The following is a 144,179-nucleotide window of genomic DNA, read 5'->3' as shown; positions in this document are numbered from 1 at the left end:
ACTCGCAGTCACGTCTGTGCATATTTCTCTGTCGATAACCTACTTGCCTTCACTTTGTACATCTTACATGCTGGCTACGCGTAAACTACTTCGAACTCTATTATGCTATATCAAACTTGCATGCTCACCTTTACACTATGTGTATTGACTTTTAATTTAACGTATGTGACAGGTGCTTAGGATGCTATGCTTGCTATTTGATGGAACTGAGCTAGGAAAAGTCTAGAAACGAACAATTTAAATCTGAGTCGGCAGAACAGTGTTATTTGTTTTTGAGATAATATGTCCGTAATAATTATTTTGCTGGATATGTTTTGGTATGGGACTTAACGTTAAATATTCGGTAATATTAGTTGCTATGGATTTCTCTTGGACAATCTGTTTCGCTCAGTGCCGCGCCCCGATGATTCCGCCATCGGTTGGGGTGTGACAGATTGGTATCAGAGCCATAACTATAGGGAATTAGGCAAGACTCGACCTAGTCCGGGTTGATGTCTTAGAAACGACCTAGTCTATAGTCTAAGTACCAACAGACCGCCTTGTGCGAACCCGTTAGGGGTTCCGTACGAGCTTATTGCTATTTCTCGATCGACTCGCGCTCACACTACACTATCACTGCACTCCGATTTTCGAAAATGAACGAGTGATTAGGTCGAGATTAGGTGTGAAAACTGCAAACTCTAGACTAAATCGCTTGTTTGACCCGCATTTTTATCTATAAACAGGAGAATTTGCGTTGAATCAAGAGTGAAATCTATAACAACCCTCCAAAATGATCCGACACCCTAAAAATATTTATAATATCCCAATATGTCCTAAAATACACCCCGTATGTGAAAACCGGGCCTAAGATACCTTATATAATTAAAAATTAACTAAAAATCAGAAAATGGAGTCGTTCGCGGGCCGCGTAGCCTTTGGCTACGTCTTACGCGGGGCGCGACAATCAGTCACCAGGGCTGCACCCGGTGCTGCCACGTGTCGTGCAAAATGTTGAGGCTACAAGTGCTGACTAGACATAGCTAGGCCCTACAGACCTACATCGCGGGCCGCGAAGGACTATCCTTCGGCTTACGCGGGCCGCGAAGGAGTCCGAGATCAGCACTATATATAGAGAGGTCGAGCATTCAGTTCCAACTCGCACCACGAACAACTTTCTCTCTCAATTTTCTGTAGTATAAGCTATGCTCGGGCATAATACCCCCCTAAATAACGAAGTTCTGCCTCGTTGTAAGTATCATAACCCCGGTTACGTATTAGATACGCTGCCCGATTGATCCAGGGTTCCGTAACGGCTGTCGAGGTTCTGCCCGACGTAGTCGTTGGAATGCCGTCTCGGGGAGGGTATTACTAATGTAAATATTAGGTTATTATACTAACGCGTGTGCATTTGTGTAATTTATAGATAATCACCAGGAAATCCTTAAAGGAAACTCTAAGACAGCAATGTGAGTAATCTCCTTTTTGCAAATTGTTTTTACAAAACCTCACACAATTAATAATACATTAAACAGTTATTGAGTATTTGTATTCTACAATTATCGTCGGACTAAAATGGACTAAAATGGCATTTAACTCTAAATTAATATATTAAAAACTATAACCATGGTCCTGACAAGTTGGTCTAGTGGTTAGTCATTTGGTTTCTCTTCTTGAGGTCCCAAGTTCAACTCCTACTAGTCTAAAGTCATTTGGAAAACAAGCGTCATTCTCTACAAAACGCCAAACATCAAAAACTGCCAAACACACACAGGGAAAATGGAAATATAGTCTCTTGGAGGTTCAACACTTCAATAAATAGGTTCGTTATCAAATTCGACTCCAGAAGAAGGGTGATGGTGAAAACTGTAAACGTCATAATGAACATGGAAGAAGAAGTTCAAAGGAGGATACTCTCACCCCTTCTCTCGTCTCTCTCTTTCTCTTTATCGGAGCTGCAAAACCACCACAACCGCCCCCGCTACTCTCTAGTCGCCACCAACCTTCTACACCAAACTAGGATTAAATTTGTTCATCTATCGCATAAACCTCTGTAATACCACCACCCCATCGGATATGTAAAACCACACAAAGGGGTTAGATTGTTCGTCAATTCTATCACATATTTCATATTTGTTCTTCGATTTTTTCGCACATATGCTTTATTGGGATTGATCGGAGATGGTAGTGTTTGGTACGGGCAAAAGAACGAAAGAGGGTCGAGAGAGAGTGTAACACCCCGTGCTTCGAAAGTCAAAGTCAAAGTCAAGATTGAAGTCAAAGGAAGAAAAGATTGCTAATTGCGATCTGTCACTCATTGCTTAACTACTGTTTTGACTTCTTTGACTTGTAATCGAACCTTTTATTTTATTTACTTTAGTTGTATTATGTGGAGTATCTATTAATAATCGAGGTTTAATCGCTATTTATTGCATGTTTTACCGCTTTATCGCTTATCGCATCGCAACCCGAATTATGCATTTTGGATATTGTTTTACGTGTGTGTGCTAATTATGTGTTACTTGTGTGTGTTGACTTATGTTTATGTTTTGTGGTGATTAATCGAAACACAATCGCAACTCTATCGCAATCGAATCGCAACAGTAAACGCAAGTTATTTATAGTGATTGTATGTTAGATATAGTATTTGTGTGTTTATTATTAATCTATCGCACCGCTCGCTCGAAACGCATCACAACGCTCAACACACGAATCGAAACAACAAAACTCAACACGTTGGACACCAAGATCGAGTGGCCAATCGATCGAGTGGCTATCCGATCGGATTGCCATCCGATCGGTGACCAATCCAAACCATGCTCCCTTTCCTCTTTTGGAAACCCTATAAATACCCTCCTGTCACATCATTTGTGATGTGACAGCACTCTCACTCGACCGGCCGCACTCAAGCACTCTTTCTCTCGATTTCTCAGGATTCTTGTAAGTTTTCAACCTAAATCTTGTACTTCTATGATCTACACGCACTTCTTCATCATTTTCTCTTTTGAATCTTAACTTCTAACCGTGAAATCAGTGGATTTGAGGTGTTCTAGGGTGATGTCATCATAGAGTTCTTATGAACTTCAAGTGTTGGCCTCATTCCACCAAGAACCACCCAAATCTGAAGGATTTCCACAAGATTAAACAATATTTTCGCATGGATCTGCACATATTCATGGTTAAAAGGATTGAAAGATGGTTTTCCAACTTTCGTTCAACTCTTTTACACTCAAAGCACTTTAAATCGATAGAATCGGAGCTCGTTCTGATCTTCTACTCTTTCTTAGTGATGTGTTGGTTCAAGATCTGGTTTCTATCAAAGAGACTACCGATTTCGGGTTAAACATGAAAAACCGTCTCGAACAGTTAACTGGTCGGACTAGGGTGAGTCATGTTCGATCGGGTCACTTGGGTCAAGATGGGGTTTCCGTTGTTTAGCACGTCATCACACCGTCTCGATCAAAACTGCAAAACTTTCAAAACAATCAAGTGTCAAAGACGATCAGTTCGTTGGGACGGATTGTCGTCCGATCGGATTGCCATCCGATCGAACAGCCATCCGATAGGCTTACACTTGGTTCCACACTTAGACTTTTCTTCAAACTTTCAAAGTTTTGAACGTCGAATGGATTTTCGTCCGATCGGATTGCCATCCGATCGAACAACCATCCGACCATGTGACGTTTGGAACTTCAACACTTAAACAATTGCCAGCATGTTTAATGCATAGTCAGTAACCAACGGATTGCCACCCGATCGGATTGCTATCCGATCGAGTGATAATCCTGCTATGGACTTGTTCTCACTAAGTGTCCTACCAATCGGATCGTTGCCTGATCGAACGACCATTCGATCGACGACCTGAAGGGTAGAGATACTTCTCTGTTTTCAAAATGCTACAACGAAAACTTCAAAGCCATCATACACAAACACATCCTTACCAAATAGATGTCAATCCAATCGAATGGCCATCCGATCAGATTACCATCTGACACTTGGTACTTTGCACCGTTTTACGCGCCGCTTATCGTTTATGCTATCGTTAACTGTTCAGGCTAATCTCTCTCAGCGCTCCCTTCAATCCAAGAGAGTGTTTACTTGTTAAACACAATCTGTGAGTATACTCGATCCCTTTTTGCTTTACGCACTTTTGGGTGTTACATACGTTACTTGTTCTAAATCACAATTTACTCACAACGCAAATACTATTTATACGCTGACCGCAATCGCATATAATGTGTTATTCGATGAATGCTTGTATGTTATGTTAACACAGTGATTGTTGCCTGACACCTTAGCAACGATAGTACTATAGTTTGGACTCAGCACCTGTCGTGGACAGGGGTTGTTAAGGGCTTTACTTCACGTGTCCCAGTGGGGATATGTGTTGCGCATTCTACAACTCGCAGTCACGTCTGTGCATATTTCTCTGTCGATAACCTACTTGCCTTCACTTTGTACATCTTACATGCTGGCTACGCGTAAACTACTTCGAACTCTATTATGCTATATCAAACTTGCATGCTCACCTTTACACTATGTGTATTGACTTTTAATTTAACGTATGTGATAGGTGCTTAGGATGCTATGCTTGCTATTTGATGGAACTGAGCTAGGAAAAGTCTAGAAACGAACAATTTAAATCTGAGTCGGCAGAACAGTGTTATTTGTTTTTGAGATAATATGTCCGTAATAATTATTTTGCTGGATATGTTTTGGTATGGGACTTAACGTTAAATATTCGGTAATATTAGTTGTTATGGATTTCTCTTGGACAATCTGTTTCGCTCAGTGCCGCGCCCCGATGATTCCGCCATCGGTTGGGGTGTGACAGATTGGTATCAGAGCCATAACTATAGGGAATTAGGCAAGACTCGACCTAGTCCGGGTTGATGTCTTAGAAACGACCTAGTCTATAGTCTAAGTACCAACAGACCGCCTTGTGCGAACCCGTTAGGGGTTCCGTACGAGCTTATTGCTATTTCTCGATCGACTCGCGCTCACACTACACTATCACTGCACTCCGATTTTCGAAAATGAACGAGTGATTAGGTCGAGATTAGGTGTGAAAACTGCAAACTCTAGACTAAATCGCTTGTTTGACCCGCATTTTTATCTATAAACAGGAGAATTTGCGTTGAATCAAGAGTGAAATCTATAACAACCCTCCAAAATGATCCGACACCCTAAAAATATTTATAATATCCCAATATGTCCTAAAATACACCCCGTATGTGAAAACCGGGCCTAAGATACCTTATATAATTAAAAATTAACTAAAAATCAGAAAATGGAGTCGTTCGCGGGCCGCGTAGCCTTTGGCTACGTCTTACGTGGGGCGCGACAATCAGTCACCAGGGCTGCACCCGGTGCTGCCACGTGTCGTGCAAAATGTTGAGGCTACAAGTGCTGACTAGACATAGCTAGGCCCTACAGACCTACATCGCGGGCCGCGAAGGACTATCCTTCGGCTTACGCGGGCCGCGAAGGAGTCCGAGATCAGCACTATATATAGAGAGGTCGAGCATTCAGTTCCAACTCGCACCACGAACAACTTTCTCTCTCAATTTTCTGTAGTATAAGCTATGCTCGGGCATAATACCCCCTAAATAACGAAGTTCTGCCTCGTTGTAAGTATCATAACCCCGGTTACGTATTAGATACGCTGCCCGATTGATCCAGGGTTCCGTAACGGCTGTCGAGGTTCTGCCCGACGTAGTCGTTGGAATGCCGTCTCGGGGAGGGTATTACTAATGTAAATATTAGGTTATTATACTAACGCGTGTGCATTTGTGTAATTTATAGATAATCACCAGGAAATCCTTAAAGGAAACTCTAAGACAGCAATGTGAGTAATCTCCTTTTTGCAAATTGTTTTTACAAAACCTCACACAATTAATAATACATTAAACAGTTATTGAGTATTTGTATTCTACAATTATCGTCGGTATGTTGGGGTTTTGTATACAAAATTTGTTACTACCTTGCGAGGAGTAACATGACCACAAGTCGAGTTGACAGTACCGTGGGTGGTAATTAAAGTAGATGGAAACAAATGTAATTGCATGAACGCCCTCAATACTGTACAATGGTTTTATTTAACTTGATAAAACTGAGATTCACTCACCAGGATTTCCCACTGACAAAATGTTTTTAAACGCGTTTCAGGTAACAAAATGTGAAAGCCAATTAGAAGCCAGCTGGACAGCACTGAAGGCTTGGAAAAGTGGCTATTAAGTTACCTAAAATAAAGAGATGTTTTATTAAATAAAATAGGGTTTATCCCTATAAAAATGTGTGTACTGAAAACTTAGGATTTTTCCCACGTGTTTAATATATTGAAAGTGTGGTATTTTACTCTGATAAAATATTTCCTAATTACGGTCCTGATGAAATTTCCGCTGCCAAAATGATAAACACCGATACCACTAAAACTGGCCACGTCCGCCCGTTCCCTGGTATGTTAGGGACATGGGTTGTGACAGAAGGTGGTATCAGAGGTAAGCCACTGATTCAGCCACAGAAGTGTTCTGCTGACACCAAGATAATATTCAACATGTTAGGAAATTTTCTACGGAACTACGTGTATATTTGTACTTTATTGTTGTATGTTATTTGATCATTTGTTAGTTTACAGTATGAGCGACCAAGAACCTTCCGACGCCTACCGTCAGTTGTCCAGCTCACCTAGGAGCGAAGGCACCTCTTCACAGCCTGCCCTCTTAGGGTATTCGGCTGACAATGAAGCTGGGATATTCGTGTTTAAGGCTCAGTCTGAAGAGTCATTCCCTCCTAAAAAGAGAGGATGGTTCAGTAGAGGAGCGCATGAACGTAGGAAAAGAATGAAAAAGTTGCAACAACAGCGTGCTGTAGCAGCCGCAAAGAGAGAAACAGATGCCCACACACAGGATATGCTTAATAGAAGTTTAGCCAATTTTCATATCCTAGCGACCACAGCTGCCGACCCTAACCTGGAGCAACTCATAGCACCCCAACCATTACCACTGTTTCCCAACCAGCCAATGGAAATTGAGAACAACCCAGAAAACCAAGTCCAAATGCATGATTTAACCCAGAAGAGATACCTATAATTCCAGCACCCAATCCCTTAGACCCAAACTATGACCCGTGGTTTGAAGACCATATGGATTACCAGCAACACTACCCAATACCAGAAGACGAACCCATGCCGAATCTAGCAGCCTACCCAGGTTTGGACCCTCTAGATCCCTTCTATGATAGCGACCAATACATTAGAGAAATTCTAGAGAATCCATACCCGTACCAAGAACCCATGCCCCAGTTCCCAAACCTAGTCCCATCACCTGCACCCCCAATGAGTGTAGAAAATGTGCAAGAGCTCCGAACTTTCGGTGAGGAAATTTTAGAAAGTAGCGAGAGAATGAGGCAGGTCGGAGAGCGACTCGTCTGGAAGTATGACGAGCGCAATATGGAGTTCTGGATGAACCCATATCAGTGATGGTGGTGGTAGTAATAATAATAATAATAATAATAATAATAATAATAATAATAATAATAATAATATAATAACATATATATATAATATGTGTGTATGTTTGAAAAAAAAAAAAAACTAGACAATATCTACTGATGCCTACTACTACTAGTAGTGTAATTTCAATTCCAGTTGTATTGTAATATATATGGATGCATACTATATAAGAAAGAGTAAGTCGCAATGTTCGACGTTTTTGATCAATGGATGTGTTATGTGATTGTTTGCATTAAATATTATTTTAATTGGTAAATGTTTAAAATTCAGATGGACAATGAAGTGAACCAGGAAAACCAGAATGACAATAACCCGAATAATGATAACCCGAACAATGATAATAATGGAAACCAAGTGAATAATATTGCCATCCAACACATAGTGGCACAAGGGATTAGAGACACAATGCCATTTATTATTCAAACGGTTAAGGAAGCTGATAATAAAAGTAACAATGGTAGTAAGCGACCAACTGAACCAGATCACAGCGTAAACAATGGACCAGTACTTCAAGTGCCCATTCTCAAAAGAAGAAGAACCATGTCTTATGGTTGTTCTTACAAGGAATTCTGGTCCTGCAAACCAATAGAATTCTCGGGCAATGAAGGACCCATTGCAACTCTACGCTGGATAGAAAAGACTGAGGTAGTCTTAAAAATAAGCAAGTGCGCGGAAGAGGATAAGATAATGTTTGCTTCTAATCTGTTTAAGAACTCAGCCTTAGAATGGTGGAACATTATCCTCCAGTCTAGGGGAAGTGACAGGATTTACAATATGGAATGGGAGGAATTTAAGAATATGGTAGAAAGGAAATTCTGCCCTCCCAATGAAAAAGAACAGATAGCAAATAAGTTCCTAAACCTTAGAATGACTGAAGTAGATAGTAAGGGGTACACTACTACATTCTTTGAATAGGCTAGAATAGTGCCAACCTTTGCATCACCAGAACCAGTATTAATCTCCGTTACATCTGGGATTAATCAGTGAGATTAGGCATGTAGTCAAGGCAGCTAGACCTCAAATCATAGAAGAAGCTGTAGAACTAGCAAATACCTTGACTGATGAATTAGTTCGTATACGAGAAGAAGACCATAGGAGAAACCTAGCTCAAAGGCTTACCCAGGAATTCCGTTACGGTAATTCCAACCATGGAAGAAATGTAGGTTCTACCTCTGCACCCTACTGCAATTTCTGCAAGATACCAGGACACAAGGAGGAAGACTGTAGAAGGAAACCTAGTAATGGAATGTGCTTCAACTGTGGAGAAAAAGGTCACATCCAGCCGAACTATCCGAAACTAGTTCCAGCCATGGGCAATAAGACTACCAAAAATGCTAGAGCATTTGTTCTGACGGCAGATGAAGCCAAGATGATTCCAGACGTGATAGCCGATACGTTTTTAGTTAATGATGTTTTTGCTAAAGTATTATTTGACCCTGGTGCGAACCAAAGTTTTATTAATACTTCATTTTGCAAACTTCTCAATCAACCATTAACTAAACTCCCATAAGAATGTCTAGTAGAGACAACAAATGGAGAAACCATTAAGATTTCTGAAATCTTGCAGGGAGCAAGAATAGAATTTTTAAATCAAAAGTTTATTGCAAACCTTTACCCAATGAATCTGGCAGGATTTGATGTTGTATTAGGAATGGATTGGTTAATAGCCAATAAAGCTAGTATTCTATGTGATCAAAAGTCGATTCAAGTAAAGTCACCAAAGGGTGAAAAGATCACAATTAAAGGAGATAAGCCATCTAGATCCACCAAATTCATCTCTGTGATGAAAACAACAAGTTATATAAGAAAAAGGTCATTAGTGTATTTGATTTCCATAATCACTAACACTAAAGGAAAAGAACTGAAAGATATTCCTGTAGTATCTCATTTTTCAGATGTGTTTCCAGAAGAATTACCAGAATTACTGCCAGACAGAGAAGTCGAATTCAGAATTCACCTGCTACCAGGAACAGCACCTATTGCCAAAGCATCCTACCGTTTGGCACCCGCAGAAATGCAAGAATTAAAGAAACAATTGGACGAATTGTTGGAGAAAGGATTCATACAACCAAGTTCATCGCCATGGGGAGCACCAATAGTGTTTGTCAAAAAGAAAGACGGGTCAATTCGAATGTGCATTGATTATCGTGAATTGAACAAAGTCACGATTAAGAATCGATACCCATTACCGAGAATCGGTGATTTGTTTGATAAATTACAAGGAGCTCGATTTTTCTCAAAAATCGATTTACGGTCAGGATATCATCAATTAAAGGTACAGGAAGAGGACATTCCTAAGACCGCTTTTAGAACAAGGTATGGTCATTATGAATTTACTGTCATGCCATTTGCTTTAACCAATGCCCCAGCTGCATTTATGGACATGATGAACTGAATATGTAAGCCATATTTGGATAAATTCATAATTATTTTATAGATGATATTCTCATCTACTCTAAGAGTAAGGAGGAACATGCAAAGCATTTGCACGCACTTCTAAGTTTATTAAGAAAGGAAAAGCTTTACGCTAAGTTTTCAAAGTGCAAATTTTGGTTAGAACAGGTACAGTTTCTCGGACACTTAGTCAATCATGAAGGAATTCATGTGGATCCCACCAAGATCGAGGCAATTACCAAATGGAAAACCCCTGAATCACTAATTGAGGTTAGAAGTTTCTTAGGAATGGCCGGTTACTATAGAAGATTTATTCGAGATTTTTCTAGAATAGCCATTCTGTAATGCCCAGCGTCCCTAAACTTTAGACTCTTGGCAAGATCAGTCCCTGAACTTCTATTAATTGTCAGTTTTTAGTCCCTGTAGTTATGTGATGTTGATACTTTGATACTTTTGGCATAAAGCTTATTGATATTGATGCTTGATACTATAATGCTTGATTCTTTATTCTAGAAGCTTGATTCTTGACACTTAAACTATGAGACTTGATACTTAATCTAGATACTTGAATCTTGATGCCTAATCTAGACATTTGATTCTTGATGATTAAACTAGATACTTGATTCTTGATACTATGGAAGCTAGATTCTTTATGATTCTTGATACTTGGACTCTTGATTCTTGATGCTTGAGAACAATGATTCTTGACTCTTTAAACTTATTTGGTGCTTGACTCCTTAGACTCGTGAGACTTGATTCTTGGTTGAACGAGAGCTGGAGCCTTGTCACTGGCGGAATCTATGAAACTTGGAAACTTTTGGTTCGTAATGTAATCTAGATGCTTTACTTAAACTACGCAACGCAACGACTAACCTCGCTCGCTAAACGAATAAAAAACAGGAACGCGGAAAGGTGGGATTGACCAGAGTGGCAATCCGATCGGATTGCCACCCGAACGGGGCACCACCCTATCCACCTTGTACCGTCTCCACTTCATTCTCTCACTATAAATAGACCTGTCACATCACCATTTCAGTGATGTGACAGCTCTGCTCGACTCAGACGCACAAATACCTTTCTCCTCCATTTTCTTGCTGATTTCGGTACGTTTTATGCTAGATTCTTGTACTTTCTTGATCTTTACATCATTCTTGGTTTTCACCGTGAAATCTCTCGGATCTGAGTTCTTGAGGGTAATGTCATCATGGAGGTTTGTATAAACTGCCTTGTGATGTCATTCTGAGCAAGATCTAGCTCAAATCTAAGATGTTTCGTGCGTTTTCACACTAAATCTAAGCTAAATCAAGACTTTTTCCTATAAAACTTGAGTATCTTCATCATTTTCTAAAACTTTTATCTTATTCGGTGGAAATCGGGTCTAAAACTAACTGTAGATCTGATGAATAGTCTAGAGTTGGTATTGATCTGGGTTCTTACCGGTAAAGACGGGCATGGCAACGGATTCTGACATAAACCCATTAGAAACAAACGACTAATCGAACAGGGGTGATTCCCACCCGATCGGAGTTTTGGGTGCTAAGGGGTTTTACCGTTGTCTTAATACGTGTCGTGCCGTCACCGTTAATCTAGAAACTTAGATATATTACAAAATGGTAAACAAGAACAAGGGTCGCCCGATCGAGCGGCAACCCGATCGAGCGGCAACCCGATTGGACAGCAGTCCGATCGGCCAGCCACCCTATCAGGTAACACTTGTTTTGAAATCTTGCAAACATTTGGTAACCTTTTAAAACTTGGAAGTCTTGATCAAATGGCAACCCGATCGGACAGCCATCCGATCGAGCAGCCATCCGATCGAGCAGCCATCCGACTGAGATGACTAAGGAGCTAATCACCCGGATCGAGTGACAACCCGATCGGACTGCCGTCCGATAGAGCAGTCACCCTATCCCTTCCATCTATGAACCTCAACCCAAGTAGCAACCCGATTGGATGGCCATCCAATCGGGCAGCCACTGTCTCTTCATGCACATGGGTCACCCGACCGAGTGGCAATCCGATTGGATAGCCATCTGATCGGACAGCCATTCGATCCAGTGACCAACTTGACACTTTGAGCAACCTCGATTATTCTGCCCGACTCTTATCCTATTGTAATCTAATCAGGCCAATTCTAAAAGAGCTCCCTTTGATCTAATAGCTGTTTACACTGTTAAGCAATCACTGTGAGTATACTCGATCCCCTTTTTACTTTAAACTTTTGGGGTGTAACATGTATTCTATGAAACTTAAACTTGAATCTTTGAAACTTATACTCTATCCTATGTGAACATGAAACTTGTGATTCTTGACTCTTTGTGCTATGTGACGTTTAATCCAGAGTGTGTAGTTCCGCCTTAACAATAGTAGTGCTATAGGAGTAATGCACCTCCCCATTAGTATTTGGGGTATTGTTAGGAGGAGACATATAACCTCCCGCTAAACCTTGGGAAAGGCACTTAACGCATTGGAAACTTGGGCTATCACTGTGTGGACTGCGACACTAGCACGGCTGAAACTATTTTTATTGTTTACACTATGAGTTGTTTTCATCTATTATTCTATTATCAAACTTGTATACTCGCCAATACTTTTGTATTGATATTTTAATACATGTTGCAGGCTGATAGGATGCTTCGGAATGCATGGAATCAAGCTAGGAGATGCTTAGAAACGTCACCTAGTTATCTTAGGATCTTTTGAACAATTAGAACAATATTTGTTATGGGTTGTATTTGATACTTGTGATGGTTGTGTACGCTACTAGACAATGTTATGATGAATTTGATCTAATTTCTATTGAAACGAATAGTGTTATGGAAACTCATGGGCAATCCGAATGCTTAGTGCTCACACCCCGATGTTCCGCCATCGGTTGGGGTGTGACAGATTGGTATCAGAGCCACAACTATAGGGAATTAGGGTAGGTAGGAATACTTACCCTAGTCTATATTTCTAGGAATCTTGACTCTTGTTTGTTGTTTAAGACTCATGTATTCTACCGTCTCTGCTTCCTAGCAGCACTTGTTTCTGTTAAACTTACATGCCTTTCCTAAGGCTAACATAATATACACTTGATACTTGAAAACACTGTTCACCGGTGTTTGTATTTGCACGAGAATTGCCCTCAAGACAGGAGTGACATCCAAACCTTGACGGGAATTCTCCATATTATTCTAGTAGGTCTTATCTGCGGATAAGTACCAACGCTATTAGGGTACGATGTTGTCAAGTTAGAGGTGAAACTCGGATCTGGATAACTAGTCCCACTCCTTGATTTTATGTCTCGCCAAAATCTCGTGACTTCCAATCAATTGGGTACGTGAAATGACTAAAAGGACGAATATCGTAGGCCTAACATCGATGACGTATTTGTCTAAGTAAGCCAAGACACGTTACCTCAATTCAAAAGGGGTTCGAATCACTTTGGTTAGTCGCCGTTCCTCTACCCGGAGCAATCCTATGTTTTATAAGCCTATCTTGCTTTTATGTTATCTCGATTGCATATGGTTTAAACTTAACTCTTCGTTCATTTTGGCTTACCTTTACACGAATCACACGTTGTCCGCAACCTAAAACGTAAATTCTAATCTCAAGATCGAACTAAATTTATGAAGCTTTATCCTTTGTGCAATCTATGTGATAATGTGATTATAAGACACTAGATGTAACATGGCATGGAATACGAAGGGAAAGTGACGTGTCCGAAACATGGTGGATACGCCGCTGGTACTTCCTATATATAAGTGTTTCTGGAATGTTACCAACTTTCGTACCAAGTGCCATGCGAAATCTAGTGTCTGCCGAGGGATTCTAAAGCTATGAAAGATCTATTTGTGTATCCTATGAGAAACTTATGTGAAATCTATTGTGTACTCTAGTAAAATCCATGTGTGAGCTACATATGTGTGGATGGAGAAACAAAATACAAAATGTAGCCTAGCGCCGAAGACGAGGGGGAAAGTGGCATGTCCGAAGCGTGATGGATACGCCGTTGGTACTTCCTATATAAGCGTTTCCGGCATGCTACCAAACCTTCGTACCACACGCTAAGCAAAAATTCGTAGCTTTGTAGGCTCGGGTTTGAGTGATTGAATCTACCTTGTTAATCTATGTGGTTGAATCTATCTAGTTAATCTATGTTTTGAGAAGGGGTGGAATCGAAAGCGATGGTTAACGAGGCATGACACCGACGACGAGATGGACGTGGCATGATTGAAGCATGGTGGATACGCCGCTGGTACTTCCTATATATAAGTGCTTCCGTCATGTTGCTGAACTTTCGTAACACGTGCCATGCGGGATTTCGTTGTCTGTGGAATGTTAGCACGAATCTATGTGAACTATGTGAATCTATTGGAGTCTATTGAATCTATGGGAGTCTATCGAATCTAATGAATCTATGAGAGTCTATTGAATCTACTGGAATCTAGTGGAATCTACGTGAATCTATTTGAATCTATTGTAGACTATGTGAATCTATGATGATGATGATGATGATGATGATGATGATGAGTGTGTTCTACGACACGTAACATGACACCGAGTACGAGGTGAAAACGATGTGCCCAAAGCGTGGTGGATACGCTGCTGGTACTTCCTATATATAAGCGCTTCTGACATTGTTGCCAAACTTCGTACAACGTGCCATGCGAAGGTCGTGGGTTTGTGGTGATCGAGTCTATTGAAATCCTATGTGAAACTTGAATCTAGTGAATCTTGTGAACCTTGTTGAGTTTTAGTCTATCGTATGTAAATCTATACTGTGAGGCTTCGTGAATTTAGACTTATACGATCCTCTTATTGGATCTTTAGGATGTCTTCTCGAAAGCTATCTAACACTCTCAGGAAATCCAGAGAGAAGTCTCAGAAAAAGATGATGTCATTCATGGCCAACCAGATTGCCCGAGTCATGCCAAAGATCGTTTCTGAGCTCCAAGGATCAAACACTCCTCCATCCTCTGTGGACTCAAAGGCCGAGAAGCAAAAGCCTACAAAGTTCAACTACAAACATTTCATCTCTTGCAACCCTAAGTCTTTCACGGGCAGTGATGGGGTGACTGCTATGCTCGAGTGGTTCGACAACATCAAGGTTACCTTCATTAACAGTGAGTGCCCAGATCACTTAAAGACTAGGAGTGCAACTGGGATGTTTCAAGGCAGAGCGTTGGAGTGGTGGTCGAATGAGAGAAACATCCGTTCAAACGAAGAGGCCTATGCTCTTCCATGGCCCGAGGTGCGAGAACTCATGATGCTCGAGTTCTGCCCTCCTCATGAACAATTGAAACTTGAAGAAGAGTTTTGGCATTTGAAGCAGGTTGGTGATGATAAACTGGCTTATACTACCCGTTTAAGCAGCTTAGTTTGATCGTTCCTCACTTGGTTTCGACTCCTAAGCGAATGATAACCAAGTACATCAATGGCCTACCTCCTGCTATGCGTGATTCTATTGAAGCAGCTCAACTGGAAACTATTGAAGAAGTCTATCGTTTGGCAGCAAGTTTGAACAACAACCGTGTGCGTGATAAACAGTTCGCTACTCCTGCTCCCTCCAAGTCTGCGAACCAAGTTACCCAGCAGCCAGGCGGCAGCAAGAACAAGAAAAGGAAATCCCAGGGCTCCGGATGCGATGCTATTACTCCTTCTGCAAACCCTGCTGCTAAACCTGCTCCTGCTACTGCTGCTGCTAACCCTGCTGTCCCAGAAGCTAAGAAGCAATACACTGGGTCACATCCCAAGTGTGCAACTTGCAACTATCATCATCCTGCTACTTTTGCATGTCGTCTGTGCACTAACTGCAATCGCTATGGTCACACGACTCCCTACTGTCGTCAAGCTAACCAGGCCCAGCCAGCTCAGCAAGCCCCAGCTCAGGCAGCTCTACCTGCACCTCCAGCTCCTCTGCGGAACCCAAGGCCACTCAACACTGTTCGTGCATGCTACAAGTGCGGAGATACTACCCACCTCCGTAACCAGTGTCCTCAGCTAAACCTGGACCAGCAGCCAGCCGCTCGTGGACGAGCGTTCAACCTTAATGCTAATTAGGCTCGAAATGACAATGACGTTGTCAATGGTATGTCCCTTGTTAATAACCTTTATGCTTCGATTCTATTTGATACTTGTGCCGATAAAAGCTTTGTGTCCGTGGAATTTGAGTCTTTGATAAACTTTACACGCTCCAAGTTACCTGAGTCATTCTTGGTTGAGTTCGCTAATGGTAAGACGATTCTTGTGAATTCTATCATGCGTGATTGTTCCTTTATTCTTAACGATCACGTCTTCTCTATTGATCTTATACGCATTTGGTTGGGTAGTTTTGATGTTATCATCGGTATGGAATGGTTGCATAAGAACCATGCCGAGATTGTTTGTCATGAGAAACTTGTTCGTCTTCCTCTTCCCTCTGGTGATACTTTGATCGTCTATGGAGACCGACCTTCAAAAGGACTAAAGTTGATGCCATGCACTCAAGAGAGCAGAAGCTTACGTAAATAGAACCCTGCCTTCTTGGCCCACGTGGTGGAACAGAAAGGCAAGGGGAAGAACATAAGGGACGTTCCAGTGGTGTGTGATTTCGCTGATGTCTTTCCTGAAGATCCTCCTGGTCTTCCTCCTCCTAGATCTGTTGATTTTCGTATTGATCTCGTACCCGGTGCGACTCCTGTTGCCAAGGCTCCCTATCGTCTTGCACCTTCCGAGGTGCAAGAATTATCCAGTCAGCTACAGGAATTACTCGATAAGGGTTTTATTCGTCCAAGTACCTCCCCGTGGGGTGATCCCGTTTTATTCGTCAAGAAGAAGGATGGTTCCTTTCGTATGTGTATCGATTACCGTGAACTTAATAAGCTTACCGTGAAGAATCGTTATCCGCTCCCTCGTATTGATGACCTATTTGACCAACTACAAGGCGCGTCGTGTTTCTCAAAGATTGACCTACGTTTTGGGTACCATCAACTACGTTTCCTCGAAGATGATATTCCTAAGACTGCTTTTCGTACTTGATATGGGAACTACGAGTTCGTAGTCATGCCTTTTGGCTTGACCAACGCACTTACGGTGTTCATGGACCTTATGAACCGTGTTTGTAAACCTTATGTGGATCGTTTTGTGATAGTTTTTATTGATGATATTCTTATTTATTCTAAGTCTAAGGCTGATCATGCTTGCCATCTATGTCTTATGCTTGAACTTCTATGTGGAGAACGTATGTATGCTAAATTTTCTAAGTGTGAGTTTTGGATTGATGAAGTGCAATTTCTTGGTCATATTGTTAGTAGTCAGGGTATTCATGTTGACCCTTCTAAGATAGAGGCAGTGAAAATTGGTGTACGCCTAAATCCATGTCTGAGATTCGTTCTTTTCTAGGATTGGCGGGTTACTACCGTCAGTTCATTGTGGATTTTTCTAAAATCGCTGTTCCTCTTACTACTCTAACCCAAAAGGAGAAACCTTTTGTTTGGTGTCCCGAACAAGAGGAATCCTTTCTGACTCTTAAGAACCTTTTGTGTAATGCTCCTGTGTTAACTCTACCTGATGGCAATGATGATTTTGTGGTGTATTGTGATGCCTCGAACCGTGGATTGGGCTGTGTGCTCATGCAGCGAGACAAGGTTATTGCTTATGCCTCTCGTCAGCTCAAAGTACATGAGAAAAACTATACTACTCACGACTTGGAGCTTGGTGCAGTTATTTTTGTGTTAAAGATCTGGCGACACTACCTTTATGGTACTAAGTGTGTGGTCTTCACCGACCATAGGAGCCTTCTACATATCTTTGACCAAAAAGAGTTAAACATGTGACAGAGACGTTGGGTGGAATTGCTTAACGACTATGATTGCGAATTTCGCTATCATCCTGGCAAGGCGAATGTAGTAGCCGACGCCCTTAGTCGTAAAACTCATTTCAAGGCTATTCGTATCTCTAGTGATCTGCATGCTTGTATTCGTGAAGCTCAATTTTCATCAGCAAATGAAGGAAGCCTAACTGTTGAAGTTCATGGCGCTAATGTGATTCAGCTCGAAACTAAATCTGATGGCCTTCAGTATTATCTAAATCGCATTTGGGTGCCAGATCGCGATAATCTCCGTGAGCTCATTATGACTGAGGCGCACAAATCCCGTTACTTTATCCATCCAGGAGCCGATAAGATGTACCAGGATCTACGTACGACTTATTGATGGTCTGGCATGAAGAGGGACATTGCTGTATATGTGTCTAAGTGCCTTACTTACTCGAAGTTAAAGGCTGAACACCAGCGTCCTTCTGGACTCTTGGAGCAACCTAAAATCCCTGTCTGGAAACGGGATAGCATTGCTATGGACTTTATTACCAAACTACCCCGTACCTCTAAAGGTCACGATAGTATTTGGGTGATTATAGATCGTTTGACGAAATCAACCCATTTTCTTCCTATTCATGAAGATTACAGAGTGGAGAAACTTGCTCGAGTCTATATTGATGAGATTATATGCCGTCATGGCATACCTCTTGACATAATCTCGGATCGTGATGGTCGTTTTACTTCGCGTCTTTGGCAAACGTTTCAGTCCGCTATGGGTTCGCACTTGAATCTTAGCACGGCCTTTCATCCTCAGACGGATGGTCAGACCGAGCGTACTGTTCAAACCCTAGAGGATATGCTCCGTTCTTGTGTCATCGACTTTGGTGGTAACTGGGATGTATATTTACCATTGATAGAATTCTCGTACAACAATAGCTACCATTCCAGTATTCAGATGGCTCCTTTCGAAGCTTTATATGGGCGAAAATGCCGATCTCCTCTCAGCTGGCATGAGGTTGAGGAAAAGCAGTTCACTGGCTCTCAGATTGTTCAAGAGACAACGGATAAGATTCTTCAAATCCATGATTACTTGATCAAGGCTAGGAGCAGACAAAAGAGCTATGCTGATAATAGGCGGAAGCCTCTGGAATTTGCTGTTGGTGAGCGAGTTCTACTCAAGGTATCTCCTTGGAAGGGAGTAGTTCGTTTTGGAAAGAAGGGAAAGCTTGCTCCTTGCTATGTGGGTCCTTTCGTGATACTTGAAAGGATTGGCAAGGTAGCTTACAAACTCGACTTGCACAAGAACTAAACAACGTGCATCCAGTGTTCCACGTATCCAATCTACGTAAATGCCTAGCCGACGAGGGACTGCAGGTTCCTCTCGAAGACTTGCAAATAAATGAAGTTGTTCAATTTGTGGAGAAACCGGTCGAAATCATGGATCAAACTGTCAAGCGTCTGAGGCGCAGCAAAATTCCTATTGTTAAGGTTCGATGGGAAGGAAAGCGTGGCGCCGAATTCACTTGGGAATTGAAAAGTGATATGAAGGCCAAGTACCCGCATCTCTTCGAGCAATCTTCTTCTTCTAAGATTTCGGTGACGAAATCTCCTAAAGGAGGGGAGACTGTAACGCCCAGCGTCCCTAAACTTTAGACTCTTGGCAAGATCAGTCCCTGAACTTCTATTAATTGTCAGTTTTTAGTCCCTGTAGTTATGTGATGTTAATCCTTTGATACTTTTGGCATGAATCTTATTGATATTGATGCTTGATACTATGATGCTTGATTCTTTATTCTAGAAGCTTGATTCTTGACACTTAAACTATGAGACTTGATACTTAATCTAGATACTTGACTCTTGATGCCTAATCTAGACACTTGATTATTGACGATTAAACTAGATATTGATTCTTGATACTATGGAAGCTAGATTTTTTATGATTCTTGATACTTGATACTTGGACTCTTGATTCTTGAAGCTTGAGAAACTATGATTCTTGTCTCTTGAAACTTATTTGGTGCTTGACTCCTTAGACTCGTGAGACTTGATTCTTGGTTGAACGAGAGACTGGAGCCTTGTAACTGGCAGAATCTATGAAACTTGGAAACTTTTGGTTTGTAATGTAATCTAGATACTTTACTTAAACTACGCAACGCAACGCCTAACCTAGCTCGCTAAACGAATAAAAAACGGGAACGCGGAAAGGCGGGATTGACCAGAGTGGCAATCCGATCGGATGGCCACCCGAACGGGGCACCACCCTATCCACCTTGTACCATCTCCACTTCACTCTCTCACTATAAATAGACCTGTCATCATGGAGGTTTGTACAAACTGCCATGTGATGTCATTCTGAGCAAGATCTAGCTCAGATCTAAGATATTTCATGCGTTTTCACACTAAATCTAAGCTAAATCAAGACTTTTTCCTATAAAACTTGAGTCTCTTCATCTTTTTCTCAAACTTTTATCTTATTCGGTGGAAATCGGGTCTAAAACTAACTGTAGATCTGATTAATAGTCTAGAGTTGGTATTGATCTGGGTTCTTACCGGTAAAGACGAGCATGACAACGAATTCCGACATAAACCCATTAGAAACAAACGACTGATCGAACATGGGTGATTCCCACCCGATCAGAGTTTTGGGTGCTAAGGGGTTTTACCATTGTCTCAATACGTGTCGTGCCGTCACCGTTAATCTAGAAACTTAGAAATATTACAAACTGGTAAACAAGAACAAGGGTCGCCTGATCGAGCGGCAACCCGATGGGACAGCAGTCTGATCGGACAGCCACCCTATCAGGTAACACTTGTTTTGAAATCTTGCAAACATTTGGTAACCTTTCAAAACTTGGAAGTCTTGATCAAATGGCAACCCGATCGGACAGCCGTCTGATCGAGCAGCCATCCAACTGAGATGACTAAGGAGCTAATCACCCGGATCGAGTGACAACCCGATCGGACAGCCATCCAATCGAGAAGTCACCCTATCCCTTCCACCTATGAACTTCAACCCAAGTGGCAACCCGATCGGATGGCCATCCGATCAGGCAGCCTTTGTCTCCTCACGCACATGGGTCACCCGACCGACTAGCAATCCGATCGGATATCCATCTGATCGGACAACCATTCGATCCAGTGACCAACTTGACACTTTGAGCAACCTCGATTATTCTGCCCGACTCTTATCCTATTGTAATCTAATCAGTCCAATTCTAAAATATCTCCCTTTGATCCAATAGCAGTTTACACTGTTAAGCAATCACTTTGAGTATACTCGATCCCCTTTTTACTTTAAACTTTTGGGGTGTAACATGTATTCTATGAAACTTAAACTTGAATCTTTGAAACTTATACTCTATCCTATGTGAACATGAAACTTGTGATTCTTGACTCTTTGTGCTATGTGACGTTTAATCCAGAGTGTGTAGTTCCGCCTTAACAATAGTAGCGCTATAGGAGTAATGCACCTCCCCGTTAGTCTTTGGGGTATTGTTAGGAGGAGACATATAACCTCCCACTAAACCTTGGGAAAGGCACTTAACGCATTGGAAACTTGGGCTATCACTGTGTGGACTGCGACACTAGCACGGCTGAAACTATTTTTATTGTTTACACTATGAGTTGTTTTCATCTATTATTCTATTATCAAACTTGTATACAAGCCAATACTTTTGTATTGATATTTTAATACATGTTGCAGGCTGATAGGATGCTTCGGAATGCATGGAATCAAGCTAGGAGATGCTTAGAAACGTCACCTAGTTAACTTAGGATCTTTTGAACAATTAGAACAATATTTGTTATGGGTTGTATTTGATACTTGTGATGGTTGTGTACGCTACTAGACAATGTTATGATGAATTTGATCTAATTTCTATTGAAACGAATAGTGTTATGGAAACTCGTGGGCAATCTGAACACTTAGTGCACCGCGATGTTTCCGCCATCGGTTGGGGTGTGACACGTTTCCTTAACTAAGCTAACCTGTAAATCTGTTAAGTTTGAATGGGGACCAAAACAAGAAGAAGCCTTTAGAATTCTTAACATTTGGAGACATTACCTTTATGGTAGTAAGTTTACCATTTTCACTGATCATAAGAGTTTAAGGTATATCTTTGGGCAAAAGGAGTTAAATATGAGGCAAAGACGCTGGATGGAGATACTTAGTGATTATGATTGTAATATCCAGTATCATGCAGGAAAGGCAAATGTAGTGGCTGATGCTTTAAGTTGAAAGTATCGTGAAAAGCCAAAAAGAGTGCGTTCTCTTAAATTAAATCTACAAATAGATTTAAATGAACAGATTAGAAAGGGACAAGAATCAGGAATCAAGGACGATACTGAGAACCTGAAAGGAATGATTAAGGAATTAGAGCAAGGAACCGATGGAATTTGGAGATTCCATAAGAAAAGAATGTGGATACCTAAATTAGGAAACCTACGCCACCGTATATTAGAAGAGGCCCATAACTCTAAGTATTTCGATGCATCCTAAAACTGATAAGATGTATCAGGACTTAAGAAAGAATTTCTGGTGGATAGGAATGAAAAAGGATATAGCAGCCTATATTTCTAAGTGTCCAACTTGTTTGCAAGTTAAAGCTGAACATCAGAAACCCTCAGGTTTATTGCAGCAATTAGAAATGCCAGTTTGGAAATGGGAATTGATAACAATAGATTTTGATACTAAATTACCCAAAACAAGAAAAGGTAATGATACAATCTGGGTGATTGTAGACAGGCTAACTAAGTCAGCTCATTTTCTACCAATGAAAGAAACTTTCAGTATGGAACAATTAGCTAAGCTATATGTAAATGAAATAGTTTCATTACATGGAATTCCCTTATCAATTGTTTCTGATAGGGATATCCGTTTTACCTCTCATTTTTGGGCAAGTTTCCAAAAAGCAATGGGATCCAAGTTGAATCTAAGCACAACTTATCATCCTTAAACGGACGGACAAAGTGAAAGGACAATTCAGACCATGGAGGATATGCTTAGAGCTTGTGTGATTGATTTCAGAGGTAATTGGGATGACCACCTACCATTAATAGAATTTTCTTATAATAACAGTTATCACACCAGTATCAATGTTGCACCATTCGAAGCATTTTATGGACGAAAGTGCCGAAACCCAGTCTGTTGGGCAGAAATTGGAGAAAAGCAACTATCTGGACCAGAGAAAGTCCAAGAAACAACAGACAAGATTGTTCAAGTCAAGGAACGACTGAAAGCAGCACGTGATCGACAAAAGAGCTATGCAAGAGTTTCAAGTAGGAGACAAAGAGTTATTAAAAGTTTCTCCTTGGAAAGGAGTAGAAAGATTCATCAAAAGGGGAAAGCTAAGCCCCAGGTATGTTGGACCTTTTGAGATTATTAGAAGAATGGGACATGTAGCCTGTCAGCTACAACTGCCAGAGGAAATGGCAGGAATACATGACGTATTTCATGTATCTAATCTCAAGAAATGCTTAACTGATGAATCGCTGGTAATACCTCTACAGATTGAAGACAGGAAAGTTAAGAACCTCAAGCACAAGAGATTGGTTCTGGTCAAAGTAAAGTGGGACTCCAAAAGAGGACCAAATTATACATGGGAGCTTGAATCAGAAATGCAAAGGAAATATCCACACCTGTTCTAGTAGATCTCGAGGACGAGCTCTAAAACAAGGTGGGGAGAATATAACAACCCTCCAAAATGATCCGACACCCTAAAAATATTTAAAATATCCCAATATGTCCTAAAATACACCCCGTATGTGAAAACCAAGCCCAAGATACCTTATAAAATTAAAAATTAAATAAAAATCAGAAAAAGGAGTCGCTCGCGGGCCGCATAGCCTTTGGCTACGTCTTACGCGGGGCGCGACAGTCAGTCACCAGGGCTGCACCCGGTGCTGCCACATGTCGTGCAAAGTGTCGAGGTTACAAGTGCTGACTAGACATAGCTAGGCCCTACATACCTACATCGCGGGCCGCGAAGGACTATCCTTCGGCTTACGCGGGCCGCGAAGGAGTCCGAGATCAGCACTATATATAGAGAGGTCGAGCATTCAGTTCCAACTCGCACCACGAACAACTTTCTCTCTCAAATTTCTATAGTATAAGCTATACTCGGGCATAATACCCCCTCTAAATAACGAAGTTCTGCCTCGTTGTAAGTATCATAACCCCAGTTACGTATTAGATACGCTGCCCGATTGATCCAGGGTTCCGTAACGGCTGTCGAGGTTCTGCCCGACGTAGTCATTGGAATGCCGTCTCGGGGAGGGTATTACTAATGTAAATATTGGGTTATTATACTAACGCGTGTGCATTTGTGTAATTTATAGATAATCACCAGGAAATCCTTAAAGGAAACCCTAAGACAGCAATGTGAGTAATCTCCTTTTTGCAAATTGTTTTTACAAAACCTCACACAATTAGTAATACATTAAACAGTTATTGAGTATTTGTTTTCTACAATTATCGTCGGTATGTTGGGGTTTTGTATACAAAATTTGTTACTACCTTGCGAGGAGTAACATGACCACAAGTCGGGTTGACAGTACCGTGGGTGGTAATTAAAGTAGATGGAAACAAATGTAATTGCGCGACCGCCCTCAATACTGTACAATGGTTTTATTTAACTTGATAAAACTGAGATTCACTCACCTGTATTTCCCACTGAAAAAATGTTTTTAAACGCGTTTCAGGTAACAAAATGTGAAAGCCAATTAGAAGCCAGCTGGACAACACTGATGTCACACCCCAACCGATGGCGGAAACATCAGGGTGCGAGCACTAAGCGTTCGGATTGCTCACGAAGTTCCATAACACTAGTTATTTCAATAGAATTAAATAGGTTTCATAATATAAATTTTCTAACAACCCAAGTCAAGTATCATCAAGTTTACATCACCAAAAAAAACTAGATTAACTAGGCGACGTTTCTAAGCATCTCCTAGCTTTATTTCCATAGTTCCATAGCATCCTATTAGCCTGCAACATGCATTAAAATATCAATACAAAAATATTGGCGAGTATACAAGTTTGATTAATGGAATAATAAATTTAAAACAACTCATATCCACAGTGTAAGCAATAAAATAGTTTCAGTCGTTCTAGTGTCGCAGTCCACGCAGTGATAGCCCAAGTATCCCGATGCTTTAGTGTTTACCCAAGACTCAAGGTAACCTAGAATCCTCCTAACAATACCCCCGGAGAATAATGGGAGAGGTGCACCCCCTATAGCGCTACTATTGTTAAGGCGGAACTACACACCCTGGATTAAACGTCACATAGCACAAAATAGAATACTAGAATGCACAAGTTTTCACATACACATAGGATAGAGTTTAGACTTCAAAAGATTCAAGTTTATATAGAATACATGTTACACCCCAAAGTTTAAAAGTAAAAAGGGGATCGAGTATACTCACAGTGATTACTTAACGGTCGCAACTGTTATTGGATCAAAGGGAGCTCTTTTTAGAATTTGCCTGATTAGATTACAATAGGATAAGAGTCGGAAGAATAAAGAGATTGAATAAAGTGTTATCCGATCGGATTGCCAGTCGATTTAGGTGACTTAGTATGAACAAGGACTGTCCGATCGGACGGCTGTCCGATCGGGTGGCTTAGTGTGAGGGTGAAACGAATTGCTGTCCGATCGGGTGACCATCCGATTCAAGTGTCAAGTATATAGCTTAAGTGTTCTGGTTACCTTGATCGGGTGGCTGCTCGATCGGGCGGCTGTCCGATCGGGTTGCCACTCGATTGAGATCTCCAAAACTCCAAGTTTCTAAAAGTTACTAAGTGTTGGAAGGTTTCAAGTTTGCAAGGCATGTGTCCCTCAATCGGGTGGCTGTCTGATCGGATTGCCGTCCGATCGGGTTGCCGCTCGATCGGGTGAACCTCGTTCCCTTGAACATTTGCAAAATTTTTCTAAGTTTAATGATGACGGCATGGTACGTGTTATGACAATGGTAACTCATCGTCGGACAGCCGTTCTGATCAGGAGGGAACCACCCCAGTCCGATTAGTTACTGTTCGTGATAATGTTTATGTCAAACTCCGTATTCCGGCCATCATTTTCCGGTGGAAATCCATCCTTAAGCCGACCCTAGACTAATAATCAAGTCTACAGTCCGTTCAGAATCTGATCTCACCATTTAGAGTAAAAGTTGAAGAAAAGATGAAGAAACTTAAGTTCTACCATGAAAAATACTTAGATTTAGGTTAGATTTAGTGATAAATAAATGGAATCCCTTAGATCTTAGCTAGATCTCACCAAGAATGACCTCATATGACGGTTTGTACAAACCACCATGATGACATCATCCTTAAGATCTCAGATCTGAGAGATTTCACGGTGAAAAGTGTGATTTCAAAGGTGAATCACGTAGAGGATGAAGTGTAGATCAAAGAAGTGCAAAGATCTAGTCTAAAACATACCGAAATCGCCAAGAAAATGAAGGAGAAGGGTGCTTGTGCGTCTGAGTCGAGTAGGGCTGTCACATCAGTGAAGGACTGATGTGACAGCTCCTATTTATAGTGTGAGAAGGAATAGAGGCGGTGCAGCATGGATATGGTGGTGGCCCGATCGGGTGGCAATCCGATCAGATGGGAATCCGATCGGGTGGCAATCTGATCGGGTGGCAATCCAATCGGATTGCCACTCTGGCCAATCCAACCTTTCCGCGTTCCCGTCTTTGATTCGTTTTGCGAGTTATATTAAGCGTTGCGTATTATAAAATAACTAGATTACATTATAAACATCAAAAGTTCCAAAAATTAATAGATTCCGCCAGTGACAAGGCTCCAGTCTCTCGTTCAACCAAAAATCAAGTTTTACGAGTCTAAGGAGTCAAGCACCAAATAGATTTAGACATTTCAAACATAGATTTAGGCATTCCATCATAGATTTAGACATTCCAACATAGATTTAGATATTTCAAATATAGAGTTAGGCATTCCAAGCATATAGTTATAGACATTCCAAAGGTATAGACATTCCACACGTAGATTTAGGCATTTCAAGTATATAACATAGACATCCCCATAGATTAGGGGTTAAAAAATGACAAATAGACAAACTTCAGGGACTAATCTTGACAAGATCCTAAAGTTTAGGGACACTGGGCGTTACAACTGAAGGCTTGGAAAAGTGGCTATTAAGTTACCTAAAATAAAGAGATGTTTTATTAAATAAAATATGTTACAAAACAATGGCCTAATAGCAACCAATATATGATGTATGTAAACAAGAATTGTAGAAGATCATAGAGAGAAAGATAGAAAGAAGAATTGAAGAACTTATTCTTATTGATATCTAAAAGGGATTACATATGCCTCCATTTATAGGCTTACAAGATGGGAGTTGAGTATATGGAGAGTCATAACACAAGTGGATAGTCACACAATAAATATACAATAATTCATAACACTCCCCCTTGACTATCCACGTGACAAAATAATATATTATTCTTATAATACGCTTGGTGATGTTGCCTCGTTAAAAACCTCGCTAGGAAAACCCAGTGGGATAAAACCATAGCTAAGGAAAAAAGAGTGCAGCGCATATTTTCTCCCCCTGATACTTTTGGATCAGGTGTGTTGCCTCATTAAAAACCTTACTAAGAAAACCCAATGGGACAAAACTTAGTCAAGGGAAAAAGAGTGCAACTTGAGTAAGTCTCCCCCTCATTTTAACATGTATCCTTTAAGTGATGTGTGTCCATCTTCCTTGAAAGTCGAATAAAGCTTTTGTAGCGAATGATTTGTCGCTTGATCCCTTAATGTGCAATCCTATATATTGAGCAATGTTGTATAATCTTCTAACGAGACTTTAGGTGCCTCCTTCCAAAAAAATATCATATGTCCACGACTGTGTTTTGTTACATTCCTGCAACTACAAGACTAACCAAACTTGTTTTGATGGGTTAGTAAAATATAATCAAATATCGTTTATACCTGAAATATTTCTTTGAACTCATTTCAATGTCTCTTCGCTTGACAAAGGTTATATCATGACAATATGGTCAAGTGAAAGATATTATAACCATACATAGCTAGCAAAACATATTAATGCACTTATGCATTTAACGATGGTACTTCTAGAATGAGAATCTCAACTTTGGTAGGAGATAATGATAGGCATTTCTTATAACAAATGACTTAACAACCTTTAACATACTTTAAGGTTCAACTATGTCCATACTAAAATATCCAAACATCATCTTCTAGATGTACTTGGGGGATTGGTAAAATATAATTACATATATATATATATATATATATATATATATATATATATATATATATATATATATATATATATGCGAACTACAGTTCAAAAATAATTAGACCGTGCCAAGGTCATTCAAAAATTCTCCCTCTAAAAGCTCGACAATTTCTCTCGATGATGCCTAGACATCATCACTGTAAACTGTGATTATAGTGAACTTTTAAAAGTAGAACGTCGATAAAACATGGCTAATTTAATCAAACTTATATCCTTCTTTATGCAAATATCTCGAGTTGTATAACACTCGATCTAACTATTTTAGTCCATACATATTCTATGAACTTGATATAGTACGTTCTTGAGGTTTGACATCATTAATGCTTCTAGCATTATCAATCCATGAGGGAATTCTTTCCATCTTATCCAAATATGCATGTGCTTTCACTCTTAGAAGTTTTGCTATATAAACTTGCCCTTTTAACACATAGATATCTATATCATATGCAAAAATATCAAGAACACTTGCTTTTATCTCCAAAATTCATATTGTACCATGTTTGTACACAGTGTACATTGAGATGCCATAATAACTAGGTACACATTTTCTATGTATGTTTATTGGAGTGTTGGTGCACTATAAATACATCTATAAGGTGTTTCAATTAACCTCTTAAGCACTCAAATGCTTTAGGATACTCATGGGGAGTTCCAATTATATTCAATTCAATAACATATACAACATGTATATGTATTCAGATCTGAATTTATATAATAATCATAATATTCTCGAGAACTTATTTTATATGACTTAGTATCAAGTGATACATAACATTCATAAGACGCGTGTCAATTCTCTTTTATATATTACCAGACTAATAAGATATTGGAAAGTCAATGCATCCACCACTGAAGAATACGTTTTCTCATAATCAGTCATAAGTATTTGTGAAAATTCTTGTGCCACCAATTTTGACTTATATCACTTAATTTGATTTTCACATGATTCGCGTAAAAGACACTTTTGTATCCAGCATATTTTACAACTTCAGTTGTATGGACTGTTGGTCCAGAAACTTTCCATTTCATTAGAGAACTAAACTCTGCCTTATTTGCGTCTTTCTATTTTGGCCAATCATTTCTTAATATTCATTCATAGGCAGATCTTAAATCTTGATCCTCATCATTTAATCATTTTAAGCGCTACAATATATACAAAAGTATAACGACGTCGATTCTTATTTCGATTCCATATATATCTTAGACATGATACAACTTGGCGAGATCTCTTTATTTTCAGGTACCTGAGGTTCTTCTTGAACCATCATGTCTATTATTTCTTTAGGAGATCTTATTACTATAACCTCGACTTGACCATCTTAATTACTTGCTCCAATTTTCAAGGAATTTTATTATTGGAATCAACTAGTCTACCACGCTTTAGGCGTGCAATAGACTCATTACAAAAATATATTGTGTCCTTTCGGGACACAAATATAATTGGAGCATAAGCAGTTGATTATGTGACTTACTTAGTCACTCTATTTAGGTCAGTGAACTTGTCTGGTAATTTGTTCTTTACTATTGGTAAATGAATTATACTTTAAACTTCTAGTTCATAGTTTATAGTCTGAGGATCAAGATGACATGATAATTCATTTCACTTTTCACTTTCCAACTGCTTGTTATCTCCCCCTAATGTTGGGAACATTCAATTATTAAAGTGAAAACCAATGAGCCATAAACGAATTTTTCTCACTAATGGCTTTAAGTATTTAATCATAGACGATTATTTATACCCAACATATTCTCAAACTTTTTATAAGTCCCATCTTTGTGCGGTGTGGTGGATGAGTTTCAATATGTATCGCACAACCAAAATCTTTGATGAGACATCTTTGGTTCCTGACCAAAAACCAACTGTATGGGGAGAACTATAACTTATTGGCTTGATGTGAATTGATGGTACTATATATAAAATTACATGTACCTAAATGAATTTTTGCTCCTCTCATGATCATTGGCTTTGTAACCAATAGTAGACGTTTAGTGATCATCTCAACAATAACACTTATTCATGATCGTTAATAACTTGGGAATCAAATTCACTATTATCAAATAAGTATACTAATCTGGATTAATATGCTTGCTATCACATTAGCTAAGCCACAATCACACAAGCTTCAGGTTGTGGATTTGATAACCATTTAGACGATGCATCGATTTCAGAATACTAAATGGTATCATGTCAGGATACACATATTCCCTTATTATTTCCAAAATATTTAGGGATCTAAACCATACTTTAGTTGGTATATCATTAACTTCCCTTGAGAGCAAATATTGCATGTGTAAGTACCATGAAGAATCTTCTAGTTCTTTGATATTTTTCACATTATCTAGACTCGGTATGGTCTAACCGGTCATGCCAATCATTAAATGATTATGAACCATAAACTTCGGGTTTGTGATCATCATATATGCTTTTAGTTGCACTCGTGTTTGTCCAATACACAAATAAAAATACAAGAGAATAACAATTATTATTTCAATCATTCATATTATAACATGTTTTCCATATTTTATTCTTGTATAATCACCCCCTTATATTGCCACTTCTTGTGGTCGATATAAACATGGTTGAGGTTCATTACAGTTTCCTCATTTACCATGATCATGACCTTTATAACGATCAATTTATAGTCATCGCAATATAAACATGGTTGATCTCATTATATGAGCATCATTCCTCAATTACCATGATCAAGATCTTTGCACTAATTATTATATCATCACATTTTATTCAAGGAATAATCATAGAACATTCATGGTGGCATTATTACAATTTCCTTAGTTATTACATGATTATGACCTTTCACTGATCGTTATATCATTACATTCACTTTAGGGAATGGATAGCTCCACACAACTTTTATTCTGGTAATAACCATGAATATTCTTTAATAATATTGCTACTTTATGAGCATATGATCATATATGTATTACTTGCACTATGTTTTATGTGCACATTGTTTGTATACTAAACATATAAAATATAAGACAACATCGTATTAGCAACTCAAACTTTCAACACTTTATTCTCATATGATCACTCTCTTTATTCGCCTCTTTTGGTGGTCTATCTTGTTATTAGCATGACCATCATTACACGTTTTATAATCGATTTCACTATTAATCTGATCATCATACCATTTTTCAGTTACATCCATGATCACAATAATCAATATGTAGTCACACTCACTTCGAAGAACGAAGGAAAGCCAAAAAAAAATGTTTCATAGCTTTTCATTATATGAAATCGTTTTAAACTTTTCATTTGATATTGCTACTTAAAGAGTATATCTAAGGTGTGACCAATGGAAAACTTTATCTTGTTTTTCCTTAAAAACAATCTTCTTTTCTCATTAATATATAATTTGAGAAAAACTTACATTACCGACTTGTATAAGATTTATTGGTCAACATATGACGACCTTTCAGAGAGTATGACACACGTTGAATGTCATACGTGTACATATTTATAATATTTATTGAGAGTAATGATAAATCACAAATTTTGGTTTTTCATTTGCTCAATTTATCCAAAAAAAATATCTACATACTAACAATATATAACATATATTACAAAGTTAAATCAAGTAATACATAACATTATAACATGTCATCAAATAAAACAAGGTTATAATAAAACCTTATGAAATAATAATATGTCATCACATTCAAGCAAAATATATAAATTATGTATTAACCTATCATGACATAACCAATCACATGCATATCTTATAATAATATTTGTTGCTCTCACATTAAAAAAATAGAAACATCTATAAAGTATATTCAATACGAAATAAAGAAACCTACTAGTTACACCAAATAATATGTGACAATATCATGCACAATTATAAACTTCTTAGTTGATTTAGTTGATATTGAAATATTATGCAATTCAGTTAACACATGTTACAAAATAGTTTTGGTTCATGAATCAACAATATGAAAAAATGCGCTTTACGTGTAATAAAAGCTAATATCGACTTAGAATATGTTTATATGGTTTGATCATTCTTATCATTTAAGGCATGTGTTATTAATGTACAAACAAGACAAATAGATTAACAATAATTTTCTAAAGTAACATATTTTGTCTAAACATAAGATAGAAACTAATATATGTGTGAGAATACAACTCCATGGTAATTGAGGAATGATGCTCATATAATGAGATCAACCATGTTTATATTGCGATGACTATAAATTGATCGTTATAAAGGTCATGATCATGGTAAATGAGGAAACTGTAATGAACCTCAACCATGTTTATCTAATAGCAAAGACCTTTAAAATAATATACTGATTTAATTTTGTATACAATAAATAAATACGATGCTTAGCTTGATAGCGAGTTCTTATCCCATAATTAAAAGTATAAAGTAATTAAGCTTAACTAAGATAAAGTATATCTTGAGAACAAAAATGCTGAGTTATATGCCATACATAAATAACTTAATTATATAGACATAAAGCAAGATTCATTAAATAATATAATAAAATTAAATAATTGAAACCATTCATTGGAACTTTTCATATTAATACTACAATTAAAAAAAACTAAGATAATGAATATTCATTTATATGTTGTGATAAATCCAATTTAATAATACCAATGGTAATTTTTCATCTTCTAATTTAATAATACTAATGGAAACTTATCATCTTCTAATTTAATAATACTAATAGAAACTTTTTCATTTTTCCAATGAGAAAACTTAAAAGAAATTCGAGTAGGTTTTAAACCGATCAAACAATAACTATTCATGGTTGTAAAGAAACCCACATCATATCAAACTGGTCAAAATAACACAATAATAAAGACAATGCAAAGTAGTATACCCAAAAGTTATGAACTACAATATGAGATGAAATTAAACACTTTTTAACGGATTATTTGATTATGATATCTCAACAACAAAAACAAACATAAGATTGGCATCGACCCATTGAAGTAAACCAACGAAAAACTGAACGTGACAAATCAATTGGACGGTCGACTCATATGAAGCAGTTTCTACATTCTAAAATTTTGTAGCATTTCTTTAAGCTCGTTTACTTAGATTCGAAAACACAACAATATTAGTTATATAAATCTCAATCTATCCAAAATTGTATGAATTATAATATGGATTCTTTGAGAGATTTAAGATGATAACAATAACAAATTAATGACATACCTTATGATAATGTGATCCATCATCAAAAGCAACTCGTGCTGATAACGTGTTACAAAACAATGGCCTAATAGCAACCAATATATGATGTATGTAAACAAGAATTGTAGAAGATCATAGAGAGAAAGATAGAAAGAAGAATTGAAGAACTTATTCTTATTGATATCTAAAAGGGATTACATATGCCTCCATTTATAGGCTTACAAGATGGGAGTTAAGTATATGGAGAGTCATAACACAAGTGGATAGTCACACAATAAATATACAATAATTCATAACAAAATAGGGTTTATCCCTATAAAAATGTGTGTACTGAAAACTTGGGATTTTTCCCACGTGTTTAATATATTGAAAGTGTGGTATTTTACTCTGATAAAATATTCATCACTACGGTCCTGAAGAAATTTCTGCTGCCAAAATGATAAACACCGATACCACTAAAACTGGCCACAGCCGCCCGTTCCCGGGTATGTTAGGGGACGGGGGTTGTGACAAAATCCGTACTTTAACGCAGATTTTCTTCTCTATTTTTATCAAAACAGTTAAGTTAGGGGTGAAACCCGAACCTTGACGATTTGTGCCATTCTTATTTTTGGTTTTATAAAACTCCCACCAAAGTTTCGACGGACTCCAATGACTTGAAGTCACACTGTAACTGGAAGGATGCGTGCCGTTTGCCCAAATCGAGACGAGAGCATAGTCTCGAAAGCCAAAGTGTGTACCAAAGGTTAATCACTTTGGGTAGTCGACGTCTATCTAGCCTTAGACAATCTATCCCCGATTTCAATCTCGCATTTGCTGACATTATGAGTTTTCGATTCTGAGCCCGCAACTGCTGACTCTGATATTTGTCGTTTTGTGTGGATTTTATGTGTTTTATGTGGTTTTATCTGCTCATGTATTTTGATTTTGGTAATGTATATGCTTTTCGCTCTTCGCTTTGATCGACACACACGGCCCGCACTGCACATCTATCCCAAATCACTAACAAATCACTGCTACTGGTGGATAATCGCATGCTATGTTGCTCGCTTATGTTATACTACTCGTTGTGTACTCGCTGATCGCAATTGCTATTCTCGAACGTGCGAACTTTGAATGATAGGTTTCTGTGTTCTGACTGCCTCATGTGCTTCTGTTCCTTACGTACTTACGTGTTTCTACGTGATTATGTGTTATGTGATTTTGGGATTATGTGATTATGTTTCTATGTGATTGATTGTGTACCTGAGCTTTACATGTAGTAGTTTAGAGCTGAGCGCGAGTCTATACTAGGGATCACTGAAATTGTAACTGAGTCCTATGGCGATGTCTATTGCAGACAATGTCGTCATTTGGATCGTTTCATTCCTGATCAGCTCGCCGCAATCATGATGGCAAACGCATCGCCGCCCCCGTCGCTAAGCAAATAGCGAAAGTTATCCCCCAGATTGTTAGTGAGCTGAACGAAAACGCTAGCAAGTCTTCTGAAGAGTCCAGGACTAATGCTCCTAAAGTTGCTTTTAGCTTCAAACAGTTCAAAGCCTGCGGCCCGAAAGAGTTTACCGGTGAAGATGGGCCTACGGCCATGTTCCAATGGTTTGATTTGATCGAGGTCACCCTGTGCCACAGTGGCTATCCTGACAATCTCCGTACTCTGAACGCAACTGGCGTCTTCCAATCCCGAGCGTTAGATTGGTGGACGGCCGAGAGAAACAAACGCGGAAATGATGCAGCTTACGGGTTGACGTGGGATGAGTTGAAGGACGTTATGATGCAAGAGTTATGCCCTCCCCGCGAGCGCCAAAAGCTGGAGGACGAATTCTGGCATATCAAGCAGAAAGATGGAGACAACGCGGGTTTGAGTGCTCGCTTCAAGCAGCTGAGCATAATCTGTCCTAGCCAAGTTACTACGCCTGAGATCACCATCAAGAAGTATATCCGTGCTCTTCCGGATTGCGTGGCTGATTTCGTTCAAGCTGCAAAGACGACAATGATTGAGGAAACTTACTTACTCGCTGCTGAGTTCAACGACAAGCGAGTCAAGTCTGGTTATTGGGATAAAGCTTCCAAGAATCTGCATCAAGCCACTGCTGTAACCGCTGAAACCGCTGCCGCTTCGCAGTCTTCAAAGTCCTCTCGTCGCAAGAAGAAGAACAACAACAATAGTAGCAAAAGTTGCGTTGTCACCACTGCTGCCCCGCTCCAATCGGTTCCAGCTCAACCGCAGTCTCAGCACCGCCAAGTAGCATCACCGGTCACCAACGCACTGCCGACCAAGCGTGCGTACACTGGTCCTCACCTGGCTTGCCCTACTTGTACCTATCACCACCCAGTGGGAATCGCTTGCAGATACTGTGTGCACTGCAATATGTACGGCCACTTCACCGCCAACTGCCGTATAGGTCCACGTCAAGCTCCAGCTCTAGCTCAAAGTCAAGCTCCTACTCAACAAGCTCTACTTCCGGCTCCTCAAGGCCAGCAAGTGGCTCCTGCACCTGCGATCCATGCTAGAGCTTGCTTCGCGTGTGGTGATCCCAACCACTTCGCGAACATGTGCCCGAATCGAGTGATGAAGCAAGAGCCACAACAGCAGCAGCCCCAGCAACAGCAACAGCAGCAGCAACAGCAGCTAGCAGCCCGCGGACGTACTTTCAACATCAATGTCCGCCAAGCTCAAGCGATAACAATGTGGTTAATGGTACGTTCTTTGTGAATGGTATTTATGCTTCGTGTTTGTTTGATACTGGAGCCGATAACTGTTTTGTGTCGTTTGAATTCGAAAAGCTCCTTAATCGTAAGCGCGCCCATCTCCCCTCGACGTTTGATGTTGAAGTTTCCACTGGAAGAACCGTCGCTGTCAATTCTGTTCTTCGTGATTGTAGTCTCGAACTCAACAATCACGTCTTTCCTATTGACCTTATTCCGATGCAGCTCGGTATTTTTGACATCATAGTAGGCATGGACTTTCTTCGCGAAAACCATGCTGAAGTTATTTGTTTCGATAAGATGATTCGCTTCTCGCTCGCAAACGATGATCAACTCTGTGTGTATGGCGAAACTCCCTCGAAGAAATTCCAACTCATGTCGTGTGTCCAGGCTAACAAGTATCTCCGCAAGGAATACCAAGCTTTCTTGGCACATATTGTAGTAGCGGAGAAAAAGGAAGTTAAGGAGGTAGACCAGGTCCCCGTTGTTCGTGAATTTCCTAACGTTTTCCCTGATGATCTCCCAGGGTTACCTCCGAGTCGTGATATTGACTTCCGTATCGACCTCATTCCTGGAGCCAATCCTGTTGCTAAAGCACCTTATCGTCTCGCTCCGTTCGAAATGTGTGAACTCTCGAGTCAGCTCCAGGAATTGCTTGATAAAGGCTTCGTCCGCCCTAGCACATCTCCTTGGGGCGCACCAGTCCTTTTCGTCAACAAAAAGGATGGGTCGTTCCGGATGTGCATCGACTATAGGGAGTTGAATAAGTTGACAATCAAGAATCGCTATCCCCTGCCTCTAATCGATGATTTGTTTGATCAGTTGCAAGGTGCTACGTGCTTTTCGAAGATCGATCTATGCTCAGTCTATCACCAGTTACGCATTCAAGAGGAGGATATACTCAAAACCGCTTTTCGCACTTGATACGGCCACTATGATTTCGTTGTTATGCCTTTTGGTTTAACCAACGCACCTGCGGTTTTTATGGATCTGATGAATCGCGTGTGTAAACCATTTCTTGACCGCTTCGTCATCGTGTTCATCGATGATATCCTGATCTATTCCAAGTCGAAAACCGAACATGTGCAACATCTACGTTTGGTTCTCGAGCTACTCCAGGGGATCCGACTCTATGCCAAATTCTCCAAGTGCGAATTTTGGCTGGAGGAGGTTCAATTCCTCGGTCATATTGTCAATAGTCAAGGTATTTACGTCGACCCCGCGAAGATCGAAGCTATTAAAAGTTGGGTTACACCTAAGAACCCGTCTGAAGTCCGCTCTTTTCTCGGATTAGGGGGCTATTATCGCCGATTTATCGAAGGATTCTCTAAAATCGCCGTGCCGCTTACTTCTCTCACGCACAAAGACAAGCCTTTTGTTTGGGGAACTGAACAAGAGACTGCCTTTCAAACCCTCAAGCATATGCTCTGCAATGCTCCCGTCCTTGCTCTACCCGACGGAAACGATGACTTCGTTGTCTATTGCGATGCCTCGAACCTTGGTCTTGGTTGTGTTCTCATGCAACGTGACAAGGTTATCGCCTACGCAACTCGTCAGCTCAAGATCCACGAGAAGAACTATACAATCCACGACCTCGAGCTAGGCGCAGTTGTTTTTACGTTGAAGATTTGGCGACACTACCTTTATGGTACCAAATGTACGGTCTTCACCGATCATATGAGCCTACAACACATCTTCAGCGAAAAGGAACTGAATATGCGTCAACGCCGATGGGTGGAACTTCTCAACGATTATGACTGTGAGATTCGTTACCATCCTGGCAAAGCAAATGTCGTTGCCGACGTCCTCAGTAAACGAAGCTATTTGCATAGCGTTCGTAATGTCCAAGCCCAGCATCATCTCGAAACTCTCATCCCCGAAGCCCAACATGCTTGTTTCACCGAGCGCACCTTGAAGAAGGAAAGGATTCTCAACGATGGAGCCCAGCTAGTGAATAAGTCGAATGGGATATTCCATTATCTGGACCGAATTTGGATCCCTAAGCGGACCGATTTTTGATAGATTCTGATGGACGAAGCCCACAAGTCTTGATATTCTATTCATCCCGGTGCCGACAAAATGTACCAGGACCTTCGCTACAAGTACTGGTGGCCGGGCATGAAGAAAGATATCGCTCTCTATGTTTCGAAGTGCCTGACTTGCTCGAAAGTCAAGGCCGAGCACCAAAGACCCTCTGGCTTACTCGTCCAACCCGAGATCCCTATGTGGAAATGGGAGAGTATAGCTATGGACTTCATAACAAAACTTCCGCACACGCCATCAAGTCATGACAGCATCTGGGTTGTCGTTGACCGCTTGACTAAATCTGCTCATTTCATGCCGATACGAGAAGACTACAAGGTAGAAAAATTAGCCCAAATCTACATCAATGAGATCATTTGTCAACATCAGACGCCTCGCGACATCATCTCTGACCGCGATGGTCAGTTTACCTCGCGTCTTTGGGAAACATTTCAATCCTCTCTCGGTACTACGCTTAATCTAAGTACTGTTTTCCATCCCCAAACCGATGGTCAGACTGAAAGAACGATTCGTACCTTTGAAGACATGCTCCGTTCGTGTGTCATAGATTTCGGTGGTAATTGGGACGCATACTTACCTTTAGTCGAATTCTCGTACAATAACAGTTATCATTCCAGCATTTAAATGACACCATTTGAGGCATTATACGGAAGAAAATGTCGATCGCCTATTGTATGGCACGAGATCGGAGACTCGCAAATAACTAGTCCTGAGCTGTTGCAAGAAACGACTGACAAAATCCTCCAAATTCGAGACAATCTGCTGGAAGCTTGAAGTCGTCAGAAAAGTTATGCCGATAGACGACGCAAGCCCCTAGAATTTAACGTTGGCGATCACGTACTCCTAAAGGTATCACCTTGGAAGGGTGTGGTCAAATTCGGCAAGAAAGGGAAACTCGCGCCTCGATTTGTTGGACCCTTTAAGATTCTGGAAAGGATCGGAAAAGTGGCCTACAGACTCGAACTACCGGAGGAACTTAACAACGTCCACCCGACTTTCCATGTTTCGAACCCCAGAAAGTGTCTGGCTGAGCATGATTTACAAGTTCCACTGGAGGATCTACAAGTGGACGAAACATTACACTTCGTGGAGAAGCCTGTCGAGATCATGGATTGATGTGCGTTAGGTGTAATATAATTTAGGTGTATATTTTAAGCCCTTTTTACACTTTTTAGGCAAGTTTTAAATTTATAAACACGATATTCACTAACACTAAACACACATATGGGCAAGTGCACCCATCGTGGACGTAGTATAGTGTTGGTAAGATACTGAGGTCGTCCAAGGACACAAGAGCTTTTAATACCGGTTTATCCTCAACGTCTAATCAAATCAAAATGTTAGAAAAAGGTTTTTAAACTAGAAAAATAAAACTAACTAAAATGCTGAAAAGTAAATAAAAGTAAAAACAGATAGACAAGATGAATCACTTGGATCCCACTTGTGTGTAGTGTAACCTTTGATTATTTGCGCACTTTTGCACTTGTTTAAGAGATTATCTTAGTTATTGTAGTAGGCCCCTCTTTTGAAGGCGACGTTACCCTCAACCCAGTAGTTTGAGTCAGCAAGCATACAATCCTAAAGGGTTGGATTATTGAAAGATAATTAATTAAGTTATTAATGCATAATGTGGTAGGCCCCTCTTTTGAAGGCGACGTTACCCTCGGCTAAGTAGTCTGAGTCAGCAGGGATACAGTCCTAAGTAGCCGGGTTAAAGTTTTAATAGTAGTTTAACTTATGAGGGGATCAAAGAGTGTTAGGATCGGAGGCTCTCATGATTCTGCTTGTTTGCATGATTTAAACATTAAGTGCAGCGGAAATGAACAACAAACTTTGTAAACACAATCAATGAAGAAAAATAGTTTTGATAAACACATGATTTGCATTAGTCGAAAGATTACAAATCAAAGCAAAAGATTACAAAGCATGCTTACAAAACTAAACTCCCCCTCAGCCTGATGCTCCAAGGTTGATTGCACAAGATGAAAGGATTGGACTAGAGAAGAAGAACCTACTCAGTCAATCAAATGTAACAGTACAGAGTACTGCTCCATTTATAGGCAAATCAAACCACTGAGGCATCTCAGCCAACGTCACCATGAAAGTGACATCTAACAAACTAACAAACTCTATCTACTGTTCTATAACAACTGACCATACAGACACTGATTACATTCTAAACACTGATGTCTAAACACTGATTCTTCATTCCACTGATGTAGTCAACCACTGTTATTTGAGCAACAGTGCTTTCTTCAAAGGGTGATTAATCCTTGAATGGGCAGTGCTTTAACTCTTCAGCAGTGCTTGGATTCCGTCAGTAGATTGAGCTTCAGCCTTTAAACTACATCAGTGCTTTGGCTTAACAGTAGTTTACAAGATCAGCAGTTGTTGATAAGGGCAGTACTTGGAGCATATCAGATGTTGGAGTCACTGTCAAGGGGAAAGCTTATTGTAAACAGCTGCTTATGATTAATCCACTGTAGTGATCCAGTTTTGGCTTTCATTATCTATTCCTCTGGTAGGGTTCAATCCCAACAAAGAGTTTGGACCCCCGCCATCCAATACCGTTGGGTATTGAAGGAGGTCCTACTAAATTTGACCCAGGTCTTTTGCAGGATATATACACTGAACAATGGCAAGACTCTTACCAAACCGTTCCCTTAACCCCCCGACCAGGTAGCCAACATACCTCCATATAGACCGTGGAGATATGAATGGTGAAAATCTTTTATTTTATATAGACAGTAAAATAATGCCAAGACACCACGGACAAACGATAAGGAAGAATCACCTTCAACATAAGAAACTAGTAATTGAAGTCATTAATACAAAACCAATTAAAAAGTGAAAAAGATTAAAAATAAAAAGTATTACACTAAACACTTGTCTTCACCAAGTGATGTAAGAGACTTAGGCAAGCATGGCCTTTGATTGTCAAGAACTCTTACGATCAATCTTGGGTCCCGAGACAACTCACACACTCTATGATGGACAATGGATGATGATGGTGGATGATGGTGTTGTGATGGTGGTGGGTGGTGGGTGAAGTGTGAAGTGTGAGAGAAGTGGTGTGCCAAGGGATGAGTTGCAAGAGCTCCAAGCACTCCTATTTATAGGCTGAACAGAAGCTCGGGCACGGCCCCGTGTCCATCCCCCTCTCTTTCTTCATTAAATGCAGTTTGTCTGCATTAATTGACCACGCCCCCGTGTCCACTGAGCACGACCCCGTGTGCAGAAGCATCTTTGTACTATCAAGATTTGCCTGGATTTCGCGAATCTTATAGTTGACCACGGCCAAGTGTCCGCTGAGCACGGCCCCATGGTGGGCGATGGAAGCTTCTACAACTTTGTCTTTTCTGCTGACACTTGGGCACTCCCCCGTGCTCACTGAGCACGGGACGTGTTCAGTCTTCTGTTTTCTTGTTTTGCTTGGGAAGATGTTGTCGGTAGGTCGGGCATGCCACGTTTGTTCCTTTTCTTGTATTTATGTTAGATTTTGCTGCCTTTTTGCTTCTTTTGTTTATTTGAGCTCATTTAATCCTGAAAATACAAAAGGAAGACAAAAGCACACCTTTTCCAACATTAGTACTAAAAAAGGGTTAGTTTTATGCCACAATTCATGTAATTTATATGTTTCATTTTGTGCACATCATGGATCGAGAAACCAAGAAGCTCAGGCGCTCATGCATTCCCATTGTGAAGGTTCGCTGGGAAGGCTAACGAGGCACAGAGTTCACCTGGGAACTCGAAAGCGACATGAAGGCAAAGTACCCGCAGTTGTTTGTTACGGCTAAAGCCTAATTTCGGGACAAAATTCCCTTAAGTAGGGGAGGCTGTAACACCCCGTGCTTCGAAAGTCAAAGTCAAAGTCAAGATTGAAGTCAAAGGAAGAAAAGATTGCTAATTGCGATATGTCACTCCTTGCTCAACTACTGTTTTGACTTCTTTGACTTGTAATCGAACCTTTTATTTTATTTACTTTAATTGTATTATGTGGAGTATCTATTAATAATCTAGGTTTAATCGCTATTTATCGCATGTTTTACCGCTTATCGCATCGCAATCGCATTCGCAACCCGAATTATGCGTTCTGGATATTGTTTTACGTGTGTGTGCTAATTATGTGTTACTTGTGCGTGTTTACTTATGTTCATGTTTTGTGGTGATTAATCGAAACGCAATCGCAACTCTATCGCAATCGAATCGCAACACTAAACGCAAGTTATTTATAGTGATTGTATGTTAGATATAGTATTTGTGTGTTTATTATTAATCTATCGCACCGATCGCTCGAAACGCATCGCAACGCTCAACATGCGAATCGAAACGACAAAACTCAACACGCCGGACACCAGGATCGAGTGGCCAAACGATCGAGTGGCCATCTGATCGGATTGCCATCCGATCAGAGACCAATCCTACCCATGCTCCCTTTCCTCTTTTGGAAACCATATAAATACCCTCCTGTCACATCATTTGTGATGTGACAGCATTCTCACTCGACCAGCCGCACTCAAGCACTCTTTCTCTCGATTTCTCGCGATTCTTGTAAGTTTTCAACCTAAGCCTTGTACTTCTATGATCTACACGCACTTTTTCATCATTTTCTCTTTTGAGTCTTAACTTTTAACCATGAAATCAGTGGATTTGAGGTGTTCTAGAGTGATGTCATCGTAGAGTTATTATGAACTTCAAGTGTTGGCCTCATTCAACCAAGAACCACCCAGATCTGAAGGATTTCCACAAGATTAAACAATATTTTCGCATGGATCTGCACATATTCATGGTTAAAAGGATTGAAAGATGGTTTTCCAACTTTCTTTCAACTCTTTTACACTCAACACTCTAAATCGATAGAATCGGAGCTTGTTCTGATCTTCTACTCCTTCTTAGTGATGTGTTGGTTCAAGATCTGGTTTCTATCAAAGAGACTACGATTTCGGGTTAAACATGAAAAACCGTCTCGAACAGTTAACTGGTCGGACTAGGGAGATTCCTGTTCGATCGGGTCACTTGGGTCAAGATGAGGTTTCCGTTGTTAGCACGTCATCACACTGTCTCGATCAAAACTGCAAAACTTTCAAAACAATCAAGTGTCAAAGACGATCAGGTCGTTGGGACGGATTGTCGTCCGATCGGATTGCCGTCCGATCGGCTTACACTTGGTTCCACACTTAGACTTTTCTTCAAACTTTCAAAGTTTTGAACGTCAAATGGATTGCCGTCCGATCGGATTGCCATTCGATCGAACGACCATCCGACCATGTGACGTTTGGAACTTCAACACTTAAAAAATTGTCAGCATGTTTAATGCATAGTCAGTAACCAATGGATTGCCACCCGATCGGATTGCTATCTGATCGAGTGACAATCCTGCTGTTAACTTGTTCTCACTAAGTGTCCTACCAATCGGATCGCTACCCGATCGAACGACTGTTCGATCGACGACCTGAAGGGTAGAGATACTTCTCTGTTTTCAAAATTCTACAACGAAAACTTCAAAGCCATCATACACAAACACATCCTTACCAAACAGATGTCAATCCAATCGAATGGCCATCCGATCGAATGACCATCCGAACGGATTGACATCCGATCGAGTGGCCATCCGATTGGATTGCCATCCGATCGGATTACCATCCGACACTTGGTACTTTACACCATTTTACGCGCCGCTTATCGTTTATGCTATCGTTAACTGTTCAGGCTAATCTCTCTCAGCGCTCCCTTCAATCCAAGAGAGTGTTTACTTGTTAAACACAATCTGTGAGTATACTTGATCCATTTTTGCTTTACGCACTTTTGGGTCTTACATACGTTACTTATGCTAAATCACAATCTACACACAACGCAAACACTATTTATACGCTGACCGCTATCGTATGTAATATGTTATTTGATGAATGCTTGTATGTTATGTTAACATAGTGATTGTTGTCTGACACCTTAGCAACGATAGTACTATAGTTTGGACTCGGCACCTGTCGTGGACAGGGGTTGTTAAGGGCTTTACTTCACGTATCCCAGTGGGGATATGTATTGCGCATTCTACAACTCGCAGTCACGTCTGTGCATATTTCTCTGTCGACAACCTACTTGCCTTCACTTTGTACATGTTACATGCTGGCTACGTGTAAACTATTTCGAACTCTATTATGCTATATCAAATTTGTATGCTCACCTTTACACTATGTGTATTGACTTTTATTTTAACGTATGTGACAGGTGCTTAGGATGCTATGCTTGCTATTTGATGGAACTGAGCTATGAAGAGTCTAGAAACGAACAATTTAAATCTGAGTCGTCGGAACAGTGTTATTTGTTTTTGAGATAATATGTCTGTAATAATTATTTTGCTGGATATGTTTTGGTATGGGACTTAACGTTAAATATTCGGTAATATTAGTTGTTATGGATTTCTCTTGGACAATCTGTTTCGCTCAGTGTCGCGCCCTGATGATTCCGCCATCGGTTGGGGTGTGACAGAGAGTTTGTCAGATTTTTAATATATGCGTGTGTTTATACACATATATATGAATAATAAATAATTACATTTTTATTATTTTATTCATACTATAAAAAAGACAAAAGAAATGAATTTAGGGTATAGATAGAGGTTCCTGTAAAAAATGATTTTTTTTGTGAGAAAGATAAGAAAGAATATACACCATTAGATCATTTGATATAATGGTTGAGATCATAATGGCAAAATTGTAAATAATATTTACTATTAAACATATTAATATTCTAGATTAAGGGTATACAGGTAAATTTAACATTTTTAAATTAAGAAACTAACATTAATGCACATGCAACTTCTCCCCATCTTTTTTAAACATCAATAACTTTTTATACGCAACTTTTTTTTTTAAATTTCACCATAATAACGAGCGTTTTTTTATCTTTAATATGAGTACCATATTGTTATACTTATATAGAGAAAAAATATGTTTCGATCAGATGTTTAGTCCATAATGTTTTGTCTATGTTCATACAGTGGTGTTTTAATTATATTGTGATTTAAAGCGTGGTGTTTTAAACATATACTGGAAAGTGTGGTGTTTTTTTATCTACTGAAATGTAGGTTTTAAAACACCATGGTGTTTTAACATATGGAATCTGGAACATCTACTAGCATGCAGATGTAAAACACCATGCATGCGGGTTTAAAACATCATGTACAATAACCACACTATGAACATTATACTAAGAACACATTCTGGAAATGGTGGTAATGTCTTTAATATTGTTATATACTTATTGAATGGTGTTATATAATTATTGAATGGTGTTATATATGTGCTGAATGGTGATTTTGCAGTGTTATTCGTAGTGTTTTTATAGAAATCTTTAAAATGGTGTTATATACTTATTGAATGGTGTTATATATATATTGAATGGTGTTATATAATTACTGAATGGTGTTATATACGTGCTGAATGGTGGTTGCAGTGTTATTCGTAGTGTTTTTATAGAGATCTTTTAAAAAATCATGTTTCTATAAATAAGGTGACGATTATGGAAGGTTTTGAATTAATTGAATTAATGATAAAATTACTTATTTACCTTTTTTTAATTAATTTAGATTGAGGACACATATCATCTCCTCAATATTTCTCACATTTCTCACACTTTTAAAGTTTTTTACAATAACCTTACCCTTAGGGTATAAACAATATTTGTTTTATGTATACATGGTTTTTTTATAATTAAATTATAAGACCACCCGTAGTGGGGCATTATTTGGCATTATTTAAAAAAAAACGCCCCCACCCCCATTACATCGGGCGTTTTTGGGCATTATTTTTGAAAAAAAATTGGTTTGGCGTTGTTAAAACAACGCTTTGTACATGTTGACCAACCAATCAGCATTAACTCTTCCCTTTTTTAATCCAATAGGTTTGTTTGTTGATTTTTTTATTTTTATTTAATTATTTACACCCTTTAACATAATGCCCACATCCCCACTACACCCATTTTAAAAAAAACGTCCAATAATGCCCCTTGCTGACTGTACTATCACATGGCGGAAAACGCGCTAAGGTAAGGGCATTATTTACCCAAACCACTACACATGGTCTAAGAATTATCTTTAGGGGTAAAAAGACCAGTTTACCCACATGTGCTTTCACATGTCCTAACTTAGCTGTGATTTTCTAACCCAATTACTGAAAAGGACAAGACATGTAGTAAACTATTTAAAAAGGACACAAAATGAATGTAAAATTTTAAAGGACTTGTCAATAATTTTAGGGTTCATAAAGAAAAAAAATGTAACTCAGTCTTGTGATTTTGTTTGTGTTTTTATACGAAATGGATAACAATTAAATAAATAATTTATGTAGAGAAAATAAACGAAAACCATAAAACATGCATAAATTAAGTTTTTTCCCCTATAATATGTTTAAGGTGGGAGTATTACAATTCGGTTGTCACAACAGTTTCTGATAATCATTTTTTAAAGATAAAAATATATGGTTTATATAAATATGTTTTATAAGACTAAAATGGCAAAATGATTGGATGGTGATGGATTTTGTGGAGGATATCGGTATATACTTGATCTGATACCACACAAGTCACAACCTACCTACCAATTTGAGGGTTGGTACCGAAATGAGATGGGACCTAACCACTAAAAGATTTTTTAAAATATGTTAATTTCGCTCGTTGTGTTTTTGTAATTTTACATTTATATATATTATCAAAAATATAGATTAACCATTATAATAGTAAAATTGTAGTTAGAGAAAGAAATCGGGTAACTAGATGATATAGCGCGTCAGTTTTGACACAATTAAGCAGACAATCAGTGGCAAAATTTGAGACTTCCGACCGAGGGGGGGGGTCGAAAATGTTTATATCTGAAAAAATTATAAAACTGTGGGTCGAAAACGTATATATCTAAAAAATTCTATATGAAAACTATATACCGGACACTACTGAGCAAAAAGTTCGGGGGGTCGAGTGCCCCCCCCCCCCCGGTCCCTTCTATCCTGCGCCCCTGTAGACAATGCCACGAAACATCAAACAAAGCCAAGAAGCAACCCGGGGACACGTAGGTAACAATAAAAAAACTTTTTGGTCGAATCTAGAGATGACATGTGTCTTGTGGTCTAATCACAACAAAAAACTATTCATCATCATTCACAAATCATATAGAGTTAATAATAATAACAATAATAATAATAATAATAATAATTATTATTATTATTATTATTATTATTATTATTATTATTATTATATATTACAATATATTGCTTTTACTTCAAATTTCTAAATATTACTATATTGTTTTTAAAGAGTTATTTACTATTTGTTCGTTTGAACCATATTTAGAAAAAATATAATATAGTTGGTAAACGAGGATAGTGGTGTAAACGAGCTCAATTCAATTATCTTTATAGAGCTCGAGTTTGGAACGTTTCAACCTATATTTAAAGCTTGAGCTAAGCTCGCTAATTAATCATTAATTTATTCAACTATATTATATTATATGTGTGTATATGTATATATAATAAAATAAAAATTATCACATTTGTATAAATAAGAGATTCATTAAAGCTCGTGAGTGTATTCAAACTCAATATATAAAGCTCGGTGCCTATTCACTTATTGTACAAGCTTCTATTTAGGTTTGATCTCGGGTTTTGACCTCACTTTATTCAAGCTTTCAACAAATCGATCTCGAGTATTGACTTGTATACGCCTCAAATGTTAAATGCAACTGATGGTAATTGGTTTGAAGTGGGAGAGGATATTGGAGATGAGAAGGAAAAAGAGAAGTTTTTAAACATGGGGGTGTTTCATTTTATTTCTCTTATGACAGAGAAGGGTCATTTCATTTCGTTTTACCAAATGGCTTGTAGCCGAATGACGTAGATTTTAAGAGTAGATGCAGTGGGTTTGTATTAGCCAGTCAAGGAAAAAAATACCTCGTTCTGTTGCGTTAAGAGATAAAAACGCTACGAATATTTATAACCGTTTAGTATAATCATATATTATTATCTACTAGTAGGGTGCCCGCGCGATGCGGCGGGGGCGACACTTTGCATTGCGACACTCGTTTCTAATAGTTTTCTTATTCGTATAACATTTATGATAACATTATTGTGGTGGATATATGTCATAAGTTTACACATATGTAAAAGTTTTGTTTTTTTATAAAAATTAATAATCAAAAGACAGAAAATATTGTTTTTTTTGTATAAAAATTAATAATCAAAAGACAAAAAATAAAAGATAAGTTGTTATAATTGTAAAGTTTGTTTATTTTATTGGTTAAATTATAAAGTATAATTTTATTCTTTAAAGTTCATAATTTTTTCTAAATATCCACATAGTACCTATCCAATAAACTTTAAGTTTAAAATTTTCGTTTTTATAAAAAAAAAAATAGTATTTGACTCGTAGGTACATTTTAGAGCTTTAACTTAAATTGTTAAATTTCGGTTTTTTTACAAATATAAAAAATTTATATTTTTATAAGATTTCAATAACTGTTTTTATAAAAAATAGGATGATAAGAGTTTATATCTTTATTAACTTTATATCATACTAAGTTCAAATTTTTAGTTCCTAACTAATCTTATCTATATGAGTCTACTTTTAACTAATAATTCCTAAAAATATGCAACACAATCTACTACTATGTATCTAGTCAAGTTGGTAAATAATTATTTTAGAACTGACTAATATTATCTGTAACAATATAATTGAACTTATAATTCCTAAAAATTTGCAACCCAGTTTAGAATTTATCTAGTAAAGATTATAAATTTCTGGAGTATTTTATTTATATTACTTGTTATAAAAATGTTTATAAAATAATTATTTTTTATTAACTTTATATCACAGTACGTTCACTTTTTTAGTTTAGCTTTAAAGTTTATTACTTTATTACTTTTTAATTAAAAAATGCAAATTATTAGATTAATATCCAAGAATAACTGCAATATTTTATAGTTTTAGCTTTACTATCTAACTACAATATCTATTTATTGCAACTTTAGGATACTAACTTATATAAGTTCAGTTGACTTATAAATTTAGAATATTAACTTTATTTTGAACTTTATTAATATGGTCAATAACTGCATTATATTAACACCAAAGATAAAGTTCAAATATAAAATAAACTTTATTCATACGTCTAGGTCAAACATAACAACTGAAAATGAAAAAAAAAAATATAAAAACACTTGATAGATTTCATATTAGACTGCAGGAAATCTGTCCGTTTCTGAATTGACACTCGACGTATTTTTAATCGGGTTTTCTGGTTTGTGCTTGAATCGACAGTATCTTCTAATTCCTCTTCTTTGTCATTGTCCTCAGAATCGTCTAAATTAATAACCTCACTCCATTTCCATTAAGAGAGTCTCTTGGATCTCTTACTTTGAGTCTCAAACTTCCGATCCCTATAAATGACAAAAATTGAATACAAAAGTTAAAAAAAGATTAAATAAACCTTAAAATTACATATTCACTAAATTCACATTGAAGATTAGACTTGTATGGACTAAACATTGCAACATAAAAAATAATATCAATACTTTTATCACCATCATCATGCAATAAAACACACATATAATAACATAACGAACATGTTAATATGAAAGATATACGCAAAAATAATACTTAAAACCAGCAAATCAATACCTTAGAAGGTTGTTCGACAAATGTGTTGTTTAAATTGGCATGTTCATCATGCAACTGAATCTAAAAAATCAAATAAGTTAATATATTCACTGCTGCGATATAACAAAACTGACATTTCGCAACAATTGAATTTAGAACTGGATTCATTTTTTTAACTTTGTTTAGCAATAGATATAGGAGTGTCCTGCTATATTTATAGTAGTAACTATATAAGTGAATTAAGGTTTAATTTTAGATTTGTCACCCCTTTATTTATGAAGTTTGTTGTGGTTAGTTTTAAGTTTTTATAAGATATAATAAAATAAAATGTGACACATAATATCTTCATTTTATGTTACGGTACTTTTAATTTCTTTTGTTTTTGTTTGCATAGATGGAGCCCATTTTGAAGATTAGGCACATTAGATCACAAGTATTAATTACTTATACATTAACGCATAATCGACTTGTACCTTTTAATTCGTGCGTCGATATTGAACAAGACAACTACTGAAACGTCGACAAAAATGTGTAGGTCGTCATGCTATCTTTGGATTTTTTTTAAACAGTATAGTTTATACGATATTTCAAGATACGTAAAAAAATTACAAGTTTGTTATGGAGGGGTGAATTGTAACTAATTATCTATAATTCTGTTAAAACCTTAGGGATTTAAGTGTAGTAATTTTAGGGGCTAAAAAATAAATAATGTTTAAAAGACCAAACTACCCTCCTTTTAGGGGTCTTTCTATAAATAAAGAGGGGGAAAAGTTCTTATTTTTTGGGTATCTTAAAATGTCCCTCCCTCATGCATTATAATATAGTATAGATTTATTCGTTTGAACCCTTTTTAAGTATTTAAATATTTATAACACCTTGAATAACTTTTCTATAAAAGTTTATATTAGAGTTAATAGCCAAAATGGTCCCTGAGGTTTGCTCACTTTTGCCACTTTAGTCCAAAACCCAAATTTTTTACATCTGGGTCCCTGAGGTTTGCATTTTGTTGCCATTTTGGTCCAAATTTCAAATCAGGTCAGATTTCTAAAAAAAACCTGGTTTTTGTCCTTTTTCTCAGGGGCATTTTGGTCATTATACTTTTATTATAACTAATTATTAATTATTAATCAATATATTAAAGCAAGAGGGTGAAACACAAGATGCAGATGATGAAGACGGACCAAAATGGCAGATACACACACTCTCTCTCTCTCTCTCTCTCTCTCAGTTCTCTCTCTCTCTACATAGATCTGCCGCCATCCACACTTCAGAGGTGATGAGGATGATGCCGATGATGAAGACGGTGAAACACAGAGGATCTCCGACCATTCTACTTTCCCAGAACCACCGTCACTTCATCTTCACAATCATCCCTATAAAACCCAATTCCATTAACTCCCATCAATATCCCCATTCAATTTTTTTCAATCAGTACAAACACAATGAATTTTTGAGAGATGAGAGGTTACCCGTCAGATTGCAGAGAGACGAGAGGTCGTCGGAGAGAGGAAATGTCACCGGCGATGAGGAGGCTTTCCGTCGTCGATTTATCTTGATCATGAACATGTTAAATCATCCCCAAATCCAATCAACCAAACCCCCACCCCTGCTACCTTTGTGACAGCCACCGCCACCACAAACCAACCATCATCGAATTCAGCGGACGTATACCATCACCACTACCAGATCCGCCACACCACACCACCACCTCTGCTTCCATCCAGATCCCCAACTCTCTATCCCCAAATCCAATCACAAAAATTCACAAATTTCTCTCCGCTAGGATTTACACCAATCCAGTTTCAGTTCTTGACTTCGATGGTTCCACCGGAGCCATCAGTCTTCCCCTGCATAAGGTCCATGACTTCGATGGTTCCATCGGAGCGAGCATGAATCACCATCTTAAGTAAAGCTAGGGCTGAGATTTTGACCCGTTTGAAGTAGTGAGGGTTGTTGAGCCATGGTTTCTCTTGCTGGAACTTGGCCTGAGCGTCCGGCAGAGAGAAAGAGGAGGGAAGAGAGAGAGAGAGAAAGAGGAGGGAAGAGAGAGAGAGAGAGAGAGACAGAAGGGGGAGGAGATAGAGAGAGTCAGGGGTAGGGTTGGGTTGGGGTGGGTTTTATATGTTGTTTAATAGTGACCAAAATACCCCTGCACAAAAGGACAAAATAGACTGGTTGCAACAGTGAAAAAATGAGGTTTTTAAAATTTGGACCAAAATGGCAACAAAATGCAAACCTCAGGGACCCAGATGTAAAAAATTTGGGTTTTGGACTAAAGTGGCAAAAGTGAGCAAACCTCAGGGACCATTTTGGCTATTAACTCTTTATATTATTATCTTCATACTTAACCTTTAGTCAACCCAACCCAACCCGACCAGTTTTCATACAAATTTGCTTTTATTTCTAAAGTGACATTCGAAGATAAAATTATATTTCTATATCAGCCCAACGGCAGGTTTATGGTACAGAAACCAAATGGTGCAAGAATATGAAGACAAAAATTATGATTTTTGGCACTGAGAAGCTTGGGTAAGTGCAGTAAGAGATGGATGGATCCGAGCCGTCCTCATTGACCGAGCTATACTTCTTCCTCTCTCGTATTCCTCCCCCAACGGCCACCTCGGCCTCAAATCAAGCTACATTTCAAACATAACACAACCAATTATATACCAGAGATAGATAAATTAATGTAGAATATAAACATTTAGACGTGTATAAAAACACAAAATAACTAGATGAGAGAAAAGAGAATATTCAAACCTGACAATCCTCAGGTTCGATGGCAGGTGGTGGAGGATCAAATCTTCCTAACCGAAAATTCTCAATACCGGTCCAGGCAATCATTACACCTAAAAGACGAAATAACATTAGAAACCAGGTCTTAACGTCAATACCTTTTAATAATTTAACATTTTTCAGTTTGTGGATTATGGTACAGTCTTAATGTCACAATACCTTTTAATAATTTAACATTTTACAGTTTGTGGATTATGTTTATGGTACAATATGAAACAAAGATGTGGTCGTGGGGCCCATTACATCTATTCATGGGACGTGTATAAAAGAAAAAGAGTAAACCTCCGTTTTGCTCCTTGTGTTTTGGTCGTTTTAATGGTTTTGCTCCAATCCTTTAAAAATAGCCATTTTACTCCCTGATCTATAAAGCTTATCTCTATTTCACTCCCCGCCCCTAACGCCATCCAATTCAACTGTTAAATCCTGGTAACTTACTAAGGAAACATTCGGGTTTGATAATTGGGGATGTGACCAGGATTTAACAGTTGAATTGGATGGCGTTAGGGGCAGGGAGTGAAATAGAGATAAGCTTTATAGATCAGGGAGTAAAATGGTTATTTTTAAAGGATTGAGGCGAAACCGTTAAAACGACCAAACCACAGGGAGCAAAACGGAAGTTTACTCAAAGAAAAAAAAAGGATACCATTGTCGGTACAGAGACTTGGAGGAGGGCAGACGAGTTGAAGGGAGTTCCTAGCAACAACCTCGTGAAGGCGGGCCCTCACATACTGATTCGACGCAACACCCCCTGAAACAACCTACAGAAAGCGGGACTGATGAAATGATTCAAACTAAGCATATTGTCAGAATGCCAGCTGCATGAGAATAATGTGGGAAAACTATACAGAACAATACCAAATGTTTAATCGATGGCTCAATCTCTAATGCCCATTGAATAGCCCGTTCACACCTCTCTTCTAGATGCAATACCGCAACCCTCTGCATGAAAGGTAAATGTTTGAAGATTATACACAACTCAATTTGACTCATCCATAACATAACGACTCAAAATTGCCAGATGTAATGTAAATTGATGTATGCATCTTCTTTTGTCACCTGAAATGAGGCAGCAATATCAGCTCGTAGGCGTTGATCTTCAATACTTGCAGAAGAGAAGGGGATCCCAGCATCACTTCAAGAAAGATTACGTGAATCATATTTTATGAACAATCAGTTAATAATATTTTGAGTAAATGCCATTTTCGTCCTTGAGGTTTGGTCGGTTTTGCGACTTTCGTCCAAGGGTTTGTTTTTCCGCGCATCTGGATCCAAAAGGTTTAAAATCTTGCCATTTTCATCCGGCTCATTAACTCCATCTATTTTTCTTCGTTAAGTCAGGGGTATTTCCGTCTTTTTTTTTTCACTTAAAGGGCAATTCGGTCTAACGGATTCGGTCAGGGGTATTTTAAATGCTTGTACATAGGAGAAAAAGACTAAATTGCCCTTTAAGTTAACAAAAAAATGAAATAAATCTGACTTAACAAAAAAAAATGGATGGAGTTAACGAGCCGGATGAAAATGGCAAGATTTCAAACCTTTTGGATCCATATAATGCGGAAAAACAAACCTTTGGATGAAAGTCGCAAAACCGGCCAAACCTCAGGGACAAAAATGGCAATTTACACTATTAAGTTTTTTTTTCCTCAAGAATGATCAACAGTTAATTTATAAAAAATAAACAAAATTTTAAATAAACTACATACATATTTTTGGATTCGATTGCAAGCTTCACTTGAGTCTTTAGACCAGCATACGAGAAGTTGCAATCTTTATGTTGTTTCATTGGAACCTGAACCAAGGAAAGCAAAATCTTTATGTTATGAGTTATGTGCATACTCAGATACTCTACATGCTTCTCTTAAGTCTCAAACACAACTTACAGAAAACGTTACAGATTGAGCATCACCCTGTCGAGCAAGCTCCTCTATAGCGGGCCCACCACTCCTCCTCAAATCAAGACCGAGCCACTTTGCTGACTTGTCATATGCCTCACCAATTGCATCATCTATAGTGGTCCCGAGCTGTAAGTAATGGCCAAGATCACGTGCAAGAACTAGAAGATTATGTCCACCTTAGAAGCAAAACAAAGCAAAAGTATATAGGGTTAAAAAAACTATATTATTTCAATAATAATTATTTAGGCATTAGAAATACACTTTTAGTGGTGATGATGTATGTTGTATGTTTCATTGGGCTCAACATTCGGGGCTGGTCTTAGTCTCTTAGGTGGATTCGGCCCATTAAACCTGTTTCAGCCCCCTACTCCCTCCTTTATATAAAAGTAATATTAACCACTTTTTTAACTGTATTGACTCATTCAAAAGTAAACTAATAGACATTTCCACATCTACCTCTAACAAGAAAGTCAAGTGGCTTTTAGATCAACATTTTTAACTTATCCAGATGATTAGTCACAAAACTTTAAAGATTCTAATTTCAACTGTCGAAACCTAATTATTTAAAGAAAAAGAAAACAGTTGACTTATTAAAAAACTTGAATAATCTTGTAAATACATAAAAAAGTACATGTAGAACTTAACATAGACAAAGTCACAAAACAGAGACCTAGAAGACAATCTATGAAGGCATCATACAGTACATATATACACAATTCAGTGAAATATTATAATCTTATCTATGACTTACTCTTATTTCATTGAGCCATCACCTGCCTACTCTCTGCACTCTCAATAATATATGAGTAGCAGAAGAGATTTCTGGATTATTTATTATTTAATATTACTTATGTACGCTTTACGTGAAGTGATAGAAAGTAGCATTGAAATCTGAAATATATGCAAGAGCCAGTTCCAAACTGCTTATAATACCACCATAGTAGCAGACAGTTATTTATCCAAATATCAAGCTTATTAACTACATCCCTTTAGTCGATATCCAAAATTCAAATTTTAATAAGTAGAAGTACAAAGTTGGATGCAATCGAAGAAATCTTCCATTTCATCATGCTGGCCCACTAATTACACGACATTTCTTTGTGTTTATAGCCTTTAACTGGGAAATTCTATAGTAATTTGTATAAACTCAACTGAAATGGTTGTTAGTACATGAATTATTTATTATACCTGATATAAGAAGAGCCATGAAAGGAAACTGCAAATCTCTATCACATAACCTGAAATAAAAAAAAGAAGAAGCAATCATTTGACGTACCTTTTGAGCGCCTTTTGAGCACGGAACACGCCACAAGAATGTTCAAGAAGCACAGGCATGTCAAAGTTCATGATTCTTATCGAAACATGATTGGATCAGACAATACGGAAACATCAATATTTGATGGGGCCTGTTAGTAGTCAACTTTAAGGAGACTGGACTGCCGCCTTTCAAGAACATGATGAAGATGTTTCACTTGTAAAAGATCAAAATGATTTAATTTAACAATCTCCAAAAAGTTGACTAAGTCTAAACTATGTGTAAGTTCCTAGTGGTGAAAGTGGAGCATCCAGAATCATAAAGTTAGATTGCTTCAAAAGTAGGAAACACATAATTATTAGAAAGAAAGACAATATGGGTCAGCATGTTTTCCTGTTTTACTTTCTGTTGCAGGTGGATCCAGATTACCCTCTTAAACTATGATAATCTTATTGCAGACGTACTTCGCCAAAAAGTTGCAAATATCATAGTGGAAACTGAAAAGATAAACAAAGCGGCACGCTTGTATATTGGTAACTTATAAGAAACTTGAAATAAGTGAACGAAAACCAGTCAAAACCAAGCAGATAAACAAAAAAAAAAAACAAATCCAGTCAATAATTACAAAGATCAGATTATAACTACTTGATCAGTTGTGTTATATTATAAACTAAACTTAGGTTTATTTAACTTATGTATATATGTAGTAGGATTGAACATATTAGATTAGATATGATTATGTGCAAAACTGGTCACAAGGCAGAAGCCAAAGGTCAAACGCTGAAAAAGTAAAATGGCCGTTATCGACGGTTATTGACAGTTTCTGTTACACCAAACGACGTGGTGTTTAGACTGTTATCTCCTTCTTTGCACCGATTCACATACTATAAATAGGCTCAATATTGTAAAGATTCTCGGGTCAACTTCATAATACAAACTTGTCTGCTTTGACTTTTCTCTGCAGACCAGATTCTGTGTAATTGGTCCCTTGGACTTATATAAATTTGTAATTTAGTGTTCTTGATATCCAATATTTGAAAATTTATTGATAAGTTGTACCTGGCTACTAAAGCATGAGCTTCCATGTGATGCACACCGACAATAGGCAACTGGTAAGTAGCAGCGATTTTCCGAGCTTTTTGCACACCAACTACAGATAACATTCCATAAAAACAAAGTCAAACAAACTAGAAAAGGGATAGAAGAGAAGGATACAGTGAAAACAAGAATTTGACGATGAATAACTAGCTAGAAAAGAAATAAAAGATCAAAAATCAGCCGTACCTCTTAGACACAGGCTTAGCCCAGGACCAATAGTAACTGCAACTGCAGAGAGATCTGCCTCTGCTAAGTTAGCCTTATCAAGTGCATCTTGTACTACCTTAAAGCATAGCATAAAAGAACATGAGTTAAAATCATTTACCATTTACTTTGGTAAAAATTGATTTTTGAGGAATAAAACAGCAGGTTAAGGCCATTAATAACGACTCTTTGCATCTGCTAAACTGCATTTAGCATTTATGTAATGCACCTTAATAGCAAATCATTATGTCATACAGATAGAAGTTCAATGATGCAAACATCTTGATTTATTTCAGCAAATAAAAACTTAGAAAACAATACAGCGGTCAAGTAGTAGATGTCATACCTGATCAATCACCTGAGAATGAGCTTCTTCTGCCATTTTAGGAGCTACTCCTCCATACCGTGCAAGCAGATCTGCCTTAATGAATATACATTAGAATAGTATAAGTAGGTGAAAAACCAAAGCACTTTGCATTGATAAGTAAAAGAAACTTGTTGCATATGTGGCATAAAAGGACCAAGAAAGTGAATTAGGGTGAAAGTGAATTAGGGTAATAGCACACATTTAGGTGACAGTTGGATGTTTTCTCAATGTTTAAGCATTGGAATTTCCATGTACATTTGAGTTCATGTTTGGTTCATTTTCTTGCTTCACTATTCTTTTATTCGGTAACACCTCATAACAATTGCCATTTAGAAAAGCATATATAATAGCACCCATCAAGCATAGCCTATTTCTTAGGTTCCATTGTATAAAACAAAATCATTATGCCCTAAATCCCCAACCAAACCTTCACCTTCATTGAACTCAACAGGTCTCTTCATGAGGTTTAAAAATATAAGATGATAACTATCTCAGCAGCTACTAATAATTCATGATTGTTAATAGCGAATAGCGGACGTAGCGACAAACTAGCTATACGCTACGTAGCGATAGCGATGAAATAGTGGGTGCTATTTTATGTTTAACGATACACTAGAAGAAAGTTTTAGAAACATTTTTTACGTATATAATATCCAAATACACTGTTTTTATATGTATATTTAACAAAACACCTAAAATCCTGCTCTTTTATACGTATATTATATCGCTATTTATATTAAAACCAAAAAAAAAACTAAAATCCCACTATGGAGGCGCCAAAATCAGATAGCGACACGTGAGCGCTTCGCTACTCTATTCGCTATAGCGCCTGCTATGCGCGCTATTAACAATCATTAATAAACATTTTACCTGAGAAGATACAACTTGGCTAAGGATTTCACCATCACCTCTGACCTAAAAACCACCACCAAACACAAAACAATAACAACAATATTAATCAATTAGGTATTCCAATAGCATAAATGATAAAACCAGCTAGTGTATACTGTATAAATAATTAATTTACTTACAACAGCTGCGGCAGTGTCATCGCAGCTTGTTTCGATTCCAAGAACAACCAAATTGTCGTAGAAAACGAGATTCGAACCTAGGGTTTTCGAACAATTAAGAGTAGAGAATGAAGATTTGAACAATCTGTGATGATGTAACGGCTTTTGTGGTGTTAATCTAGAGGATAATGCTTTGAAAACTCTGATTGTAGGGAGATTATGTGATAATTCTGACATGAGATTTAAGCGGGAAATTGTACAGGAAAGGGTAAGTCCCAACGACGCCATTTTCGTCTGTGTGGTGTAGAGAGAGAGGGAGAGTTTTGCTTGGTTATTAGATGGGCTCTAAATGGGCCGGCCCATTTTAATAACTAAATCGGGCTCGAATAAGAAACTTTTGAAACAATCTCTACTTTTGAGCAAATAAGTGGGTTATCATCAACCTAGCTTTGTGTCGGGTTTGAAACGTGGATAAAAATAACTAAATTGTGACGAGACATTCTATGTGACGATAAGAAACCATGTTGCGGTTGTATATTCGAAAATCGAAAGTCACAGAAAAGTTATTCGTTAAGTTTGTTGCAGTATTAACACCCGTTATAATCATAGAAACGAATGCTCATGGCGGCAATGTTTTAAATACCGGTATAAATCGGCCGGTTATACCGGTTAAACCGCATATCGGACATGAGTCCGGTATGATAAAGGCCGGTAAAACCCGAATACGGTATGTCTTATGTACCGGCGGTAAATCCGGTTCTACCGGTTCAAACCATTGAACCGGTTTGCATTATCTTAAGATTTAATTTCTTAATTTTAATAAAATACAATATTAAGGTAATATTGATCTTCCATATTTCCGGTAATTAGCTTAGTACATTTTATTCCAATATTTCGTCATTGTTGAACTTGTTACTCACCTCATACAATGCAATATTGTTTATAACTAATAAAAATATTCGTAAAATGCTTAATAGTTTACAATAGAAATAGTTGTTTTTAGATAAAACTATGATCAGTTACATAAATCCTAGTTGAGATTAGATTGTTTTTTTTAGATGAGATTGTATTTTATGGAATTTATAGTGTTAACTAGTAACACAGTTCAACCGCCCGATACAACCCGGTTCAACCGATTGAACCATTTTAGAGCACAACCCGGTATGACTTAAAAACCGGGTTTTAAAACATTGCATGGCGGGTTTGGAACACTAATAAAATAACATACTTACAACGGTACATACGGAATTTATAAAAACACTACGTTAGTTTTAATTATATCTTGGTTTATAGGCCCATTCAAAACTAAACCTAACCAAATTTTTGGTTTGGGTTATGGTTTTGACTCAAAACTGAATCGAACCAGCTTGTACACACCCTTAAAATCACTAATCAACGTGTTGTGTTTCGAGCAACATCATGTGAGCACCACTCTAATATATAATAATGCATATTTAGTTCTATTTTTTTATAAATGATATACTTAAAATATACTTATATAATTAATAATTCATATTATTTAGCCACGAGCTTTTTAGAGATTTTAGGAAGTTACGCTTCTAATTTAATTTGTAAATCACAGTTCTAAAAGGTTTAAGACATTTTCATAAATATTTTTATAAATATTTAATGGTGTAGAAAGTTATAAAACTTCATTTGAAGGTTTTATTGACAAAGGAGTCGTGTTAGAGTTTAATTTTAATAAATTTGTGAAAACTGAATTAAAAGTTCGCTGCATTACCTAGAGGACGTTAATTCACAAGTAAAACAAAGTATTTTTTATGGTAATTTGATCATACGAGGACGAATTAGTCATAGCAATAGTGGTAATGATATTTATGTTAAAATTTAAGGTAGAATTGATCTTTCATAATTTGAATTTGAAGAAAACTAATATACCATCTCATCCAAAAATGATAGGAGACCTAAGGAAATATGAGTTCGATTCTTGAGCCAAACGAGTTTTACTGGTAATTTCACCGTCGTGCCTACGGGTGGGTGGGTTACCGGGTTTTCTCTGGAATTGGTGGTGGACTCGGGTTACTCTCGGAGCATGGGCAGACCCAAGCTTTGGCTTGGGTGGGCGGGCGCCCCCCTTGAAAAAAAAATTAGTGTATTTTCGATGTAAAATACACACCTTGAAAATTTGGTTGAACCCTTCGTTCGCACCCCCAGAAAATAATTCCTGGGTCCGCCACTGTCTCGGAGTACTCCGTTTGGTCCAGTGGGTGCCCCAAAAGTGCTCGGGATTGATTCTGTTGGCCGCTAAAAAAACTTAAATATAAATAAATGGATTGGTGCTGGTTTACACTCCACATAAATTTCGATTTTAAGGTTGGTTCACACATCAAAGAGATTCTAATTGGTCGACAAAAATATCATCTAACTTATTCATAGAGGTTGATAAAAGATTAAAGAGAATAACTTAGGTAATTTTTATTGTGTTCACGAGTCTACTTATTTACGAAAAAGGAAAAAATATATATATAGATGGTATTTAAGAAACGAAAAAGGAAAAAGAAAACATAGATGGTATTTAAGAAATAACAACTTTAATCTAATCGAATTGTTTACATTAATGCTATGTTTTTTAATCAGACCATGCGTAGTGGTTTGAGCAATAATGCCCCCATCCATGGGCGTTTTGCGTCACGTGACAGTCCAGTCAGCATGGGGGCATTATTGGGCGTTATTGCAAAAGTGGCGTAGTGAGAATAATGCCCAATAACGTCCCTTCCAATCATTAAACAATTTTTTTAATTAAAAACTTAAAATACTTCATTAAATTAAAAAAAAAATACATAGATGAAGAACTAGAGGAATCCATCAATTTTTATAAAATGTTAGTGTTTTTGAGAGAGTTTTGATTAAATTTGAAGGAGTTTGTATATATATATAGGTAAAAGGTTAAAAAAAAATCAAAGTAGCCGTTAACTAGCCGTTGCTAGTTTCTGATTGGCCAATCAACCTCCATCACAGCGTGTTTCAAAGAACGCCAAAACCAAATTTGCCGAAAATAACGCCGAAACACGCCGGGGTGTAGCGGCTAGTCGGCGTTTTCGAACGTTTTTTTTCAAAAAAATTTTATAAATCACGCCCCATTACGGGCGGTCTCAATTTAGCTATATTTTACCAGTATTTTAAACACCTTCATTTTGTATCCCTCACCTAACATCGTATTACAAGGGTCCCACTTTGTTTGCTTACAAATTACAGTTATGTTTTTTTGAGGTTAAATACACCTATCACTCTATATCATTTTAATTAGATAATAAATATAAAATCATTTTATTTACATTTTCAAGTATTGAATTTTAGCTATAATTTTATAATAATATTGTGTACCCATTCCCAATAGATGTGGAAACGCTTAAAAGCAATTGTATTTTTCAAACTAGTAATTATGTTATTGTAATTCACTTATTGACAAAATTAAAATTTTTGGTGATAATGCACATTATCCATTGACTTAATCACACATGTATGACATCCAGTGGCATTCAGTGTCAGATTCAGAATTTTTTTTCGGAGTTCATTTTTTTGTGTTAGAATTTTTCACAACCAAACATTAAAATTTTTGGGTCGGTCATCGTAGTCGGATCGGCTCGGGCTAGGAAATAATGTAGAAGCATTTAGTGGACATGAAACCACTACATTATTAAGAACCATTTTTAAGAATCAAGTTATCAAATTGTGGTGATTAATAAGTTGTTTGAAACCAATAGCTACCTAAACAACACAACTACTTCAAATAACTTCAAAATTTGTTTAAGCTTTTTTTTTTTTTTTTTTTTTTTTTTGAACGCCACTATATGTTCAAAGTTTTATTTGGTAATCAAATGTGAAATAAAATCATTCGGAGACATTAAATTTATCATTTAAAAAAAACAAATTAGAGGGTCAATGGGTGGTTGTGGTGTTTTAAAACACTACTTTAAGTTTGATGAAAAAAATAAACTAAAAAAACAAGAGATGTAAGACTTGAACTTGAGGCATACTTGTTGGAACACAAGGAGATTTACCACTATACCATCTTTGCTTTTAATATTTTGGGGTCCAACTAATTTATTTTATAGGGTCCTTGAAAAATTTAACATACCGGTTCTACCTATTTTTTTTTAAACATTGAGGTCCGTGGACCCCGACCCGCATCATGTGGATCCGCCCCTAATGACATCATTATGTGAAATAGGACAATTGCGTATTAATATCCTGTATAAGTTAAGTTGATGTTGGGTCAAAGACTTATATATGTTGAGTTCTAAGGTCTCACCATGTGATGAGTACTATAACATGTATTTTGTATACTATAACTTAAATATCAATATTTAAAATTATAAGTGTTTCTTATTAATAAAACATTCACGTTTGATCGAGTAATAATTTTATAACTTTAGACACTTATCATATAAGTTTGCTATAGGTAGGTACAAATCATAGAAATATATGTCAAAGCCAAAAGTTATGTGTATTGATGTATATACGCATAGACAATGTATGGTGGTAGTGAATCATGATACTCAATGGTATCTTGGCCTAATAATAACCGATATTGTAAGCATAATTAACATTCTTTTGGTATGAAAATAAATTTAATGTTTCATTAGCCTTGCAGCGCAATGAAGAGTTTTTTTCTAAAATGGTGTTGGTTGAAAAAATATTTACTAAAATGGTGTTGTTTCAAAAATATTTACCAAAATAGTGTTTTAGTTGTTAAATGCAAAGAAAATTTGACTATAAAGTTTCTCACTCCTAATCTCATTGGTTAAGATTTAGTTTATCATTAAACTAGGTTATAACCCCGTGTATTACACGGGTTGAATAAATGTAATTTGATATATTAAATAATAAAACAACATATCTTTAAAAACCTCATATGAGTTGAATAAATGTAATTTTATATATTAAATAATAAAAAATTATATCTTTAAAAACCCATGTATTGTATGGATTGAATAAATGTAATTTTATATACCAAATAATAAAAAAGTTATATTTTAAAAAAACCACATGTATTACAGGTTGAAAAAATGTAATTTTGTATTCCAAATAATAAAAAAAAAGTTATATATTTAAAACCCCCTGTGTATTACACAGTTTCAATAAATCTAATCTTATATATCAAATGATTTTTTGAAAGATATATACCATTTGATTTATATATTATGTAATAAAATGAATACAATTTTTTAATAATGAAAATAAAAATAAATAATATATCAATACAAAGTTATATTGTTAAAAACCTCTGTATATTACACAGTTTGAATAAATCTAATTTTATATCTCAAATTATTATTTGCAAGTTATATACAATTTAATTTATAAATTATGTAATAAAATCGATATAGTTTGTTTAATAATGAAAAAAAATAAATAATATGTTTATACAAAGTTATATTTTTAAAACCTCGTGTATTACACGGTTTAAATAAATCTAATTTTATATATCAAATTATTATTTGCAATTTATATACAATTTGATTTATAAATTATGTAATAAAATCGATATAATTTTTTAATAATGAAAAAATAAAATTTAAATTTAAACTAAATAACAATTATCTATAATTTAGTAGGAGAGTTATATATAAGAGATTAAATTAAATAATAATTATCAATAATTAAGGATGAGATAAAATAACAATTATCTATAATTTAGTATGAGATTATCTATATAATTAAAGTTACATAGCCTAATATGATGACAAGTGTCCATTTAATGGTTTCTTTTATTATATAGTATAGATAATTATTTGTATTAATATTTTTTTTAATAAAAGAACATTGTTAACAACAAATATTTTTGCCATCATCGTTCCAAATAAATTACTGTTACTATTATTGTGAGCTCAAAAATAAATTTTGCCATCATCGTTCCAAATAAAATTACTATTACGATTATTGTGAACTCTAAAATAAATATTTAATTATCAACGTTGTTTATCTAGTGTATATAAAAAATGATAAACAACAAATAACTAGATAATGAATAATATATATGTTATAGTTAAATCTATAAATGTTTTTTTTATAAAAGTATAAAAGTTGTATATTTTGAATAACTGAGCCGGTTCACAATTTACAGATTCTTATTAGATTAAAAAACTGATTATACAAAATAAAATATGAAAAGATTGTAATGAGTTGACTTGAGAATAATAAAAAGAAAAATAAAAGCTGGTTTGGGTTGCTTAAAAAATAAAAAGAACTATAATTAATTGGTTGTTGATACTAATCAAATTCCGAATTCAAATTTTAAATCGATTACGAACCTATGAATTTCAAACCAGCCCGGTTATTTGGAAACGAAATATTTAGTTTTTGTATCTTTTTAAAAAAAACATGTATATATTTAATATGATATATGTATTTTTAAGTTTTTGCTTATTGTATCTCATTGATTTTATATAAATAAAACACTTGTAATTACATATTAATATACATTTCTAGATCAGATGGGAATAATATTTGAGTTCTACAGTTAGCTTATTTAAAAGAATGCTTAAATTAATAATTATTTAATGAATTGAAGTTAACTAATAAAGTTAGGAGTGAAAAATTATAAAGTGAAATTTTCTTTGTATTTAACAACTAAAATACTATTTTGGTAAATATTTTTGAAACAACACCATTTTGGTAAATACTTTTTCCACCAACACCATTTTAGAAAAAAACTCCGCAATGAAATTATTAACAATTAATCATGACATACCTAAAAATAATCCATAAATCCAGTGAATATTAACTGTATTTATTGATTCGGGTGAGTTTTAAATGCATTTTTTATTTATGAAGAAAAAGAGTAAATATACCAATGCAATTTTTATTTATGAAGAAAAAGAGTATATATACCGAAGAAAAATAAAACAATTCACGTTTTTTTGTAATTATGTTTTTATTGTGTGTCGAGCATAATTTTTCAAATCAAACATGTTTTTGTAATTATGTTTTTATTGTGTGTCGAGTATAATTTTTCAAATCAAACATAGACATTTGTGAGTAGCAAACTAAAAAATTAACCAATGAGAGTGTATCATGTCAAAATGGTAAACTATGCTCAAAAGTGTTAGCAATGATTAGACACTTGGTGAAGTGGTAAACTATTTAAAAAAAAATGTGTGATTGGTTGAGATTGGAATGGACCTCACCCCACACACCCCCTCTCTCCTATCCTCCCTCCCCGCATTGACACGCCATCACCGAACAAACAAGTCAAAATTGGTAAACTTCTTGCTGGCGGTGGTTTACCGCGTCGGTAAACTGGTTTACCGAGTTTTGCCGATCACCACTCCAAATACCCTAAGTTTAAATTGGTTTCGAATATTTTATTTTTCACACTAAGTAGCAAATTAAATTTGTTATGTCAACGTCAATCAGAGGCAAACCTATGGCATAACTATGGGTGTCGTCCTCCATGAAAAAAAAATAATGTTATTTATAAACTAAAATCCTAATTGCCCTCATAAAATTTTAGTTAACCCTTCCGATCGTCTCCCAAGAACAAAAAAGTCATGGGATTGTCACAGACGTCGATCAAAAGTCTATCTGAAGTGTGTATAACTTTTGCTAAATCTTTATTAATAGTTTGTGTGTGTATGTATATATAATTAAATAACCAATTATAAGGTTGTAAACGAACCAAACGTTCAGCGAACAGGTAGTGAACCATTCGGCGGGAAGTTCGTTTATGTTCGTTCATTTAATAAACGAACCATGAGCAAGAAATTTTGTTCGATTAGTTAAATGAACGAACATGAACAGAGGTCTCGTTCGTGAACTTTCGTTCATTTTATATGCGTTCGATTATGGTCGTATGTTTGTTTTAATTAAAGTCTTTTGTACTTTCATATATTTTATCTATACTTTTTATATTATTAAACTTTTATTTATTTTATTACCATAACAGTTAAACTAGAAAACCTAATTTTACTTTGTTTATGTACAATTTCCTTTTCCTTTCTCATTATTTACATCGACGAATACGGTCGACCTCCATTCCACAATAAGGGATTTAAGTTCCAGTGCTACTCTATGGGCCATCCACCTTTATCCTTCGTCGCGTTGGCCAAATTTATTTGTGTTCGTGAACTGTTCGTGAACACTCTCATTTTCTTAATGAACGAACACGAACATAAAATCTCGTTCGATAAGTGTTCATGAATCTTTCATGAATACATTTATTTCCTTAACGAACGAACACGAACAAGGCCTTATTCGTGTTCGTTCGGTTCGTTTACATCCCTATAACCAAATGATATCTCAAAATTACATTACACTATACATACAATTCAACTATTGTACATATATTTTGTACGGTGATCGGCCATACAAGACAAATATTATAAGAGATAATTTATCAATGTGAGAACATCTTTATTCATCAGTCGTCATATAAATGATGTAAATCAATAGAATGTTTCAAATCACTTTAATATTTTTAATAATAAATTAAATATTATATATTATATAACATATACAATATGCATCCACCATGCATATATATGGAGTGAGTCCCTGTAAACCCTTTAGGTCTTCTTTCACACTAAAATGGAGTCAAGAAAAGAATCCAGTCAACCTTCAACAACAGATCATCTTCCAATCTTATGCAACAATGATAATTTGCAGGTACCTTTGTCAACTTATATTTCAATAAATATATATAGATAAATAAACCACACACATATGTGTAATTTGATATCTTTCATGTTGTGACTTTTGCAAATGCCATTTTGAAGAAACTTTGTGTTTCTTGATTTTTTTTACACAGAAGAAGATAATTTTGCTTGTGATAAAATCTTACCAATTAAGAAACTTTTAAATGAAAATATTACCATTTGAAAAAGTGTTTGTAGTTTTGTTTGTTATTTTTATCTCATTTTCGTTTATTTAAATCTAGTTGCTTCAAATTTCAATTCCTTTAAGGAATTTTAATTTCTTTACAAACATTATGCAGTTAAATGTTTTTTTAAACTAATATGAATTTCAAGTCTATTTGCATATTTATTATTATATTTTTTTGCAATATTTTATTTCTATATAGTATTATTATTGTCATGTGTTTTAGATATTTAAGTAGTAAAAGATGACAATTATCAACTAAATAACATGCTTACTTTATTACTATAATTCTTTATGGAGCACATTGAGTGTATCTAGAAAGTTATAGCCATTGAAACAAGCTTTAATTGTTGTTTAGTGATAGAAAGGTAAGATAATCTTATTAAGCATCTTTGAAAAAAAAAATATTCATGATTTTGTTCCTTGGCTTAATAGGAAAAGATATACATACAAAAAATATAAAATCCAGGGGTAAAATTTGTTTACTTCACGAACTATTTTTTTTTTTTTTTTTTTTTTTTTTTGTAAAGAAACTTTCATTAAACGGCAAAAAAGACTCGTCTCCAAGAAGGAGACCGAGCCGCCCCGAAACACTTACATCAAGTTAAAATTACACCACGAAACCCAATCACAATGACTATCTTTATGTCTACATTTATACCACAAATAAACGCACGCTTTCACCTCCGCAATAATATCCGCCACTTTAGGATCGATACCTCTAAATACCATATCATTTCGAGCTCTCCATATACTCCAACAAGCTATGATCATTCACGAACTAATGTTCAGAGCAAAATTATTTATTAACTACAATAATTAAACATGTTGACCAGTAATTAGCATTCTTTTTGTGAAAATATTGAGTTTATTATAGTAATTTTTTTTTTTTTTTGTGAATATATTAAGTTATAGGACCCGGTTATACATGTCTAATACTCAAATATCAGATACGTGAAATATATAGTTTACGTTTAGCTAATTCATAAATGAGTTAGTTGTGGTAAATATTGACATGAGTATCACATGTCTATATAAACTTATAATGTTTAAATTAACTTTTTTTTTAAATAAAATGTTGTTAGTATTATTGTTATTGTTGCTGTTGCATCGTCAACCTGAACCGTCGAACCGACTATAACTTTTGGAGCTTTATGCTAGTTTTTAGTTCAACCACTTATTACATGAAGACATATGTAAACTATATATACAAATAATATATTTATAAAACCCCTTGTTACCTACAAAGGAAGACGTATGTAAACTATAAGTAAAAGAGTATGTAAACTATAAGTAAAGAGTACTCTACAATATTGCTTATCGTACATTACGTACACTTCAATCTCAGCCGTCAGATCATCTTCCCGCATTTTAAAATCGCATGTTGTTTTTTTATAACAATTTCGCATGTGATAATTTTTGATGAATTCGCATGTTGTTTTTTTCTACCAATTTCGCATGTGATAATTTTGATGAAATAGCATGTTGTTTTTTTATAACAATTTCGCATGTGATAATTTTTGATGAATTCGCATATTGTTTTTTGTACCAATTTCGCATGTGATAATTTTGATGAAATAGAATGTTGTTTTTTTGTAACAATTTCGTATGTGGTAATTTTGATGAAATCGCATGTTAAAAAACCAACATGCGAAATTGTTAAAAAAAACATGCGAATTCAATGCGGGAAGATGATCGGACGGCTGAGATTGTAGCGTACGTAATGTACGATAAGGGCATTTGTACGTTAACCTAACCCGTAAACTATATATACAATTAATCTAACTTATAATAAAAGACTCCAAATAATGCCACATGGCATTCTCTCCTTCAACCTCATAAATTTTATTTATATTTGTTTACTCATTTCTTTTCATATTAATATTAATTAATAACCATATAAAGATATAACTTATTTTTATCCTTATCTTTATCTAAAATTAATAAATAACATCAATTTTGCAATTTAGACCTTTAGTTTTTTTACTTTTAACACAAAGTTTTTCATCTTTTACAATTTAATCCCAACTCTTTTTTATTTTCAATTTTGGTCCACAATACTTTTTCATCTTTCCCAAGTTTTTTGTTTCATTCTAAATTTTGTGAGTTAATGCACCGCAACGTGCGTGTGAGGTTCAACATTTTCGTATATTTTTTTCCCGTTTGACTGGCCCGTCGTGACACATCTATTTTTCTGCGTTTGACAAGTTCGTCCAACACGTGGGTCCTGGATGGACTTAGTTATTTTTTTTTCTATGTTTTACGTTTCGGTTTAATTTCTCAGCAACGAGCGTGAGTGTTTCAAATATTTTATGTCTGCTTTTCGCTCGGCGTTATTTTTTTTCCCGTTTTTATTTATTTTGTTTTTGCGAGCTTTTCCGGTGTTGGTGGTCGCTGATAATGGTATAGTATTGCTAATACTTAACACAGTTTTATGACAACCGCTGCAACGCGGGGCTTAATACTAGTATATTTACAAAATAGTAAGAGTCCACAAACAAACATATTAACTCGACCACTTGTCTTCTTTGGCATGAAACATGATGAAGATTTGCAAGTCTTGATATTGAATTATTTTGTATACCCAAGATGGGACATAATTATAATTATAATTATTTGAAAACACTTTTAAATATTATCCTAAAAAGTTAGCTTTGGATTTGATTTTGATTATATATTGACATATCCAAGTGATGCCTAAATTCTACCCACATCATTATTTTCACTTGTATAAAATAGATAACATATCATGATTTAAGTTATCTATTTAATAGTTATAGTAACAAATTGAGGAAAAAAAAAACATAACTCCTTACATTTCTAATGGCGAATTCTCATTTTTCTGAATCTAGCTAGTAAAACTTCAATAATTATTTTTTTAATATATAAATGTACTTATTTTACAAAAGGAATAATAAGTGTATGATAAAAAGGAATTGTTTATTAATAAAATAAAACTGATTGTATCCTTAAAAAATCTAATGGTCATTATTCATTAACGTTTGGTAATACTAATTACTAGTCGATTGAATTTGACCCAAGAAAAGTAAGAGGAAAAGTGAACTCAAATTATTTCTCGAGTCTCACACCAAAAAAGATATATACTTTCAACCAACACCATCATCCTCATTTCTAGTTTTTAAATAATTTCAAGATTTCTTTCAAATAAAATATAATTTAATTAAATGGTTCACGGCTTTCAAAAGCAAATTATTCACATGATGAATAGGAATTATGCTATTGCAATCTTTTTCTCATTTGTATTTCTATCAATAATATCACATCATATATATGAGAACTAAATTTGACTCAAATATCTTGAATGTCACAAACAATTTTTAAACATAAGTTATTAAACAATTGTAATCTACTTTTTTTTATCCGCAAAAGTTCGTTCATTCATCACCAAGAAGATAAATTTGTAATCTACAAAACCGTCCAAATATAGTTGGTTAGTTGTTGGTTAGTTCGGTTTTAACAGATTGACGGTTCAATGCTACAGTTCATGACTTTGAACAGATCATTTAGCCTTTACTATTTATATATATATATTTTTTTCATTTTTGGAATATACTTTTATGTATTGTATATGTTAATGAACCATTGAAAATTATTTTTGGAAACCGTAGTTAGCTGTTCAGTCTAAAATTTTCTTTAAGACATGGTTAACTAGACCATGAACAGTTGAACACCCCTTGAATCAAGCATGACATAACCTCGATAAAATATTAGATTTCTTGGCTTGTTTTTTAGTAGCATTTATTAATTATAACCGATAAATTATACCGTGTAGAACGTTAAAAACATGCTTTTAGATGAATGCACTAGAGACGGCTCGTTAGATTGGCATGGAAAACCAGCGGTGAAGAGAAAAACCGGCGGATGGAAATCCGGCATGCTCTTGCTTGGTATGTTTGTGCATGTCTTTTGGTTAAAAAAAACGTGTATATAACCGCGAACACGAATTGGTAAATTCATTATGCATGATTATGGTGTTTGGTTTAATGCAGTGAATGAAGGATTAGCAACACTTGCATTCACAGGAGTAGAAGTGAATATGGTTTTGTTTTCAAAATCTGTGTTGAGACAGTCAAATGCAGAAGCAGCCAACATGTTTAGCACTTGGATGGGCAGTGTTTACTTGTTCTCTCTTTTGGGTGCCTTTATTAGTGACTCTTATTTGGGAAGATATCTCACTTGTGTTGTCTTTCAGGTTATTTTGACCATGGTAAGTCAACCCTTTTCCGGCCCGATTTCTCCTTACCATTCTCTAGAGGTGACAATTTTGACCCATTTACTTATAAACAGACGTTGTTAAAACGGGAACACAAAAAGAGTAGTTTAATGCATACAACATTCTAGATCGTTTTACACAAAGATTTATATTTATAACTTTCTCTACAAACTGAAAAAATAAGTGCTCGCGGCTCAACCCAGCCCAGCCCAACCCGGCCCATTTATCTCTTTCTAGAAAAGACCCATTTCAACCCGAACAAATTTAGTAGGGGCTTGCTTTAGGGGTGTTCAAAAGTATCTGTATCCGAAAATCCGATCCGAAATATCCGATATCCGAATCCGAAATATCCGAAAAATCGGATATTTCGGATATCCGAAATATCCGAAAATTTAATTTTCATTTTTTTTCGATATCCGAAGTATCCGAAAATATCCGAAATATCCGAAAAATATCCGAAAACTTATATTCGGATATCCGAAACTATCCAAAATATCCGTTTCCGAATAAGAAAAAAATAATAAAAAATAAAAATTAAATAAAAAGTTGGATTTTCGGATATCCGATTCACTATCCGAATCCGTATCCGAAATTTCGGATACGGATTCGGATAGTGAAATCTGGTATCCGAAAATTTCGGATATCCGAAATTCGGATATCTGAATTTTCGGATATCTGGTTTTGAACACCCTAGCTTGCTTAACTCTAAACCATGTTTCTAACATCAACTTTTTTTTTTATCTTTTCATCACAGGGTTTGGTTGCATTGTCACTAACAACTCAAACTTTTATGTTAAAATCCAAAGGTTGTGGTAGAATAGGAGAGTTATGTGATGCTCATTCACCGATCGAAATAGCAATATTCTACGTATCAATTTACTTAATCGCCCTTGGAAACGGTGGTGCTGAGCCTGCACTAGCCACATTTGGTGCTGACCAGTTTGATGAAGAAGATCCTGAAGAAAAACAAGCAAAAACAACGTTCTTGAGCTACTTCTACGTCGCGTTAAACCTTGGTTCTTTGATCTCGGAGACAATATTAGTTTATATTGAAACAATGGGAGAGTATGTGTTAGCCTTTTGGATATCTAGTTTATGTGGTTTCATTGCATTGATCGCGATAGTGAGCGGGAGTTTTAGATACCGACATTTTAAGCCTTCGGGTAATCCTATCTCGCGGTTTTCTCAAGTTATTGTGGCTTCTGTGAGGAAAATTAAGCTTCAGTTACCCTCTAATGGAGATGGGTTGTATGAAGATTTTACAAGAAATGATAGTGGAACAAGGAGGATATATCACACTAATGACTTCAAGTAAGTTGTACTTCACATATACTTTTTTTTTTGAAAGATATAGCGGAAGGGCAATATGGTAATATTGGGTTATGTTCGATCTCAAACGAGTCAAATCAGAAACGTACAACCCTCTAAATCATTTTATTCAAAGATTCATATTTATAAGACTCTTTTGTTAATCATAACTAAAGCATCAAGTATTTATAACTACTTAAAATGAAGAAAAACATTTTTGGGTCAACCCAACCCGATCCAACGTGTTTTGACCTGTGCTAAAAGTATGACCATTATGACCCGAACCCACTTTGACCCGCATGACGCTTGTGTTATTACAGGTTTTTTGATCGTGCATCGATCATGACCCCAGATGATGGCGAAAATCCACACCCGTGGAGACTATGCACCGTCACGCAAGTCGAAGAAGTAAAATGTGTCCTAAGACTACTCCCAATATGGTTATGCACCATATTATCATCAGTAGTATTCATCCAAATGATTTCACTTTTTGTCGAACAAGGTGCAGCCATGAACCGAAAAATCTCCAACTTCCACATCCCACCCGCAAGCATGACGGTTTTCGACATAATAAGCACATCAGTTTTCATCATCTGCTATGACAAACTCATTCTCCCACTATACGTCAAATTAACCAAAACGAAGCCCAACCCGCCAAGCGAGCTGCAACGAATGGGGATCGGGCTTGCTATTGCGACAGCAGCGATCATCACAGCAGGTGTAGTGGAACATCACAGGCTAAAATATGCAAGTGAAGGCCCAAAAGAAACAAGCTCTTTAAGCATATTTTGGCAAACACCTCAGTATGTGTTGGTGGGAATAGCTGAAGCTTTTACTTATGTGGCCCAATGGGAGTTTTTTGCGGCCCAAGTTCCTGATAAGTTGAAAAGTATTGGGCTTGGATTGTCTATGTGTTCTTCAGCTATGGGGAGTTACACCAGCAGTATTATACTGTCGGTCGTTATGAAGATTACGTCGAAAAACGGGAAGCCCGGGTGGGTCCCGGCGAACTTGAATGACGGGCATTTGGATCGGTTTTTCTTTCTGTGTGCAGCGTTGACTGCTCTTAATCTTGTGTTTTTTATTTCTTGTGCTAAGAAGTATAAGAATATAGTTGTGGAGAGAAGAGATGAAGCTAGGGACATGAGTTAAGTGGTTATGGTACTTTATGCAGTAAGAAACAAAAGTGACAGAAATATATAAGTTTTATTATATATATGATGCCTTGTGTTTGATCAAGTTTAATTTTTTTAGCATTAACATGTAGGAAAGAAACTTATGCGGGTGTGATCCAATATTTTCGAGTGTCTGAAATTAATCAACGAAGTTAACTTTATCGTCAAAACTAAAATGACCAAAAAAAAACTAATTTTAAAAGTGAATTATAAGATGAAACATAAAGGTTGATTTGTGCAATTTTTAATTTGAGTAAAATGCACGAATAGTCCTTGTGGTTTGCTAAAATTTCACCTTTAGTCCCAAACTTTTCAGAATTACACTCTTAGTCCCTGTGGTTTGACAAGTTGTTACACGGATAATCTCTAAAGCGGATATAGGTTACTCGGATAGTCCCTGTGGTTTGACAAGTTGTTACTCGGATAGCCCTTGTCATTTCACACCCACTTAACCAGAAAAACTAACCTCTATCCGTTGTGGGGACTATCCGAGTAATAACTTGTCAAACCACAGGGACTAAGAGTGTAATTTTGAAAAGTTGGGGACTAAAAGTGAAATTTCACCAAACCACAGGGACTATCCGTGCATTTTACTCTAACTAATAATTTTTGTGTTGAGACCTATTTGACCCTGTTAGATATCATTCATAACCAAATCAGTCAAACAAGCATAAAAAGTAAAACATACTTTGCACTATACCTATTAACCTGAGTTCTTCAGATATCTTTCAATCAAGAAATAAACCAACAGAACAATCCGGTTCAAACTACATACATGTTTATTGAACAACATCTTGACTACAAGACATTTGGTGACACACCAACAAAACCGGCTCATCAGATGTTCCACGGGTTTGAAATCTTTTTATTTTTTTTTATTTTGATATTTTAGCAGTCAGCTCTCTTACCAGTTTAGCAGCAACCATGGCGGTCATACCATCAACAGTATCACGCTGTGGATTAAACTCGACCACATCGGCAGCAACCACATCGGCTTGAAGATTGTGGAGAATGTTGAGAACGTCTCTGAACGAGAGACCACCTGGCTCGATATGGGAAACACCAGGAGCAAATGCAGGGTCAAGACAGTCAACGTCTATTGATATATACACTCCCTTAACACCCTCTCCAAGTTTCTGAAATAATAACAATTTACAAATCTGAATTAGGTGAATATTAATTGCAAATATAAATGTTAACGAGCTCCGGTCAAAAGTAGAGGTGGTAAGATGGGCGGTTTGGGTAACATGCTGATATGGGTCGTGGTCAAACACGTAAGTTAGGTTGGGTTGACCGTTGACCCACAAAACAGCTTTTTTGTCCCTTTTTAAGATATATTTTATTAATAATTTAAGTGCTAACTACATTAACAAAACAAAATTATTCCACTAATAATCTAAATCTTTTAAAAGAAACCTTTTCATTAAAAATAATGTCTGCCCACTTTCAACCTGTTTGACCCGTTCCCCTTCAACCTGATTCTTTTATTTGACCCGTTTGATAATGTCATCATCATCATCATCATCATACTCAGTAAATCCCACAATAGCAAAGCTAAGGTAGGGTCTGAGGAGGGCAGATGTAGACAGCCTTACCTCTACCCCGTAGGAATAGAGAGGCGGCTTCCAGTGAGACCCCCGGCTCGATTGTAGTTTTGTATCAAGCCTTGGACCTAAGACACATAACACTCAAACAATCGGGACAAAGACTGATTGGTGCATGTACCCCCGTGTCTTTCAGCTATCAACGTCACCACATGATGCATGATTAACCATCCGCCGCTTTTAACGTCATTTTCACGAAATTAGTAAAATAACGTTAAAGTTAGTACCATTTCACTTTTGCCCCCCGAGCGCCCACACATATATACATTATATGTGCACACCGCAAACGGGGCATACATGGTGACAGCAACAACACACACACATATAAGAGATGGCGGAGAGATATACCAGATTCTCCAGAAAGTGGCGATCTTTTGAAAACGTGCGCATTTCATATTGTTCAACTCCGAATCTTTTTCCTTGTTCACGTCCTTCACTTGTTATTGATCGAATGCCAACCTGAAGGGAAGGAGAATTAATAAGCTCCATGTTATCGAAATAGCATAAAATGCAAACCAGAAGATATACAAATAATGATCAGAAAATGCCACTTAATTGTCTCAGTTGTTTGTTAAAACGGAAAACAAGTGAAAACGAACAAACTTTTATAGTAATCTACAAGCTAGATGTTATACTTTAGGCCTGACAAAATAAACCCGAACAATCCATTTTGGGTCCATTTTCGACTCTTGCTAACCTCATTTTGGTTAGGTATCACCCTTTGTCTAGGTGGTAAATTTGGGCACGTCGGAAGGAGTGGGTAACGGGTCAAAATGGGTTATTTTGGTACAGGTCGGATCAACATGACCGGCAACACCTATGTTAAAAAAATCAACACCTTTTATCAACAATTAGCAACTAAAATATGACTACAAATTTTATATTATATCATTAGCACTCATTTTTTTAATAATATGATTTAGAAGGTTTGACGCAGTTAACCTACACTTTGGCAACTTTTGACCCAGTTCCTTTTTTAGCTAATTTTTATATTTACAGATTTGATCCGTTACAGATATAACATAACACAAATTAACTCACTCATAAGTAAATGGCATAAAGCTGCCACCTATCATTTTTCATCAACATCTGGGTCAAGCAGGGGCGGAACTAATGTAGAATGAGCCGTAGCACGGGCTACGACTCAACCCCGTATTCGTATTCGCAGTGTAATTTTTTTTCGGTTTTATAAGTAGCATACCCAAAAACATATACGAGGATACCCCTAAGAGAAAATTATGAAACTTGATATTATTCATTAAGCCCAAAACCTATTTAGTAACAAAGTCCAAATAGTTAGTTTTATGATAATTAAGCCCAAATTCTAATAACTAATAAAGCCCATATAATAGAATAAGTGATCTTGCGCGTTTTATGGTTGAAATGGGAACACATAGTTCTTATCCTTTGGTTTATCGGGTAGTGAAGCTAGCTTTGGTTTTACCGGTTGCAACCGCAACCGTTGAAAGATGTTTTTCGAAATTGAAGATTATCAAGACGGATTTACGCAATCGAATGGGCACGGAATTTTTGAACAATACCATGTTTGTGCGGTCGAAAAGGATTTTTTTCATAAAGTAAAAGACAAAGATGTGATGGAACGATTTCAAGCTATGATAAAAAAGAAGAGGTCAAATCTATTAGGTATTTGTTTACTTTATTTATTTATTGTTTTTTTTTAATATTGTATGATTGCACAGTAAAAAATTTTTTTGGGATACCCCTGATTTATTGGGCTAGTTCCGCCACTGGGGTCAAGTATTACAGAAAAATATGCACACTGAAAAGCTAGTACCTGCAACAGACGGCGAGCATAGCCCCCCTCCATAATACGGGCAAAAGAAGATGCATGTGAATACTTATTTCCTTCAAAACAACCATAGATATCAGGATGCGCATCAAGGTGTAGTACATCCACAGGTCCTCCAAGCTTCTCCGACACAGCTCTTACTACAGGATACGATATCGAATGATCACCCCCTAAAACTAACGGTCTCAATGGATCCTGTTAAAAAAGACCATTCACAAATTCGGAATAGTTTTTTTAGTAACATAATACAAATACAAGTTTACATCCATGTGAAAATCAGCATTATTGTTTTGTAATTTAGAGGTAACTTACTTCTTCCATCACTCGTTTGACAGACTCACTAATGATATTCATTAATCTGTCGTCGTCTATTCCGCAGTCTCGAAGCTCTTGAACAGGAACATCGCCAACGTCTGTTAATACCCTGGGGTCATCCAACTCCTTACCTGCATTCAACAACTTGATAAATAATTTGATTTATTTTCATACGGGTCAAAACAGGTCAGGCTGAGTTAACCTGGAACACTTTTTGTCCAAACAGTTCAAATTTGATTATAAATAGTCGGTGTATTAGAAAATTATTACAAAAACAATATTAATGTAAGGCTTGCATAAAGTGATTTACAATGTTAACTGCAAGTGACTTTGCGCGAGCTTCGGCCCATTTGGCCCCTTTCCTTTTGACTAAACCTTTCGTTTGGCCCATTTAATCCATTAAAGATAAAACATAACTCAAGTCGACCCATGAATGCTAAATGGGCCGAATTCGCAACGCTACGCTATAAACTATTGTAATACATCTATCTCGAAAAAGAAGAATAAAATAAAGACAACATGTTATCTCGTACCTTCCTCTGTAGTAGCATTTGTGCTTCCACACCATATGGCCTCTCGGATCCTCGGTGGAGCAAACGCTGGACCTTGAAGAAATGATGAATTATGTCCAAGAGGTACTCCAAGAAGAGATGATGAAGCTTTAGCACCACCCAACGCCCGCACTAGCTCTCCCTTCAAAAAATAAGTATTTTAATAAACAAATTACTATGGAAGCTAAAACTTATGCTACGATTACAATCGTAGATGGGGTTTATCTTGATCATTATTAAATTTAAAAAACAACCACTTTGAGAAACATGATGTATGCATACCTTAAGTTTGGCGCGCTCACGAATAAGAGTAAGAGAGGCCTCAACGACTCGACTCTGGCCCTTCTCTATCAAATTCTTTGGAACATTATTCAATGTGTGTAAATAATGAATTCCTCTTCTCCCAGCAGCTTTAATCATCATGTTTGTTAGATATCTTTTACAAGATATTAAACCTTTTTAAACCTGTAACAACATAAAACAAACCTCACAACTCACAACATAAATCAGAAATGCACAATTTCAGTCTTAAATGTTTAAAAATCGAAACTTTCCTTAGATTCAATCATATATTTATAACCTAAACACAATCATATACTACAAAACCTATAATAAACTGAACTTGTGCAAAACGCAATTAACAAAATTTGACACCAACCGAGGGCGTATTTGTTAAAAAAAAATAGAAGAGCAAATTTCTTGATTAAACGCATCGATTGATTCTATAAGATAATTACGTATGAAAACAGATTCTAAACGGAATTGTGGAAGATTTGTAGGGTTACCTTGAGAGAAATGAGATGAAGCAACACGTTAAAGTGAGAGTGATGATGATGAATCAAGGAAGATAATAAAGAAAGATGACGATTGATATGAAGATGATGATGATGATGATCGTGAGTGTGTTGTGATTGTTGTGGATTATCTCGTGTATATTATATTGGGACAATGGAATGTTGGGTACACTTTGGTTAACAATAATAATAAAATTGATTTAAGAATGATAAAAAAGATGAAACTTTAGGTCTTTCCTAATCAACAAGATACTCGTCACCAGTTCGATGCGGCGGAACCATCACATTACATTGCGATACTCGTTTTTTATAGTTTTCTTATTCATATAATATATTTATTGTAGGATTATTGTGATAAATATACATCAAAAGCAAAGTAATCGGATAATCCATTTCATTGTGTTGTACATGGTTCAATCGGTTCAGTTATTATCCTCAACCGAAGTCGAAACCAAAGTCATTGATTAATCTATTTTATTAACCAATTAGTTTTCGGTTAATCACTTCGGTTTATTCGGTTAGATTGACGGTTTTTGTTTTAGTTCATTTAATTTCAGTTAGTCTAAATAGTTTTTTCTTGCCATTTTAGTCCAAATAGTTATGTTTTTCGCCATTTTAGTCCCTCACTTTTGTCATTTTTTTTCCATTTCCGTCGACCACCACCACCTCCCACTGCCCACCCCATCACAATCTTCTTTCATCGCCGCCACCTGCATGCACCGTCACCACTCACCCACCCCACCACCATCACTACCCACCATTTCCACCACCACCGGCAACTTTTCAGCCACCCACGTCATTAACCAACATCACCGCCATCATCATAAAACCAACAACCACCGCCATCAGCTTCACTGTAAACCGGCACAACACCATCCCTGAAGGGGTATGGTCCCAAAACGACCATTACCCGCATCAAACAAACCCCTACCAGTAAGCAAACCGCACCCATGCGGTCACATCCTTCGAACCCATTCGGTTCGAAGATGAATAGCTTGACCCAAGTACGAAAGAAGATGAACATATCGATGCGGCTGGCACCGCATCATATGGCCATTTTCGTCACGACAAGGGAAGCAAGCAAATAGTCTCCACATACGATGATGCGGCCAACACCGCATCTCGCGTATTTCTTGATCACAAGTAGGAGACGCGGTAACTTCAGACGTTACCGCATGCAGCGATGCGGCTCGCACCGCACCCTGCATATCCAACAAGTGGACTGACACGCCAGGCAAGTGGCTGACACCACGAGGCAAGTGGCGCCGGCGACAGTCCCCTGTCAGAGCTATTAAAGCAATGGGCTGACGTGGCGTAACCCCCACGGCCGGCGAGACTGACACACCTGCAACGGTGCAGCTCGTCGTCAGCCCATCCATCAATCTCCTCCTTCACTCCTCGGCTATAAATACCGACCCCAAACCAGGTTTGAGGTATCTCTTCACAACTCTCTCACTACTACTATAATCTTGCTTTGCTTCCCAAGCAAACTACTGATTCTTACGCCGGAGAGTGGTAACAAGGAGCACCCCCCACCCCATCCTCCTTGTTACGAGTCACGGCTTGTTTCCTTGTGCAGGAGATCATCCACCGGTGACCCAGCCAGCGATCTCCGAGAGGAAGGGATTAACCCTTCTTGACGAGACCAGTGTGTTAACCCTGCCCGGTTAACCATTGTTTCATCATTGGCGCCCACCGCTACTCTTAGCACTTTTTAATCCATCCCTCTCCCTCTCAAGATCATGACTGATAACCAAAACACCAATGCGGATAACCCAAATCCCCCGGTAACAACAGGGGTCCACCCTTCGACCCCCCAACCCGGACACATTGGCACGTCCACCCAAAGGATCCCATCCTTTGCGTTCGGACACGACTTATCACAGGCCCCAACTGTGCTTCCACCAGGCGTGGACTTACACTCCTGGTACCAACAGCAGACTGATCTGCTGATAGCGGCTTACAACCGCGCTTGTACGGAAGCAAACGTACAAGCTGGGCCTACTCCAATACAACACACACCTGCCAACCGTATACTCCAATACGATGGCAGGTTACACTCACGTCCGGCCTCCAGAAGCCGACATGACGACCGTGGATCATCTTACTGTTCGATCCATACACTCAATGAGGACACTTCCTCATATGAGTCCCGCTCCAGAGGGCCAGTGCATACCCGCCTGGGCCCCTATGGGGAAGATAGGAGGCGGTCAGCCTCCAGGCGCGGCCCAGGCATCCAGAGCCGACTGGGCCCGCAACCCTACACGGAAGGGTACGGTCATACCGACCCTGACGATCAAACCTACCGCGGGGAGTCTCACGACACCAACAGCAGACCGGGGGGACGCAACTATGTTCCTCCCAGTCACCCCCGCACTACATACCTCAGGGCGGCAAAGCGCCCTGTGCACGAACCATACAGGCCAAGGGCCGCGGCCGAAAATTCAAAATTCGTCCCGCACATCGCCAACGCCGATATCACAACGACAAAATTCCCAGTCAACATTGGGAAATACAGTGGCTCGACCGACCCGGACGACCACATGAACATCTTCACAGGCGCAGGCGTCAATGGCAGGTGGGACGAACCCACCTGGTGCAATTTTTTCCCCCAGACCCTTATCGGTCTGGCCAGGGCATGGTTTGATTCTTTGCCAGTGGGATCACTGGATTCTTTCGAGGACTTGCGCGCCAAGTTCCTCGCCCACTTTAGCCAACAGCGACGCCACGAACGCGATTCGTTGGACGTCATGAACATCTGGCGAAGGGATGACGAATCGCTCGAGGCATTCGTCATCCGTTACAATAAAGAATGCCTAGAAATAGGCGACGTGGCGGACCAAATGGCGCGAAACCATTTTATTCGGGCCGTCAAAGACAGAGAGATGGTCATGACCATCTCTGGCAAGGAGGGTTTGCCTAAAAAATGGGAGGATGTCATGACCGCAGTCAAGACATACGCCCAGACACAGCGGTCGCTCGAACCGCACGTCAAAAAGGCAAAACCTCAAGCCGAAACATCCCACCAAGGGTCCAAACGTAACAACAAGCGAAACCGGGAGGCAGGAAATCGGGATATTACTAAACCCTATTTCCCGCAACCCAACACGTTTGACCCACAATGCTACAACCCGGCCCGAGACACTCGGGCACCAAGAAAAGAATCTCGGGACCGCAAATGGACCGAGATCAACCAGTCGCCAAGAGAGGTCCTCCTCGCGGACCCACAATTCTTGCGACCGGCCCAACCAATGAAGTCCAAGAAAAGTCAGGACCTCACACTATACTGTGAGTACCACAAGGACTCGGGCCACACCACCAACAACTGCATCAGTCTCCGGCTGGAGATTGAGCGGGCGTTGAAAGAGGGGAAACTGCAACACCTTTTACCAGGTGGACAAAAGCCCACCAAGCATATCACCCCTCACAACGAAGGTACCTCCTCCGGAAAGAAGGCCATGTACGTGGCTTCCACCCACATGATCTACGGAGGCAAGGGTAGGCCGCGAAAAGCGGCACGAAGACCGGACAATGATTGGAAAGACGAGCAAGTCGTCTTCCCAAAAGCCCGAGGCGGACCGCGTGACAGACGCGCCGTCGTCATTTCAGGCCAGCTGGCCCATTACTGCACCGAGCGTCTGTTCATCGACCCGGGCAGTACATCCGATATAATCTACGAGCAATGCTTCAATCAATTTGACCAAGAGGACAAAGATCGGTTGCAAGCCGTAGATTACCCGCTGGCCGGATTCGCAGGGGAAACAGTCTTTCCCCTAGGTCAAATTACATTTCCCGTGCGTCTTACCAATGGTAAACACACGCGGACAGAGGAGGTTAACTTTATGGTTTTACCCCACACCTCCAATTATGACGTCATCCTTGGGAGAGAATCCCAAGGGGACTTCAATATGATCACATCCGTCCCCCACTCCGCGGTTGGTTTCCCAACCGCATCGGGGGTTGCAATCATCTACGCCCGCAAGGACGTTATGATGACGGACGAAGCACGTCCGACAAAGGTCGCAAGGCCCACCCCCGTCGACCAACCGGAAAAATGGGTTCTCAACCCAACGCATCCGGAACAGAAGGTCACATTGGGTCACGCCTTATCCTCGACCACCAGAGCGCACCTGAAGGAGCTCCTCTTCAGGAACCAAGACATCTTCGCGTGGACTCCTGCAGACATGACAGGGGTCCCACGTGAAATAGCGCAGCACTATTTGAATACCAAACCAGGTATCAAACCAGTGATCCAAGGCCAACGCCACCTTGGGTCAGCTAAAAATCAGGCGATGCAAGAGCAGATCGAAGAACTGCTCTCCGCAGGTATACTGCGGGAAGTCAAGTACCAGACTTGGTTATCCAACCCTGTCATGGTAGAAAAACCATCCGGGGGCTGGCGCATGTGCGTCGATTACAAGGACCTTAACAAGGCCTGCCCCAAGGATTGTTACGCGCTTCCAGAAATCGACGAAAAAGTCGATAACCTCGCGCCATTTCGGTGGAAGTGTTTCCTCGATTGCTACAAAGGGTACCACCAGGTACAAATGGCACTTGAGGATGAAGACAAAACGGCATTCCGGACCCCAACCGGAAATTACTGCTACACAAAAATGCCGTTTGGGTTGCGCAACGCGGGCTCAACCTACCAAAAACTGATGAACGACACTTTCCGCGGTCAAATAAGCAAAAGTGTCGAAATCTATATGGACGACCTGGTCGTCATGAGCATGGAAGAAGATACCATGCTCACCGATATAGAAAGAACATTCCAAACTCTGCGAAGCGTCAACATGAAGCTCAATCCAGGGAAATGCTCGTTTGGAATGGAAGAAGGCAAATTCCTTGGGTTCATCGTCACCAAAGATGGATTCAAGGTAAACCCGGAAAAAGTGCAGGCGATCGAGCGCATGCCATCGCCTGCATCGATGAAAGATATGCAACGCTTGGCCGGAAGGCTGGCGGCACTCAACAGGTTCTTGGCTAACCACGTAGCCAAGTCATACCCTTTCATCAAGACCCTGCGAAGCTGTTCAAAGAAAGAACAATTCCAGTGGACCACAGAGGCCGAAAAGGCCTTCCAGGAAATGAAGGAGTGTTTGATACAACTCCCAACACTAACCGCACCATGCAAAGATGAGCCACTCATCTTATACCTGTCCGCTGCGGACAACGCAGTGGGCGCGGTATTAATAGTGGAACGAGCGGGGGTTCAAACACCCATCTATTATATCAGCAAAATGCTCAACGACCCGGAGACGAGATACTCAATAATGGAAAAATTGGTACTAGCACTGGTACATGCTTCAAGACGGTTACGACGCTACTTCGTAAACCACATCATCACAGTGCTAACCAATTACAGGATCGGCCCGATCCTGTCCAAACCCGACATCTCTGGGAGATTAGCAAAATGGGCAATTGAGCTGGGCGCACATACAATACATTACAAACCGCGCCCTGCCATCAAAGGCCAAATCTTAGCTGATTTCGCCGCTGAAGTACCAGCGGATCGCATCCAAGAATGCGAAGAATCCCAAAATCCTGCGCCCCCACCACCCTCCTCAGAAGTATGGGCACTATTTACCGATGGTGCATCCAACGAGGACGGCGCGGGCGCAGGTCTGCGACTCGTCAGCCCTGACGGCCAAGAGCTTACATATGCCATCCGCCTCGATTTTAAAAGCACCAACAACGAGGCAGAATATGAAGCACTACTAGCCGGGCTACGTTTAGCAGTCAAAATCGGCGTGCAACATCTGGAAGCGCACGTCGATTCCTTGTTAGTTGCGGGCCAGGTACGCGGCGACTATGCCGCCAAAGGGGATATCATGATCCTCTACCTCGAGCAAGCCCTGCAGCTAAAATCCAAATTCGCTTCATTCAATATTCGACACATTAATCGAAGCGAAAACAAATCTGCGGATGCACTATCAAAACTTGCATCCACCAGCTTCCAACACTTGGCAAAGGAGGTACGTATCGAGATTTTGCAAAATCCTTCGGTCCCTCTACGCCAGGTCAGTGTCATCCAATACGGAACAACGTCATGGATGACACCAATTATCGCATACCTTCAGTCAGGTGTGACTCCCGAGAGCAAAACAGAGGCACGTAAGTTGCAATACAAAGCGTGCCACTATCAAATGGGAGACGGTATCTTATACCGAAAGTCATACCTCGGACCGCTCCTCCGATGCGTTAATCCACAAGATGCCACATACCTTATCCGAGAGATACATGAGGGCATATGCGGCATACATGCCGGACCACGCATGGTCGTGGCAAAAATCATGAATGCCGGGTATTACTGGCCCGGCATGCACCTGGACGCCGTCAAAGAATTACGCAAATGCATGGACTGCCAGCGCCATGCACCAAAAACTTTGCGGCCAAAAAACAATCTGGTCCCCGTCACTACTGCATGGCCTTTTCAAAAATGGGCGATCGACGTAGTGGGACCATTCCCGGACGCACCAGGTGCAGTTAAATTTATCATAGTGGCGGTTGATTACTTCACAAAATGGGTAGAGGCGAAACCACTCGCTTCCACCACTGCTATGATAACAAGAAAGTTCATTTGGGAGCACATCATCTGCCGTTTCGGTTTACCAATGTACATTGTTACCGACAACGGCACCAACTTCGCTGCCGACGAATTCCAACAATGGCTAGAAGAGCTGAACATCAAACACATATTCTCGTCAGTCGCACACCCACAAGGGAACGACCAAGTCGAGAGTATAAATAAAGGCTTAGTCGAAGGAATCAAAGCACGATTGGGAACAGCCAGGCGTGGCTGGGTCGATGAACTCCCAAGCATCTTATGGGCTCACCGCACTAGCCCAAAAACAAGCAACGGGGAAACACCTTTCAGCCTCGTCTACGGGTCTGAAGCGGTGATACCCGCGGAAATGGGCCTCCCATCTCCTAGAATGTTGGCTATCGAAAAGCTAGACAACAACAGGGAACGTAGGATCGATTTGGACCTCCTAGAAGAAAGGCGCGAGAACGCCGCCATCAACGAGGCCAAATACAAATCCAAACTGGAAAAGTATTACAACGCGCGAGTTCGCGTTTGTACTTTCACTCCAGGGGACTACGTCCTACGTGACAACGAGGCATCTAATGCCGAGCGCCCAGGAAAACTTGCCCCCAAGTGGGAAGGACCCTACCTCATCAGCGAGGTCTTAGGGAAGGGCGCATACAGGTTACAAACACTAGAGGGCGAACCTATCGCCAGAACATGGAACGCACAACAGCTTAGACGCTGCTATATGTAAGCTATGTTCCTACACTCTCTATGTAACCTATTGGGCCGCAGGCCATTTGCAAATAAATAAATAAGCAATTTTCTACATTATTGTTTGTTATTACTATTACAAATGCGTGTTCCACTTTGCGGTATCCCAAAAACAGATTGGCAAAATCTTCATTCATGATACCCATACAAAGTGGTAACCACACACAAATATTGTAATAGACCCGCAAAAGACAAACAGACTTGCATGTTTTATCCGGCCGGATACACAAGTTTTTGTTAAACACAATTCCTGAGCCCCAAAAAGGCAAACAATGGAATTGACGCGGACTCATACGACAAAGGTATGGAGTACACTCGACCCCATTCACAAATGGGTAGAGTTCCGGTAACATAAGCTTTTACAAAGCTTAAGCAATTCTAAAAACCCTCACACGGTAAATAACAGAATTGATGCATACCCATACAACAAAAGTATGGAGTATACTTGACCCCGTTCATAAATGGGTAAAGATTACGCATACACACGTTCAGACATGCAAGAATTAAAAACACTTGTATAAACTGAACAAAGAAACTTTATATTCAAAAAATTCAAGTATCTACATGATGCTTACTGAATTTACATAAAGTTCCTACTCTATACAAGAGGAATACAAAAAAGGAGGCACACTCGCCAACCTAAACCCTATTTTGTACCGCTGGTCCCCGCGTCTCCTCCGGCACCACCAGCGGGTTCTTCCTCTTCCACATCCGGATAAAGCATCCGCAAGCGGTCGACATAGTCCGCAACCTCCAAACACTCATCCAGCTCCCCTACACAGGCAAGGGGCGTGTCATAAAAGGAGGCTACGGCCGCTTTCAGACGACCCTCGGTATCCACATCACGGAACCCGGATGCCTGATCGGTATAACCGCCTGCGGATAGTACATTGATGTGCCCAATGCAGCGGTTAAAACCAGCCTTGAAACCAGCATCACGCGCACGTTCCTTAACCAGGTCCAAACCTGATGAGGTCTCAGGGGCGTTCATGATAGCCTCGACAATCTGCAATAAAAGAATCATAAGTCTTGCAATATTAATCCACGCCAATATAAAGGCAAGGGATACTTACACGCGCGATGCCGTGAGTCCGCAACCACTCACGGTCAGCTTCCAGTTGGTTAAAAGAGGACACCAAGGCATCCTTGGCCTCAACAGTAGCGTCAGCCCGGTTCTCCGCAACAGATACGCGGGCAGTAAGGTCCGTCACCGCGACCTCCCGGGCCTGAACCTCAGCCTGTTACAAGAACAGCAAACAGTTCACTCAATGAATATTTTCAAAACAATAGAGACGAAAGCAACAAAGGTAAAGAAACATACCTGCAGGCTTTCAACAACTTTGCCTAAACGAATGCGCTCCGCATTCGCCTCTTCAAGAGCCTTAGAAGCACGGCTCTCCTTCTCTGCGGCCTCTTCCTGGGCCTTTGAGGCACGAGCCCCGGCTTCTTTGGCCTCTTCAAGGGCCTTCAAGGCGTCGGCCTTCGCCTGCAGCGCCTTCACAGAAATGGCCTCAGCCGCAGCCTTCTCTTGACTCAAGGTAGCATTCGCTGCCTTGGCATATGTCAGCTCCTGCCGAGCATGAAACAGAATGTCATTCTGCTTAGCCCATGATGCATTCCACTTCTTGCGCTCGTTGGATGAAATTTCCTCCCAACGCTTACGCTCATCAGCAAGGAGTTTAGCAAGGGAACGCACCTGTTTTAGCTGGGCAGCGGCAGCCCATTCCGAAGTCTGCTTCTGCTTCTCAAAAGCAGCTTTATCCTTCTCGAGCTGCTCCGCACCCGCACGGGCAGCCTGGACCAGCTTTTCCGCTTCTGCCCGCATGCGAGCAGCATCTTCCTCGCGGCGGCCCAGCACCTTATAATCTTCCAAAATGGCATTAGCCACAATGGAAGTCCCTACCAACATGGTCGAGAGCTGGTTTATACGCAGCTCCCGCGGTGCGGCACGAGCCCGCTCAACTTCAAAGGGGGTCCCAAGACCGCCCAGGATCTCCCTGCAGGCCGCAGGGTCGTTAGCAATATCATCCCCCTGCAATACAGTCCAGGGGGGTCGATGGTACAGCGTACCGCGATCCTGGGAATAGGTGCGGTAGTAATACTCCAATTCAGACTCCCCAGGCTGAATTGGAGGCCCGTCATACCCCGCACCATCGGCCGACGAACTGGTACCCTTATCAACCGCAGACTTCTGCGGCCCAGCATCATGCTGCCGCGCTTCATCGCTAGTTTTTTGCGGTTCAGCATCAGAATGTTGCTTCCCGGTAGCAGTGAACCGCAAACTCAAATCGTCTCCCTCATTGGGAGAGATCAGGTTGTTGGACGAGTCGACAGTATCAAATATCTGGGCCGCAGCATTCTCTGCGGTACCCTCCTTCTGCACGGTTGACTCAGGTACCACCTTGACGGGAGGTGTCGATGGCACCTCCGCTCCACCCGCATCCATGGCACGCAGAGGGGACTCCGGAGCATCGAAGATAGAAAAATCTTCATCTTGACGCTCTGCAAAAAAGTGAAATAGCTATCAGAACCAGTTACACAACAGTTAACACTAGATAGCCTACACTTACCAACGACAACCGCAGGTTTCTTCTGCGCCGGAGCAGACCTTTTGGTTACTAGCCTCCGACGTTTGGTTTCAACACCACCAGCAGCTTTCTGCTCTGGCCTCCTCTTCTCACCAATCACAGGGGGACCCGCAGCCGTCCCTCCCGCAGCCACCTCTTCTGCCTGCTTCTTCGCAGCACCAGAACGTGACTCCGCGGCTGTACTCAAACCCTCAAGGGTATCAGATACTATCACACAATCCTTGTGTCGACGAAAAGAGGAATGAGAGATACCTGCTGCCTGCGGCACCAGATGAGGCACAGTAGTGACCTCCTTTATCTTCTTTTGGCGGAAGCGCACGCCCTTCACAGTTTGCCTCTTTGGCACACCTTTCGCTTCAGGGTCCCCCAAGGCCCCAAGATCACCTGCATGGACTCATTACGTCAATAACACAACATGATCAACACAAGTAGCAAAGCTTCGATAATATACCTTTGCCTACTGGCAACTCAACTGCCAGTGCAACCGCAGTAGGCACCCGGAAGTTACTACGGATGATAGTGTTGTGATCCTGTTCACCATCCGCACAAACTACGGTCTCAACCGTACCCTCGAAATCCGGAGCAAACATCCTCCATGCGGGGGCATCTTCTGATAGTAGACACAAAGGTCAGTAACACACGTAAGGATAAAGAACGTAAAAAAACAAAAAGTACGTACCACCGCTCTTTTCCCGCACCACGGGTTTCGAGTTCTTGCCCCTCCTCAACATCATACGCAACAGCCATAGTTGCGTGTTGGTCAACTTCACAGACTCAATAGTCTGCAGTTGCGGGAACCATTGCACTGATTTCAAACTGGGCATCGCAATGGTCTCTGCTATGATCGTCTCGGTCACATTCCGAAACGTCATATTCACAGCAAGGGCAGCAGACTTGATGTAGAAGAACTTCTTCTTCCACATCGTCATCCCCTTAGGGGGAGTCATCAGCTTTGGGGTACCGTCTCGTAGACGGAAAGAAAAGAACCCCATGGACACTGTCATCTGATAAAACCGTCGGAAGTCTCCAACGGTAGGCTCTATGCCAAGAGCACGGAAGGTAAACTCAAAATTACGAATCCGAATCATCCCAAACGGACTCACTTGAGAAATGTGGACCTTGTACCACTCCAAGATATCCACAACAAACACCGTCAACGGTAATCGGAGGTTACAATCTCCGAAGAAATCGGACCACATGGTCACATAACCGGCCGGAGCGTCGGCACCAGTATCACCCTCTGATGGGTACCGAGCCCCATATTCCGAGGGCATTTGGACCTCCAGCATAAGGCGATCAAAGCTTTTTCTGGTCCACTTCAACACCGGTAACCCACCACCGGGAACATCAACGTCATCATCCTCTTCTTCTTCCTCAGCCACTATCGGCTGTTCAGGGTTTTCACCCTCCACATTGTGTGGATTCGATGGTTCAGCCATCAAAAATATCAAAGAAACAGAAGATGGTGAACGGAAACACTAGAAACCTCACCGGAATTTCAGAAAAAATCGTCGGAGAAAACAGATGACAACTTTCTCTCAAACGGCAAATTTTTTTTTGAATTTTCGACAAAGTGAGAGGAAACCACAAACGGTTATCCCCTTATATACCCATCGCAATTAATGCGGAGGGAGAAAGCAAATCCTCACGTTCAAAAAGAACGTATCTTGCAACAACACGTGTCGAGCGCCGTTTCAGCTGACGGTAATCACGCGCGCGTGGCCGCCCACGCGACTGACAAAGAAGACGTTTACACTCCCTGCTACAGTGCATTTAATGCCTCGGGCAGTGCAAATGTCCTTTCATTTCAGCACATGCAGAAACGTCTCACCAACTTCTACCAACTCACACGTGCGATCAAGCCACGTAAGCAAGAAAAAGCGACAACATTATCCAAAAAACATAAGCGGCATGCGGTTTTTCTGGTTTACCGCACCATAACCCATACCGCATGTCGTTTTTTTATATACCCTAAAAAATAGGTAGAAATATATCTATCTATGCTATAAAGGGATATATTACCTTTTCCGCATCACTCACAAGCACACGTGAAATATGCGGAAGTGACACACATGAACCCATTCAGATGTGTCAGATGCTCAGAACCAGTGTTGTTCTTTGGACTGAACCGCATCTCAGGAACAGGCAAAGCGCATTGCCTTCCTTTTCTTCAAGCTTCAAATCCCTCCTGTCCGGTTCACAACCACAGAGGGTGCATGAACAACTTCTTCAGAAGAAAGAAGGAACGAAATCTACGCGCCCGCACATCAGCAGCCCTGACTCCTGAACCTTCAAGAGTTACATCCGTGCAACAAGCACACTTTGAGCGAATATGGGACTGCAACATCGCAGACACCCATAAAGAGCTACAGACATAACCATAGCTTCCGCAGAGTGGTTGCTACGGAAGAGCAAAACTCACTCCACATCACCGAACGAGGCTACCTCGTTATAAACTCGGTATTGGAGCGTGAAGGTAAGTGGCTCCAGAAAGAACGCAGATACGTGCTCTAAACAAGCACTTATCAAGCAGCAAGTGTCCGAACAGCGGTAACAAGTCTGCCTATGACTTTGTTTACCTGCCAACGGACCGCGGTAACAAGTCTGCTTAGGACTTTGTTTACCTACCAATGGATCGCATGGAATAAACAACGATGGGCATCCCCTTGCCTATGACCATGTTTATTTACCCATAGTCTAGATCCACATTGTTCGACCAAACACGGCCAACAATGACGCAACGAAGTAACCGCAAAGAACGTACGGTTACTTGAGAGCTATCAGGATGAACACGAACACCCAACAAAAAAGGGATGGTCATCTCATCATAGGATGCTGAACATAGAACTTGAGCAAAGTTCTAACACAACATCCAAAACCTTCAAACCTGACCGCAAAGGTTGGTTTACAAGTTTTTCTTTTCTTCTTCGTGCACCATTCTGGCAAATGGTTCGAAGAAGAAACCACCTCCAAGAGGTTCGAAACATGTGCAAACCTTCGAACCACCATCAAAAAGGTTGGTTCGAAGTTTGTGCAGCATTACTATGAAGGTCCCTAACAGGCCTTCAACACAACAACAGGTGGCAACCCACCTGATGACATGCAACGGCTGAGAATTTCGCATCAAGCGAAACCCCTTCACCGGTACGGAAGAGGCATAGCCGGATTTTTTACCAGATCACCAGGTTGATCTGGCCTAAAATTTTCTCCAAACTGCCACACTACCTTCCTACACTATAAGTCCAGTACTCCTCCCACGTGCAACTTGCACAAGGGAGCAACACTAGACTGGGGGGACTTGAAGGGGTATGGTCCCAAAACGACCATTACCCGCATCAAACAAACCCCTACCAGTAAGCAAACCGCACCCATGCGGTCACATCCTTCGAACCCATTCGGTTCGAAGATGAATAGCTTGACCCAAGTACGAAAGAAGATGAACATATCGATGCGGCTGGCACCGCATCATATGGCCATTTTCGTCACGACAAGGGAAGCAAGCAAATAGTCTCCACATACGATGATGCGGCCAACACCGCATCTCGCGTATTTCTTGATCACAAGTAGGAGACGCGGTAACTTCAGACGTTACCGCATGCAGCGATGCGGCTCGCACCGCACCCTGCATATCCAACAAGTGGACTGACACGCCAGGCAAGTGGCTGACACCACGAGGCAAGTGGCGCCGGCGACAGTCCCCTGTCAGAGCTATTAAAGCAATGGGCTGACGTGGCGTAACCCCCACGGCCGGCGAGACTGACACACCTGCAACGGTGCAGCTCGTCGTCAGCCCATCCATCAATCTCCTCCTTCACTCCTCGGCTATAAATACCGACCCCAAACCAGGTTTGAGGTATCTCTTCACAACTCTCTCACTACTACTATAATCTTGCTTTGCTTCCCAAGCAAACTACTGATTCTTACGCCGGAGAGTGGTAACAAGGAGCACCCCCCACCCCATCCTCCTTGTTACGAGTCACGGCTTGTTTCCTTGTGCAGGAGATCATCCACCGGTGACCCAGCCAGCGATCTCCGAGAGGAAGGGATTAACCCTTCTTGACGAGACCAGTGTGTTAACCCTGCCCGGTTAACCATTGTTTCATCAATCCCCATACCATCGCACTTGCAAAAAAAAGAAGAAGAAGAAGAAGAAGAAGAAGACAGAAAGAAAAATATGGTTTGACCAAAATTCACCTAAGTTAACTAAATATATTGAATGAAGTTAGTGGGTCAGATGAAAATAAGAAAAAATAGCAAAAGTCAGGGACTAAAATGGCAGAAAACAAAACTATTTAGACCAAAGTGACAATTTTGGTCAAATCTCGGAGGCTAAAATGACAATTTACTATCATTAATATTATTATTATTATTATTATTATTATTATTATTATTATTATTATTATTATTATTATATTTTTGTTATTATTAGGGTTATTTGATTTTATCACCCCCAATTATTCGCTATTGGCCGTTGTCATCCTCAACTATCACTTTAATGTCCGTCACCCCGAACTTAACACTTAGTGTGTTCTGTTATCACGTCGTTAACTGATCACTGACTTTTTATCATGTTATTATACTTTTGGGGGGTGTCATAGGGATCTTAGGAAGGTTTTAGGGATCTTTGGACAACCCCAAAAGTATAGTAACATGATCAAAAGTCAAAGAACACACGAATTGTTAAATTGGGGATGGCGATCGTTAAAGTGATAGTTGGGGGTGACAGCGGCCATTGCCAATAGCTAGTTAGGGCTGATAACATCCAATAACCCTTATTATTATTATTATTATTATTATTATTATTATTATTATTATTATTATTATTATTATTATTATTATTATTATTATTATTATTATGGTAGAGGATCCTGTAAAAAGTGCTCAAAGTGTGAGAAGTGTATTATAACACTATATATAATACTATATAACACCCTATAAACACAGTATAACAATATGTAACACCATATAACACTTTGTAACACTATATATCATTATATAACAAATATAACACTATAGGTTGTCTGATAGGATGCCTATGATAGATGTATAGTGTTATATTTGTTATATAATGATATATAGTGTTACATAGTGTTATATGGTATTATATGGTGTTACATATTGTTATACGGTGTTTATATGGTGTTATATAGTATTATATATAGTGTTATAATACACTTCTCACACTTTAGGCCCTTTTTACACTATTCTTACCCTTATTATTATTATTATTATTATTATTATTATTATTATTATTATTATTATTATTATTATTATTATTATTATTTCCTTTTAATTATTATTCACTTATTTATTTATCTTGTACAGAAAATACTATCCAATGTTGTAAAACAAAATGTACATTACAACCAATAATCATTTAGTCGAATTTAAAAACGAATATTAAATTTGTTTAGAACCGGCATAATAACTGAATTGGATATGGTTTTATAAATGTAAAAAAAATTAAGGTGTACAAATATAATAGAATTAAGTTGGATCTAAAAACATAGTTAAAATGTACAGGACGTTACAACGGATGTGTCATAGATTTTGCCATTTTGGTAACATGCCCAGAGTAGTAATTTTAGGTACCTGGTCATGGCAAGCATAACTTATGTCCAGCTTTTAAACATATAAATTAAATAGATAAATTGTGTTCAATCAAATATAATTGAAAAAACTTTAGTAACGTATTAAACTTACAAGTTACAATTTGCATAGAGCAATTCCATAGGTAGTTTACATTTAAAAAAACACATGGTCAATTTTCAACCATTTGATTCGTTTTCTTTTTAGCCAATCATATTTTTTCGTAAGAGTCACTTCACCTTCATATAGATAAAGATAATAAGACTTAGCCCCAAATCACCCGTAATGAGTTAAATTCGCATAATTAACCCGAGTTCTTCAAGTTATATTTCAATCAAGAAATAAACCAACAGAACAATCCGTTTCGAACTACATACACGTTTATTGAACACCATCTTCACTACAACAAGAGACATGGGGAATTTATTTAGTGACAGACCAACAAAAGTGGCTCATCAGATGTTCCAAAAGATCAAGCTAGATAACTAAACTTGTTTCACAGGTTTGGAACATTTTTATTTTGACATTCTAGCAGTCACCTCTCTTACAAATTTAGCAGCAACCAGTGTGGTCATACCATTAGGGAGATCACGTTGTGGATTGTACTCGACCACATCAGCCCCAACAATATCACCTTGAAGATTCATGAGAATGTTCATACAGTCTCTGAACGAGAGACCACCTGACTCGTGATGGGAAATACCAGGAACAAATCCAGGGTCAAGACAGTCTACATCTATTGATATGTAGACACCCTTAACACCCTCTCCAAGTTTCTGAATAATACAAATAAACAAATATAAGTTAAGTGATTAGTAATCAACATTTGTAGATATATAAATAAATACATGTTCATTGTCTTGATCTTGTCTTTGCTTCTAGTGTTTCTCATATTATACCAGGAGCAAATGCAGGGTCAAGATAATCAACATTTGTAGATGTATAACTCTCTTAACACCCTCCGCAAGTTTCCGAATAATAAAAGTAAACAAATCTGAGTTAGGTGATTATTAATTGCAACGATGGTATGATGAGCATTTTGGGTTGCAAAGAAAAACAAGTTGGGTCAAACAAAAAGGTTGGGTTGACACACAAACACTTTATGTCCTTTTCTAAAATATATTTTATATATAATTGACGCGTCAATTATGACTAAAAACAATAAAAACCAAATCTTTTAAAAGAAACCATTTTCTTTAAAAATAATGTTTGGCAACTTTTAACCTTAAAAATCTTTTATTTGACTATCTGAGAATGTTTATTGAATATTTGCAAAACACGATATCTATAGAAGGTATGTGGGCATATGAGGGGAAATTGACCAGATTCTGCAAGTAATCTCGATATTTTTCATATTCGCGCATTTCGTATTGCTCAACGCCAAATCTTTTTGCTTGATCACGTCCTTCTTGGTTTATTGATCGAATGCCAACCTGAAGAAGGAAAGGAGAATTGATAAACACCATCTTATGTATAGTAATAATAGAGAATGCAATCCGGATAAAATACAAATAATGACCAATAAATGTCACTCAGTTGTTATATAGGCCTGAAAAAACAAACCAAAACGATTCATTTTCGGTTCTTATGGTTATTTAAGTTTACATGGTGGGTTGTTTTGATCCAAAATTAGTTATTTTGTACTTTCTACTCTTGTTAACCTCATTTTGGCTAGGTATTATTCTTTGTGTAGATGGTAAATTGGGCGGGTCGGAAAGGGCTGGTAACGGGTCAAAATGGATTATTTTGGTAATGGTCAGGTCAACATTACCAGTAACACCTTTTGTTAAAAATTTCCAACCACTTTTGTTAATAATTAGTGAGTAAAATATGACTGACTACCCATATCATATTATACCATTAGTACTCGATTTTTCTTAACAAAATAAAATGATTTAAAAGGTTTTATGTGTTAAACCTACACTTTAGGAAACTTTTAACCCATTTCGTTTTAGCTATATTTCATATTTACACATTTGTTTCGTAAGAGATATAATATAACATAACACAAATTAACTCATTCATAAAAATATAAAATGACACTAAACTACTACCTCTAGTGTTATTTCATAAACATCCGAGTCAAGTAATTGATACATAAAAACGCACATTGAAAAGGTAGTACCTGCAACAGACGACGAGCATACCCGCCCTCCATAATTCGGGCAAAAGGAGATGCATGTGAATAGATGCTTCCTTCATAACTTTCATAGATATCAGGATGTGCATCAAGGTGTAGTATATCCACAGGTCCTCCAAGCTTCTCAGATACAGCTCTTACTACAGGAAATGATATTGAATGATCACCCCCTAAAACCAATGGCCTCAATGGATCCTGTTTGAAAAGGCCATTCACAAATTTGGAATAGTTTTTTTAGAAACATGCAAGTTTATGTTCATCTGAAAATCAGCATAATCAGTTAACATTTTTCTTTTGTAACTTACTTCTTCCATCACTACTTTGACAGAATCAGTGACCACCTGCATCAAGTTATCATCATCTACTTCACAGCGTCGAAGTTCTTGAATAGGAATATCACCAGCATCTACCATTACTCTAGGGTCATCCAACACCACACCTGCATTCAAACATTGACGAGAAATAGAAGTGTGGGTCAAAACGGGTCATGGCGTGAGGCTGAGTTAACGCGAAAAACTTTTTATTTACAAAGCTTAAATTTGAATTTGTATAAATAATTCAGTTGCTAATTATATTATATGTATAGCAATTTAGAAAACATGAATAGTTATTTCTCTAATAGAAATTTGCCATCTCATGCTTCTAACTTTTTTTATGATAATTCATTTATCAATTAATATAATTTTTCTGTAATAACTTACGTTCGTTAAATTAAAAAAAAAACTAAATGCGCAGTTACGTTTAATTTATATTTTGTCAACATTCCGTTATAAAATTTATGGAAAGTGGAATTATCTTTAAAATAAAGATTCTTTTTAGCGTAAAAAATATCAAGTATCAGTATCGTAATGCAACTGTACCGAACCAAAAGCGAACCGAAACCCGACCAAACAACATCGAAACATGTATTCATTTTCTAGTTTTGGTATTTTCTGAATTTTTGCGCTACATGCATCCTATCGCCATAATCGGTACGGTTTTTGGTTTGTGTTTTTACTCTTTTCAGTTTTGGTATTTTTAGCACCGGTACCAAATATTTTTATTTGTTAACATTCAAATTAAACAAAAGAACAAAGTTATTATCAAAATAATGTATTTTTGGTATCATAAACTATATCGAGTGTCGTATCTATAACGTAGCGCTACCATACCGATACTGATCAGATAACATCGGTACTAGCATTTGTTTTATGGTTTTCGATCGATGTAAAATACATTTTAATATTCTTTTGTGCATCTCAGGACTTTTTTTTTGTTAAATAAGACAACCTTTATGTAATTAAATCTAATATCATTGTAAATATATCTTTTTTGTAATACAGATCGCATAGAAATTTCTACTAGTTATATAACAACTAGGAATTTTACCCCACGCGTTGCGACGGTATCAATACAGTAGTGACTGTCGGTGTAATTATTAAAGAGGGAAATAGTAACTTTATTGAAGTTTGAGGGCTAAATGAGAATTTTATTAAAGTTTAGGGGTTATAAACATAAACATAAATAATAAAAGACAAATAAAGTTTTGTATTAAAAAAAGGTTGTCATATGCGAATATTTGATTGGACAAAGACAATGAATAGAAGTGTTTTATGAGTGTGGTCATGATTGTCTTTTTAATATATATTTAACTTAATATTTAATTTAATAACAAATTATATATATAACATTTGTTGAAATGGATTTTTATTGTAGCTTTAGTCGCATCAAGTTGTTTTTTTTTCTTTTATTTTTTGTCTTTTTTTTCTATTTTCAACAATTATAATTATCACTTACACTCTTTATTTTTATAAAAAATCATTTTGACTCTCTTGAGTTTTATATGCTTATATTTATGTATGTAAGTTAAATATAATATGTTTTTGTGTTTATTTTTATATATATTTTCTGTTAGTCTACGTTTTGCCAATACGTTTTCTTACTTACTTTTATCTACCTTTTTAATTTGTCTACATTTTATCATATATTCACAAGGTGGTACATAGCTTCTAATTAGTTTCCAGCAGGTCAAAATGCTATTTGTAAACAAACTGTTATCTAACATTGGTATATAAATAAATACGTGTACTAAATAATGAGTTCATACTCCATAAATTATCAAAAAAAATAGAAATAGAACTAAATTATTGTTAAGTATTATATTTTAATAATATTAAAGATAAAAATCATGAATAATTTCTTCACCATTCATCAATATTAAAGATAAAAATCATGATTAATTTCATCACCATTCATCAGTTGCCAGTTATGCTCTCTCAATTAGGGGAGGCGGGGTGGTGGGGAATTTGTACGTGACGGGCTATTTTCACACGTGGAACTTTGATCTTTTCTACCGCCATCAACTTTGTTCACGAGTGATGATATTGTGTGCGTGATATATTTCACGAGTGATGGGGGTGTGAGTGATAAATGGATGTGAAGGGGTGTGAGGGTTTATTGTTGGGTGTTGTGAGTAATGACCATTGCCACTAAAAATGTTGATAACATGGCGAAACTTGATTGGTGTTGTGAGTGATGAGTGAGTGATAAATGATAACCACCCCCACTTCTTAGAATGCTCCCTCAATTAGATTTTCGATTAAGTTTTCATTTTTAACTAGGTTTCTTTTGTAACCCTTTTATTTAATCTTTTTCTACTAACATTGTTAACGTTTTTTTATTTAAAAACACAATTATGTTTTTTTTTTTCAATATATTGATATAAATTTTATTAAAATGGAGATTATGAGTGTTTTTTTGTACCGTAAACTGTAAACTATACTGAGTACTGGTACCATACAAAACTAATACCGACCAAACAACATTAGTATTGGTATCAATATTCGTTTTTGTGGGCTTTTTGTTTCGATACGAGTTGATTCAGTTTTTTCGGTACTCTTTACACTAATGGCACTGAACCGGTATTGTACAACCAGTAGGGCTGTAATCGAACTGAATGAACACGAACAAGGTCATGTTCGTTCATTAAGGAAATTAACATGTTTACGAACTGTTCACGAACGCATACCGCGCAGAAGTTTATGTTCATGTTCGTTCGCTAAGGATTCAGTTGTTCGCGAACAGTTCGTGAACACGACTCTCAGACAAAATAAAACAAATGTAAACGAACATTTAACTTGAAAATAAAAACTAAAACATTGGATATAAGTAGTTAAATCCAACAATCGAATGATAAACAAAAACCCAAGAAGCCTACTAGAACCAGCAAACGACGAATCAAGTTTAATAAACTTAGATATAATTATTCAAATTTTAACTAACTTAGACATAATTATTTCCTAAAAAATGTTTTGAATCACCAAATTTTAGCTAACTTAGAAAAAATAGGGTTTCAGATTTTCCATATGTTTAGATAAAAGGTTTCTTATTTATTATTTTTTAATATAATCAAACGAACACGAACAAAGATAAAACAAACGTACATGAAAGAAAGTAACCGAACATATTACCGAGCGTTCAGGAATGCAGTCGAACGAACGAGACATTTGTTCGTGTTCATTCGCTAAGCTAACCGAACAAAATTTCATGTTCATGTTCGTTCGTTAAGCTAATCGAACGAACATAAACGAACTTCCGTCCAAAGGGTTCACGAATTGTTCGCCAAACGTTCGATTTGTTTATAGCCCTAACCGCCATAGTCGGTACGGTGTTCGATTTGTGTTTTGACTCATATCCGGTTTTAATATTTTTGGAATTAGTACCGAACTGATATCGACCAAACAACATCGGTACTGGTACTTGTATTCATTTTTATATTTTTTTTGCGATACAAGTTGGTTCAGTATTTCTCGGTACGCTTACATTAACGGTACCGAACCAGTACTATACCGACATAGTCAGTACGATGTTCGATACTGAACTGATATTGTACCGCCATAATGGATAAGTTGTTTTATTTGTGTTTTTTACTCACCACATAAACTCGGCCAACCCAGTTTTTCATCATCACTACCCCAACTCCATTCCTTATGAAACTCATCAAAGGAGAATATCATGTCCACACACCCTTCGGTTAAGTATTTGGTGCACACACATGCACCTTACAACTACACACACATCATAAACCTGCACACACACTCATACACACACTTTCATATACACACATATACGGTATTATAAATCTTATGTGATGGAAATTATTATATACATAAATAGTGTATTAATTAGGAAAAGTTTATTAAATATATTAATGTATTAATTATGAGAAGTGGCAAATTAGGAACTATTGCATAGAGCACTTGTAATATACGCATCAAAATTTGTCTTAGGCGTCTTAAACTAGAGAGAAAATTACAAATCTACCATTCTCAAATGTATCTGATAGGCGTCTTAAAACAGAGAGAAAATTACAAGTTAACCATTCTCAAATGTATTCTATAGTAGTATAGATATAGATTATTAGTATAGTTGTTGTCGTCATCATCGTCGTCATCATGTTAATTAAAGTTCTTATTACCTTTTTTGGGTCAATACAAAGGTACCATCGATATTAAACACTTGTCGATATCTTTTTGAGAATGTTACGACTATATTATTTGGTTATACGATACCACTTTTGTGTAATTTAAGCTAATACCATTGTAATTAAATAAACCTTATTAGTTTGTAATAGATACATGTTCCGTGCTACATCGAGCGGGGAAAATATTTATACTTGTATTATTACAATATTAATTTCCACTTTATTTTGGGCGAGTTTCAACCCATGTAGCCCCCTTCTTTTTAACCAAACCATTTGATTTGGCCCCATTTGACCGGTTAGAGATAAAACATAACTCAAATCAACCCTTTAAGCATAAAACCGGCTAACAAGTTATCTCATACCTGCCTCTGTAGTATTATTTGAGCTTCCATGCCAGATTCCCTCTCGTATGAATGGTGGAGCATATTGTGGACCTTGGTGATATGATGAATGATGTCCAAGAGGAACTCCAAGAAGACATGTTGTAGCTTTAGCACCACCCAATGCCCTCACTTGCTCTCCCTTTAGAAGATATATAGTGATATAGTATATAAACAAATTACATAAGGAGTTGAAAATTCATTTTTTTTTACAAAATTTAGCATGCATGCATGGTAGACATAACATATACCTTAAGTTTTGCCTGCTCGCGAACGAGACCAAGCGCTGCATCGATGACTCGCTGCTGTCCGCCCTCTAAACTCTTTGGAATTTTACTTGCTGTGCTAAAACGACGAATTCCTCTTCTCCCAATGTTCACTGCAGCTAAGAAAGACATCGTGCTAACCTGCAAATGGATGCACAGTAAGGTGATGTAGCTCACAACTCACAAGATATTAATGGAAACTACAATACCAAGAACAAGTAATTTTGAATGCACTCTTAAAAGTTTCAAAAATATATTAACAAAATTTGATACCAGCAGATATTGCATAGGCCTATAAATCTTTAAAAGATAGAATAGACTATTAGGGTTACCTTGAGAATCAGCAACACGTAAATTTGAGATGAATCAAACCATGAAATATGACAAATAAATAAGTGTGTGTGTTTTGGATTGTTGTGGATTATCTACACACTTGTAACATGTGCTTCTTTTTAAATTATTACTTTTTAATAAAACCACATACGTGGTGGCCAATATTCGGAGGCATACAGTTTTTGAAGATATTATTCATTATTCTTTTTTTTTTGTGGGTTGTATATTGGAGGAAAAAAAACTTAATTATTTATTATTCTCACATTTGGACTCTAGTTCTCTGTATTTTCTTGCCGTTCTAGCACACTGCATATCGATCCTTGTAGCCTTTAGTGTTAGGGAATTTTGTAAACATGGATAATCAGAGACGCGTGAGACGTATTATCACTCTCAGATCAAATTATTTCGATGATTCTTACGAATAATTAGAGGTGTGCATCATTCATGTTCTGCTTAATCACTTTTATCCTCCATTCTAACTTTAACTTCTGGTTCCCGAGCTCCAGCTCGTCTTGATCGTTTGGCTCTATCAGCTCGCATGGAACAGAATCTACAGACTCGTCACTAGGCTCACCATCACTGCTATGTATTTAAATACCCATGGATGGTTGTCCTTGAGAAATCAAGGGACCTTGGGGTCATGTGAGAGTAGAAAAGCGGGCCTCTATATATGCTTATTTAATAAAAATCAGTAGGGTCAAGTTATTCTACAAAGGTTTCTAATTGTAAGAAGTGTAAGAAGGATTTATAGAGTGACCAGTGTCCAATAACTTTTCTATTCGGTTTGATTGTGAATTTGGACTTAAACTTACTTGTAATACACATGGGCTAGAATTTCATTATTACACAAGTAATGATTTTCTTTTTTCATATAGTTGCAATAAAGTCGTTGTATTCTTGTTATTGGTTAGCTTTTTATATTGTTATGTTTTCTTACAGGATTTTATGTTTTTTTTGTTAATAATACCGAATTATCTATATGGCTTTAATTTAATTATTGTGTGTGTTTCAAAACCAAAGCATCAAAGTGAAGAAAGTGAAAAATGCATTTCACTATCCACTTGAACTGTTACTTATCTCTTTGTACTGCCTAACTAAAGCTCAAAATGTGATGTGTTTCTTATTCGATCACTTGTATTGTACTGTGTAGTTGAAACTTAACATGTGAATTCTCACCTGCTTGTACTCTCTTAGTTAAAGCTTAACATGTGAGTGGAATCAACCAAACGATTTAACAAATGAAATTTTTAAAAGTATTGTTGTTTCAATTAACTTTTGAAGTAATAACACTTGTTTAATATAATTACTAGTGGGCAGTAGCGTACCCAGAAATTATTTGCTAGAGGTGCGGATGAGATGTTCAAACATATTTTCAAGGGACGCGGTCGGGTTTCTTGGCTAAAATATACACTAATTTTTTTCAAGGGATGCGGCTGCCCACCATGGCCAAAGGGTGGGTCCACCCATGTTGTCCGCGCGTTACAGCAAGTGCGTTTGCTTTGTTGCCTCATAGTCGTTGTTGGGGTTTGTGGTGTTCGTACGGTGTTTGTGGGTTATTCTCTATGGAGGTGTAAAGTAAATAGGGAACCCACGCTTCATACGGTTTGGCTAGACAGAACTGAAGATACAATCTGTAGGCCAATGGATAAAACCAATACAATGATGCAATCCTACATTTAAACTACATAATTACACGTAACAATGATAATGAAGTGGAATAAAGTTACAAACTCTTTAAAAAAAATATTTCTGAAATTATCCATTTTCCTTTCTTTTTCTAATCCAGTTAAGAAGACCATATTATTTGCCCTTTAACTACCTATCAACATAATGACGAGTCTTTTGCGCTTTAACAACCTATCAACATATTTTTTGGCAAATATTTTTAAAGAACTGCCAACATGGGTTTGATGTTTGTGGTATAATGTTTAACCACAAGCAATTAGCAAAAACACTAAAAAATGATAAAACAATCACTCACATAAGCTAGACATGTGATGTGTTTCTTATCACTTTGTACTGCCTAACTAAAGCTCAACATGTGATGTGTTGCTTATTCGATCATTAAAACTTAACATGTCAATACTCACGTACTTGTACTCTGTTAGTTAAAGCTTAACATGTGAGTGGAATCAACCAAACGACTTAACAAATGAAATTTTTAAATGGGTTTTCTAATGGCACGCCCTGTCTATCCGCACACTTTTCCAATTCAATACGCATCGTATAGGCCTATACGAATATTGAAATAAAGTAAAAGACATGGCAGACTGACAGGTGCAGGTTATGTCTGGCGGCGGGCTTGATACGCATCGTATAGGCCTATACGTAGCGTATCAAGGCACTGATTTTTTGAAGTTTATTTTTTGGTGTGTTGTGTTGAATGCGAACCCGAGAAACGAAAAGGATTTCAAGCAGTTGGTTGATAACATGATAGATCAAGATCTTGACACGATCATATCCATTTTCAAGTATTAGACTAGATAGTCCAAGATAAAATATATTAAAACCATTCAAACCCACCAGTCTACAATGTGTTATGGTGAGATTTTTCAAGTTTGCAAGTGTTTGTCTATTCAATTGAGAGGAATCATTGTATTACATCCCCGATGAAAAACAGAATCGATAAATTTAGGGAAAATGGGGTTGAAAGATGATAACCCAATAGTGGAGGATCTCATTCTACAGCTTAGATAAATTCAAAGGGTATTCTCGAATAATGTTTCCTAGATGTTTGAAGACCAACAAATGTCCAAAGTGCTGCTTCTTCGTTCGCGTGACGGAAAGCTACATTGCAAAATTATAAAATTAAATCGACACCTTCAATACACATCGTATAGGCCTATACGATGCGTATTACTTTTTTGTTAAGGGGACATTGTCAGCCTTTGACTGACCTAGAAGTTTGAACCAACCTCAATACGCATCGTATAGGTCTACACGATGCGTATTGAGGGTGTCGATTTAATTTTCCAAGGTGTGCCAATAATACGACCCATTTTTAAAAGTATTGTTTTTTCAATTAACTCTTGAAAGTAATAATGCTTTATTAATATAACTAAGTTAGAACCCCGTGTATTACACAAGTTGAATAAATTTAATTTTATATATTAAATAATAAAAAGTTATATATTTATGAACCCTGTATATTGTATGGATTAAATAAATGTAATTTTATATATCAAATAATAAAAAAAGTTATATCTTTAAAAACTATGTGTATTACACAGATTAAATAAATGTAATTTTGTATATTAAATACTAAAATGGCGTATCTTTAAAAAACCCGAGTACAATCGGGTAGAATAAATCTACCAAATAATAAAAAAATTGCATCCTTAAGATCCCCGTGTATAACACGTGTTGAATAGATCTAAAAAAAGAGTTATATGTTTAAAAATCATGTGTATTACACATATTAAATAAATGTAATTTTGTATATTAAATACTAAAAACGTCGTATCTTTAAAAAATCCGTGTATAGTCGAGTTGAAAAATCTACCAAATAATAAAAAAAATATATCTTTAAAAACTCCGTATATTATGTTGAATAAATCTAATTTTACATAGGACAATGGATAAAACCAATACAATGATGCAATCCTACGTTTGAACTACATAATTACCATGGTTGCAAAAGTCGCTAGACGCCCCCTAGTCGGTCGACCGGGGAGTTGAGAGTACTCGGTCGACCGGGGAGTTGAGAGTACCCGTCTACGCGGAGAGTACTCGGGGAGTACTCGGACATGTTAAATTATAAAGAACTTACTTTTTGGAGATTAAATATATGTCAAATAACACAAATTTACTAATATTTATAACAAAATACGTGAAAATGATATTCATTCTTTAATATGATAGGCATAGAAATTATGTTATATTATTATTTAAGTCAAACTAGGCCCGGGTTGACCTACTAGATCTAATTCCTGCCGAGGTTGACTGCGTTTGACCGACTCCGAGTAATTAGGCGGAGTCAAAGAAAGTCGCCTCGGCAGCCTGCCTTGTAGCGACTACTCGAGGAGTACTCGGCCTTAGAAACTTTGTTTTACAACCATGATAATTACACGTAACAACGATAATGAAGTGGAATAAAGTTACAAACTCTTTAAAAAAAATTATTTCTGAAATTAACCATTTTCCTTTCTTTTTCTAATCTAGTTAAGAATACCATATTATTTGCGAGGGTGGAGATACAATAGGAAGTTTATTTGGCTAGGAAGGATAGGAAGTGATCTTGACCATCCATTAAGTTAATCAAGGGCTAAGATTAAATCAGGGAAATTGAAAGGAATAAAAGAGGCGCGTGAGTTTGTTCAAGGGCATTCTAGTCAATCCAAGCCAATAGTTTCTCTCTCCTCCAATTCCCCCCCATTTTTTAAACGTTAATAACTCTTTCATACGACATTATTTTTTTATAAAAATTGCACCAAAAAAACGAGCGTTTTTTTATCTTTAAAACGAGTATACTATTGCTATATTTTAAAAAAAAAATTTAAAACCCAGTTGCGTAAAACGCAATAGAAAACCACTAGTTACGTAAAACGCAATGAAAAAAAAAAACCTAAAAAATGACATTTTTCTAAAACGCAATGCACCAAAAACACAAAGAAATGACTTATTTGTAAAACGCAATGGCCAGAATACATACAGAAATGTCTTATTTGTAAAATGCAATGGCCAGAAAACACATAAAAATGTGTTTTACCTAAAACGCAATGCATCAAAAACACAAAGAAATGACTTATTTGTAAAACGCAATGGCCTAAAAACACAAAAGAAAGTGTTTTTTCTAAAATGCAATGGACTGAAAACACATAAAAATGTGTTTTACCTAAAACGCAATGGACTAAAAACACTTCAAAAATGTGTTTTCCTAAAACGCAATGGACCAAAAAACACATAAAATATATTTTTTTCTAAAACGCAATAGCATAAACCCACAAATTAAAATTTTTGTTGTGTTTTATGAAACACTGTTGCGTTTTACGAAACATTGTTGCGTTTAATGAAATCATGGTTGCGTTTTACATTATGTAATTAAAATCATTGTTGCGTTTTATGAAACATAAACCCACAAATTAAAATGGAAGATGAAAAGCACTAACAGTAACAAACTAGAATTTTATTTTTGCTACAGGAAAAAAATCACAATTGTTCAAAAATTCCATCTGTATCTATTTCTTAAAATAATGAAATGCATAAACCCTCTTTGCAGATTGTCATGGCATCGACAATATCATCCTTTTAATTTTCTAGAAAAGAACAGATATCACCGGGAAGAGACGACGGCAGCAACGGTGGTTTAGGAGGTAAAACGCAACATCATCGTTTTCACATAAACTTCTGGCACTGGGACCGACGGCGACGACGACTTTGACGACGGCTTCACCTTTCTAAGATCGAAACTCGGTTGTTCCATTTGAGTTAACTTGCGGTGATCGAAGATTGAAATCGAGCTTATATTCGAATTCGAACCAAATCAGTGACAATTATTACATAGAAGGAGAAGCTCAAGTGGAGGTTGGTGGTGGTTGTACGGAGGTACGGCGGCAAGTGGTGGTTGTGCCGCTTCCGATGGTGGAGGGGTGGGTGGTGGAGTGGTGGTGGTGGTGTGAAGGTCGAGTTAGGATGAACTGATTTGGGTTTTCTTATATCTAGGGTTATATGATTAATTTGTGTTTGACGAAAATGCCCCTCTTGTGTTTTTTTATCTTTGCCATGTGTCACTCTATTATTGCTTCCTATACTTCCTATCGAAAACAAACTTCCTATTTGATCTTTTCCCTTATTTGCGATTTAAATACCTATCAAGACGAGTCTTTTGTGCTTTAACAACCTATCAACAAGACGAGTCTTTTGTGCTTTAACAACCTATCAACATTTTTTTTTGGCAAATATTTTTAACAAACTGCCAACATGGGTTTGATGTTTGTGGTATAATGTTTAACCACAAGCAATTAACAAAAGCACTAAAAATTGATAAAACAATCACTCACATAAGCTAGAACAAAATTTTGGTCCGATGCAGTTTGTTTCCATAAAAGATAAACTATACACCATGACCTGATGTGATTCCCAACAACTCTACTAGTCCAGAATTTTGGAACCAAATACCCACCCATGGTCCAATTTTGTTTCCAATCCAAATACGAATGGTTTAGTTCATATTTCCAACCAAACCCTCCTGCCTACATACTGACTTGAGTTACCATTTTGTGTAGACGAGTCGAGCCAAGGTGGTCTCGAGTTTGTGCTTAAAATTTAACGAGGCAGCTCGGCTCGGCTTGAGCACAAGATAGAAGTTACAAAATGACCCCACTCGGCTTATATCGTTTCAATTTGAGTTTTTTAGCTATTTTTTTTCGGGCTATACTCGAACGAGCTACGAACCGAGAGCTTTATGAACTCTGATGTGTGTAAAATGCAACATATAAATTACATCAAATGAGGCATAAAACTAACCCATTTTTAGTACTAATGTTGGAAAAAGTGTGCTTTTGTCTTCCTTTTGTATTTTCAGGACCAAATGAGCTTAAATGAACAAAATGAACAAATATACAACAAAAACTAACATAAATACAAAGAAAAGGAATAAACGTGGCGTGCCCAACCGCTCGACAGCATCTTCCCAAGCAAAAACAAGAAACAGAGAGCTGACCACGGGCCCGTGCCCAGCGGACACGGGGGCGTGGTCAGGTGTCTGCAGAAAATGACAAAGTTGTAGAAGCTTCTATTCCCAGCACGGGGGCGTGCCCAGCTCAGCACGGGGCGTGGTCAACGCTAAGATTCGCAGAATCTTGCAAATCTTGATAGTACAGATACGCTTCTGCACACGAGGCCGTGCCCAGTGAACACGGGGGCGTGTGGAGCCTAATGCAGACAATTGCAATTAATGAAGAAAGAGAAAGATGATGGCCACGGGGCCGTGTCCGGGCTTCTGTTCAGGCTATAAATAGAAGTGCTTGGTTTACTTCAAAGGCATCCCTTGGCAAACCACCTGTCACGGCTCCCCGACCCACCCTGGACGGAGTCGGGGCCCGCGAGGCAGTTCCCGTGGTATTTAATTTATGCGACAGCGGAAGTCTTTTACAACAGGATCTTTTCACCGTAAAATGCTCGTTTAATATATTACACAAAGTTTAAGGGATAAATCCCATAATTTACAATAAGTTGATTTCACACAGAAATCTTTATTTTTTCAAAACACGTTTTATTGGTTTATTTACACTGAGCCACTTCTCTGAGCTTGATAGTGCTTTACTGCACTTTTCCTGGATCACACAGATCACCTGAAACATGTTTGAAAAAGGTTTTGTCAGCGGGGAAATACTGAGTGAATCATTCTGTTTTCTAAAACGACCCGTTAGTTATAATTTACAGTATTAAGAGCGATTACAATGTTTCTATCAACCAATTATCAAGAATGGGTATTTGTCACTCGATTCATTTCTGTGACTGTGGTCATACCACTATTGGGTCCCGTTGCCCTAATAGTGACGGTGTACTCACACAGAGTAATAATAACTCACATAGAGTAATATTCACTCACATAGAGTAATACTCACTCACATAGAGTGATAGAAATAGTAATGTGCACAATACCCCACATACCAGCTGTAATTTGGTGATTACAAAGACTTAATCCCTGTAATTATAACCTTGAAAATAATTTGAGGTATTGTAATACTTACTCACAAACTGTGAGAAAACAATTTAAAAAGAAGAATGACTCACATTGCAGATTAACGAGCAATAGATATAAGCCTACTGATTAGCCTTGATTAAACCTAATTTAACACAATGCACACACACAGGTTAGTAACTAATACAGCAATTACGTCAATTCACGAGATTAAACCTTCACAACAATTAATCAGTGCAATACTCGATAATTCAATCGGATTCACAACGAATAACAGAGCATAGTCCGAATTCGAACAGCACTCTAATATTCAAGTCGAAATCACGACGAATAATCAAAGTACAAGCTCAATTGAGCAGCACCCGGACTATCGTTGGATAGTTATAATCGATCGGACGTTGAATCGTAATAGCGATCGAGTTATTACCCTGATTGCGGCAGCGTTTCGATAATTGTGTGTGTGTGTTGGACTGTTTCTGTGATAACTTGATCTACGTAACTCGGATTTACGTCGTTCCAAAGACAGAATTCAAGTCCCAACCCCCTCTATTTATACCCGAAATTTGACACCGTCGCGTAGCGCGAGGGGTACCCCCTATAGGCGTCGCGCTACGCGAGTGGTAACCTATGTTCATAGGGTAGCTACGTGTGTAACTAGGCTTGCTGTGTTGACAGTTTTTCAATTTTCGAATTTGATAGAGAGTTATGAAGATAATCGTTGGCTAGGGTTTATCCCCCCCTGAGTTTTTGGGGGCCCTGATCCTGATTCTGATTGTCCTGGAAATTTTAGGGTTAGTGCGGAATTACTTGGGTGTCTTAATTAGGGTTTCCTTAATAGCTAATTACCATCCTAATTATGGATTTTAGTGACAGTTGTTACATCCTCCCCACCTTAAGAAAAATCTCGTCCTCGAGATTTACTGGAATAGATGAGGGTACTTTCGCTTTATTTCCGATTCCAGTTCCCAAGTGTATTCTGGTCCTCTCTTGGATTCCCATTTGACTTTTACTAGCACTAGTCGTTTGTGCTTGAGAAACTTGACTTTTCTATCTTCGATCTGTAGTGGTTTCTCTATAAACTTCAACTTTTCGTTCACCTCTACATCTTGAAGAGGTACTACCAGGGATTCATCTGCTAAACATTTCTTGAGATTGGATACATGAAATACATCATGTACTCCAGCCAATTCTTCTGGTAGTTGTAAACGATAAGCAACTGGTCCGATTCGTTGAATCACTGGGAATGGTCCAACGTACCTTGGACTTAGCTTTCCTTTCTTTCCGAATCGTACTACTCCTTTCCAAGGAGAAACTTTTAAAAGTACCTTATCTCCTACTTGAAATTCTAAAGGCTTACGACGATTGTCTGCATAGCTTTTCTGGCGATCTCGAGCTGTTTTTAATCTTTCCTTGATCTGAGTTATCTTGTCAGTAGTTTCTTGTACTATTTCAGGACCTGATAATTGACTTTCTCCGATTTCTGCCCAACATACTGGAGTTCTGCACTTACGTCCGTATAGTGCTTCAAATGGTGCAGCTTCGATGCTTGAATGATAACTATTGTTATAGGAGAATTCAATTAATGGCAATTGGCTATCCCAATTACCACCAAAGTCAATTACACATGCTCGGAGCATGTCTTCTAGAGTTTGTATTGTCCTTTCACTCTGTCCGTCTGTTTGTGGATGATATGCAGTACTTAGATTTAGTCGAGTTCCCATTGATTTCTGAAAACTTTTCCAGAAATGAGAAGTAAATCGACTATCTCTATCCGATACAATAGAGAGTGGGACTCCATGTAGGGATACTACCTCGTCCACGTAGAGTTGTGCTAACCTTTCCATGCTAAAGGTTTCTTTCATTGGTAAGAAATGAGCTGACTTGGTTAATCGGTCTACGATTACCCAAATCGCATCATTACCTCTTTTGGTTTTGGGTAACTTTGTAACAAAGTCCATTGTTATAAGTTCCCATTTCCATACAGGCATTTCTAACTGTTGTAGTAGTCCTGAAGGTTTCTGGTGTTCAGCCTTAACTTGTGAACAAGTTAAACACTTGGATACATATTCGGCTATATCCTTTTTCATTCCTATCCACCAGAAATTATTCCTTAAATCTTGGTACATCTTATTATTTCCTGGGTGCATGGTATACCTAGATTTATGAGCTTCTTCTAAGATCTTATTTCTTAATTCTCCTTGCTTAGGTACCCAAATTCGCTTCTTATGGAATTTCCAAATTCCATCATTTCCTTGTTCTAGTTCTTTTAAGTAACCTTTCATTCCTTCAGCATCATCTTGGATTGCTGTTTTCTGAACTTCTTTGATTTGTGCCATTAAATCTACTTTGTAGATTTAACCTCAGAGCACGGACTCGTTTCTGTTTCTCATGGTACTTACGACTTAAGGCATCTGCAACTACATTTGCCTTTCCTTCGTGATATTGGATATCACAGTCGTAATCACTTAGCATCTCCATCCATCTTCTTTGCCTCATGTTTAACTCTTTTTGCCCAAATATATATCTTAGACTTTTATGATCTGTATAAACAGTAAACTTACTTCCATACAGATAATGTCTCCAGATTTTAAGGGCAAAGATTATGGCTCCTAATTCTAGATCATGAGTCGTATAATTTTCTTCGTGCTTTTTCAATTGTCTAGAAGCATATGCAATTACCTTCTTGTGTTGCATTAACACACATCCATAGCCTAATTTTGAAGCATCACAATATACTTCAAAGTCTTCTGTTCCTTCGGGTAAAGCTAAGATTGGTGTATTCGTCAAATGCTTTAAAATCTTAAAGGCTTCTTCTTGTCTAGGTCCCCATTCAAACTTAGCAGCTTTACAGGTTAACTTAGTTAATGGTATGGCTATCTTGGAAAAATCTTTGATAAATCGTCTATAGTATCCAGCTATGTCACACCCCCAAAATCCACCTGCGGATAACACCCGCTTCGAGGGCGTGACTGACCAGGATCCAGCCACCAATTATACTGAATAACTAAGTTGATAACAAAAGCAATACTTACTAACCATACGATTAGCCGGTGTTAAGTTTAAAGTTCAAAGTCTTAAGTTCAGAGTAAAATGTAGCGGAAGCATAATTAACAGTTTTAAACATTGTTCAAAAGGTAGACATGATAAATGCCCAACACACGGGCCGACGACCACTACACATCCCAAGCAGCTGCTCCAGTCACTGGCCACCTGCAAAGCATGCAGTAAGGGGTCAACAATAATGCTGAGTGAGTTCACTAGTTGTCCAGTTTTAATTACCAAAAACTTGTTTCACCAGTTAATTTATCCGTTTATACATGCCATGGGGAGCTACCCCAAAAGTTTAGCGACTAAACTGTTTTTCCAATACCGAACACTAGGTAACCGTTTGCGTTTCCGCAGGATGCCCCGATGTCAATGTTCTATCATCATTGACGGATGCCTGAGTACATTAGTTCACGACCGATCCCATACCATGGCACGGTGTGAGGCTGGTAAAACCTAAATAGCGCTATCAACTAATAACCCGTTCGCCTGGCACCGGCGACTAATCGGTATTATGTAGTAGGGACTTGAGTGATAGAGTTGCGTTTAGTGCCGTTAGTTGCAATCCGTATAAACAGTAATTAACTAAAAAGGTTTCCCAATACAAGGGAAGATAAAGTAAGTTTGTTTCCCAATAACTAGGGAAGGAGTGTAGACGGTATCCCCTTTACAAGGGGATAGGGTTGTTTTAGTCTCGTGTCCCAAACCACCGGGACGCATGCTTTTAAGTTGTGAACTCACCTTGGGTTGCTCGGTATGATACGTTACTTGGTTAAGTATGTTGGTCACCACGTCCTAACATGGTTACCAAATATGGGTCAAGTCGGGTACAAGTAAACACGTATAGCATGCACGTATACAAACAGTTAACAGGCAGAACTACAAACAGTAACATATGTACATACAGTAGCAGATCAGAATGAAGTCCAGTCAATAGGAGGCCCAACAGTTGAAGCCCAAAACAACAAGACAAACAGTCAAGGCCCAATAACATAAAACAGCCCAGTCGAAACTAAGGTGGTTGCGACTCGCAACCGAGGTTGCGACTCGCAACTGCGGTCTCGGTCCGTCATGTTTTGGTTACGACTCGTAACCGGAGATTGCGACTTAGCAGGTGTGGTTGCGACTCGCAACCAGGTTTGATGCATGCTGATTGCGACTCGCAACTGGGAGGTTTCGACTGGTCACGCGTGGTTTCGAGTAGCAACCAAAGGTTGCGACTCGCAACCGTGATAACTTGCATGGCAATCCCTTCTAGAACCTGCAGACTTGTACTATCCAATGAAATTGCATTTTCATGTAAATGTTGTACCATTTCCACTAAAACATGTTTGTTTGTCTGATCATTAGCCAAAACAGATCAATTATACACATTTCAAAATATTTCAAAGGCATTCAAATTGTTCTTCATGTTCATCATCATTTTACATAACATTCAAGCAATAAACTGAAAATCATTCAAACAAAGACATATTACTAAAACCCAAAACCGTGCACTTAAAACCTCATAATCAAGCCCTTGATATAATTATTCAAGCAATTTGCACGTATCCGAAACATACATTTATAATGACCACAATCCATCTAAACTTTCTAACAAACCGAGATACACACAAACATCTTTTTAATCATCAACATTAACAAGCACAAACCAATAAGGATCATATAAAAGCCCAAACACTAACCGGTTACCCATTTAACACATTTTGATCCACACACACATGTCAAACAAACATCATCCATACACAAGAATCATAGTAACACATAACATATATTTGTCCTAGTGACCTTATTAACACATGAACATCTAGAAAGAGCTAAAACCACTAACCGGTTATAGATTCAAGATGTGCGGGTATGATGGATCGATGAATGAGCTTCCGGTTGGCGGTTCCGAGCTAAAGCCGAGTATGTTCTTGATGTTGGTTGAACCCGAGAAGAGGGAGAAGGATGAGAAGAGTGGTCTTGGTTGCTAGAACTTTAGGGTTTTGTGTGAGAGATGAGAGTGTGAGAAGGGAGTGTGTAAAATGGCTAAGGGAGGTGGGGTCGGGTTTATATAGTGTTGCGAGTTGGGCTAAGGGTTTCCGGGTTGGGTTCTCGGTTACAAGGCCCAAACGGCCCAAGTCACTTGTTCACTCGAGACCATTCTGGGTCTCGAGTCGGGTCGAGGTTTCGGTTTACATATATAACACTTATACATATATATATACATACACATAAGCAAATCGGCATATAACACATAATAACAAATAGTTTTTCATACATTTTTACTGTTAGTCGATTACGTACACGTTTGTTACATCAAAAGGTTATCCGGAAAGATCCGAGGTGTCACATTATCCCCAAGTTTTAGGAACTTTCGTCCCGAAAGTTAAGGCAGCCACTGTCAAGCTAGTGTAACTGAAAGCGTTTCAACGAGGTGTCACATTATCCCCCCGTTAGTTTGGAATTTCGTCCCGAAATTCGTTCGTAGCTTCAGTGCTGGGGTTTTCGTTAGGGAACAACTGGGGATACTTGTGCTTCATCTGGTCTTCCCGCTCCCAGGTATACTCTGGGCCACGTCGCGAGTTCCAACGGACTCGTACGAGAGGTATCTGGCTACGTTTGAGGATTTTGATCTCTCGATCAGTGATCTCAATCGGTTCCTCAGTAAAGTGTAGCTGTTCGTCAATCGTTAGTTCCTTAAAAGGAATCACAAGTGTTTCATCCGACAAACACTTCTTCAGGTTGGATACGTGAAAAACGTTGTGTACCGCACTCAGTTCTTCAGGCAGGTTCAATCTATAAGCAACCTTACCGATCTTCTCGGTAATTTCGAATGGTCCAATGTATCGCGGATTAAGCTTGCCCCGTTTACCAAAGCGAACCACACCCTTCCAGGGTGAGACTTTAAGTAGAACCCGGTCACCGACCTGGAATTCCAATGGTTTCCTACGCTTATCAGCGTAGCTCTTCTGACGGTCACGAGCTGCCGCCATGCGTTGTCTGATCTGGGCAATCTTTTCCGTTGTATCTACCACCATCTCTGGGCCCGTGATTTGACTATCACCGATTTCCGCCCAGCAGAGAGGTGACCGGCATTTACGACCGTACAATGCCTCAAAAGGTGCTGCCTGAATACTGGTGTGGTAGCTGTTGTTGTAAGAGAACTCTACTAACGGTAGATGTTTCTCCCAGTTCTTGCCAAAGTCGATCACACACGCTCTAAGCATGTCTTCGAGAGTTTGGATGGTGCGTTCGGACTGTCCATCCGTTTGCGGGTGATAAGCAGTGCTCATATCCAAACGTGAGCCAAAGCATTTGTGCATAGCTTGCCACAATTCTGAAGTAAATCGAGCGTCTCGGTCTGAAATAATCGAGGTTGGCACTCCGTGCCTCGAAACTACTTCCTTTAAGTAAATCTCCGCCAGGGTAGAAAACTTGTCTGTTTCCTTAATAGCCAGAAAGTGTGCGGACTTGGTCAGTCGATCCACTATTACCCAAATAGTATCATTTCCGCGTTGAGACCTAGGTAGCCCTGTGACAAAATCCATGGAAATCTGTTCCCATTTCCATTTCGGGATTTCCGGTTGTTGGAGTAGGCCTGCCGGCTTCTGGTATTCCGTCTTGACTCTGGCGCAAGTCAAACATTTGCTGACGTATGTTGCTATGTGGGCCTTCATGCCAGGCCACCAATACGTAGTCTTCAAGTCATGGTACATCTTGTCCGAACCAGGATGTACTGAGTAGCGGGACTTGTGGGCTTCGTCCATCACGAGTTCACGCAAACCTCCAAAGAGTGGAACCCAAATACGCCCTGTTACATAGTAAGCACCATCTTCTTTCTGTTCTAGTTGCTGTCTCGACCCTCGCAGAGACTCAGCCCTGATGTTTTCCGGCTTCAATGCTTCAACTTGAGCATTTCGAATCTGGGTAGGGAGGTTAGACTGGATGGTAAGTTGCAGTGCTCGCACGCGCTTTGGTATAGTGTCCTTTCGGCTGAGGGCGTCTGCCACGACATTGGCCTTGCCCGGATGGTATTTGATGGCGCATTCGTAGTCGTTCAAGAGTTCGACCCATCGACGTTGTCTCATGTTCAACTCCTTTTGCCTAAAGATATGCTCGAGACTCCTGTGATCGGTGTAAATAGTGCACTTGGTACCGTACAGGTAATGTCTCCATATCTTAAGAGCAAAGATCACTGCTCCCAGTTCCAAGTCATGCGTCGTGTAGTTCTTTTCATGCGTCTTGAGTTGTCGTGAGGCGTAGGCAATAACTTTCTCGCGTTGCATTAACACGCAACCGAGTCCATGAATAGACGCATCGCAGTAAACCACAAAGTCGTCAGTACCGTCGGGCAATGAGAGAATAGGAGCGCTACAGAGGTTATCCTTAAGCCTCTGAAAAGCAGATTCCTGTGCTGCATTCCACTTGTAGGCGACGCCTTTCTGAGTGAGTGTTGTGAGAGGTTGTGCAATCTTTGAGAATCCCTGAGTGAATCTGCGGTAGTAGCCTGCTAAACCCAAGAATTGACGAACTTCAGTGGGGGTCTTAGGTGTAGGCCAGTTCTTTATCGATTCGATCTTAGCTGGGTCGACGTGGATTCCGTTCTCATTAACTACATGGCCGAGGAAATGGACTTCTCGAAGCCAGAAGTCACATTTAGAGAATTTGGCGTACAGTTGCTCGTTGCGAAGGAGTTCGAGGATAAGGCGTAGGTGCTGTTCATGCTCTTCTTGACTTTTTGAATAAATCAAGATGTCGTCGATAAACACAATCACGAATTTGTCGAGGTAAGGCTTACATACGCGGTTCATAAGATCCATGAACACAGCCGGCGCATTGGTCATTCCAAAAGGCATAACGAGGAATTCATAGTGACCATAACGAGTCCTGAATGCAGTCTTGGAGATGTCTTCATTACGAACTCTCAGCTGATGATAGCCTGATCGCAGGTCAATCTTTGAATAGTAGCTCGATCCTTGCAACTGATCGAATAGGTCGTCGATGCGCGGGAGGGGGTAACGATTCTTGATGGTAACCTTGTTCAGCTCACGATAGTCGATGCACATTCGGAATGTGCCATCCTTCTTCTTGACAAAGAGCACTGGGGCTCCCCAGGGTGATGAGCTAGGACGGATAAATCCTTTATCCAAAAGTTCTTGTAGTTGCGTAGAGAGTTCCTTCAGTTCTGCAGGGGCTAGACGGTACGGTGCACGAGCTATGGGTGCTGCTCCAGGAGCTAGCTCGATTTGAAATTCGACCTGACGATGGGGAGGGAGTCCAGGTAGTTCCTCAGGAAACACCTCGGGATAGTCGCGTACTACAGGAAAATCTTCAATCCTCTTTTCCTTTTCGCGAGTATTGGTGACGAGTGCTAAGATAGCGGTGTGCCCTTTCTGCAAACACTTCTGGGCTTTTAGAAGCGAGATAATGCCTGTGACTTCTCCACCTTTGTTGCCTTTGACGATGAGGGGTTGACCAGAATGGCGAGGTATGCGAACTGCTTTCTCTTGACAGAGGATCTCAGCACGATGTTTGGATAACCAGTCCATACCAATAACAACGTCGAAGCTTCCAAGTTTGACAGGGAAAAGATCGATACTAAACGTATGGCCAGACAATTCTAGGGTGCAGTCGTGGATCACATGCGTGGCCTCGATGTTCTTGCCATTAGCTATCTCGACGGTATGCTTAGAACTTAATAATGCGGGCGAATGCTTAAGTTTCTTACTAATGCGAAGGGATACATAACTGGCATCGGCACCGGAAATCAAATAACACAGAAACATAATGATCATCAAGTAGGAACTTACCCGCCACGACGTTGGGATCGTTCCTAGCCTCTCCAGCTCCAATCACGAAAGCTCTGCCCCTTGCATTTCCAGCATTGTTGTTTTGCTCATTGTTCCCAGCTCCCTGATTGTTGCGATTCTGATTCAGTTCAGGGCAATCCTTTCGCATGTGTCCTGTTGCCCCGCATTTAAAACATGCTCTGTTGTTTCCCTGCTGCTGTTGCTGTTGGGGTTGTTGCTGATTTTGCCTTGCCGGGAACTGACTTCTACAATCCTTGGCTTCGTGCCCCATCTTGTGGCATCGCTGACACTGACCCTTGTTACATGCCCCATTGTGGTGCCTGTTACACTTGTTGCACTTAGGGTAGTTTCCCCGGTAGCCACCCTGTTGCTGAGCGCCTTTGTTGTTGTCAGTTTTCCTTTGCTGAGCTGGGGCTTGAGTAGGGTTAGCATCCTTGCCCTGATTTCCATCCCACTTTCGTTTGCCATCACTAGAACTTCCTTCCGCAGCACTGATCCTTTTGGGCAACCTGCCCTCTTCCACAGCCTGATCAGTGAGTTTGTGAGCAAGTCGAACGATCGGCTGAATGGTAGTGTGGTTGGCTGAAGTTACATGGCTTCGAATTTCTGGAGCCAGACCCTTGATGTACAGTTCGATCCTTCGGTACATGGGTCGAGACATGTTTGGACAAAGAGCAGCATAGTCGTTGGACAGCTTGGTGTAGGTCTCAATCTCCGACCCAACCATCTTGAGTTCATAGTACTCATTCTCAAGCTTGTGGATGTCATCCCTGTGACAGTACTCTTCCTTGATCATATCCTTGAAATCTTCCCACGCAGTAGCGTTAGCAGTCTCTAGACCAAGCATTTGAATTTGCGCTTTCCACCATGAAAGTGCGCTTCCCTCTAGAGTACCAGTAGCAAACTTCACCCAATTAGCAGTTGGGCATTCACAGACAGCAAAAACAGCTTCGACCTTCTCAATCCAGTGCAGAAGGCCTATGGCACCCTCCGTGCCATTGAAAGGAAGAGGCTTGCAATCCATAAAGGTCTTGAAGGTACAAACACGTGGTTGCACAGGTGCAGGCTGACCTATCGGGTGAGCTGCGAAAGCTGCGGCCACGGTGTTGAGCAGGCTAGTGAACTGAGCCGGGGTCATGTTGACGTTTCCTCGTCCGCGTCCACTCATTGTCTTCATAACCAGAAAACATAGTATGAGTGCGTGATAGCGAGAATAAGATAGAAGAGAGAAGATGTATCTATCTAATCAGGCAACTAGTACGTATAGTAAAGCAGAAAGCATAAGACAAGTAAGCAAGTAACTATGGGTCCGAGCTATGAGGTCAGATAAGTCGAGCCTTGTACTTGGAGTGTAGTGTCGTCACGAGTCACGGGTTATAGTCTGGTTTTTTTTTTTCTCAAAAAGATTTTTCCCCTTTTTAAAACCAAGTTCACTATAACCAATGGCTCTGATACCAATCTGTCACACCCCCAAAATCCACCTGCGGATAACACCCGCTTCGAGGGCGTGACTGACCAGGATCCAGCCACCAATTATACTGAATAACTAAGTTGATAACAAAAGCAATACTTACTAACCATACGATTAGCCGGTGTTAAGTTTAAAGTTCAAAGTCTTAAGTTCAGAGTAAAATGTAGCGGAAGCATAATTAACAGTTTTAAACATTGTTCAAAAGGTAGACATGATAAATGCCCAACACACGGGCCGACGACCACTACACATCCCAAGCAGCTGCTCCAGTCACTGGCCACCTGCAAAGCATGCAGTAAGGGGTCAACAATAATGCTGAGTGAGTTCACTAGTTGTCCAGTTTTAATTACCAAAAACTTGTTTCACCAGTTAATTTATCCGTTTATACATGCCATGGGGAGCTACCCCAAAAGTTTAGCGACTAAACTGTTTTTCCAATACCGAACACTAGGTAACCGTTTGCGTTTCCGCAGGATGCCCCGATGTCAATGTTCTATCATCATTGACGGATGCCTGAGTACATTAGTTCACGACCGATCCCATACCATGGCACGGTGTGAGGCTGGTAAAACCTAAATAGCGCTATCAACTAATAACCCGTTCGCCTGGCACCGGCGACTAATCGGTATTATGTAGTAGGGACTTGAGTGATAGAGTTGCGTTTAGTGCCGTTAGTTGCAATCCGTATAAACAGTAATTAACTAAAAAGGTTTCCCAATACAAGGGAAGATAAAGTAAGTTTGTTTCCCAATAACTAGGGAAGGAGTGTAGACGGTATCCCCTTTACAAGGGGATAGGGTTGTTTTAGTCTCGTGTCCCAAACCACCGGGACGCATGCTTTTAAGTTGTGAACTCACCTTGGGTTGCTCGGTATGATACGTTACTTGGTTAAGTATGTTGGTCACCACGTCCTAACATGGTTACCAAATATGGGTCAAGTCGGGTACAAGTAAACACGTATAGCATGCACGTATACAAACAGTTAACAGGCAGAACTACAAACAGTAACATATGTACATACAGTAGCAGATCAGAATGAAGTCCAGTCAATAGGAGGCCCAACAGTTGAAGCCCAAAACAACAAGACAAACAGTCAAGGCCCAATAACATAAAACAGCCCAGTCGAAACTAAGGTGGTTGCGACTCGCAACCGAGGTTGCGACTCGCAACTGCGGTCTCGGTCCGTCATGTTTTGGTTACGACTCGTAACCGGAGATTGCGACTTAGCAGGTGTGGTTGCGACTCGCAACCAGGTTTGATGCATGCTGATTGCGACTCGCAACTGGGAGGTTTCGACTGGTCACGCGTGGTTTCGAGTAGCAACCAAAGGTTGCGACTCGCAACCGTGATAACTTGCATGGCAATCCCTTCTAGAACCTGCAGACTTGTACTATCCAATGAAATTGCATTTTCATGTAAATGTTGTACCATTTCCACTAAAACATGTTTGTTTGTCTGATCATTAGCCAAAACAGATCAATTATACACATTTCAAAATATTTCAAAGGCATTCAAATTGTTCTTCATGTTCATCATCATTTTACATAACATTCAAGCAATAAACTGAAAATCATTCAAACAAAGACATATTACTAAAACCCAAAACCGTGCACTTAAAACCTCATAATCAAGCCCTTGATATAATTATTCAAGCAATTTGCACGTATCCGAAACATACATTTATAATGACCACAATCCATCTAAACTTTCTAACAAACCGAGATACACACAAACATCTTTTTAATCATCAACATTAACAAGCACAAACCAATAAGGATCATATAAAAGCCCAAACACTAACCGGTTACCCATTTAACACATTTTGATCCACACACACATGTCAAACAAACATCATCCATACACAAGAATCATAGTAACACATAACATATATTTGTCCTAGTGACCTTATTAACACATGAACATCTAGAAAGAGCTAAAACCACTAACCGGTTATAGATTCAAGATGTGCGGGTATGATGGATCGATGAATGAGCTTCCGGTTGGCGGTTCCGAGCTAAAGCCGAGTATGTTCTTGATGTTGGTTGAACCCGAGAAGAGGGAGAAGGATGAGAAGAGTGGTCTTGGTTGCTAGAACTTTAGGGTTTTGTGTGAGAGATGAGAGTGTGAGAAGGGAGTGTGTAAAATGGCTAAGGGAGGTGGGGTCGGGTTTATATAGTGTTGCGAGTTGGGCTAAGGGTTTCCGGGTTGGGTTCTCGGTTACAAGGCCCAAACGGCCCAAGTCACTTGTTCACTCGAGACCATTCTGGGTCTCGAGTCGGGTCGAGGTTTCGGTTTACATATATAACACTTATACATATATATATACATACACATAAGCAAATCGGCATATAACACATAATAACAAATAGTTTTTCATACATTTTTACTGTTAGTCGATTACGTACACGTTTGTTACATCAAAAGGTTATCCGGAAAGATCCGAGGTGTCACATTATCCCCAAGTTTTAGGAACTTTCGTCCCGAAAGTTAAGGCAGCCACTGTCAAGCTAGTGTAACTGAAAGCGTTTCAACGAGGTGTCACAAGCTAAGCCTAGAAAACTTCTTATTTCCATAGCTATGTGGAACTTTCCACTTCGTAATTGCCTCTATCTTAGCAGGATCTACATGGATACCTTCGTGATTTACCACATGACCTAAGAATTGTACTTCTTGCAGCCAAAATTCACATTTCGAGAATTTGGCATAAAGCCTTTCTTTTCTTAACAAAGTTAAGAGAACATGTAAATGCTCACAATGTTCTTTTTGGCTTTTGGAGTAAATAAGTATATCGTCGATGAAAACGATCACAAATTTATCCAAGTATGGTTTACAGATTCGATTCATCATGTCCATGAATGCTGCTGGGGCATTTGTTAATCCAAAGGGCATGACTGTAAACTCATAATGACCATACCTAGTTCTGAAAGCAGTTTTAGGTATGTCTTCTTCTTGTACCTTCAACTGATGATATCCAGATCTTAAATCTATCTTAGAGAAATACCTAGCTCCTTGCAATTGATCAAAAAGATCATCAATCCTAGGTAGTGGGTATTGATTCTTAATCGTAACCTTATTCAATTCTCTATAATCGATACACATTCTCATTGATCCATCTTTCTTTTTCACAAACAGTACCGGTGCACCCCAAGGGGATGAACTTGGTTGTATGAATCCTTTGCCTAATAATTCTTCTAATTTCTTTTTCAATTCTAGCATTTCGGTAGGTGCTAATCTATATGGTGCTTTAGCTATGGGTGCAGTACCTGGAATTAAATGAATTCTAAACTCTACTTCCCTATTAGGTGGTAATCCAGGTAATTCTTCTGGAAAAACGTCTGGGTATTCTGACACTACCGGGATGTCCTGAAGTTCCTTATCCTTAGTGTTAATGATTACTGAAATCATATACACCATTTCCTGTTTCTTCGAATAACTAGCCAATTTCATTACTGAGATAAATTTCAGTGGCTTTCGAGGTTTATCTCCAGTAATTAAAATTACTTCTCCTGTAGGTGTTTGAATTTCTACAGCATTTTTGTCACATAGGATTCGTGCATGGTTGGCTATTAACCAATCCATTCCTAATACTACATCGAATCCTGCTAAATTCGTTGGTAACAAATTTGCAGAAAACTTATGGCCTAATAATTCTATTTTTCCTTCTTGCCAGATTTTATCTATTTTTACAGAATTTCCTTCTGCGGTTTCTACTGTGAAGTTTTGCCTAAGAGTGGTTAATGGTAACTTAAGATCTTGGCAAAATAAAGTATTTATAAAACTTTGGTTCGCACCAGAGTCAAATAATACTTTTGCAAATACGTTGTGAACTAAGAACGTACCAGCTATCACATCTGGAATGAGTTCGGCCTCTTGAGTGGTTAGCTGGAATGCTCGCGCATTTCTCTTGGTTGTTCCTTCAGCTGGTTTGGCTTGGTTAACTACAGGTTTAGCTAGCTTAGGACATTCAGATTGAAAATGACCTCTTTCTCTGCAATTATAACAAACTTTTGTTTTCTTCCTGCAGTCTTCTTCCCTATGTCCTTTCATTTTGCAAAAATTGCAAACCATGTTGCATTGTCCATAATGCTTCTTTTTGCAAATTTTGCAGAAAGGAGATGAGGAGGATTGCCCAGTTCCTCTTTTCTTGAGATTACCCACACGAAATCCTTAGGTAATCTTTTGAGCTAATTCCTTATTGCGAACTTCCTCTCTTGTGCGTACCAATTCATCTGTTAGGGTATTAGCTAATTCTACAGCATCATCAATAGTACGAGGTCTCGCAGCTTTAACGATGTTTCGGATTTCACTAATTAAACCCCAGATGTAACGAGAAATAAGTACCGGTTCTGGCGAAGCCAGTGATGGCACTACCCTTGCGTATTCAAAGAATGTCGAAGTATAGCCCCGACAATCTACGCCTAACATACGATGACTCAGGAACTTGTTTGCCATTTTTCCTTCTCGTATTCGGGACAGAATTTTCTTTCTACCAAACTCTTAAATTCTTCCCAACCTATGGCATAGACTATCATTCTTCCTTTTGCCTGGAGGATCGTGTTCCACCATTCGAGTGCCCCTTCTTTGAACAGATTTGATGCATACATCACCTGATCCTCTTTGGCACATTTGCTTATTGCGATTACTGCTTCGGTTTTCTCTAACCAACGCAGTGTTGCAGTTGCCCCTTCGTTACCTGCAAATTCAGCGGGTTTGCAAGCAAGAAATTCCTTGTAAGTGCAACCAGGCGTTGCAGCTTTCATTCTTTTAGGGAGTGGGGCCTGTTGCGGATCATGATTGTCATGATTGCCGCCTCCATTTATGCTGTTACTGTCGTTATCCTCTGGAATACGTTTACTAGGAATTAATTGTGGTTCGGCAGGTTTCTGAACAGCAGCTACAATTTCTGGAATAGCATGAGCTATCCCTTGGGCGATAAAATGCTCGATATCTTGTCGAGTTATATATTGATCTTCCTGTTCTTGCTCAGATTGATTTACTTCATTAATTGGTTCATTGTTAGCATTTTCCATCTGCTAATTGGTAAAATTATTAGTGTCTAACCTTTCAATGACAAAATTCACATAGATACACATAGATTATCACATCATACGAGTATAACCAAAATTGTCGATTTCTCGACTTTTACTTTGTTAGTATATTGTATATGCATCCATACACACTGTATCTTACAGAGTTTTATTGCCCATTTTACAGAATTTTAAGTTACTATCATATAATACGGCTCTCTGTGGTTTAACTGACGGTTCTAGTAACGATGCTCCCTCTCATCGTACTTCCAAGTTAGATGCTCTCCCATTTCCCTGATCCTATTACCTGTACCTATCAGTTCTTCACCGAACTGATGAAGTTCAGCTAGGTTTTCATTACTCATGGGAGGATTTGGGAGTGGTTCTGGGTCAAATTGTGGAAGGAAGCTATAAGGACTGTTAACTATATTTTGGAATTGCCAGTCATTAGTCCACCATTCCTCCATTTGGCCTAATGGTCTGGTATGAACTAGTGGGTCTGGAATAGCTGGTCCTAGGTTTAGTGGGAATTGAACTGTAGCCGGGTAAGAGAAGAGATTATCATTGATAGGCTCTAAAACATCACAATTTTCCAGTAGGCGATCTATTTCGTCCTGGAACGTGATTTCCTCAGATTGTTTAGAGCTTTCACCAATCTCTATTCCCTTTTGTTTCAGATCTATTCCTATTTCCTTTTCAGGTGATTTCGAACCTTCTCCAGTTTCTATTTCCTTTCCCTTGTTCATGATCACAGGATTTTCTATTTTAGGGAGTCTCCTAGTGGCAGGTTTCCTACGGCGTACTTTCCTCTACCCTACGTATCTTCTCTTCTTTTTAGGTTTGGCTTTTTCCAGCGGTGGAACTTTGAATTCCACAGGTTCTTCTATGTCAGCAATGTAACCAGTAAAGTCGTGAGAGACTTCGATAGGCACTGAATATAAGTTGAGATTCTGGAATGCTTCCGACATCTCATTCATGCTGCATAGTATATATGCAAAATGCAATGTTAAAACTTTGGAACAAAGTTTAACAAACAAACACTGAAGTTTTATTGCATATTACTTTTTGTACAGAAATAACGGAAATAAACACACTGGAATTTTATTTATTTACGGGATTGTGATTTTTCTTACTAGCCCCAACTTATTGGATATTTAGAGATTAGTATTTTCTGCTACAGTAGCTAGCATATAGAGATTTGCCCATTTCCCGTCTATTTTATCTTCCCAAGGTGTACTATTACCCAACTCTTGGACTTCTGGGTTAAACCTAACTCTCTTGGTTCGGGGTTTCTGACTCTTTTTAAGTATCGAATCCCTTTTCTCTGTGGAAAGAGGATTCTCATAGTTTGCTTTGCGGACAAAGATTCCTTCTTCTAGGTTTACTGGGTTTCTAGAAGAAGATGCCACATCTAGTTTGTGGTAGATAGCAGACAGCTTTTGCTTACCCATACTGTAACTAAAAATAGCCAGTTAATAAAACATATAATCACCGAATAATAATTAGTAAAATTAAGCATTGTCCAAATACTTAATTTAGGCTTAATCAGTGGCTCGATCAGTGGCTCAATTTAATTATTAGCTCTGATACCACCTTCGCTGTCACGGCTCCCCGACCCACCCTGGACGGAGTCGGGGCCCGCGAGGCAGTTCCCGTGGTATTTAATTTATGCGACAACGGAAGTCTTTTACAACAGGATCTTTTCACCGTAAAATGCTCGTTTAATATATTACACAAAGTTTAAGGGATAAATCCCATAATTTACAATAAGTTGATTTCACACAGAAATCTTTATTTTTCAAAACACGTTTTATTGGTTTATTTACACTGAGCCACTTCTCTGAGCTTGATAGTGCTTTACTGCACTTTTCCTGGATCACACAGATCACCTGAAACATGTTTGAAAAATGTTTTGTCAGCGGGGAAATACTGAGTGAATCATTCTGTTTTCTAAAACGACCCGTTAGTTATAATTTACAGTATTAAGAGCGAGTACAATGTTTCTATCAACCAATTATCAAGAATGGGTATTTGTCACTCGATTCATTTCTGTGACTGTGGTCATACCACTATTGGGTCCCGTTGCCCTAATAGTGACGGTGTACTCACACAGAGTAATAATAACTCACATAGAGTAATATTCACTCACATAGAGTAATACTCACTCACATAGAGTGATAGAAATAGTAATGTGCACAATACCCCACATACCAGCTGTAATTTGGTGATTACAAAGACTTAATCCCTGTAATTATAACCTTGAAAATAATTTGAGGTATTGTAATACTTACTCACAAACTGTGAGAAAACAATTTAAAAAGAAGAATGACTCACATTGCAGATTAACGAGCAATAGATATAAGCCTACTGATTAGCCTTGATTAAACCTAATTTAACACAATGCACACACACAGGTTAGTAACTAATACAGCAATTACGTCAATTCACGAGATTAAACCTTCACAACAATTAATCAGTGCAATACTCGATAATTCAATCGGATTCACAACGAATAACAGAGCATAGTCCGAATTCGAACAGCACTCTAATATTCAAGTCGAAATCACGACGAATAATCAAAGTACAAGCTCAATTGAGCAGCACCCGGACTATCGTTGGATAGTTATAATCGATCGGACGTTGAATCGTAATAGCGATCGAGTTATTACCCTGATTGCGGCAGCGTTTCGATAATTGTGTGTGTGTGTTGGACTGTTTCTGTGATAACTTGATCTACGTAACTCAGATTTACGTCGTTCCAAAGACAGAATTCAAGTCCCAACCCCCTCTATTTATACCCGAAATTTGACACCGTCGCGTAGCGCGAGGGGTACCCCCTATAGGCGTCGCGCTACGCGAGTGGTAACCTATGTTCATAGGGTAGCTACGTGTTTGATAGAGAGTTATGAAGATAATCGTTGGCTAGGGTTTATCCCCCCCTGAGTTTTAGGGGCCCTGATCCTGATTCTGATTGTCCTGGAAATTTAGGGTTAGTGCGGAATTACTTGGGTGTCTTAATTAGGGTTTCCTTAATAGCTAATTACCATCCTAATTATGGATTTTAGTGACAGTTGTTACACCACCTCTCTCCCACTTTGCCACCACTCCACCACCACTACAACACCCACATCCACCACCATCATCCATCATCCACCTTAGAGTGTGTGTAGTAGTCTCGGGATCCAAGATTGATAGTAAGAGTTCTTGTCAATCAAAGGCCATGTTTGGCTAAGTCTCTTACATCACTTGGTGAAGACAAGCATTTAATGTAATACTTTTGATTTTTAATCTTTTCGCACTTTTTGTTTGGTTTTGTATTAATGACTTTAATAACTAGTTTCTTATGTTGAAGGTGAAACTTCTTTATCATTTGTCCGTGGTGTCTTGGCATTACTTTACTGTCTATATAAAGTAAAAGATTTTCACCATTCATATCTCTACGGTCCATATAGAGATATGTTGGCTACCTGGTCGGGGGTTAAGGGAATGGTTTGGTAAGGTTCTTGCCTTGTTCAGTGTATAGATCCTGCAAGGACCTGGGTCAAGCTTACTAGGACATCCTTCAATACCCACTGGTATTGGATAGCGGGGGTACGAATGGCTTGATCCCTGCTGACTCAAACCACTTAGCCGAGGGTAACGTCGCCTTCAAAAGAGGGGCCTACCACTTTACGCATTAATGACTTAATTAATTATCTTTCAATATTCCGACCCTTTAGGATTGTATCCTTGCTGACTCAAACCACTGGGTTGAGGGTAACATCACCTTCAAAAGAGGGGCCTACTACTATAACTAAGATAATCGCTTAAAAAGTGCAAAATTGCGGAAATCATCAAAGGTTACATTAAAGGCGAGTCGGATCCAAGTGACTCATCTTGTCTATCTGTTTTTATTTTATTTTATTTTTTATTTTCTGCATTTTAGTTTTTATTTTTCATGTTTAAAACCTTTTCTAAAAGATTTTGATTTGATTAGACGTTGAGGATAAACCGGTATTAAAAGCTCTTGTGTCCTTGGACAACCTCGGTATCTTACCAACGCTATACTATACTCACGATGGGTGCACTTGCCCATATGTGTGTTTAGTGTTAGTAAGATATCGTGTTTTATAAATTTAAAACTTGACTAATGTGTAAAATGGGCTTAAAATATTAATAAAAATATATTACACTTGACACGCATCAATTCCAAGACAACATGACTAAATATTTACAAACTTCTTTGTTTTTAATATTTATAAGATTGATGGGTCAACCCAACCCAACCCAATCCAACAGGTCTTAAGTATTTCCCAAGTTGACAAGTTAACTAACCCACAAAGTCATATAAGATACTCACAAAGTCATATAAGATACCTGGACTGTTGGGTGCACTTTGGTTAACAATATTAATATTGATTTAAGAATTGATTAAGAATGATAAAAAAAGACGAAACTTTGGGTCTTTCCTAATCAACAAGATACTTATCAGCAGGATACCCGCGCGATGCGGCGGGAGCAACATATCTCCTTGCGTTACTTGTTTTTGATAGTTTTCTTATTCATATAATATATTTATTGTAGCATCCTTGGTTTTAAAAAGCGCGCAGTGCGCTGAGGCGCGAGGCGCCCTAAGACGCAGCTTCTGGGGCTTTTCGCTCAGCGCCATGTGTAATTACAAGAAGCGCCCAAAAGGCGCAGATTTTTGGGTTTTTTGGCCTAAGGCGCGCTCCTCATGTAACTGAGTCATTTTTCTACAGAAAAAAGTTGTACCTTGGGTTTTTTTGACTTGTACATGTAAGTAAAATAGTATAAAAGTCTTACTTATAGCTATACTAGGTTTTTACCCGGGATTGCTTCCCGGGCTTGGGAAACTTAGTTATATTAATTACTATTTGTTATTAATATATGACCACATTACATCAACCATCTCATTCGATTCAACAACAATGTCTTCAAATCACCAGATTAGATCATGAACCCATATTAGAGGTTGTTAGGATCTGAGTTTCTTTTTTATTGTGTTTTTGTTTAAGAATTAAGAAGATGAACAAGTAATGCAGCGGAATTAAAATGGAAATAAACTTTGCACACAATCAAACAGGAGAAATGCTTTCAACACACATTTTAACATAGAACCGAATGATTGAATTTATTTCAAGATTCAAGTCTTTCTTCAATAATCCGTTTAACCCCTTCTTTCACAAGGTAATCCTCTGCTTCTTTATCTGTTGCTGTTATTTTATCCATCTGCTTTTGTTTCCTTCTTTGGTAAAGGATGGCAGCAGGTGGAGCAGTGGATCTCCTGAATTGTTACTTTTGTGGCTCAGCTGAAAACACTGCTTCAGGATAATCAGGCTTTTATGGAATATTAGGATTTTTCTGCCTTAGTTCTTCCAGCCTTTTGTAAGATGTAAACACTTTATCCTCTGTCCATCTAGACACTTGATTCCTTGACCCAAAATCAGCTGTAATCAGCTCTTCTTTCATCCTCTTTAGCTGCAGAGTCCTTTCTGGTACATTTTTCTTAAACTTTGCCCAGATAGAAGGAGTCTGCTTCACCTTGTTTTTGATCATATCTTGAATTCTGGCTGCTTCACTTTCAAGCTCACTAATGGTCCATTCTTTGTACATATACCTTTCTCCTTTATACTTTTTGTAAGCCATGATGTTATCAAGATAATATTTTCTCAAGGTTTATCTGCTCTTTCTGATAGTTGTTGACAAAGATTTTTTGCAAACTGCTCCAATGTTCTGACCTGAGTTAGCAGGTATTGATAGTATCTTTGTATTTCCTTATCAGATTTACCTTGTGAATTCCTTTTAGAGATATCCTTTGCTTGTTGAGCTTTTAACCTCATATATTCTTCAATGTTGTTTGGCCTAGGATATCCTTCAAGAGATGGCAAACTCCTTTTAGCAGGGTCATCTTCCGTGTAGAAGGATTTGATCTCCTCCCTAACTGCTATAAGCTCTAAAGGGTACTGAGCACCTGCAGGAGTGATGACAGTGTTTGGTTTTTGAACTTAAGCTGAAGAAAGAGGAACAGGGTTTGGAATAGGTACAAGTGGCAGTGATTGTGTGGTTGTTTGTGGTGGTGAACTGTCATCATCTAGGACAACATTGGTTACCCTTCTCCTTTTGGGTTTAGGATAAGTTGGTGGTGTTTTGATGGATTAAGTGGTAGTGATTTGAGTGGAAGGTTGCTGACTAACAGTTGTTGGAACAACTGGTGTTTCAACCCCCGTTGTCATTACAACAGATGATGTGTCATCTGAAGTCTTCTGCTTTTTAGCAGGAGATGATGGTGGTGATGAAGTTGTTTTTGGTGGTGAGGTGATTTTTGGTGGTGATGATGTTTTTGGTGAGGCAGTGGTTGAAGTGGGAGCAGTAGTTGTAGTGTGTGTTGAAGTGGTGGCAGTTGTTTGGGTAACAGCTGTTGAAACCACTAAAGTACCAACAGTTGTTGATACAACAGGAGTTTTAACATCTGTTGGTTTGGGAGATTGATGTGTGGAGTTTTTAGGAAGTTTGGGAGTGTGTTTTGTGGATCTGGATGGTATATGTTTGGGTTGCCTCATTTGTCTAGTGGGCTGCTTTCTTTTGATCTTAGGATTTTCTTCATCCTTTGGTTCTGAAGTACCCTGCTCATTCATTTCCTTAAAAACTCTCTTCTCCTGTTCAAACCTTGCTTTATCCTTTGCCTCCATATCTCTTTTTACCCTTGCTTTGCATCAGCAATGGCATTTGTGGTTGCATCAATCTTTTTAGTACCATCTAGAAAGGGGATGTCTGCAAGCATACTTGACTTGTCTGGTTCAATGTACAGACCATCTTCATATCCCTTCTTTTTAAACTGCTTCAACCCCTTTTTGGCATCAGCTGGTGGTGGTTCATCCACAAAGATGATAGAGGGAGGAGCAGTGCCAGTGGTATTCAACAAATGGTCCTTGATTGCCTTGATATCTGCCTGTGTGTCTTTAAACCTTGCTTCCATGAGATTTCTGATCTTTTGAACTTGTATCTCATGTTGCTGATCAGCTAATTCTCTTTGGTGGTGTAGCAGAGGTTGAAACAAACTCGACAACTCATTTGGAGTGGGAGCAGATAATGGAGCAGCTGTTGGAGTTGGTGCAGCAGGGGATGGTACCTTTTGTGCTTTCAACAACTGTTGCAGCATGTCTTTGATTTCTGCAACAGATGTATCAAGCTTGTCAACTCTATCCGTTAATTCTCGGTACATTAAACCATCACCCAACTTAATGGGATCATCTGATTTCCCACTAACAGTGGTTGTATCAGTGGTTGCCTTAGGAAGATTTTCCCAAAAGTCATCTAATGATATCCCTTGTTCTCGGTACTGGGGACTTCTTTCCTCAGCAATTGATAACCTTTTAAATGTACCAGTGGTTCGAACAAACACATCAGTGGTTATCAGAGTTGCTGGAGAGGAAATTGCCTTCAAGGAAGTCTGATTTATGAAACAACTGGCCAGGTGTAGATCAGTGGATCCAACACCTATAGTTGCTGCTTCGCTTGAACTACTGACAGGAAGTACTTGTACATCCTGCGGTGTAACCTCCTCTGGTGTTGTTGGTGGGTTAGCAATGATAGGGAGTTCAGACTCAGTCACTTGTGGTGGCATGCACTCAGTGATAGGTGGTTGAGAGGAACTGATTTCTGTCTGAGCTATATCAAGTACATCCAACAAGAAGTTTTGTTTGTGGGGGAATTTGAGAGGTGAGTATGGGTGTGGAAAGAGAATTTGCCCCGGGCAGTGGGCTGTGGATGATAGAATCAAGTGATTCTAGAGCATCATAATTTGGTGTCCCGGTTCTTACAACCTATTCTTTTTGAGAAGAAGCAGGAGGAGTTTGAGGCTCGGGTTGAGATCTTTGTACCATCTGTTGGGAGGAAGTAGCAGCAGTGGTTTCTGGTGACTTTTGTGTTGTCACTGGCAGTTGCTCTGGGATCTCATCTTCCAGAGTTGCCTTTGTTTTAGGTTTGGGGGGCTTTTGTGTTTTCTTTTGTCTCGGTCTTTTGGTGGATTTAGGTGTGGGTTTCACAACAGTTGTTTTGCTGCTGTGATCACCTTGAGTAGTGGGCTCAGCAGCAGGTGCCTGAGGAGCAGTGGTAGCTGCTAAAGTCTGCTCAGGAGCCTTTGCTTGTGTTTTGGACACTTTTGATAGCCTTGTAAATGTTTCAGGTGTAAGGCCATTTATTTGAAAAGGTTCACCCTGGATGAGTACATGAGCATCATCTTTTCCAAATTTCTTTTGAAAATAAAAGCTTAGGAACCTTGGAAATAGTAAAAATGATTTGCTAGTAACATTTTTGACCAAGCCATCAAAGATCTCCTGGGAATAGTTAAAGTTTTCCCCATGCAAGATAGCATAACCCAGGTATTGGATCTTTAATGGAATTTCATTGAAAGCAGTGGTCTTATTAGAAACACACATTAAGAGGGTATGAAACAAAAACCTTGTGGCATGGGGAAAACTGCCTTTTTGCAAAGTGTCTTTTTTCATTTCCTTCGCATACCCTCTTTCTAAAAAATCTGTTTGATACTCTATTTTAGGGAAAGAAGTTTTACCTTGAAGATCATTGAGTTCAAACACTTCAGAGATGGTTTGTGGTGTGATTTTAACTTTAACACCCTTTATCGAGGAATTGATGGCTATGGGTGTTTCATCTTGAGATTCAAGTTTTGCATTTTTCCAAAATTCCCTCTGGGTTGCCAAGTAAATCGGAGCATCAGAAATCAACAAAGTTTTGTACTTTGAAGACGAAAGAGCATCTATGACGGAATTGAAGGTTTCAGTGTGACTTGGTTTTGTCAAGAGACCCAAGTAGTTATGGGGAGCTTTGTATGGAATTTCTATGGCCTTTTGAGTGGATTTCTCATGATGAAGACGGTGATTTTGCCATTTGAGGAAGAAGGATGATGAGGAATTTTGAGAGAAATGGAGGATAACTGCTTTGAGAAAGGAATTTTGAATTCGATTCGACAGTAAAAACCCTGTTTGGGGGTTTTGATCTGGGTTTTATTGGGGAAAAGTGAATGCTGACGTGGCAGCGGTTACAAAAGATCTGACCGCTATGTACTGTCCACGTGCCAACCCCTGATGAGTAATGGAAGACAGTTGTTTTATGAAGCCACTGATGGAATAATATCAGTGGTTGCAATGGTTACAATGAAAACAGTGGGAGACTTTAAGCTATCAGTGGATAGCCTATCAGTCCTGATGGTGCAATGTTGAGATTATTAAATAAACTATTACAATGGATTTTTTATTTCCTAAAAACATTTTGATGCTTATAATTCATGAAAAATTTTCATTTTAACTATTTTTAAGATGCATGTTGAGATTATTAAAATAAACTATTACATAGAAAAATAGAAATTTAATGAAATATTTATAAACTATTACACGCTAGAGTTAACACTTGTTAGGATTTCGTAGGTAAAATTGTAACGATTAGGTAAAATTGTAATTTCATTGTAATTCTATTTTTTAACTATCAGTGGATAGCCAACAGTGAGTGAAACACAGATGTTTGGTCACTCAGTGGTCAACATGAAAAATGAAGAAACAGAGGTTGTCTTTCAACAGTGGATAACATTTAAAAATCAAATGTTTGAACCAAAACAGTGGTTGTAACAGACTTTTAAGGATTAATGAAAACTATCATTTTTAACTATTTTGAGGATGTTTGACGTTAAACAGATATTTGACCTTAAACATCTGTTTGGACATAAACAAATGTTTGCACTTAAACAAATGTTTGACCTTAAAAAGAAGTTGGCCCATAAACAACTGTTTGCAAAAAAAGACCAATTTCAAAAATACTATACCCAAACAATCAAAATGAGGAGCTTAATAATCAGTTAACATGCTGAGGTGATGTGATAAATACTGTTACATATAAACATCTTAGTGATATGAAATCTAACAATCTAACAGAGTATGAAACACTGATGTGATAAATATTGTTACATATAAACACTGTTAACATAAACAAAGGTAGAATATCTGCTGTTGATGCTGAACCACTGTTGTTGTTGGGCAGTGGTTCGTCTTTGAGTTTGTATAGGGTTTGTCTCAAGAGATAAACTATAGCGAACCACTGCTACACTAAACACTGTTACATAAGAAACACTGATACATAAATACTAAAGTTGAATCCGCTGTAGATGCTGAAGCACTGCTGCTACTGAGCATTGGTTTCCTTTCCTTGATCAGGCTTTAGGTACATACGTGCTTGTCTTTAACAGGGCTTTGTTTTCAACAGTGGATAGGCCTCATCAGTCTTTAAGTCCATCAGTCTTTATAAGGAGCAGTGGTTAATTATAACAGTCCTTAGCATGATCAGCTGTTATAACCACACCATAACCCTTTGAGAGGAAGCAACTGTCCGTCTATTCATTTGAGAGGACTCATTGCATTACATCCCTGTTGAAAAATAGAATCCATAAATTTAGGGAAGATTTGAAAGTGATAACCCAACAATGGAGGATCTCTTTCTACAGCTCCGATAAATTCAGGGGTATTCTCAAATAATGGTTCCTAGATGTTTGAAGAACGACAAAGACAGACAAATGTCCACGGTGCTGCTTCTTTGAACATTTATCGGTCTTGAAACATCCACGAATCTACGAAGCATTATCTCATTGGAATGTAACGATTAGGTAAAATTGTAATTTCATTTTAATTCTAGTTTTCATTTGATAATTTCATTCTATAATTAATTAACCACATCAACAATAAAAATGTGAGCAGTGGATGTTTTTTAGGGAAACCAATGATTATCAATATCAGTGGATGTCAACAATAAAAATGTGAGCCGTGACTATTTTTTAACTATCAGTGGATAGCCAACAGTGATTGAAACACAGATGTTTGGTCAGTCAGTGGTCAACATGAAGAATGAAGAAACAGAGGTTGACCATCAAACCAATCCTTGACACTATTAAACCTCTGTTGACTTACCAAACAGATGTTCAGACACAATTTAACATCAACATAATCTAAATCTTACTCAAACACTAAATAATAAGTAAAAATAAAACACAACATAGATTCATAAAATTAAATTTATTCATTTATTCATTACCTTAAAACTAAAAGTCCAATAATTACATCACATACTGAACAATATTAAAGTTCAAATCTAAGAATAACAGCAAGAATTAAGAAACTTTAGTTTCAACTCCATTGATTGCTGAACCTCTCGATGTATGTCCTTCAGCATCGTCATGAACTGCACGTCTCTATCACCGCACTCTATATTATTGACAACACAAAGCTCACGAACGGAAGTTGAAGGCATCCGCATAAGATCTCTGGAAACCTGCTTTCTAGTGAACAGGCCAACTTGCAATCCATCAAAACATCTCTTCAGCTCTTGAAGAGTAGCCCTATCTTCATACACCTGTTCCTCGATTTGCCTGACAAAACGCTGCTTTAAATCATCTAATTTTGCATTTGTGAATGACGCCATTTGAATAAACTATATTACTCGACTTTCCTGAAAGTATCATATCTTCGTAGGGAAACTTGATGAAAAACAGGCGAAGTGACTGTGAGTTTATATACTGAAATTTGTAATTGTGAAAACGTGTATATTTATTTAATATAAACAATATTAATGTATATTTCAAAACAGCAGCCCTTTAATGCACAAACCTTTTCAAACCCCAACTTTTATAGGAAAACTGTAAAAATTAAATACCAAGAAACCCAATGGACAAAATTTCGAAGTTCAAAGAACAAAAGCAGATTATCACAATTACAATTAACCTCTTCATTTACCAAGTAGACGCGTTTTTAAACTCTATAAAAGACTGATGATTACTTTTGATTCAAAACATCAACAAATTGTCCTACAAATCACTTTCTGTCAAAAATTGTTCCAAATCACAAAACCAACAAAAAATATACATGGCAAACTTCAGCTTCTACCACTGGTCAGACACCAGCGATGTTAAAACACAATTCTCGATGTGGTCACTCAAAGAACAAAGAACAGACGAAGAACTAAACAGGAAAGTCGACAACATCAATGACACTAATTACAACAAAACCTGGAACAACATTGCATTGCTTGATGAAGTCCTCCACTCTCCTCCATCAGAGTTCCAGAAGAATGCCGAAGAGTTTCTGACACAACTTCTAAAACAAGATCAGAAAATCTGCGACATGCTAACTGACCTGAAATTCAAACGAGAGCATGAAATCACATGGAGAAAGGCCAGAGTCTACGAAATCCTAGCAAGTATTAACTCTAGCGTGTAATACTTTTTAAATATTTCATTAAATTCCTATTTTTCTATCTAGTACTTCATTTTAATAATATAAGCATGCATCTTAACATTTTCTAAAATGTCAGTGTAAATAAAAACTCTCAACATCATCAATAGTTAATCAAAATAAGAAACAAACCTAAAATGCAAAGGTCTATTCTCAACTGTTGTAGCACATCTGACTTTTCATGATATTGCACGAATCTATACTTTCTATAAAAGGAGAAAAATCTTCCTGACGCAACAAAACCTGACTTTCGATTTAACGAAAATCGAACAATGCAACTCTCCCATCAAACAAGATGGCACATGCAACTTTTCACGATAGAAGATACATATCATCCATTGAAGCTGCAACTCTCCCATCAAAGAAGGTAGCACATGAAACTTTTCACGATGTTGCAACAATGATACTGCAACATCGATATTGAAAGGTTGATGTGTGATGGGAAGCTTCATTGAAACGACGATCCATGGAATAATAACATGTAAACATAATCAACAAACATTCGAACAAAGAAGTGTAATCGGAGATTAGCGGCTGAATCACGAGAAAGATGCATTTGAGAGAGAGAGAGATACGCTCACATATATGAGCGAGTGAGATTTGAATGTGAAACCAGATAATTATATCTTATTTATAGGATTAGAATATATGGTTTGAATTTTGAATGTGAAACCAAAATATATGGTTTGAATTATATCTTATTGGAAACTGATGTTTATTGGGAAGGTAAGTAGTGTATATCCTTATATCCTGCTTTATTAAAGTAATTAAATATTAGAAATGATATGCAAAGTAGGAAAAAAAGAGAGAGAACGTCAATTTTAAATAACCATTTTGCATATTTTGAATTTCAAAATTACTGATATTATCAGTAATTACTGATCTGATTTGAAAGCAATTGTCATGATGACTTTTCTAATTTTTATTTTAACTTTAATTAAGAGATAATAACCGTCAGTTTGAAATTCACATTTTGCATATTTTAAATGTCCAAAGCTCAAGAAATTAGCATTAATTACTAATTTGATTTGTAGCAAATAGTCATCAAGAATTTTTTTTTTATTTTTTAATTTAACTTTAAATTTTATCATGAAAACACTGTTGGAGGAACTCTTATCCCATTGGAATGTAACGATTAGGTAAAATGGTAATTTCATTGTAATTCTAGTTTTCATTTGATAATTTCAGTCTATCACTAATTAACACCATCAACAATAAAAAGTGAGCAGTGGCTATTTTTTCTGATCAGTGGATACCCAACAATTTTTTAAACAGTGATGTTTGGTCAGTCAGTGGTCAACACGAAGATTGAAGAAACAGAGGTTGTATTTCAACAGTGGATAACTTTTAACAATCAAATGTTTGAACCAACACAGTGGTTGTAAAAGGCTTTTAAACAAATGTTGGGGCTTAAACATATGTTTCGCCTTATATATCAGTTGTCTGGACTTAAACAGAAGTTTGACCTTAAACAGATGTTTGCCCATAAACAGAAGTTTGGCCATAAACAGATGTTTGGCCTTAAACAAAAGTTTGAGCTTAAACAAATGTTTGCCCATAAACACCTGTTTGCAAAAAAAGACCAATTTCAAGAATACTATACCCAAACAATCAAAATGAGGAGCTTAATAATCATCCAAGTGTACTTGATTTTTATTTATTAGTATAAAAATGAAACAACTGTTCAATTTATAGTACAAATCAAACCAATAAAGTGATGTGATAAATACTGTTACATATAAACATTGTTGTGATAAACACTGTTACATATAAACACTGATGTCATAAAAATTGTTACATATAAAACACTGAGGTAATGACATCTTACAACCTAACAGACTATAAAACACTGATGTGAAAAACACTGTTACATATAAACATTGTTAACATAAACAAAGGTTTGAGCTTAAACAGATGTTTGCCCATAAACAGATGTTTGGCCTTAAACAAATATTTGAGCTTAAACAAATGTTTGCCCATAAACATCTGTTTGCAAAAGAAGACCAATTTCAAGAATACTATACCCAAACAATCAAAATGAGGAGCTTAATAATCATCCAAGTGTACTTGATTTTTATTTATTAGTATAAAGATGAAACAACTGTTCAATTTATAGTACAAATCAAACCACTAAAGTGATGTGATAAATACTGTTACATATAAACACTGTTACATCAACCATCTCATTCGATTCAACAACAATGTCTTCAAATCACCGGATTAGATTATGAACCCATATTAGAGGTCAAACAAAAGCACAACAGGACCACATGAATAATATCATTTCCACTTTTACTTCAATGCACTTACATGATAGGGTGATTTGGGATTTTGTAAAAATGTTTGATTTTGTACTTCTTTACAAAATAAGATGTTGACCAAAATTCAAACAAATGTTGACCAAAAGTCAATCAAATGTTGACCAATAGTCAAACAGATGTAGACCTTAAACAGATGTTTGGTTTAAGGCTAAACATCTATTTATGACCAAACATCTGTTTAAGGTCAAACATCTGTTTAAGTCCAAATATCTGATATAGAAGGCGAAACATCTGTTTAAGGCAAAACATCTGTTTAAGGTCAAACATCTGTTTATGGCCAAACATCTGTTTAAGGTAAAACAACTGTTTAAGTACAAACCTTTGATATAAAAGGCCAAACATCTGTTAAAGGCCAAACATCTGTTTAAGCCTGAACATATGTTTAACTTAATAAGATCTACTGTCTTTTCACACTGTTTTCCTCTTCAAAACACTGTTCAACCTAACATGGGTTTCCATTAACTATTGACCAAAATGCAAACAGATGTTCAAACCACTGTTTGTTATTGTACTTCTTTACAAAATTATATATAATTCAAGAAAACGAAACAATGACTTAAAGAACTATAATTTAACACATAATCTAATCGGGCAAAGCAATCTATTATCTGACAATTCCCTGGTTTTTACAACATGAAACACAACTTCATCATCTGCAATAATCAGATGATATTAAAAATTACATAATATTAATTATTCAGCTTAAAATTACAACGAAATTTAAAATAACAACAACACCAAGAAATTTACGAACCTAACAGCAAAAGTTTAGTGCTTTTAGCTTAAAATTTAGTGCTTTTAGCTTTAAAATCCATCAATGTATATCTTCGACAATCGCCATGAACTCCACGGAAGTACTCAATGCATCAACATCAGGATTTATAGAAACCTGATCTCTCGTGAATAGACCAAGATGCAGTACATGAAAACACTTCTTCAGCTGTTGAAGAGCAGCCCTGTCCTCATATACTTAATCCTTAACTTTGTTCATAAAGAGCTGCTGTAAACCAAACTTTATGCTTCTTTTAATACAAAAAAAAGGCAGGAAAGACCATTACTCTAGTAAGATATAATCTTATCTTACAGCAGTAGCAGATCCTTTCTTACGTTTAGTAGGAACTACTGCGGCTTCTGCATCATCATCATCTGTCTAAAGTCATATATAATCATCATTTTGTCATAAGCAAAAATGAGGAGCTTAATAATTTAAATTTATGCTTCTTTTAATACAAACCTATAATAACCCGCAGCAGATTGTATCAATTTCAAATAACTGCGATTAGACTGAAATATAAAGCGAGAATTAGAGTATATCACTTCAAAATTAAAAACTCAAAATTTCAAAATTGTAGTAGCAAAAAACACATACTTTAAACGATGTTGGAACAATGATACTGGAAACAACAGTAGAACAATCATCATCATCATCATCTGCAGTAGATCATTCACAATCATCATTTAGTCACAACTCAGATAACAAAACTTTAGTAAAAATCAAAAACAAAAACACATACCATGATCAAGGCAAACCACATATCACCAAATTTTTTTCTGAAAGTGGGTCAGAGAGAGCTTCAGTTTTCTCTTATCCTTTATGAACAAATGCAGAGTATTGAGAAGAAGAGATTTGAGGGAGAGATACATATCGTCCATTCAAGTTGCAACTCTCCCATCAAAGAAGGTAGCACATGCAACTTTTCAAGATGTTGCAACAATTATACTGCAACATTGATATTGAAACGTTTATGTGTGATGGGAAGCTTCATTGAAACGACGATGTTGGAACAATGATACTAGAACGATAACATCTAAACATAATCAACAAACATTCGAACAAAGAAGTGTAATCGGAGATTAGCGGCTGAATCACGAGAAAGATGCATTTGATAGAGAGAGATACGCTCAGATATATGAGCGAGCGAGATTTAAATGCGAAACCAAATAATTATATCTTATTTATAGGATTAGAATATATGGTTTGAATTTTGAATGTGAAACCAGAATATATGGTTTGAATGATATCTTATTGGGAACTGATGTTTGATTATAAAATGTTGAGGGCAGATGTTTATTGGGAGCTGATGTTTATTGGGAACTGATGTTTATTGGGAATCGACAGTAGTTTGGATTTTAAGGTGTGCCAGACCTTTGAAATTTTAATGTAGAGCAGTGGTTTAGATTTTAAAGTGATTTTAAATTAGGCTTTATGATGTAATAACGATATAAGAAAAGCCTTGTTAGACAGCTTCTCTTACTGACACATCAGCTTTTCTTATGTCATTGGTATTACTCCTTTTATAAAAAGTATAGATTTGGGCATTCATATGTCCAAAATAATTATAAGACAATTATATACGGTACCATCTCATCCATGAAGATCATATGAAGACGATATATTTCATTTTTGTTTTCATTCATCATCTTCATTTTGGAAAGGTAAGTAGTGTATATCCTTATATCCTGTTTTATTAAAGTAATTAAATATTAGAAATGATATGCAAAGTAGGAAAAAAAGAAAGAGAACATCAATTTTAAATTACCATTTTGCAAATTTTGAATTTCAAAATTACTGATATTATCAGTAATTACTGATCTGATTTGAAAGCAATTGTCATGATGACTTTTCTAATTTTTATTTTAACTTTAATTAAGAGATAATAATCTTCAGTTTGAAATTCACATTTTCCATATTTTAAATGTCCAAAGCTCAAGAAATTAGCATTAATTACTGATTTGATTTGCAACAAATAGTCATCAAGATTTTTTTTATTTTTTAATTTAACTTTAAATTTTATCATGAAAACAATGTTGGAGGAACTCTTATCGCATTGAAATGCAACGATTAGGTAAAATGGTAATTTCATTGTAATTCTAGTTTTTATTTGATAGTTTCAATCTATCAGTAATTAACACCATCATTAATAAAAATGTGAGCAGTGGATGTTTTTTAGGAAAACCAATGATGGTCAATATCAGTGGATGTCAACAATAAAAATGTGAGCAGTGACTATTTTTTAACTATCAGTGGATAGCCAACAGTTATTAAAACACTGATGTTTAGTCAGACAGTGGTCAACATGAAGATTGAAGAAACAGAGGTTGTCTTTCAGCAGTGGATAACATTTAACAATCAGATATTTGAACCAAAACAGTGGTTGTAACAGACTTTTAAGGATTAACGAAAACTATCATTTTTAACTATTTTGAGAATGTTTGACCTTAAACGGATATTTGACCTTCTATATCAGTTGTTTGGAGTTAAACAAATATTTGACCTTAAACATCTGTTTGGACATAAACAGATGTTTGCGCTTAAACAAATGTTTGACCTTAAAAAGAAGTTGGCCCATAAATATCTATTTGCAAAAAAAGACCAATTTCAAGAATACTATACCCAAACAATCAAAATGAGGAGCTTAATAATCATCCAAGTGTACTTCATTTTTATTTAGTAGTATAAAGATCAAACCACTGTTCAATTTATAGTACAGATCAGTTAGCATGCTGGGGTGATGTGATAAATACTGTTACATATAAACATCTCAGTGATATGACATCTAACAATCTAACAGAGTATATGTAAGACCCAACTTAAAATAACAAGATTTATGACATTTATCATGCATTTATTACAAAATTTTTTGAGTTTACAAAAACTTCATGTTTTTAAGATCATACTTGATCATAACATTCAAGTCATCATCCTAGTAGATAAACTTTTAAAACATAGTTTAAGTGTTTATATATTGCTAAAACAAAATAGATAAAATGCGGAAGCTTTGTTTGGTGTGTTCGGTTCTTGATAATTGCTTGATCGCCACCCGGATTAAGTCCATCGTCACCTATGGTCAAAACCATGAAAATAATTAGTTTTGACACTTTAAAATCAAGTAGAAACAAGTTCCTTGTTTAAACATTGAGAAACAAGCAAAATTCCACGGATTCGGGGCGGTCGCACCGCGCGACGGAGATGGGGGTTGGCCGTCGCGGCCCGCCACCACCGTCGCATCGCACGACAGTGAATGTCTGTCGTCGTGGCGTAGCGTCACCATGCATTTTGGACAGAATGTTTGTTGGCTGGTGCTGCAAATCAGCCCAGCTCCATTTTTATCAATTCTAAACTTTAAATCAACATAACTTTTGACTCGGGCGTCCGTTTTAGCCGATTCTTTTCCCACACGACCGTAATTAAATTACGGACCCGTTTACCAACACGATTCACATAATTTCTCAGTTTAAAAAGCAGTTGGCCTTTATTTTGACTCTTTATTTATTCGACTCGTTTGTCTACAAGTTCAACAACTTCTTTTATTGTCATCTCATGTCTACGACCAATTTACCCAATCCCGGGTTCTCCGACTATGACGTTTCGCTTCCCTCCTGAGGGTTGCTTACGCAATAATCGTCATGCTTGTTTCAAGGATTTAAACATGCTTTTTAACACTATTTGACAAGCATAAATTCAACTTGTTTTGACCCATTTGGATGCAAAATGGAGACCACCATTTCAAAACATTCCAAACTCTATTTCTAACACATGATTTGACCCGTTTTATTTGTGTATGGCACTTCGTCACTTCCATGACTTAACGGGTTTCCTTGTTTGCCAATTTCAATAGAACAAGTTAAAACTAACGATTAAACATAATGTAACGAAACCATAAGTCTCGTACCTTTAAAGCGCACCCTTCAAGCGTGTATCACCTCCGGCTTGTCCACTTGACGATCCGGATTCTTTACCTAAAGAGTTCC

At 38.1% G+C, this 144,179-nt stretch overlaps 5 protein-coding genes across 8 annotated transcripts; 1 reads left to right on the top strand and 4 right to left on the bottom strand.

Moving 5' to 3' along the window:
• Positions 1-51,924: 51,924 nt before the first annotated feature.
• LOC110916068 (probable tRNA N6-adenosine threonylcarbamoyltransferase, mitochondrial) lies at positions 51,925-58,461 on the bottom strand. The gene is made up of 13 exons (XM_022160815.2): positions 58,162-58,461; positions 58,001-58,045; positions 57,110-57,184; positions 56,746-56,842; positions 56,521-56,611; positions 55,395-55,444; positions 54,192-54,382; positions 54,015-54,100; positions 53,368-53,443; positions 53,167-53,250; positions 52,955-53,069; positions 52,276-52,364; positions 51,925-52,151 (listed from the first exon to the last, which is right to left on the bottom strand). The coding sequence occupies exons 1-13, from the start codon at positions 58,426-58,428 to the stop codon at positions 52,017-52,019; spliced, it is 1,401 nt and encodes a 466-aa protein (XP_022016507.1). The 5' UTR covers positions 58,429-58,461; the 3' UTR covers positions 51,925-52,016.
• An 8,194-nt stretch (positions 58,462-66,655) lies between these two features.
• LOC110917246 (protein NRT1/ PTR FAMILY 7.3) lies at positions 66,656-73,762 on the top strand. 2 transcript variants are annotated; one of them, XM_022161836.2, is made up of 5 exons: positions 66,656-66,768; positions 70,775-70,889; positions 70,992-71,209; positions 71,970-72,526; positions 72,844-73,762. In XM_022161836.2, the coding sequence occupies exons 1-5, from the start codon at positions 66,691-66,693 to the stop codon at positions 73,673-73,675; spliced, it is 1,800 nt and encodes a 599-aa protein (XP_022017528.1). In that variant the 5' UTR covers positions 66,656-66,690; the 3' UTR covers positions 73,676-73,762. The 2 variants fall into 2 exon arrangements, with proteins under 2 accessions (XP_022017528.1, XP_035841781.1); XM_035985888.1 differs by having other exon boundaries at positions 70,992-71,257.
• A 609-nt stretch (positions 73,763-74,371) lies between these two features.
• LOC110915658 (arginase 1, mitochondrial) lies at positions 74,372-78,952 on the bottom strand. Its single transcript, XM_022160388.2, has 7 exons — positions 78,764-78,952; positions 78,261-78,443; positions 77,961-78,120; positions 77,425-77,558; positions 77,098-77,307; positions 75,651-75,761; positions 74,372-74,834 (listed from the first exon to the last, which is right to left on the bottom strand). Exons 2-7 carry the CDS (start codon positions 78,399-78,401, stop codon positions 74,574-74,576), a joined length of 1,017 nt encoding a protein of 338 aa, XP_022016080.1. The 5' UTR covers positions 78,402-78,443; positions 78,764-78,952; the 3' UTR covers positions 74,372-74,573.
• Positions 78,953-87,998: 9,046 nt separating this feature from the next.
• LOC118488286 lies at positions 87,999-89,975 on the bottom strand. Its single transcript, XM_035985608.1, has 5 exons — positions 89,343-89,975; positions 89,125-89,273; positions 88,646-88,811; positions 88,220-88,577; positions 87,999-88,107 (listed from the first exon to the last, which is right to left on the bottom strand). The coding sequence occupies exons 1-5, from the start codon at positions 89,950-89,952 to the stop codon at positions 87,999-88,001; spliced, it is 1,392 nt and encodes a 463-aa protein (XP_035841501.1). The 5' UTR covers positions 89,953-89,975.
• Positions 89,976-94,542: 4,567 nt separating this feature from the next.
• On the bottom strand, positions 94,543-101,983 carry LOC110915295 (arginase 1, mitochondrial). Of its 3 annotated transcripts, none has more exons than XM_022159970.2 (7): positions 101,833-101,983; positions 101,486-101,641; positions 101,217-101,376; positions 96,698-96,831; positions 96,378-96,587; positions 95,575-95,685; positions 94,543-95,028 (listed from the first exon to the last, which is right to left on the bottom strand). In XM_022159970.2, the coding sequence occupies exons 2-7, from the start codon at positions 101,630-101,632 to the stop codon at positions 94,768-94,770; spliced, it is 1,023 nt and encodes a 340-aa protein (XP_022015662.1). In that variant the 5' UTR covers positions 101,633-101,641; positions 101,833-101,983; the 3' UTR covers positions 94,543-94,767. The 3 variants fall into 3 exon arrangements, with proteins under 3 accessions (XP_022015662.1, XP_022015661.1, XP_022015663.1); XM_022159969.2 differs by lacking the exon at positions 101,833-101,983 and adding an exon at positions 101,774-101,825; XM_022159971.2 differs by lacking the exon at positions 101,833-101,983 and adding an exon at positions 101,710-101,773.
• Positions 101,984-144,179: the final 42,196 nt, after the last annotated feature.

The sequence above is a fragment of the Helianthus annuus genome, chromosome 16 (genome assembly GCF_002127325.2).
Source record: "Helianthus annuus cultivar XRQ/B chromosome 16, HanXRQr2.0-SUNRISE, whole genome shotgun sequence".
In the NCBI taxonomy this organism is placed as follows: domain Eukaryota; kingdom Viridiplantae; phylum Streptophyta; class Magnoliopsida; order Asterales; family Asteraceae; genus Helianthus; species Helianthus annuus.
Note: the sequence above shows the minus strand (reverse complement) of the source record. Positions and strands in the feature narration are given on the sequence as shown.

Excerpts from the sequence above, each read along its gene's own strand:
- LOC110916068 (XM_022160815.2), bottom strand. The coding sequence starts at position 58,428 with ATGGCGTCGTTGGGACTTACCCTTTCCTGTACAATTTCCCGCTTAAAT. Across the intron at positions 56,612-56,745 it reads GCTAAGCCTGTGTCTAAGAG|TTGGTGTGCAAAAAGCTCGG; the intron begins GTACGGCTGATT and ends TGTTATCTGTAG. Across the intron at positions 53,251-53,367 it reads ATATTGCTGCCTCATTTCAG|AGGGTTGCGGTATTGCATCT; the intron begins GTGACAAAAGAA and ends CCTTTCATGCAG.
- LOC110915295 (XM_022159969.2), bottom strand. Across the intron at positions 101,377-101,485 it reads GCGAGCAGGCAAAACTTAAG|GGAGAGCAAGTGAGGGCATT; the intron begins GTATATGTTATG and ends TATCTTCTAAAG. Across the intron at positions 96,832-101,216 it reads AAATAATACTACAGAGGCAG|GTGTGGTGTTGGATGACCCT; the intron begins GTATGAGATAAC and ends GTTTGAATGCAG.
- LOC118488286 (XM_035985608.1), bottom strand. The coding sequence starts at position 89,952 with ATGCTGGAGGTCCAAATGCCCTCGGAATATGGGGCTCGGTACCCATCA. Across the intron at positions 89,274-89,342 it reads GGTGCGGGAAAAGAGCGGTG|AAGATGCCCCCGCATGGAGG; the intron begins GTACGTACTTTT and ends GTCTACTATCAG. Across the intron at positions 88,108-88,219 it reads TCGTCGGCCGATGGTGCGGG|GGGGATGATATTGCTAACGA; the intron begins GTATGACGGGCC and ends ACTGTATTGCAG.
- LOC110915658 (XM_022160388.2), bottom strand. The coding sequence starts at position 78,401 with ATGATGATTAAAGCTGCTGGGAGAAGAGGAATTCATTATTTACACACA. Across the intron at positions 78,121-78,260 it reads GTGAGCGCGCCAAACTTAAG|GGAGAGCTAGTGCGGGCGTT; the intron begins GTATGCATACAT and ends TATTTTTTGAAG. Across the intron at positions 74,835-75,650 it reads GCCACTTTCTGGAGAATCTG|AAACTTGGAGAGGGTGTTAA; the intron begins GTATATCTCTCC and ends TTATTATTTCAG.
- LOC110917246 (XM_035985888.1), top strand. The coding sequence starts at position 66,691 with ATGGAGTCAAGAAAAGAATCCAGTCAACCTTCAACAACAGATCATCTT. Across the intron at positions 70,890-70,991 it reads ATCCGGCATGCTCTTGCTTG|TGAATGAAGGATTAGCAACA; the intron begins GTATGTTTGTGC and ends GGTTTAATGCAG. Across the intron at positions 72,527-72,843 it reads TATCACACTAATGACTTCAA|GTTTTTTGATCGTGCATCGA; the intron begins GTAAGTTGTACT and ends GTGTTATTACAG.